This window comes from Cetorhinus maximus, chromosome 18, assembly GCF_964194155.1.
Source record: "Cetorhinus maximus chromosome 18, sCetMax3.hap1.1, whole genome shotgun sequence".
NCBI classification, from domain to species: domain Eukaryota; kingdom Metazoa; phylum Chordata; class Chondrichthyes; order Lamniformes; family Cetorhinidae; genus Cetorhinus; species Cetorhinus maximus.
The window spans coordinates 50,289,007-50,433,185 of record NC_135896.1 but is presented as its reverse complement, the minus strand read 5'-3'; the positions used below and the strand labels follow the sequence as shown (position 1 = coordinate 50,433,185).

Here is a 144,179-nt window from a genome sequence, read left to right as displayed (position 1 = left end):
AGCCGAGCTCCCCAGCACTCAGAGGACTGCTGGGGAGGAAACCTCTGTGAGGTCTGAGTCAGGTGATGAGCCTTTGGGTTCGGCCTTCCGACTCATTGTGGAGAGTCAGCAGAAGATGGGAGAACATCACGCAGAACTGTTAGAAGCCCTCAACAGGGTGGCACGCGAATTAGAGGAGTGCTTCCCTCTGCTTTCTGATGAAGTGGTGCCTATGCGCATATGGAGGTCTCCATGGGAAGGATGGTGGATGCCATGGAGACCCTGGTCCAGCAGATCATGGAGATGTGTGCAGACCTGCACCCCATTGCGGTAGCCAAGGGTGAGTTCCTGAGGTGTTAACGTGAAAGCGAAATAGGGCACCTCGACATCCCTCTAGGGGTCAGGCCCGGGCCCTCGGGCACCCGGAGGGAGGAAAAGCGGCAGCTGGACACCCCGGGTCAACCATTCAGAAATCTCAGAGGCTGTCTTCTCCCTCTGAGTCCCCTTTGCCTGTGAGCCCTTCAACCTCGTCCTCTGTCACTGCAGAGGGAGCAGCTGGCCCACAGGAGGACAGCCAAAGCAAGCCGGGGCCCCCAAGGCCTCAGCTCTCTAGAGGACCCAAGCTAAAGTCATCAGAGACAACAGGGCCAACCTGTCTCCACCTCTCCTGCAGATGTCAGGGCAGCACCTAGAAGTCTAAAGCATAAAAAATTAAGAAATTCTGATCACAGTCTGTTGCGCGGGTGAACACCTTTGGTCACTTTACAATCTGAAAATATATTCACTTCCACGCAATAATGTGTAATGCTGCCTTTCGGCTTCATTTACCGGCTTCACGAGTCCTCCCACTTCAACCCTCCCTCCCCCCACTAACAGTTCAGCTGCACGCAGCCGGCCCACAGGTGATCTGGAGGGAGTTGTGTGTGTGAGGCAGGACCTTTCAGAGTCTCATGGACGCACACAATCCTTCCCGCATCACACTCATCTCATCGCTCTGAGCATTTTCAGTGCTGCCTGCTGGGGTTCTCTTTCAGTTGTCCATCTGAGCTGACCTGCATTTCCACCCACCCACTGATCACGTTCCTATGCAGCACCTATTCTCGCCTACCATGACTGTCGTTTATGTTTTGATTTAGCCAGCATGGTAGTTTTACAGTTTGTCTTGAGCTCCCCCGTCCTTTCCCCTCCCCCAGTCACCCATTTCCTTTCCCCCATCGCTGTCAACTGCCCGGCATCACCCCTTCCACCTCCCCACCGTCACCTACCAGCCATAACCCTTTGCTTTCGGGGATGTCCAGGTGAATATGCATGTTCCCTTCCTTCCCTAAAATCCCAGCCCCATCCACGTTAATCTTCCCGGCCTCCTCCTTCCCACCCCAAGGGTCCATGTCTGCTCTGGGACCCCACCAACCACCCTCGCTGTCCCTTCTACTGAAACCGTCACACCCTCACCCTCCCACCCTACCGCCTCACTCTGTCCTCGGTGATTCTGACCATTCCCTCCTACCATGCCCACCCTCAGCTCGCTCCCAAGGAGGCAGTCATCGACTCAATAGACCCATCCTTTGCACATTCATCTGGACACCCCCCTCCGAACTTCCACCCCTCTTGGAACTCCTGCCCCCTTTGGAGATCCTTTCCCCTTTGGAACTCCTTCCCCACCTTGGAACTCCGTCCCCGCACCCCCACTGGACTGCACCCCCCCCCCGGACTTCCCCCCACCTTAGTCCTTCACCCTTCCTGACTTCTTCCACCACCCTTACTTCTTCCTCCACCCTTACTCACCCTTACTCATCCTTACTCACCCTTACTTCTTCTTCCCCCTGGACTCCTTCTCCTCTCTGGACTCCTTCTTCCTTCCGAACTCCTTCCCTTACACCTTCCTCTCCCCTTACACCTACCTCCCCAGTTGCTGCCTTCTCCCCCATTATGCCCCCTCCCTAGTACTCCAACCCCCTCTCAACCTCACCCTCCCCCAACACCTTTGTTCACCCCTCCCAACCTCACCCCCCCTGACACCTTCGTTCTCCCTCCCAACCTCACCCCTCTGACACCTTGGTTCCCTCATTCCCAACCTCACCCCCTTGACAAACCTTCCTCTCTCAGTCCAAACTAGACCTGTCTCTCCCACCCGCCCGGTACACCTTCCTCTCCCAAACACAGGTGGACCTTCCTCTCTACCCCCTCAATGATCATCTGTTGTGTGCAGACCCTCAATGGTGACCTTCCACCTTCCGTGAGCTGATTGGCAGCAGAGCCAGGTCCATGTTAATCCACCCAGCATGCCATGGATGTTCCCCCAGGGCCCTGTTGCTGTCAGACTCCAGCATCTTCTGTTCCTCAGATGTCCGTGATATGAGCAAGGCCCTGATGATAATCCTGACTTCTGCATATCAGACTTGTCAAGACATGTTTTTCACTGGCGTGTTTTCCCATCGACCTGCTCGGATGACCCAATGTGGGGGATGATTCCGGTGAATTGGGCTTATAACGATATGCAGATATATTACAATGAAGTTCCCGTCGTGAAACCAATTTTTGGCCTTCTCGCCATATTGTCTGCTCACGCCACCAAACTTGTCCGAAGCTAGTGGACACGGAAAATTCCGCCCAGTGCTCTTTTCAAGTGTAGACGCTGATACAAAATGATTTGATGTTATTTCTATCAGTGAAGACCTGATCTTCATTTGCAATAGTGCCTTTCTAGCATGTGTGAATCTGACCATATTGAAATGCATTTCTGAATCCAACGGCGTTTATTGACTTCATTCTGTGTGGCAGGTGCATGATATTGTGTCAGTTCTATCTGCCATCTCTTTCTAAAACTGCCAAACTCCACATCTGTTTGGTACAATTAAGGGTGATATACCATTCTCACTCTAACCGCAAGGATAGCAACAATGACTCTCATCTTGGTTTGACTCCTTGTTCTAGTTGGAACAACCTTTCCTTATCACAGTGAGATTACAGTGCATTTTAAATCCATTAGGTGTCTCATTAGGTCATTAACAAATAACTCAGCAGCATTATTGTTGGTGGATTCTAATTGAATCATCATGTCAGGGGGTCATAAGGGTCAGTAAGGGGTGCGCGAGGAGACAGGCAACTACCCGTGAGTGAGAAGGAGACCGAGTGAATAGCAAATTAGGCTCACGTGGGAATTCGGGGCATGGGGAAGAAGGTGTGGGATACATAAGAATTATTCTAAGTCAGGAACAGGAGCAGCTGAGCAGAAACGGACCCTGGTATAAAGCTCACCTGCGGAGCTGAGTTTGAAAAAAAAAAGTGACATTACGGGAAAACCATAAGTTTGCTGGTTAGTAAGAAACTGCTGTTAGGGAGTGGGTGGAATTGTCCGGTCCTGTTGGCTGTGGGTGTCATGGCGGGCGTGAGTGGACAATGCGGCGAGAAGGCCAAAAATCAGTTTCACGCCGTCATGAAACCAGCTTGCGATCGTCTGTCCCACCCAACAATGGCTGGCGGCATTTCTCACCGCCGCATGTTGGGAGCATAGGGCAGAATTTTACTCTTGCCGTGCAGGATCGGTGGGAGCTGGCGGGGGCGGCTGGGAATCCTGCCACTGCCCGCAACTGGCAGCGTCCGTGATTTTACGCGGGCGGGCCAATTAAGGCCTGGCCAGCGTGATACGTGGCCTGGAATGTGCGCGAAGGGACAGGCAGGGGCGGGGGCATGATGTCCACCGGGTCCAATGGCGACCCAGCGGCCGATTCAAATGTGGCTGCGGCAGCCCCTGGAAGGCTGCCACCGAAGGATGTGGAAGTGTTGCCAGTGGAGACCGTAGCGGGTGTACACCTCCTGGAGGAGGTGGTAGCACAGAGATAAACCCTTGCCCCCAGTGACAGGAGGAGGAGGCCCCCCCACCTCACCAAAAAGGCCTGGGAGGAGGTGGCATCCACGGTCAGCAGCCACGACGAGGTGAGGGTCACATGGGTCCAGTGCAATCTACTGCAATCGGGAAGGGTGAGTAGCGTGTTGGCATGAGTGACTTTGCAGAAGAGTTAAGAACTGCCCATCCCCCTGTGGAATTCAGAGATGTTAGAGTGTGAGTCAGGGTCAATGAGGCAGGGTCTGGCCAAGGGGGTGAGCCCTGGCTGCTTGGACTGAGTGCCTTGCAGCTCCAGGGTCACGAATTGGCTGAGCCCTGCGAGGTGCTCCTCAGGTGGGATTGGCCAGGCTGCAATGGCGCTGCAGGTAGAGAGTGGACTAATCAATGCTCCTCTATCCTTTCAGGAGAAAACATCTGACAACAATGCTGAGAGGTTGCAGACTGGCGGGGGACTCCCACACCTCCTCATCCCTTCGCGATAAGGGCAGGAGGCCCTGGAGCTGGAGAAGCGCCATGCGCCTCAGTCAAGTGGCCGCGGTGAGGTTGGGGTGCCAGAGGAAGGTAAGAGTGCAGTGCACTGAGGTGAGAATGTTGGTTATTGCTACTATTCCAGTGTAGTCTCTATATTGATGTGAGCCTGGAACCTGGAATCCCCATTGATAATCGAAAGGCGAGGGCACCATGATGCATATCTCTGTCTCATCAGGGTACCAGGCATACACAGTGGCAGTGTCATGACTTAAACTAATGACATGTCCTTCTTCTCCCTTTTAGGTTCACCAGCGCCGTTCATTATGAGGAGCTGGAAGACCCACCCCTGACCCCTGAGGACCACCATGCTCAACACGCACCTGCATCACACCCTCTCTGTCAAGCAGGCACCAGCGCAGATACCAGCACCTCGGTGGGCAGAACATCGCCGTGTAGTTTATCGGTGCATATTGGTGAGGGCACTTCACACTCGCTTGAGGTGCAGGCGGACTGCTGGGGACTGGGACAATGCTCAGTCGATGGCTGACGATGGGCCCCTGGAGTCGTCCCTGAGGTAGCAGATGCTGGATGTCCAGCAGGGTGTGTGGGAGGAGCTGGCGGAGATACATGATGTCATGGTGTCTATTGTGCAGGAGCCCCTGCAGAGCATAAGCACTGCGTTGACCCTCATGGCCGAGGGCACTGCCTCCTCCATGGAGAGAGTGGCAACTCTTGTGGAGAGGCTCCTCCAGGAGCTGAATCAGGGGTTCCTGGGGACATGCTCGGACATGCAAGCCCTCACACCGGCAATGACCTCAGTTGGTCACTGTCAGTGTGGGAGATGGATTTGGTACCCAGTATCCCAGCCAGGTGCCCTTCCATCATTGGTGAACAGGGAGGTCCAAAGTGACCTGACGTTGGCACACGAGCTGCTTGTTGTCTCTGGGGGCTCCTCTCAGGGTGCTCCGGATGATAGCAGCAGCTCCTCCGCCCCTCTACCAGTGACCGTGGCATCTGATGAGGCTGCAGGACTGGGGAGATACCAGCCATGCCACTGGCCGCTCCCTCCGAGGTGGGGCCAGTACAGGCTCCACGGGCCAGAGGACACCCGCCAGGGTCATCAAGGCCAACAGGACAGCAGACTGAGCAGGCTGTTCCCAATGCTGGTGCCAGCAAGGGGGGAGCACCTAGACGTAGCACCTACAAGCAAAAACCTAAAGCACCTTAAGCGCAACATGGGCTTATCACAGGTGATATTTGGTTCCCCCATTTTTCTTCACGTTTTAATGGTGATGGAAACACCGGTTCATGTTAATTTCTGCGACTTATAACATTCACAAGTAAATGATATGTTATTTTGTGCAACTGGCCTCTGTGTGCCTCATTTGTTCTGCATGTGCAGGATAAGTCATGATGTTATGATGGACATGTGTCCCCTGAAACTTTATTGCAATGGCACAGAGTGTATGTTGTTGGCCAAGGAACTGGTTCTGTCAGGGATCGAGTATGAAACTTGCAGCCCTGACATGTGGTGGTGGTTCTTATTTGGTAGGCTAGCTGAAGGAGCGTTGGATCAAAGCGTCCCAGGTGTCCCTGGCCAGCGTCCATGCCCTCAGTGTTCTCCTCACCGTGCTCGTCCTCAGACTCACTACTGGATTCATCATCTGTTATCTGTGCAGCTGCGTCAAGGTCTTCTTCCTCCACTGGGTGTCCCACTTGCCAGTACAAGATTGTAGAGAGCACAGCATGCAACCACTATCAGTGACACACGATCTGGGGGGTACTGGAGTGTGGCCCCTGAACGGTCCAGGCATCGGAAGTGCATTTTGAGAAGACCGATGGTTCTCTCCACCACAGCCCTTGTGGAGCCATGGCTCCTATTGTACCGCTGCTCTGCTTCTGTTCTTGGATGGCAGAGAGGCATCATGAACCACCTTTTGAGGGAACAGCCCTTGTTACCCAGCAGCCATCCATCCAGCCGGGCTGGAGCACTGAAGAGCCCCGGCACCTGGGAGTGCCTGAGGATGTAGGTGTCATGGGAGCTGCCTAGGTACTTTGCAGACTTGTAGAATCAGCATCCTGTGATCACACACTATCTGCACGTTCATGGAGTGGAAGCCCTTCCTGTTGACGAAGGCACCGGGCTCACCTGCTGGCACCTTGTTGGCCACATGTGTACAGCCTATTGCACCCTGGACACAGGGGAAGCCAGCAATGGCCATGAAGCCTCTGGTTCGCTCTGTCTGGCTGGCCTCATCCGTTCGGTAATGAATGAAAATCAATGCCCGCCTGAACAGAACGTCTGTCACCAGTTTGATGCAACTGTGGACAGCTGATTGGGAGACTCCACAAAGATCCCCCACTGACCCCTGGAAATAGCCGGAGGCATGGAAGTTGAGGGCCACTGTGACCTTCAGAGCCACTGGCTTGGGGTGTCCACCCACACAGTCGGAGCTGATCTCAGGGCCAAGCCTCTGACAGATGGAGGTCACTGTCTCCCGTGAGGGATGGAGCCTCCTTCGGCATTGCACCTCGGACATACTGAGGTAGCTGCATCGCCGCCTGTAAACCCTGGCAGCAGGATAGTAGCAGCTTCTGTGGACCCTTCTGCCTTAGACTTTCTGCTGGCCCTGCGCCCCTTGTGCCTGCACCTCTCCCCCCACATGTCACTCCCCTGGAAGCTGCATAGGGACACCTGGCCTCCTCCCCCTTCTGACCCTCTCTTCCTCCTCAGAGGATGTGCCACCAGCGGAGACCAAAACCCCCATTACCAGGGTAAGGGAAGACTGTCTGATACCTGGAAGGCCCCATGCAGTGTGAATCCTCCAGTGGCCCGGAAAACAACAGAGTCCTGAACTGAAGTCTCTAAATTATCCGAATGCAGCTCTGAAGTTAAATGAAGCTGTCCTGTTCACAGGAGCAACCAGCAGCAAGTGATATCCTAAACTCCTCACTAATTGCTTTGACAAGGCCCCTGACCCCTCTTATCCCACCCGTGGATGAAATTTTGCAATTTGTGGCCTGCCCGTATGCCCGTGCGACGGCCTAAAAATCGCACGGGCTACGTAAAGTCGGAGACAACTGGTGTCTCAAGGGCCTTAACTGGCCACTTAGTTAATGGCGGGAGCACCTCCACCTCTATCACATGCCTGCCTCGTGAAATTTTGCGAGAATGCACGTCAACGTCGGCACGCTCAGCCAACATCACCGCGCTTTATTTAACGCTTGAGCAGGTTGGGCGCGCACCTGCCCGCCAAGCTAAAAGTTCTGCCCCTAATTTCAACACTTTAGCATTTCATTATAAGCCCTTCCCACCGGAACCATCCCACCACGCTGGATTATCTGGGCTCGTTGGTGTGACTGCATGCCAACGGGTTTCACAACGTACATAAGCGACGTGCATCTGGCGAGCTGCACTTCACTTGGGACTTCGAGGTTTCTTTGCCTACCTTGCTTCAGGCAGCGCTCATGGTCATCAATGCCAGCCGTCACAGACAGCGCCCCATCATTTTTAGAGGGACTCACGGGCAGGTCTCTACCCACCAGACCAGCCGTAAGGCGGGGGTGACTTTTCAATGGTTGTCGGGCTAGGGCTTGCTTGGAGAAGGGGGAGAAGTGACCTCAGGTAAGAGAAGAGGCTGCAGGGTGATGGCTGTGCTGGAGAAGAGGGATAACCCAGGGTGTGTGTGGGAGCACATGCTGATCTGTGCAAATGGCCTCAAGATGGTGAAGGCTGAGGAGGCAGTCTCCAGAGGAGATGAGGCCAGTGTGAATGGTGGTGTCCCTTGAGCTGGCAGTGAGTGAGATGCCAGTGAATGTGGGGTGGGCTTGTGAATGTGTGAATTGAGAGTGATGAGATGGTTGACTTACCCGGGCTGTGCGGATGAGATCTTTCACCCTTTTTCTGCACTGGATGGCTGACCTCTTGTGTGCCGTGTTGGCAGTGACCACCTCTACCACCGCCTCCCAAGCCGGAGTGGTGAGACTGATGGGCCTCCTGCGGCCAAAGCGGATGGTAGAGGACATCACGGCGGGCCTCCACTGCATCCAAAAATTATCCCAGGGATGTGTCACAGAACCGGGGGGGCTGCACTTTTCTTGGCTTTTGGGGCAATGTCTTCAGAGCAGCCCTGGGCTGCAAGCATTGAGATGCGTGCGCGGGCTGCAGTTTAAATATGGCCCCCTGCATGAGGAAGCAGCAAGGTAATGACGTGGTGGGCAAATTAGAGACTGCCTGCTAGCGAGATGGTGTGTTTCCTATGGGAATGAGGCGGGAAGGGGACGATACAGCATGAAAACTCGCCATTGTGGCTGGTGGGTAAAATGTCTTTTCTCATGCCCACCACTGCACTAAGTGCAAATCTGGGACGATCCCGCCCAGTGTCTTTAAATAGCTGTAAATTCGAAAAGCATATTACTTTTAGAGAAGTAGCTACTTGGATTTGGGTAAGAAACACTAGGGGCAGAATTTTATGTTCCGTGGGTGGGCGCGCGCCCAACTTGATCGGGCGTAAAATAGCGCATGATGATGTCAGGCAAGCATCCTGATGTCATCATGCACTCGCGCGATATTTTGCTCAGTGGATACGAGCGGGTGCCAGAGTCGCGCCCGCCATTAATTAACAGGCCACTTAAGGCCCTTAAGGAGCCAGTTGATGGCGATTTTTCATTGCCCATGCGATTTTGCGCTCGTTGCACAGGTAAAATTGGCAGGCGGGCGGCCCACAATTTTAAAAACCTCATCTATGGGTGGGATTAAAAGGGTCAGCAGCATTGCCAGTGTGAATAGTGAGGAGTTCAGTAGATAATTTGCTGCTGGTGACTTGTTGGTACTTGACAGCTTCATCTCTGTTCGGGGCTTAATTGTTAGCATTTCCAGGCTTCATTTCAGGACTCATTGTTGTCTCCAGAGGCCCCTGGAGGATTTAGGCCATGTAGACCCTTCCAGGTATCAGGCAGCCTTCTCTTACCTGGTAACGGGGATTGTGGTCTCTGTTGGTGGCACTTTCTCTGAGGAGGAAGAGAGCGGTAGAACAGGGAGGAGGCCACATGTGCCAATGCAGACTCCAGTGGAGCGACCTGTGGGAGGAGAGGCACAGGCACAAGGGGCGCAGGGCCAGCTGGAAGTCACATTAAATAAAAAAGGTGAAGCATACTCAGGCCATTACGACAAAAGAAAATTTATCTCATGTTGACATTTATAACAAATTAACAGAACCTTCTCTGGTGTTCAAAACCAGACCAGTTAAATAAACAAAACATTGCACAACAGAAGATCACCCCTGACCAGTCCCTCTTGTGCTCATGGTGCCTTAAACTTACATTTACAAGGGCTACACCTTGGTACCCCCCCTACCCCACTCTCGCTGGCAGCAGCATTGGCGGCAGCCTGCTGACTCTGGTGTCTTGTTGGCCTTGATGACCTTGGCGGTCGTCCTCTTGCTAGTGGAGCCTGTGCTTGCCCTGCCAGGGAGAGAGTGGACAGTGCCATGGCTGGCATCTCCCCAGTTGCCGCAGCCTCATCAGATGCCACGGTCACTGGCAGAGGAGCAGAGGAGCTGCTGCCGTCATCCAGAGCGCCCTGAGAGGAGCGCGCAAAGACAAAAAGCAGCTCGTGCGCCAACGTAAGGTCACTCTGGACCTCCCTTCTCACCATTGATGCACGGGAACCTAGCTGGGATACTAGGCGACTCATCCATCTCCCACGCGAATATTGACCACCTGAGCTCAGTGCCTGTTTGAGGGCTTGCAGGTCCAAGTGAAACCCCAGGAATCCCTGATTCTGTTCCTGGAGCTGCCTCTCCATGAGAGTCACCACCTTCTCAGTGGAGGAGGCAGTGCGCTCAGCCATGAGGGTCACCACAGTGTTCATGCTCCTCATGCACACCTCCAAAACGGAGACCATGGCATGCATACGCTCATGGGTCTCCGCCAGATCCTCCTGGACATCTTTATGGACATCCAGCATCTGCTACCTAATGGATGATTCCAGGGTCTCATCATCTGCCTTCGACTCTGCATTGTCCTGGTCCCCAGCAGTCCTCTGACTGCCGGCGCCCTGGGCACTCCCTGCCTCCTCCTGCACCTCAAACGAGTATGAAGTGCCCTCACTGCCGTGCACCGACACTCTAGCCCAAGATCTAACAACCACCAAGGCGCTAATATCTGAGCTGGTGCTTGGTTCAGAGAGCAGGTGTGACACAGGTGCTTCTGGAGCATGGAAGACCTCTGGCATCAGGGATGGCTCTCCGGGATCCTGCGATTGGGTGTGTGGTGGCAAACCTAATGGAGAACGACATGTCATTCGTTAAAGTCATCACACTGTCACTATGCATGCCAGGCACCCTGGTGAGACCATGGAGATCTGCATCATGATGCCATTGTCTTTCAATGATCAATGGGGAATGCAGTTTTAAAGCTCCCATCAATGATGAGACTACACAAGAATGTTTGCAGCATCTGAAACTCTCACCTCTGTGCACTGTACTCTTACCTTCATCTGACACCCCTGCCTCTCCACAGCCGGTTGACCGAGGTGCATGGCGCCTCTCCAGCTCCAAGGCATCCTGCTCATCTAGAAAGGATTAGGAGGTTAGTTGGGCCTCCACTGGTCTGCGGCCTTTCAATGTTGTAATGGGCGGTCTCCTCCTGAAAGGACACATTGCATGGAGTGCAGAAGAGGTTTACAAAAATGTTCCAGGGATGAGAAACTTCAGTTATGAAGATAGATTGGAGAAGCTGGGACTGTTCTCCTGGGAGCGGAGAAGGCTAAGAGGAGATTTGATAGAGGTGTTCAAAATCACAGAGTAGCTAGGGAGAAACTGTTCCCTCTCGTAAAAGGATTGAGAATGAGAAGGCACAGATTTAAAGTGATTTGTAAAAGAAGCAAATGCGATGGGAGAAAAAGCTTCGCACAGCGAGTGGTTTGGGTCTGGAACGCACTGCCTGGAAGTGTGTTGGAGGCAGGTTCAATCGAGGCATTCAAGAGGGCATTAGATGATAAGTTAAATAGAAACAATGTGCAGGGTTACAGGGAAAAGGCAGGAGAATAGCACTGAGTCATAATGCTCATTAGGAGAGCCAGTGCAGACATGATGGGCTGAATGGCCTCCTTCTGCATGGTAACAATTCTGTGATTCTGTGATGTGCGCCAATCACATCCTACAAAAAGCTACTAGCTAAACATCAGAAAGTCAGAAAAGTTTAAAGCACAGAAGGAGGCTATTCAACTCTCTGCTAAAGGTATCCAAAATTATCCGCACTGCCCATTGTCTCCTCATATCACTGCTTCAAATATGCATTCAATTTTCCCTTACAAAATGTAGTCTCAACCATTCCCTGTGGCAAAGCATTCCATGCTCCAACAATCCTCTGCATAAGTAACTTTCTCCTAAACCCTCCCTCCTCATTCTCAGTAAGGATTTTAAATTGAAGCTCATCACTGACTCGACCACCAAAGAAAATAATCTTTCCCAATTCACTCTACCAACCGCCTTCATAATTAAAAAAAAACTTTTATTAAATTCCCTCAGTCTTCCCTGCTTCAGTGGAAATAATCATAGTTCTTCAAGGCAGTCCTTATAAACAAAGATCCCATTTTTTGGCACTCTCCTGATAAATCTACACTGTTTATTCTCAATAGCTTTAAACTTCTCTATAGAATGGTGGCAAAAATTGCCAGTATAGCTATAGCCTAATCATTGTTGTGTAGAAATTCATCATTACTTTTTTATTTACTCATGTACACTCTGCCTCTGTTTATAAAACTCATAATTCTACAGACCTCTTTATACCTTTGTCTACCTGTACATGCAACTTCAAGGAATTGATTTCAAAAGATTGTTCGCAGAAAGACAGGTCATAATTGAGATGGGAGGTGGGGGAGGAGTATGGTGGATGTGGGGATGGATACGTCAGAGTTTTACGACGATCTTTTAGAGTTCAGGCGGTATTTTCTATAGAACCTCTCTTCATAAGATTTATTGGCTGTTCCATAGTAGCTTAGGGTAGATTTTGCATGATTTACAGAGGCAGTGAGCTTAATGGGCTGAATGACATTTATTCATTTCATGCCTCCTTGCATTCTAAAGATTACCTTTAGCTACTCAGTATGGTAAAAGAGAAGGTCAATGTACATATAATCCACAATGCCTGGTAACAGGACCAAATATAAAAATAACTTCCAAGCATTCACTGTGTTGGGTAGAATAGGGCATCAACTAACACAGGACAGAGCACCAGGAGAGTAAGGAAGGCTTTGTCATCCCGTTGTGCAGCATGGCTTTAACTGTAACAAAAACAATTAATTCTTGGAGATGCCACGTCCAATGCGTTGAAAGAATTTGTCAGCACTAATCTGTCTAAGTTACAATTTTCCTGAAAGGCACCTTAGTAAGACAGCTTGTGTGCCCCTCTCATGTGCTCACCCTATCCCAACATCTGGTTCTTTTTCTCGGATATTAATTTGGCCTCATGGACGTTTCTGTTCTTGTCTCATTCAATTTCTGCCAGTGATCTTGTGAAGAGGTAACTGGAGTGAATCAGAAGTGGCACCTGAACCCTGTGCTTAGTTCTTTAGTTACACAGCAAACAAACCTCCCCTATCCAGCACAGAAATGGATACAATGCACCTGCTGGGGGAAACCTGTACATACTGTGAAACTATATTCCCAATATATATGTGGTAAAGGGACTTAACGGAACTTACACTGATAACTCAGAATGCCTATTGTTTTCAATCAGAAATTCAGCTCTCTAATATAAAGAGCTTGCTTAGTTAAAATATCACTTTATGGCTTCTTTCAATTAAGTTTATTTATGAGCTTCCAGTTCAGGAAGCCCTTCAAGCAGAAAGTCAGCAGGGTCTCACCTTGTGTTGAATGATTGCTTTCGGTCTTAGTTCCACTAGGTTTCACTAGATTTGAATAAGCTAGTGCAAACAGTAAGATAGTGTTGTGGGAAATAAATTTTGAAATTAACTTCAAAAAGAGAAATGCAGAAAGACAGCAGGTAATTAACCAATAGCACTGACAGAATGTTTAGCAATATCTGCATTGGTGCAGTTGATTGCCACCGAGAAAGTTTGTAAATAGTTGAAAATATCAAAAAATTAAACTGGCCTACAAGCTCCAGATGAAGAATAGAACTGGTTTTTCCTGGGTAAACTCTTCAGGAGGTGGAAGGTCACAGGCCATGTCATCTAAGACAGTGACACTGCAAGGTTGAGATATTGCCCATACTTTGGAAATTAATAGTACAAAATACAATATTTGTCTATAATTTGCTGTGGGAATCTTTTCCTCCTATTCCTCATCTACATTCTGTCCCTTGGCAACATCGTCCAAAGGCACAGTGTTAGTATTCGTATGTACGCTATTGACATCCAGCTCTACACAACCATCACTCTCTTGGCTCCTCCATCTTTGCTATATTATCAGACTGTTTATCTGACATCCAGCACTGGATCAGCAGGAATTGCCTTCATTAAATATCGAGGAAGATTGAAGCCATTGTTTTCAGTCCCCATCCCCAACTCTATTCCCTAGCTACCAATTCCATCCCTCTCCCTGGCAGTCTGAGATTAAGCCGGTCTGTTTGAACCTTGTTGTCACATTTGATCCCAAGATGAGCTTCTAACCTCATATTTGAGCTATCACTAAGACCACCTTCGTAACATCGCCCAACTTCACCCTTGTCTCAGCTCATGTGCTGCTGAAACCCTCATTCATGCCTTTGTTACCTCTAGGCTCGACTATTCCAATGCATTCCTAGCTGGTCTCCCACATTCTACTCTCCGTAAACTCAAGGTCATCCAAAACTCAACTGCCTTTCTCTTAAACTTGCAACAAGTTCCATCCACCTATCATCCCTGTGCTCACTGACCGACATTGGCTCCTGGTAAAGCCATGCCTTGATTTTAAAATTCTCATCCTTGTTTTCAAATCCCTCTGTGGCCTCACCCCTCCCTATCTCTGTAATCTCCTCCAGCCCCACAACCCTCCAAGATATCGGTGCTTCCCTAATTCTGGCCTCTTGTGCATTCCCAATTTTAATTGTTCCACCATTGATGGCCATGTCTTCAGTTGCCTGGGCCCCATGCATTGGAATTCCCTCCCTACACCTCTCCGTCTCTCTAACTCACTTTCCTCTTTTAAGACGCTCCTTAAAACCTACCTCTTTGACTAAGCTTTTGGTCATTTGACCTAATATCTCCTCATAATAATAATGTTCTGATGAAAGGTCATGGATATGAAATACTGACTGTTTCTCTCCACAGATGTTTCCGGACCTGCTGAGTATTTTCAGCATTTTCTGTTTTTATTTCAGATTTCCAACATCTGCTTTTCTAATATCTCCTTATATGATTCAGTATTGTACTTCCTTTTATAATGCTTCTGTGAAGCACCTTGGGATGTTTCTTTATGTTAAAGGTGCGGTATAAAATAAGTTGTTGTGTTGTAGGAGTGATCTAACACTGTCTGCCGTTAGTTACTTATTAATCTTGCATGTTTCGGTTTTAAATTTTTCCACATGGCAAATTGGGGCAACTTCAAGTTTTGAAAGAAAAACTTTCATTTATATAGCAAATTTCACAAACACAGGACATTCCAAAATGCTTTACAGCTAATGAAGTACTTTTGAAATGTAGTCACTGTTGTGATATGGGAATACAGCAGAAAATTTTCACAGAGCAAGCTCCCAAAACAGCAATGTGATAATGATCAGGTTTTTTTCATTTGCTTGGTTGGGTAAACAGTTATCGTTCAATATCGAGGCTAACAACCCATTCAACAGCTTCAGCTGACACAGTGTGAATAGTTGTGATGCCACCAGGAATGGATCTCTCAGGGCAGGAGATCAGTATGTGAGTGATGGTCTGACTTGGATGGCTGTAGTCACAATTTGAGCTGTCCCTCATGTTGCACTTTTGGAACAAGTGACCCCATCGTCCCCAGCCTGTCCTCAAGTGGTTGAGAGTGTCCAGATTTTCTGTGGAAGGTTGAAACCTGGGACTTCACCATGTGGGTCAGTTACCAGGTTGTGGCTGGTGATGTTTGTAGTCAACTGGGCGGTGTGCCATCGAGAGGCGGCGCTGTCACAATTTATAGGGTGTGGCGTGTGCTCCAGTAGGGACTGTGGGGTTTCAGACAAGTGTGTGGGCTATTTTTGAGGTCCTGTGTCAATGGGAGTGCTTTGTTAGTTGTCAGCTGGTAGTGTTTTTTGAAGAGGATGTTTTTCCTGTAGACATCAGGAGGTTCAATATTTGCTAGCACAGGAAGCCACTCGAGCTGTGTTGGTCTCAACATCCCAGAAATAATCCTCATGACTTCCCGGAACTGGATATCCACCACGTTTGTGTGGCAGCTCCTGTGCAAGGTCGAGCAGCTGTACTCTGCTGTTGGGTAGACTTGGGCAAGTGAGGTAGTGCATCCTGTCTTGGCTCTACTGCTTCAGGTGGTACCTGCCAGCTTCCCTATGGGATTCACTGTCACCTTGACCTTGGCTCCAGTGTTCTGGAGGTGTTGTCGATAGGTCAATGAACGATCAAGAGTGATGCTAAGGTATTTTGTCATTGGTCGCGGTTGAATGCTCGGCCACAGAACTGGGCATGAAGTTCTTCCTAGGCCTTCAAGTTGTTCAGGTGGAAGGCGTAAACGATGGTCTTGGCAGTGTTTGGTCGAAGACTCCATTTTCTGAAGTAGGTTTCCAGAGAGCTTAGATTTTTGTGAGGCAGTGGCGTAGTGGTATTGTCATTAAACTAGTATTCCAGAGACCCAGAGTAATGATCTGGGGATCTGGGTTCAAATCCCACCATGGCAAATAGTGAAATTTGAATTCAATTGCTGATTCTCATAAAAACTCATTGGGTTTACTAACTTACCTGTTCTGGCCTACATATGAGTCCAATATGATTGACTCTTAGGAATGGGCAATAAATGCTGACTTAGCCAGTGATGCCCATGTCTCATGGGTAGAAAAAAAAGTGTGTTCTCAGTGTCCTGAAGTTCTCTCTCCTGGAAAGCCAGAGCCAAGTTACCAGTATATGTAAAGAGCTGTGAATTTGGGGGAGGGGTCACTGGCTTATATGTTGAAAAGGCTGAACCCAGTGGGAGTGTATTGTTGCATATGTGGCTGATTTGACCTCCAAGGTATACATGGAACTCTTGGTTGCTGATACAGGTGATGAAAGTTTTGCTTAAGCCCAAGGGAACAAATCTGATGGGTGAGATGTTGAGTAAAGCAGTTGCAGTTTTCAGGGAGAGCTGGAATCTAGTTAATGGTGGCCAGAGTTTGGTTGCCTTCTTGACAACATTAGTTTTCAAGTTGGAAAACTTACTTTAACGAGAGGACCACATGAAGGTTGATGTCTCCCTCCGATGACCAGATAATTGTTTTTTAATGTTGATTGAGGGATAAATATTGGCCAGGACACTAGGGATAACTCCCCCGTTCTTCTTTGAAATAGTGCTATGGAATCTTTTATGTCAACCCAAGAGGGCAAACAGGACCTCGATTTAACGTCTTATCTGAAAGGCAGCACCTCTGGCAGTGCAGCACTCCCTCATACTGCATGGACTGTCAGTTTTGTTTTTTATCCTCAGGTCATGAAGTGGGACTTGAACCCATAACCTTCGAAGAATTGAGAGCACTACCAGCTGAATCATGGCTGATACAAATGGTTAAACATCATTAGCTATGAACTAACACCTCCACGCAAGTACACACACACACCCAGACACACATCATTGCATAATCCACGATGGCCCTCTTTATAATGGAGGTAAGCATGTGTCAGTGTCCGAAACACTGGGCCAAGGAAACTTCAACAAACCATTGTACTAAAACAGTATTTTAGGGCTAAATACAATGACACTCAATGTAATTACTTTGGAGATAATGGCCCATATTTTGCAGTCACCAGTGAAGGAATGTCACTCGTCATTCACCATGCTTACAGGTATCCACAGACTTTTCGTGGGCTTTTGCTTGGCAACGTACAGCTGCCAGGGATCTTTTTTCAGCATGATGCCCTCTGGGACCTGTGTGACCAGGGCAAGCAACAGTGCCTTCTTCAAACAGTCAGATTGAAGAATCCTCACTGAGGTGTGTAGGTTCTGAGCCAGGAAATGTAAGTTAGAATATTTAATTCAATGTAAAATCACGTTCAGAAAGTGAAATAAAATGAAGAAAAGAAAGCTGGGATTAAGAGAAGGGAAAATAGTTTTTTTTATATCATCAATAGTAATTAAAATCTGAAGGAATGAGACTCCACGAGTGGAATTTTCCACTTATGAGACTAAGTGCGATAGTGGGCGGGTTCAGTGGCACACACCCTGCTGGCAAGAATGGCAGAAACTCGCGCCCAATTCTGCACTTGGGGCTCATTAACTGTGCACAGGCGAGTATCGGGTCGAATTATCTGGCGGATCAGGAGCTGATTCATCTGCCCGTCGTCAGCTGGCAGGGTTTGAATGTGCGGGCACCATAATTAAAGGCCAGTCCAACACATAATCTCACTCTCTCCAGCCCACCTGTCTTCCAAACACATGCAGAGATGTATGGCAGCCAGAAGAAGAAGGTCGAGAGCCTCAAGAACAAGGAGCACCCGCTTCACCGACCAAGCCCTTCAGGTTTTGATAAGGGGAGTACAGGCGCACAGACAAGTCCTGTATCCCAGGGATGGCTGCAGGAAGCGCAGCAGCTTCACCTCTCCGGCCTGGGAGGCTGTCGCAGAGCAGGTCAGCATGGCTGGCAACCGCACCTGAAATGCCACCCGGTGCAGGAAGAGGATGAATGATCTCATCCACTCTGCCAGGGCAAGTCATCCTTCAACATCCTCCAATATCAAACTCTCATCATGGCATCATACACTCAAACGGCTACTCTCTTCAGGGATCTCACACAACCATTAGTGGGGTACACATTTTAACACTCATTCTCTCACCGAGACTTTCACATCACCACCATCCCATCTATCATGTTGCTCACACTCCATTCTCTAACCCTTCTGGGGAGGGCTCACCACACACAGGGGACATGCATCTCACCCAACCTCTGCTCCATCCCTTCTCATCACATGCCTTTCTCTCTTCTTCACACAGGCCAAAACGGGAAAAAACTGGCACGAGAGAGTGCAGGCCCGGGGAGGGACGGCCGACATCATTGCCCTCAGTGAGTTTGAGGAGGCTGCAGCCGAGCTGGCTGGGGAGGGCAGGGATCGCTCTTGTGGGGAAGGGGAGATCAGCCTCTCCCAGCAACCCAGTATGGATCACAGCTCCATCACTTCATCAAATCCTGGCAATCACAGTGAGTCATACGGAGTCTTATCTGGCTCATGTTCATTAACTGAAACTTTATTTTCTATTTTCTAGGCACCGACAGATTGAGGCCCATAAGCCAGTTGAGCACCAGTCCAAGCCCCCAGACTACGTCCAAAGAGGAAGCCCCAGAAAAACCATCACGACGCTCACACACACCCTCCACCATCTCAGAGGCACACACGTTGGCGGGGCACATTTGTAGATTAGGCTCGGGCTCACTTTCTGGAGAACACCTCACTGACATGTCCCTGCAGCAGTCGGAGGCAGGGACAGGCCAGGTCTCCAGCACCCAGAGGGCTGCTGGAGACCAATCATCCACTCAGTCCGAGTCAGATGGTGAGCCCCTGGAAGCAGCCGCCAACTCAATGCTGGAGATACAACGACAGGCGGCGGAACATCAGGCAGAGATCCAACAGTCACTCAGAGACTAGAGCAAACGATGGAGGAGTCTGTCCGTGTTCTGTCTGATGTTGTGGCTCCGACATGCGAGCGTCTCGAGGTCACCATGGGATGGCTGGCGACCGCCATGGAGACCTTGGTCCAGCAGGTCTTGCTGGATTAGTGCTCGGCCCTGCACTCCATGGCCACACACCCCGGGTGGGCACCATCAAGATGTAGGCGACACAGGGATGAGGCACCCTGACCTCTCTCCAGGTGCACCATCTCCTGCAGGAGTCAGGGTGGGGCCCTTGGGCACCCACAGGGAGGAGGAGAAGCGCCAGCTGCACATCCCGGGGGCCTCCTCTCAGGACCCTCCAAGGGTGAGCAGCCCCCTCTGCCCGTGACCCCATCCATTCCAGCTTCTCAGGCCGCCGAGAACGCTTCCACCCCTGAGCAGGTGACCCTTATCAGGCTGGGGCCCTCCAGGCCTCGGGCCACCAGACAACATCCACCAAGTTCATCGCAGGCATCAGGACCCGGCAGTCAGCAGGCTGCCTCCACCTCTGCTGCTGATGTTGGGTCTGCACCCAGGTGTAGCAGTAGAGTTTGGAAAGTTAAGAAGAGCTGATGTCACTTTTGGGTCACGGGTGTGCTAGACATGTAAATAAATTGCACTTTTGTGAATAGATTTGATGGTTATGTGAATGTTTTGGGCGACTAAAGGCGTTGTGATCTTGCACTTTGGAATCCTCTTATTTCAAGGTTTAGCCATTCTCCCACTCAGTGATAGTGTCCCATTGTGAGATTCATATTCCTGTGATTCATGAGGCCAGAACGCACAAGTGTGAATGCGGGACTCGTTCTCGCTGCGAGTGAGTGAACACTCCCGAGTTGAAAGAAAATGGCATTGAGGGCTAGGAGAGATGCGGTCATATTCGCTCACTGAACTTCACTCTTCCTGGAACCTGTCAGCGATTAACATATCACAGGCACGTCTCCCGTGATTTCCTTCTTCCATGACGTGATCGCACTCATACTGACCCTCAGCAGCCTCCTGAGGTTCCTGGACCTCCAAATCTTCATCCCCTGATGAGCTCTCATCCTCTTCCAGTTCATGCTCTGGCAGGGGTTCATCTCTTTGCATTGCCAGATTGTGAAGGGCGCAACACACTGTGATGATGCGGGAAACCCTGTTGGGAGTGTATTGTAGTGAGCCGCTTGAGCGGTCCAAGCATCTGAAGCGCATCTTCATAAATCCTATGGTCTGCTCTATAAGGGAGCTGTGGAGCTGTGAGCAGCCTTGTGCCTCTCCTCAGAACAACTCTGAAGGTGTCGCACTGGTGTCATCAGACAGCGTCTCAGTGGGTACCCCTTATCCACAAGCAGCCACCCCTGCAGATGTAATGGCCCCTCGAAAATCTCAGGCACTTGGGAGTGACTCAGGATGTAGGAGTCATGGCATCTCCCAGGGTGCAAACATGCAGCATGTGCTTCCGGTGATCACACACCAGTTGTACATTGATGGAATGATAGCCCTTGCGGTTTATAAACATTAGGGCCTGATGCCATGGAGCCCGTATAGCCACATGGGTGTAATCGGTTGCACCCTGCACTCTTGGGAAGCCTGAGATGGCGGTGAAGCTAGTGAATCTCGCAGCCTGGCTATCTTCATCCAGTACAGAACGGGCACAGGTTTGTAATTGGCTTTTAAAACAACATTCAGGCCAATGGCTCCTGATGTGCTTTATAAAAAGCACTGCAATCCTCAGTGATAGGAGTGTAATATTTGTGTAGCTTCCTGGAACTCAAAAGGTATATCTGGGATTCTACATTTCCACTAAATTTATAGCTTTAGAGGGGCTGGTTAGCTCAGATGGCCAGTGTGTAGTTCAAAATAATGCCAACATCCAATTTCAGCTGAGGTAGACTTGGGACCCTGCCTCCTTGGCCTCCCACTGAGAATGGAAGGCAATGGCAAACTACCAGTGACAAGAACTGCCAAGGCAAACAGCTCAGGATGAAGCATCAACAGACAATAAGCCAAGGACCTGCCTCCAGGCAGAGCACACATGGAATAGGAAATTACATCTTTAATTTTTTTTATCTACAAAAAGATTATGATAGGCAGCATCAGGAACAAAGTTTATGTTCTGAATCAAGAACACTCATTGCTAGCCAAATTCTATTGGATATAAAATTTTTCTAGCAATATAAGCTCTATGGTATTGTTGAGGAACAGGAATGTAGGCTTTCCAGTGAATAATAGAGATTTTCCCCTGATGGCAAAGAATATAGAAATGGTCCTGTCAAAGTGCAGAAGCAGCTTTGTCATGCGATTTCAGAGAATTAGGACAAGGAAAATAAATGCATTCCTTTTTTGTCCCTGGTCAAATCCACTTGATATCATTTAGCCATTTTGAGCCTTTAACAAGTTTTGATTTGGTACTGGTATTGCCACGTTGGACAGATCCTGTGGTGCAGTGGATAGCATCCCTGCCTCTAAGCTAGAAGCTCCAGGTTCAAGTTCTACTCCAGGACTTAATGGCCAAGAAAGGTGTGTTCATAACATGACCAAAACAGGCTGAGTGTCAACATGTAAATCCTTCCTAGATATGCCAATGGCAGGTAGTAAGAGTGGAAGAAATTCTTGGTCAACCATGTAAAGGAAAGAAAACTGAAGCCTCAAACATCACTATCCATAGCTCCAGGCTACAACATTCTTTTTTATTCATTCAAGGGATGTGGGCATTGCTGGCTAGACCAGCATTTATTGGCCATCCCTAATTGCTCTTGAGAAGGTGGTGGTGAGCTGTCTTCTTGAACCGCTGTAGTCCATGTGGTGCAGGTACACCCAGTGCTGCTAGGAAGGGAGTTCCAGGATTTTGACCCAATGACAGTAAAGGAACTATGACATTTTTCCAAGTCAGGGTGGTGAGTGACTTGGAGGGGAGCTTCCAGGTGGTGGTGTTCCCATCTATCTGCTGCCCTTGTCCTTCTAGACTGTAGCAGTCGTTGGTTTGAAAGGTGCCTCCTAAGGAGCCTTGGTGAATTCCTGCAGTGCATCTTGTAGATGGTACACACTGCTGCTACTATGGGTCAGTGGTGGAGGGAGTGAATGTTTGTGGATGGGTTGCCAATCAAGCGGGCTGTTTTGCCTTGGGTGGTGTCAAGCTTCTTGAGTGATGTTGGAGCTGCACTCATCCAGGCAAGTGGAGAGTATTCCAACGCAGTCTTGACTTGTGCCTAGTAGATTGTGCACAAGCTTTGGGGAGTCAGGAGGTGAGTTATTCACTGCAGGATTCCTAGCTACTGACCTGCTCTTGTAGCCACAGTATTTATATGGCTAGTCCAGTTCAGTTTCTGGTCAATGGTAAACCCGAGGATGTTGATAGTGGGGGATTCAGTGATGGTAATGCCATTGAATGTCAAGGGGCAATGGTTAGAATCTCTCTCATTGGAGATGGTCATTGCCCTGCACTCGTGTGCCATGGATCAGCCCAAGCCTGGATATTGTCCAGGTCTTGCTGCATTTGGACATTCACTGCTTCAGTATCTGAGGAGTTGTGAATGGTGCTGAACACTGTGCAATCATCAACGAGCATCCCCACTTCTGACCTTATGTTGGAAGGAAGGTCATTGATGAAGCAGCTGAAGATGGTTGGGCCTAGGACACTACCCTGAGGAAATCCTGCGGTGATGTCCTGGAGCTGAGACGATTGACCTCCAACAACAACAACCATCTTCCTTTGTGCTAGGTATGACTCCAACCAGAGGGTTTTCCCCCTGATTCCCAACTGACTCCAGTTTTGCTAGGGCTCTTTGATGCCACTCTCACTCAAATGTGGCCTTGTTGTCAAGGGCAGTCACTCTCACCTCACCTTGGGAGTTCAACTCTTTTGTCCATGTTTGAACCAAGGCTGTAATGAAGTCAGGAGTTGTGGCCCTGGAGAACCCAAACTGAGCATCAGTGAGCTGGTTATTGCTAAGCAAGTTCTAATTGATAGCACTGTTGATGAGCCCTTCCATCACTTTACTGATGATCAAGAGTAGACTGATGGAGCGGTAATTCACTGGGTTGGATTTGTCCTTCTTTTTGTGTACAGGGTGTACCTGAGCAATTTTCCACATTGCTGGGTAGCTGCCAGTGTACTGGAGCAGCTTGGTCGTGGAAAATTCTGGAGCACAAGTCTTCAGTACTATTGCTGGAATGTGCATGTAAAAGTGTATGTTGCCACAGCAACTTAGGCTCTTTGGGGGGCTGGTTGGCTCAATTGGTTGGATGCCCACTGTGGATCATATTAGTGCCAACGGCACATGGCTTGATCCTTGTTCCGGCTGGGGTGGATTCAGGACCTGCTTGCCCTACCCGTAATGAAGGTTGTGTTACTGTGGGTCAAACCTGCCTTTGGGCAGAGAACTCAAGAAGAAGCTAGCCATTGCTATGAAAGTTTACCTGTAAGTTAGGCCTCATCTCTTTTGTATTAAGGACAAATGCTCAGATCTTTTTAGCTTTTTTAATTTTTGTTTCTGATGTCTGGAAATCAGAGTAAACACAAAGTTGTAGCCCAATGCTGATAATCCAGGTCACAGCATGAGGCACTTCAGACTGTTAGTCGTCAGATACAAACCTACTCCTGGGTCAGAAAAAGGATAGATTCTCATCCTGCCTAAATCAATTGATAGAAATGGAATGCATAATTATACTCCAAACAACCAAAGAACATGGATCTGGCTTCAGGCCTCATCAATCTGAATGGAGCACATATAGATTGGAAAGACTAGAAAAGAAAACAGATTCAAATGGAATATTACTCATGAGAAAGAAACATGACCAACTGGAACTTTGGGAATCAAATATTTAACACAAACCATTATTTTATTTTGTAAGTCTAAAGAAATGGCGTCATTAATTTAAAAAGACTTCATTCATAGATGGTAGGCAGCTATCAGACTTATAACAGGTTAAATGGAGACAGCACCATGGCACTATGCATTCATAGAGGACACGTTTTGGGTAGATTTTTATCTGAGCCCATTTTCTGGGCCAGATGTTGGACTTACTTGGCAACCATGGTGGGTGCTGAAGAACCCTGAGCAGCAAAAACAACTGGGATTTACATTGCACCTTTAACATATAAAAAGCGAAAGGCCTTTCATAGCAGCGTAATCAGGTGAAACCAGCTTAGCCGAGCAGGGTTGCTCTGACACCTGCTAAATCTGTGCATCGCGTCTCACTGTTAAATTGGCATGTGATGTGCCCATTATATGCCCAAAAAGCAGGCACAAATCAAATAAACTTCTACACCCTTGACTTTTTAGGTAAGTGCCAGAGTAGGATTGATGTTCGACAACAGGTTTGGATCAGTGCTTCTCTGGGTTTAAAAGGGAACAGGAATTAAGGCAAATTCATGAATATTGATTAATTACAGGTGCAACACTAATTTTAACCAAAATAAAATAGTTAACCTGAGCAGACTTCAGAAAACAGATAAGCTTTCCAATAAAAAAATTGTATCCAGCTTTCTGATGGCATGCTGAATCAGTGTACTGTGAAGTTTTTGCAGTGAACCATACAGACTAAGAAGGTCCAAGGTTTGATCTATGATGCCTCTTTAAATACAGTTGCCAAATCCACTTAATACCTTGTAGAAGTTGATAGAAAATTGCCTTCAGTTTAGAACCTGCAGGCTGCTCTAGTTCCTGGGATCAGGAAGAAATATCCTCCAGTATTCCTGCTCCCTCTAATTATGCAATGACCCCTGCTGGAATGTGCATATATGAGGACAAGATGGGATTTATCAGCAATGTCTCCCCACTCGCTCTCCGGGTTCACATCATGCACCTCTGTGTGTGCACAATGACATTTGACAATGACAACATCACCATTTACAGTGTTATAATGTCTGAGAGCTGCCTACCGTCCTGAACCCTTTGGACAAGGTAGGGGAAAGCTCATGGTACCAAGTCCCAACCTGAATCAGTAACCTCAGAAAGGAAGGCTAGAACATTGTAGGGAAATGAAAACAAAATGATTACGTGAAGAGCACATTTTTATAGCAATACTTAGTGAAGTGTTGGGCTATGGATGAGCCCTAATGTTCCCCTTAGCAATTACATGCAGAGGAACCAGAAGCCAAATCCATATGACAAGCAAGTGCAAACCAAGTGCTGTAACAGCTAGTTATGCTGTGATAGAAAGCTGGAAGAAAAGGTTCTATCCATCCTTTCAGCTGGAGAATGGTTCAGAGAATGCAGCATACCGTGAAAAGAACTAAAACATCTATCTATAAATCCCCTATATTCCTGATAATCATGACAAAACAGTCCTTCAAGGTATATGACAGTGATCTATGTATTTTAAATTATTAGACACCATGTTAACATATGATAGTTATGTTTTAATGTATATAAATGTTTAATTATTAGGCAGCATGGGTAGCTGCAGCTATTATTTCAGTCGCTGATCTTTCATTGAAATACCCTATGTCATCCAAAAGTTTTGGTTTGAAAGATAGAAATCCTTGGCTTATATAGGCCATTATGCAATGATGTGACTGCAAATTAAGTATTTAGTTTAATTTTAGTAAAAGGTGGTGATGGGCAGGTTTTTAACTTGGTAGAGATTTACACACTGCAGTACAATAATTCAGCCACTAGAGGGCAGAGTAGACTAGTGTAGCATTCTGCCATCAGGGGCAGGCAGATTGCCAACTTTGCAGAGTTTAACAGTATTTGTCACATCCAGTGTGCCATTTGTAGTTCTGTATTTCTAAACTGATGGCAATTTTCTATTCACTTCTACAAGGAATTAAGTGGATGTGGCAACTGTATTTAAAGAGGCATTATAGTAAACAAGGAGCCATATAAATCTTCCAATGAGGATGCTATTGAACAGTTTCTATGATGTAATCCAAATTAAGTTTTTGAAACTCTTCACCCATTTAATTCATGTGAAAGCTACCGATGTTTTCACACTATTTGTAGTACCGCCTATGACTGGCAGGAAATTGATGCAGAAATTTCGGGCTTACAAGCCAGAATATATAATTGATAATGCCCCTTTAAGATGTATTGACATGTTTCCAATGTGTACCAAAACATACTGCAATATCAGCAACATAGTGCTGCAAGGTGTTTCCCACCAATGAGCTAGCTCTAGTTATAGATTATAATTATTAACAAAACAATAATATAAAGATTTAAATCATGTGAGAGACCATCACACTTTCTGTTGAAAATGATCAAATCCAATCAAATTGGGCCTCTCACAAGTGAGGTGCGTAGACTCACTGCTACTGTGCCTCCATGTGCTTGTGGATACAGTTGAAACTGACAAAGTCCAAAGTAATCACAACTACAGGGAAGTAATCTTATGAAACCGAGATTAAAATAAATAAAATGTTAAGAAAGCACATCTATGGCAGGTTATAAGAGGTACAAGAGATTCCTAACACAAATTCACAAGTGATTATCAAGGTTTTGTGTGGCAAAAATTGTGCTTTACAGTAGAAATAATTGATTGTGGTGGGAATTGATGGCCATGTTCTTGTTTACATATTTTTTTATCCTTTATTAGATATTATTTTTAAAGATCGCACTTCATTAGCCATTTCAGAGAAATCAGTGCAAATTCAGTAATGCCATTGGCAACAGTAACTTACTTTGGAATTTAACAGAGTGCTTGGCTTTCATTTTTCCCTGCTGTCATTTTGATGACTTTATTTACTGAGAGGCCAGGCACACAATATCTGGGAGCTCAAGAATGAGGCATATTCTGTGGGTTTGTGTTTCAAAACCACACAGTGTGGAAGTGAAGATATTTTAGAAGTTTAAATGAAGAGGACTGAAAACTTTAGTGAAAGTAAAGACTGGTATGTGCTACATAGGAATCATTATTGCAATAAAGTTGCTTGGATTGCTCTAATACATTAAACTGATAGAAATGCCATTTATAGGTCTGTTTTGCAAAACAAAGTTTAATTGTTTCTGAAGTAACTTCCTCAAATTAAGATTTATAATGCTGATCCTTGTATGGGAGGGAAAAATAATATTTGACTGCCTTAGTTTAAAATGGACACTATGCAAACATCTTAGATAATTTTGGGAGCATGTGCAAATATTAAGATGTGAATATTAATTTAGCCTGTATTAATGTGACAGCTCTAAAATTCCACCAAGATTTTATACACTATTTGCACCACATATTTCCAGTTTGATACAATATTTGCTGTAAGTCTTTAGATATGGGTTTTGAATTTCTGTGGGGTTCAGTGCATGTTTTTTCTTTTTTTTGTTAATTTGTTAGAATTCATAACAGGCAAATACAGGAATAAATCATGACTACACAAGCAATATTATTCTTTGCATTCATTCATCTGCTCTCTGCTTTTCTCTACAGAATCTAAAACATTGTAGCATTACAGGATGCAAATCTTGTTGAAATTAAAAATAAGAATACATACTCATGAGAGAAGATGCTGCAAATATTATTGTCTCCTTTGGGATCAAGCACCAATCTTCTTAATTCAGCTCTTGAACAGAACTGAAGGCTGTTTTCAATTCTAATGTTTAACTTATTCAATGCCATTGTGATATTTCTTGTTACAGCCCAAACCAAACTTGCTGCGTAGTTTCAATAATCACTTTGTTTGGCATTTTACCCCAGGCAAAAGATTGCATTAGAATAAATGCTTTGTGACATTTTTAGTGGTTAATTCAGTTCCATTTCTCTGATATTATCTATTTTGATGTATGAAATTCTATTAATAATTCTTGCTTTGTTTTATTTGTCTAAAAGTTACCAGAAAGTTGAAAACTTTGATTTGAAATTGCCAATGTGACATATTAAAACCTAATTAACTGATATTCCAATCCCCATAGTTTGTTGGTTTATTCAATGGCCTATAATGTTCAATGAAAAGCCCTTGGCCCAATGCTGACTTCTGACTGAGATCGAAATTTTCCAGAGTCTACAAGTTAAAATGTTGGCTGAAGTGCAAAGCTTGCTTCCTGGGAAAGCTACCAAATTTTAACTGTAAACTGAGCACTACATTTATAGAAATTTGTGATGTGTGAGTTCCTTCCACTCAGTAGCCCACTTTATGGATAATTATGGGAACCAAATAGCAGCCTGCCAATCTATAGTACACTGTGTTATCACAGGAATGGACAAACAAATGATTTGAGAAGCTGCTATCTTGAAAGATGTTGGGAAATTACTTTATTTCTATGAAATGTTGGTATTGAATAGACACAGTGTTAGCCTGACTCAGTGATAGCACTGTCACATTTAAGTCAGAAAATCATGGATTTAAGCCCCACTCCAAACTTGAGCACATAAATTTATGCTGTCAGTGCTGTGCTGAGGGAATGGTACACTATCAGAGGCACTGTCTTTCAGCTGCGGTTAGAAGCTCTGGATCATGTGATGCAAAAGATCCAAAGGCACTATTTGAAGACAAGCAGAGAAGTTTTCCTGGTGCTCTGGCTAACATTTGTCTTTCCATCATAATCACCAAAACAGGTTAGTTGGCCACTTATCTCACTGATATTTGTGGGCCCTTGCTGTCTAGAAAGCTTGCATCAAATTTGTCTACGAAGCAGAAGTGATTGCATTTCAAAAGTACTTCATTGGCTTTGAAGCATTTTGGGATGTTCTGAGAATGTGAAAGGTGCTACATAAAGACAGTTCTTAAAATTTTCTTCTGAAGTACCTTAGAGATTTGCTTTCCATTAGTATAATACATTCAAGTACTTTCCCAACCACCGTCCCGATTTTCCTTGAAATAGTATGAAGGTCATTGATAATCCAAATGTACAAACCAAGGAGCTTTTAAATAAAATGACTTTTAAAAAATAAAATGTTAATGATATATACATGGCATTTTAATACAACAAATAAACAGCATAATTGCCTTCCACCAATCATATACTTGATAGATGCTTGACAAAAGTCCATAACATAATACAGTAACTGGTATTGTTTCACAAAGATTCCATTCAGTTCCTGTATTAAGTCATTACAAATTCACAAATAACCCTAATTAATAAAAATTTCAACATACCTAAATTAGAAATAAAATGACAAGCCGTAACATGAGATTGGATATTTATATCATCTCTGTGCTTCACTGCTGCAATTTATATGATCTAACTCAAATACATTGTTACTCCCTTCAGCCCGGCTGTTTTATTGATATATATTTTGCACACAAAGTTGGTATCAGAATACTCTTGTATGAGTCATATAATCTGATATCCTGCACTTAGATACACCTATCACAAATACCAACAGTATTTATGATTTGATGTCACACAGAAGGAATAAACAAACAGCTGAGACTGTTGAATCACCAGGGTTCCTCCTCCTTCTCCTGCTTCCTTATCTTCCTTTCCTCTCTGTACAATTTGCCAAATTTAGATATAGCCATGATCTCTTCCAATGCAAGAGATGGAGTGAGTTGGATAATGTTCATCACAGAATTGCTCTGTTCTGGAAAGAAAAAAAATACACAAGAGTGGGTCATCATACAGTTCTGTGACAAGTGGATAGTGAATATAGCATGAATTAATTTTACATGGTTTATTTTTATGTTATACTTTCTTAACCGAACAACCTGTGCCCTGGCCTCTGCTAATACTACTCAGAACTGTCCACTAGGTGGTCTGTATGAACATCATGATTTTCCTTATTCAGGGGTATTCCTCTTTCCCCCTGTATAATACTCCCCCATTAGTCCCAAGCATCATTCCCCCACAGGAACAAGGAATGGTCTTTTCACAATGACTCCCCATAACAACAAACAATTTGGAGCTGTACAAGAATAATCCAGGTCAACGACCTTTAATCTTCACTCACCAATGCTCATTGCCTTTCCTGGGAGTCTGGCTGAGATCAAGAATTCATGTGTGCAACAATACATTTTATCTGAATATACTTTGTTTCAAAAATCTATGTAAATCAGAACCACAGGAAACTGAGCTAATTTACCATTGCTTTATTGCTTACAATAAATTATCATTTAATTGAATTCTCAAATTTATCACAACCAAGACACTGCATACATGTTTGCTCATATTTGTTTTAGCACAGCAGCTGTGCTCCTTTTTTCAAACAAAGCTAGTTCACACAAAAACATTTTTGCTATGTACACATATTTAAAAATATTCTAATTTGAAATTAAAAATATCTTCTTTGATAGGTAATTAGGTACAAATACTCAGCGAAACTATTTCAAAAGAGTTTGATTTTATTAATTCCCCAAGTCCTTCAAACATTTTTTTCCCCATGTAGTAATGTGGCTTGTTAGAAAAAAATGCCAATTCACACATTTATGACACCAATCACAGCTAGGAATTTGCAGCTTTTCTAAGATGGAAATAGAATTAAAGTTGAAATTAGAAAATTGATTTTTTAAATAATGAGTTGGCAAGGCAGTACTTATTGAAGGTGTCTGAAGGATGGTGTTAGTTGTGCCGTTATCTGTAAACAGCAAGTGAAAGTAACGGGAATGCATTGTACAAAAACATTTTCACAATCTAGGCTTTGATTATTCAACTCGTTAAAACCTTTATCTACACCGTGCTACTTTTTCATCAATGCGACAGCTATTTGAAGGGAAAATCTGCTTACTTCTTGATGAGGGTAAGAGGATAAATTGACAGTTCCATGTTTGTGATGAACACGGAACATTATTCTCTTCACCAAATTGGTGTTTGAGTGTTGACATAACTGCCCGATCAACATGGATGTGTAATGTTAACAAAAAAAACTGCCTTGTTTGCGTAAAAAAAACAGTTGCTGTGTTAAAATAAATACAATCAGCTTCCTGACTCCATTGACAGCGCCGCACAGCATCAAATCCTACAAATAGATTGCTTTCCTCGCCCTTGCTCTTAGAGGTTATGGAAAATAAACCTACACCCTGATAGCATTCCAATGATCTCCCTAATCTCGGTTGCACTCTGTCAGAAGAGGTAACTGGTAGTTTAGCAAAATACCCTAGATCAAAGGGGGATTAATCACCAATTGAATCCACACAAAGTAAACCTGTCATTCAAAAAATTATTTCCACTGAACTAAACAGGGGGATTTTAAGGTATTTGCATAACAGGGAGCAACAGGCTTGAGCCAGGTTAAAAGGTTCAGAATTCAGCTAACATTTAACTTTTTTTTTTGGTTGCAGACTCTTTGTAAAAACAGAAAACAATCCCTGCAATGTATTCTCACCTGATAATACAACTAGCTGACTGGACGGTGGCTGGAATTGGATAGTATCGCAAACTTTAGTAAAGGAAGTATCGGTTTCACTTTCAGTTACTACAAATCTGATTTGCTGGCATTTAGGATGTAATCCCAAAAAGTCCCTGAAATCTGAACAATGTTAATTGTTTTTCAACATCTTTGTTAACTGTCTTCCTTTTCCAAATACATCTTATTTTACGTTGTTGAGCTATTGTGACTTACTGCAATACTTTATGCGGATAATACCGTTTACGATCAGATGGGATTCAATTTTAGCATATTGAAAAGTTCCAGTTTGAAACTGTGTCCGTTCGGCAAATATTTTAAGTGTTCTCGGGTAGTTTCCTGTAGCTGTACTCCCACGAGTGTTGTTCATTATTTTCTTCAGTTCCTGGATATACACAATATGGATTGAACAAAACAACATGTTGTAGTGATAATAGTATTGAACAAGCTTGGTTAGAAAAGGACGGTACATGTAAGTGCTTCATGAAGATAACAGCAGCATGACTGGCAGCTTAAAAAAAAAGGTGCAAATAAATAAATATTTACATTGGCAAAATTTGGTCTGGAAATTGGGTATTTAGCAACTATCAAGGAAAACAGCACTATATGCAGTGTATTGGGAATTATATGTGCCAATGAGGTCTGGTGACTAAACATCAAGGCACAAGAGATGAGGCCTCAAGCATCTGATTAATTTATCTGAGGTCAGTCATTAGGGGAGGCATCTTCAAGTGGGAAAGAGAAGTGGAAGATGATTGAAAGACAGACCAATCAAGACAACTAGTAATGATCAATTAAAGAGTGGTCTTGGAAGTGGCCTGGGAACAAATTGTCTCCTTGTACTCTGCATAAGGAATTGTATCAACCAGATATGTAAATATTGTCCTTAAATGGTGGGTGATGGAGTCAGGGGGGAACTGGACTTGTGTAAAATTGGTGGAGTTTGTCACTGAAATCATTTACATTATCTTGGCATTTGGAATAGTTTGAAGTATTGATGCAAGGCTTCAGCTCATGTTAAGAAATACTTTTCAGTTTCACTTAGAATGTAAAGTTGTTTTATTTTAAAATAAAGTTTGAAAGTACATGCACAGTTCATAGACATTTTAGGATGTCTCATGGTTTTATCTCAATGAAGAATACACATTCCCATAAGTTTATACATGTCAGTTGCAACTTCAAGCTCAGAAGTACATTAATGAGAAATAAAAGATTTAGGTTACAAGTTTTAATACAGTGAAAATTACTGGTGCCAAAGACTTAATATGTATCATCATACCAAAGGAAATTAATAGGTTTATATTTAAATCATTTGCTTACAAAGTTAACCATTTTAATTAGAAATGTGCAAAGTATTGTTCTGACAGAGTTTTGATTTTGTGGTGATCATACACACTCCACTCAAACATGAAATGAATTATTTCTCTGCTGAGCTTGCAGTCATCATGAATCGTCTTTGATCTCTTGTTACATCCATTTTTATGTTAGTTTAGTTGGAATTTGAACAAATATATATGCAAAAATATATTCTATCAAAACTGCATTTATTTGCTGTGGTGATAGCACACTACATAAATTCACTGCGAACAGTAATTTCATGCCAGTCCAGCATTGAGTTAGTAGGGGCAGTGGTAGGGGTGCTGCAGTTGACATTGGACTCTCTTTGGCTGGAGAAGGGAAAAAAGTCGACTATCATTTCTGCATCAGAGACCATTAAGTGACCCCTGCTGAAAACTACACCTGAACCTCAAGCTAGAGCAGGATTAGACTCAGTTGTGATGCCCTCTGCAGTTAGATAGATTTTCACTGTCTTGGCTCACACGTGAAGAATGATCACTTCAGTTAAGTACCAAAGATCTGACTACGTCAGAAAGACTCAGTTCTTTACTTTTGTCAGGGGGTGAGGAGTAGCAGGGGTAGGGGGAAGGAAGTGAGGGGGGAAGGGGAAGGAGGAGAAAAAGAAAAGCTATCTTATTAATGGTAAAAGCTAGTTTAAGTTTGTTGGGTCTTTTTTCATCTTCAGATACTAACATAGGACAGACATTACAACAATTGAAGGCAACTGCTCTCCACAAACCTGATCCCTTTAAATATAATTACTGAATAGGTACAGTTGAGAAAAACAAGGCTATGCTCCAGAATTCATTTACTAATCTGCTTACAACTTCTCAACATGACAAAGTATCTTTTAAAATGCCGTCTCCTGTACAAAAAGCCGTGAAAATACTTAAAACAGTAGCTTTAATGTGCACACTTCCTGGACATTTTAGCTTATAGAATACCATGCTGCAAGCTACTTTTATGTACACAGATAAAAGTGTTGTGACAGAAGACCGTCTGCAGGATTTGCACAATGTTTTATAACCGTGTTGTGAAGCTAAATGGATTTTAGCTTCCTCCCCATCAACAATATAGGTCTGGCACCAATCTTGGGATGAATGCATTTCATATATACTGCTAATACTAAGCATCTTTCAACTTTGTAAAATTGTATAGCAGAATAGTTATAAAAGGAATAGAATGAAATCCAAATGAGATAATTTTTGAAAATGATTGAAGTTTCAGCAGAAGAAAGGACTCCCAGAGTTTTCTTATTGCCTAGAATAAGAAGGCCTTGTCAATCACGATTAAGCTTCTAGAATCGGAATCCCTTTGAAATGCAGCTGTTTCTTCTTTAATTGTGGCAACGGATACTGAAAAAGAGAGAAGACCAGCCTTAAAGATGAGTAAGGAATACAAAACAGCTCAGGATTAGCTTCAGAGTTCAAAGGTCACTAATTACACTAAGGAGTTCCCAGACACACTGAAAACACAAAACAGGTCACCTACCAAACTGGAAACAGACTCTGCCTTCAAAAAATCTTTCTGAAGTAGTAGATTTCCAGACATGACCAAAAGCAACTCAGTGGGATCAGCTGACCACAAAAGGTAAAAAGTATGGGCTTCACTCCTGCCTCCTTTGTTTCCTTAGAGGCCTGATGGAGGGAAAACTAAACCTGCAGATGGCATCGGCCCTCCCATTTGTTCACTTTTTTCCCCAAACTGGAGGCGTGACAATTATGGAGGGAGTATTTCAAAAATAAATTAGCACAGAACTCATCTGGCTTTCATTCCACTCTTAATCCAATCCTTAATAAAAGGCTGGAGTATATTTATTAGATACCTATATTACCAATAATGTCAATATAGTTTGCCATTTTTAACACATGCAAAAAGCACTGAACACTGCCAATTTAAAGGAATATTCTATTTAATTTACATTAGGCCTGTGCTACAGAATGTAATCATACGGAAATGCAGATTTAGAAAAAGTAATTCCCTTTCAAATTGTGCACAGAATTGAGAGCATTTGTATATAGTTACAAAAGGCTTTAAAATTGTTTTGCTCACATAGGTGAATGATATTGGAATACTGAAATGTCGACCTTAAACATTTTGTGCAAAATGCGTATCATTTGTTGGTAAGTATATTAATTTGCAGACAAATTTGGTGAAGCATAGGTTTTTTGGAATTGTGTACATATATATTTCATATATTGCTTTTTTAAAACTTGAGAGGATATAATGAAATCAGTACAACAGTTGGAAGAAAAATATTGAAGTGGCGCATTACCTTCACCCTTCATCTCAAGATTGTGGTCAAGTCATCGACAGCTGGTAATAAGTACTGCTTATACTGGCAGTAATTGACTGACTCACGAATGTTCACTCATCAATGGTTGTTCCCTGTCTTTACAATACACTGTCCAAGTAACTATTCTTAAGATGCCAACTCAGAATCAAACTGTGTAATGAACACTTAGTCATGGTGGAGGAAGGGGGAAATTTGTTGGCCATTTTGTAAACGTGCATCACTAATGAGGTAGAGCTTAACTCTGCAAGATTTTTCTTCCCCCCCCCCCAAGTTCTCCTCTTCTTTCAATTGTCATGGGAGTAAGGAAGTAATAAAAAATCATTGTTGAAATTTGACCCTCAATTATTGGTTGAACATGATTTTAAATGTCACTACATGTTGACATTGGGTAAGTGTGTGTTTCTTGCCTATTTTGGTAATTGATTATGTGGATGAAGAAAACTTTTAAGTTGTTCAAATATGAATTAATCTCTGGTGATGTGTTCAATATTGTTCATTTGGGTTGGATATTTGCAGAAATAACTTTCCTCTATGTCAGTGTTGGGATATGGGTTCATACTTACAATTCTTCACAAAATGAGTTTCCAGTCTCATCTGTGCTATCAAGCAGCTAGCGAGTGGAAACTTGGAGCTTTGCCACGGGGGGAAAAAAAAGTGGGTATGCACTTCTGACACGTTCTTGCACAACTCATGGAAGTGTGCTATGGAATCACATTTGTAGAGTTCAGAAATAAGCTTGTGTTTGAAATGAGTGCATTGGGAGAAGACATTTGAAAAAATAAGACAGGTGAAAAATAAAACAAGGTGACAGTTTTGAAGCAGAGTGAAGCTCAACGCAAACTGGAGGAACAGCACCTTATCTTCCGACTAGGCACTCTACAGCCTTCCAGACTGAATATTGAGTTCAACAATTTTAGATCATGAACTCTCTCCTCCATCCCCACCCCCTTTCTTCCAATAATTTATATAGATTTTTCTTTTTCCACTTATTTCCATTATTTTAAAATGTATTTCCATCGTTTTATCTCTACCTTTTAGCCTATTTCAATCCCTTCCCCCCACCCCACCCCCACTAGGGCTATCTGTACTTTGCTCGTCCTGCTTTCTACCCTTAATGTCACCTATTAGCACATTCCTTAGATAATATCACCACCGTCAACACCTCTTTGTCCTTTTGTCTATGACATCTTTTGGTTATCTCCACCTATCACTGGCCCTCTATCCAGCTCTACTTGTCCCACTCCCCCTTAAACCAGCTTATATTTCACCTCTCTTATACTTTTCCTTAGTTCTGATGAAGTCATAAGGACTCGAAACATTAACTGTGTTCCTCTCCGCAGATGCTGTCAGACCTGCTGAGTTTTTCCAGGTATTTTTATTTTTGTTTTGGATTTCCAGCATTCACAGTTTTTTGCTTTTATGACAGTTTTGATACTATTTTCCCAATGACTTGCAATTCTGGTACAGGGTGATGTTGTTTTTGAAATGACTGGTTTGTTCAAACACTAGACAACCATGAATCTAGTATACGGTCTGCTAGGCTGCAGTTTCAGCAATCTTCTGCTCCTTGGTGAAAACATTTGATGCATTCTACTTTCATACAATGCAGCACCCAAATACCTGCTTTTAACAAATTTTTAAAATTGCTTCATGGGATGTGGGCATCACTGGCTAGGCCAGCGTTTATTGCCCATCCCCAATTGTCCTTGAGAAGGTGGTAATGAGCTGCCTTCTTGAACCTCTGCAGTCCACGTGGTGTATGTACACCCACAGCACTGTTAGGGAGGGAGTTCAAGAATTTTGACCCAGCAACAGTGAAGGGAACGGCGAGTTATTCAGGTTACACATTTTTATTAGGGTGTAGATTTACACTGTATCATATATGAACTACTTGACTTAAAAATTGTAACATTCTAATGGTTTACTTTGATAGCAGAAATACAATCTTAAATTGTTTTTTAAAAAATGGGTACTGAAAACTTACTGTATGTGTAAATTCTTCTTGGACTTCTTGTGGTTTACAATTGAAACAAAGAATATAAATAGTAATGATCATGATTATAATTAAACATAAGCAGTCCAGCTTTCCCAATGGCTTAGTGATGTTATCAGTGATTAGCTGCATCAAATAAACCAGAAAAGTCTCAAAACAAAAACAGAATTACCTGGAAAAACTCAGCAGGTCTGGCAGCATCGGCGGAGAAGAAAACTCTTTTCTTCTCCGCCGATGCTGCCAGACCTGCTGAGTTTTTCCAGGTAATTCTGTTTTTGTTTTGGATTTCCAGCATCCGCAGTTTTTTGTTTTTATCAGAAAAGTCTCACTTTATCCAATGATTAGCTGAGACATAGTAACCAGGAAAGCTCCAGGTTCACTCCATGGTCTGTGTTAGCTGATCCCTGCTGAGATGAGAATACTGGCACCACGATTGGCAGGGAGGGGGGGCGTCAGGAGAAGAAGAATACAAAATCCATTAAAGTTTCTGGTCCTGACCATCTTTCAACAAACCTGTTGGCAATATGCGTATGTGATGTTGAGGACACAGTGAATTAGCTTCTGACACTGACATTAATAATGGTCACTTGAGCAAGATGATAGAGGGCACCTGTGGAACTGTCCCAGTAAGTAGTCAAGTATACCTGAGAGATCAGTGCAGGAGAGAAATCTTCAGAATTTTACAGCTCGTCATGTTTGTAATAAATACAGGTATAGTGTTTCTCTCAGTCAAGTTTTTCATCATATTTTATTAATCAGATTTACAATATTTATCATTGGTACATCAAATAATCAAACTTTACCATGACACTATGATAAACATTCATTTTATACAATTTAAAAAGATTACCTTCTGAAACACAACTGAATATTTAACTAGAACAATTTTTTTAAAGATTTGTATAATCAAACGAGTGATCTTTGTTTTGAAACATTTAGTCCATATGTTTACCCCCAATTGAATTAGGGAATTAATGGCCTGCTGACCACAGGTGCATCACCTTTGGAGTTCCAGATGTAGTACTCGGAAGAAAGTAGTTCCTTGGCTAGAAAAACAAAACAGATACTCCATTAACAGAGAAACGTTGGTCGTATTTCAATGGAATGTTGAACTCAGGACTAACACACACACTGACCAAAGCAATTATAAACATTTGACAAAAGTAATTGCTACTCTACAGAAATATGACATTATTAAAAAGCTAATAATTTATGAAGTTACAATGAATTGGTAGGTTACATGTGTCAGTCTACATTCCACCTGGATATGGAGGTGCCCCCTCAGTGACTAGCTCAAAAGCACCATTGAAAAATGATGAAGTCAGCTTTCTTACAGTCCTTTTGGCCAAGATATTATAAATGATAACACAAAGGGATAATTAGGCAGCTGGCTTCCAGCCAATGCTGCATCTGAACTGCAACTGTCTTGAGTGGGAGATCTGAGACAGATGGCTTCAAAATCTGGACCAGGGTCAAGCAAGGCAGTGTAATAGCCCCCATACTATTTATGGTCTACCTGATCATGAATAGTCACCTCATTAAAGATCAAATACCCTCTGGTATTAGTATTAAAGACTGCCTAGATGGAAAAATGTTTAACCTCAGTCACCTCCATGCCAAAATTAAACTGATCACCATAGACATGCATGAACTATAGTTTGCAGATGACTGCAGTGTCGTTACTCACTCTGCCAAAGCCACTTGCGATCTTTTCAATTCTGCATTCAAGAAACTTGGCTTGTCCTTCAATGATGCCAAAAGAAAACTCATATCAACCCAGACCTGGTCAGCCAAATATTCCAACTCCCACTCATGTTGAAGGAGGGACTCTGGAATATATTGAGTACTTCCTTTAACTTGGCAACCACCTCTCTCAAAAGATCACCATTAATAAGGAGATCCAACATAAGATCAGTTATGCCAGCTCAGTCTTCTACAAACTACGACAGTTCAGTGTTTACAACAAAGACCTCTGCAAGTCAACAAAAGTCCTCGTGTACAGGGTAGTTGTCATCACCATTCCCCTGTACTGCAGTGAGACATGGGCTATGTATCAGTGACACATAAGAGTGCTAGAGATATTCCATCAGCAATCCATAGCATCCTCCAAATTCAATTTGGGGACCGTTGAACAGACACTAGGTGTCTTTCTTGAAGCTGGCTCCACAAGCATTCAGGCAAAACTTCTGCAAAATCAACTTTGAAGGACTGGACACTGTGTCCAAATGGCCAAAAAGCACCTCCCCCACCAAGTCCTGTTTCCTCAACTCAAATGACCAATGTTCCAGGGGAGGACCAAAAAAAAACATTTAAAAGACACTCTGAAGCTCTCCTTGAAGCGCCACAGCATCGATATTAATAACTGGAGGAGTTTGTTAATAATCGATCAAGATGGAGACAACTTGTCTTTCACGCTTTGAGTCACAATGTCTTAATGATGAGGCAGAGTGGCACCAGAAAATGAAAAAGGAAGCAAATCTTGCACTCCCGATCCCAATAGCTCATCGGATATCCTACCCACATGCTCAAAGATCTGTGGGTCAAGAATCAACTTGTTCAGTCACATGAAGGCCCATGGCAGAAACTCACGTCCCTGAGTAGACGTCATCCTCGAATTGAGGGATACGACAATGGTATATGATACAGGGGCAGTAAAGAAGCTAAAAAACTTACAAATTGGGGTGAGGGGGTTAAAGTAAGGATCAATAATTCTGCCTACCATATTAATTAGTTAATGATTAAATCTTGCAGCAATTTTTGAGTTGAATAGGACTTAGTTTATCAGGCAATTATAAGTTTTGTGCCATAAATACAACTTGACAAATGGACATGCCAATATTCTCCTCACCGTACCAGAGTAAACTGTTTTCAGTAACGTAAAAGCAGGCAAGACTGACCCCTGCAGGTAAAATCTAATCTGGCTAGTAGACAATTAAAAATATTCATGTTAAAATACTAGAAAATAATTGAACCTTACATGTGATGATTCTGGGTTTTGCTGACGAGTACACTTGTACAGAATGTTGGTCCACATAGCAACCAGTCAGAGTATAATCTGGGATTCGAAAGTAAAGCTGGGATGATAAAATAGAAGCAAGGAAGTAAAAGATTAACTAATAGCTTCAGGGCAAAATGAGTTTACTCAGGTTTTATTATCCTGACAATGTCTACTTTGAAAACCTTCCACTATTTAGCTTGCTTTCTATCTACCCTCAATTGCCAGTGAATTTTTTCTCGAGTGAGCTGAAGTCTAAATACCTTTGTAGCTGGGATATCACCAAATCAGCTGTTCAACAGGTCCAGTGTACTCAACAAACTGTAAGATAAGAGAATTATCTCTTCTCCAAGTTACATGCCTTTTCTATTTATAGTTGCTAAATATGAAGAATTTAAGTTACCACCTCTTGCTGAAAGACATGAATTACATTTTGGTATCTCATTTCAAGAAGATTTGGTTAAACAATCATCAATTCAGCTAATAAGAATATACCTTGTTTCCTAATACTAAGCGAACCTTAAAGTTAGTCACCACAACTACCCCACCTACACAATCCCCCCACCCCCGCATTTCCAGGAACTTGAGTGGAATGGCACTTTTAACCAGCTCTTTTCATAAAGTTGTACCTTGTGCTCTGCACTGAACAGGTTTAGAATTTGCCTACAAAATCTTTTTGAAAAAATGTATTATGGAGAAATAAATCTGTATTTTCCTGGATAAAAAAACATCCATTAACTCATTACTCTGTTCAAAGTCCTTGTTCTGCCAAAGTTTGTGTAGTTGTAGTTTGCTTAATTAGAGGTTTACTTTGAACTCGCAATGTTTAAAGTGCTTATTGTGTAATTTGATCTTGTTCAAATTATTTGAACAGCGAGTTCTGTTCTAAGGTTTTCGAAAGTTGGTGCAAATGCTACTAAATATTTTAAATGACCTTTTAAATACATTAATTCCTATTGTAAATTACCCACTTACACTTCCTTTGTTAACATATCTAATAAGAGACTAAGTTCTGTTGTCAAAGATTGTGCTAAAATAAGGAATAAACATTTTGTAAGTTAAATTTTCAAAACCAGAGATAATTAAATGATTATGTCCAAGTATCCAATATACCATCCCTGTTACATATATATCTCCCTATTCTCAAGGTCACCCGATAAGTATTAGATATTACTATTCTACTTATATCTGTCTACAACAATGTGTAATTACATTTTATGTGTTTCAGAAAATAACTATACCTAGTCAGAACTTACAGCAACTAACATTTATATGGAAATTAAAGCAATGTTCAATGTTAGGAATTTTGATCACCATTTAAAAAATTATTTTGAAAATCTAGCTAATGGCAGTATTTAGTTTGTACATTATTCAAAGTTTAAACTGAACATTATTTATGTAATTTTGAATTCAGGAAACTGGACTGGCCTGAAATTGTTGGCGTGTCATGAGCAAAGATTAAAGGGTACATACAGTTTTGATTACCAAAGATATCTACAAGTGAATTTTGATTACTGCATTGTTAGTGCTGTAGGTTTTTATAGCACAGTGTGCTTTAAAAAGCAGCTGCAATCACCACCTGAACTAACTAAATGGGTGTTCAATGTATTTACTAGTTATGGCCAATGTTCCCTACTATGAATCTTTTCATACTCACATATTACAAAGTGCTGCAGCAATTGCACAATTATCAGTAAAACATCTTGTTTAACTAAAAAGGGCACATAGAAACATTACCCAATTGCAAGATATATTTGCGCAATCTAAATTCATTTAAAACACATTTTAAATTTTAATTTCTTCACAGGACAAGTTGAGGTAATCAACTTTAACAGTAAAGCACCAATCTACATACCTTAACGTATGCAGTAAGCCCAGTGCAAAATGGATCAGTTGGCTGCACTGAATGGTTTGCTACACCAAACGCAGGGAACATTACTATACCAGTTAAGGATACTTCCAAAGACTTAGGGAATTTCTGACCTAAAAACAAATAAAGCAAACAGTATTTGCAATATATTCATAATGCTAAATGCATTGAAATATTTTCTAATATTCAGTGTATTGCTATTATAGAAAATACTCTACTGATTCATCAATACAACTAATTCTCAAAATTAATTTTCATTGTAACATCATCTACTTGGTTTGAAAATTTCTATACAAAGTGCTAAAACAATTCCATTTTAAGGCTTTCCAATAACTTTACAGGTCAATAAAGAACAAAGAAGCTTCAACTTCCCAAAGGGTTTTCTGTTTCCATAATTAGGAAATTGCTCAATAGGGGGAAAAAATCAGCAATGTGAAATAAGAAGTTGAGTGGTTAGAAAAATCACTGCACAATGAATATGTAGGTTAACCTCTAAATTATTGTAGTAATCTTTATTAATCAAACATTTGAAATATGCTAGAAACCAGTCAAATTATAAATCTCTGAAATCAGATAAAAAATTCCGAACTTTAAAAATGGAAAGCAAAATAAATTGGCTTCATTAAAAAATATTATTAATATTCAATTACTTGTATAGTGAACGTATACCAACATGTAGAACATAATTATTCTAATTGATGAAGTATACAAACAGAAGAAGTTAAAGTCATTTTTGATGTTTTTGTGAGTTAATCTGCTGTTTGTGTCATTTAATGGGAAGATCCAAAGATACAATTCTCCTCCTCCTACCATAAAATAAAATATTGCTAAGATCACATGAAATGCTCAGCCATCCTGAGTATACAACTCCATTTATGTTTGGACAATTTATTTCATTCCACCCTCACAAATAATCTCCTCTCTGTGTCAACAAGCAGACATCTTGTGAATAATAAATCTGTAATTTAATAGTGACATTGATGACATTGCTGAGCACAGCCAAATAGCTCCACGTACTATAGAGAACAGGCAAATTTGAAGTCATCAGCATGCTGGAAATGAACAGTAAGGCATCGCCTGTATTTTAATAATTTTTGCTCCACTGCTGGACCACTAAAACATATTGAGTGAATAACGTACAACTGAATGCTTTATAGATTTGGGCATAAATTTGTGGTATATAAATTATAGGGTTATACAAGGAACTTTTCATTTATTAGTAAAGTTGGAATTGCTGCAATCATCGTGGGAAAATCAGATGGAGTTAAGTTTCCCTGTGTCACATGAGCTATTAAAAGTAATGTCATTGATGACACTGCTTTTGTTTAATAAGAGCTAGTAGTTTTAATGCTGGTCATTTTAACAATATGTTCACTGATCTATGTGATTCAATGCAAGGTTAATTTTTTTATAGTGAAGACTAATTTTTTTTAAAAAAGAGTTTCATGAAAGACTATGTTTTATTACTTCACAAAAGAAATTTTGTTTCTTGAATCAAATTTGAGTGAGATAGAACAGTCAACAAACTAACCAATGACCCAAACCAGTAAGCTTTTTTCCCGTGACACCTCCAGCTGCCCGTGGCTCACCTTACATTCAGTGTGTACTATTGGACCCCTGTTAAGAAAAACAGATTAACATAACCAGACACATTTTGAAGCACATGGAATTCATATCTGTTTCTTTACTTCAAAGAATTTAAGTTTTCTTTTGTCTTCATTCAGGAATAATATGTTTAAACTTAGTAACAAATATGGCACTGAGTAAATCAGAGAGAAATAGGCTAATATAACAAAATTAAAATAACTAAACAAAATAAAGTCCAGTATGTTTATCCTGAATAACCCCATTGCTCTGAATTTACTTGAGCTCTGTTGATGTTCCAATGATTAGACACTGGAGCTAATTAGGTGCAGTGGCACATTATTAGGCTGCTTTCTACAATCCAAATTATAAATAACATTGCATCTTTTGCTAATAACTGCACAATATTGTTATATAAAGATCATAATGTTATAGTAGACAACTTTTTGAATTAGAAAATCTTGATTTCCTTTCATGAAGTGAAATTTTGCAATTTTGTCTTTAAAAAAGTATTTAATTCAATATGGACATAAATAGTAGCAGCCACCTTGGGAAGGTTTTTGGCAGACTGAGCTCTTATTTGGTTTTCAATGCATGTCCAAGTGAACTACATTTTTTGATCTTTTCACTTTTGCAACTATTCCATAACAGGTACCAGAATTCTAAGATTGTAAGAAACCATGCGCTATTTTTCATGTGGGCAAATGTTCTGCTGACTTAATTTTGTCTTTAATGAATTGGAATTTATATGAACGATGTTAAACATTCTACATGCTGTCAAAAAGGTCAATTAAATTTGGAGCACAGGGTCAATGCACACAACTGGAAGGTGGACTATAATTGACCAAAAACATTACTTAATTACTGAAAAGAATAGTACAGAAAATGTTACTACTATTGAAAATTAGTGATAACAGAGTGGAATATTATTGGAAAAGGGAACCTAGTAATATTTTTAAAAAATCATGTTTAGCAAAATGAAACATACCATTCCATGTGTAAAGGGCAATAGATAGGATTGTAATAGAATTAAAAAATGGTCACATTTGAAAAGTGGCTCCAGTTAATTTTGTAGTAATGGAATAAACATTTATTTAAAGTGTAAAAATAGTTATTAAAATAGTTATTAAAACTATTTAACAGTTTGGATGTGAATCAATATTGCTCATCTAACTGGTATCTCTAAATATCAGGCTTGTTTGCAGTGGTTCTAACTACCTATTTAAATTACCAAAGAAAATCCCTTGAATAAACAGCCCAGAAGAACTGTCTGTACAGCCTGTCCTTTTATATACGGAAAAGAAAATTCACAATGTTCATAGGCAATTCACCAAGGAAACAGATTCAGAGGACCATGCATTGTGCAACAGATGAAATTCTATTACAATGAGATTTATATCACAGTTGTAATTTTAGAACATGACTACAGAGCAACAAAGGTCTCTTCACCAGCAATTGAATATCCGAATGCAATAATATTTAAGTGCAAATGCCTCACTGGTAGTTTATATTTTTACAATTGCACCAGTGCCACTTGAGATTGGACTCCACTTTTGCAAAATCATCCATACCGGACTTCCTAAACTACGTCTTTCACAAAATCCAACTCATTCAGAGCTCCACTGCCCACATCTTATCTCATACAAAGGTCACTCAGCCGTTATCTTCACCAGTTTTCTATCTTTACCAGAAATCAGAACAAAGTGCCACCAAGCAAACAACTGAACCAGTAGGTACCACATTCTTCTCAGCAGTTTACCACACTGCTTACAATTTGCCACCACTCCACGGCCTGAATTTTTCAGACGGCGGGCGGGCTCGCTGGGAGTGGGCGGTTGCGGAGCTGATCGCCGCTCGTGATCGGCTCTGCACCATTTTAGGCGGGTGGGCCATTTAAGGCCCGCCTAGCGTAAGATGCGAGCCATAGCGCTCAGCGCTACCTGTGTGGGCTGGGGGAGGAGAGAGAGTCGGGGCCAGCACTCTTTTGCACATGCGTGCAAAAGAGCGCTTCACTCTCCCTGAGGCACAGAGTTGCCTCAGGGAGATTGAATCGCTATTGTAAAGAATGAATAAAAGATTTAAAAATTTAATCAAACATGTCCCCTCATGTGACTGTGTCACATGAAATGGGACGATTTTATATTTATGAAAGATTTTTCATTTAATTAATAAAAGCTTTACGAAACCTCATCCCACTCGTGGATGAGGTTTCCTAAAAAACACGAAGACCGCTTGGCCTTTTCGCCTGCCCGCCAACCTTAAGGTTGGACGGGCAGCACTAATAATGATCTTAATCAGTTCCTTAAAGGCCTCAATAGGCCGTTTACATATCAGCAGATGTGCAGCCGACTCCGGTGTGTGCTCACTGAACAAAACATCGTGGGACTGCGCGATAATGTCAGGATGCATGCCCGACATCATCGTGCATCATTTTACGTGGTGTGTCGGGCCTGGCCCTGGCCCCACACGCCGACTGAAAAATCCTGCCCCACAAGCTTTCTGGTTATTTGCACTCATTTTCAACATGAGCCTCTCAATGGAACATAGGAAGTGTAGAAGTCCATTTAGCCCCTTGAGCCTGTTCCACCATTCAATGAGGTCATGGCTGATTTACAACCTAACTCCATGTACTCTCCACTTGCCTGGATGAGTGCGACTCCAACAACACTCAAGAAGTTCGACATCATCCAGGACAAAGCAGCCCGTTTGAACAGCATCCCATCCACCAACTTAAGCATTCACCATTTCCATCACAGGGGCAGCAGTGTGTACCATATAAAAGCTGCACTGCAGCAACTTTCCAAGCCTTCTTTGATAGCACCTTCTAAACCCATGACCTCTACCATACTGCAGGATAAGGGCAGAAGACACATGGGAACACCAGCACCTGCAAGTTCCCCTCCCAGTCACACATCATCCTAACAACATAAGAAATATTAGCAGGAGTAGACCACACGGCCTATCCAGTCTGCTCTGCCATTCAATGCAATCATGGTTGATCTTGGGCTTCAACTCCATGGCCTGAATTTTCAGCTTGGCAGGTGGGCACGATTGGTGGGCCCAGAACTGGTTGGGAAACAGATTGCTGACCACAATCGGCCCCTGACCATGATTTTACGCTGGCTGGTCAAATAACGGCCAGCCAGCAGTGAGCGCTGAAATGCTCAGCGCTGCATGGGTTGGGGGGGAGGAGGGCAAGCGCTGAAGTCAGCATGAGCACAGGGGAGCAGGGAATTAAAGCTCCCTGAAGGCAGAGAGCTCCCTCAGGGAGCTGAAGAATTTAAATACAAAAAACAAAGATTTTAAAAACCGGGAAAAAATGCCCACACATCAGAAACAGTCACTTCAATATATGCAACAGGAAAATTCTGTCCAACCATTTTTATTTTTTTAAATTTAATGACGGAAACCTCATCTTGTTCTTGGATGAGGTTTCCTGAAAAATGCAAAGGCCTCCCGGCCAATTCGCCTGCCCACCAATTGCAAGGTTTGATGGGCATCATAAAATCCCAGTTAATTGTGCCGTTATGGGCTTAACAGTCCTCTTAATTGAGGGCAGGTGTGTTTCCGACTTTAGCGCGTGCCCGCCAACGGAAATATCGTGCGAGTGCGCGATGATGTTGGGACGCTCGCCCGATATCATCGCGTGCTATTTTGTGCTTGAGCGTGTCGGGCGTGCGCATGCTGACCGAAAAATTTTGCCCCATTTTCCCGCCCGCTCCCCATATCCCTTAATTCCCTGACAGACCAAAAGTCTGTTTATTGCAGCCTTAAAAGTACTCAATGATGGAGCATTCACAACCATCTGGGGTAGAGAATTCCAAAGATTCACAACCTTTTGAGTAAAGAAATTTCTCCTCATCTCAGTCCTGAATGATTGGCCCCTTGTCCTGAGACCATGCCACTGTGCTTTAGATTCCCTGACCATTGGAAACAATCAAGCCCCTTCAGAACTTTGCAGGTTTCAATGAGATCATCTCTCATTCTTCTAAACTCCAGAGTTTACTTGGAACTATATAACCGTTCCTTCACTGTCTCTGCATCCAAGTCCTGGAATTCCTTTCCTAACAGCACTGTGGGTGTACCTACACCACATGGACTCCAGTGGTTCAAGAAGGCAGTTCATCACCACGTTCTCAGGGGCAATTAGGGATGGGTAGCATATGCCGGCCTTGCCAGTGATGGCCACATCCCATAAAAGAATATAAACACCTTTGTCCCATATCCCATATCATCTTTGGTTAACAAAAATGCAATCAATCTTAGATCTAATACAATCAATGAATCTAGCATCAATTGCTGTTTTCCGAAGAGAGTTCCAAACTTCTACCATCCCTTGTGTTGAAGTGTTGCCTAATTTCATTCCTAAAATGTCTAGCTCTAATTTTTAGTACTATGTTCCCTGGTCCTGGTTCACTGGTCCAGTGAAAATAGTCTTTTCTCTATCTACCCTATCTTTTCCCTTAATATATTGGAAAAATTGGCACAGCATAAATCATTTCTGAAACTGTCACCCGCTTTACCTGTTGAAAAAGGGAATGTGAGCTTCACAATATTCAAATCCATTTTTGACACTTTCATGTAGTTTCAGATTAACTACAATCTTTAAATGTTGTTCTTCTTCCTTCATTTGATAGGAACCAAGAATCGGAGGGATTGGCACCTGCAAACAAACTGATGGGTCAATATTACTTAACTGTTCTTTAACCCCTAAATTAAAGTTAACTGCATTCATTCTGATGACTATTTAGTATAACAAGGAATGACAGATTGTTGTTTCTGCTCATATCAAGTTGGAATGTTTTTTGTCAAATGGAAAGATTCTGAAAATTCATGTCAACTTGAATGCAGTAAATCTAAACGAAAAGATATGATTACCGAAAACAATCTTTTAAAATATGCCAGTAATTCTGAGTTACTTTCTTGTGCAAGATATTGTGATAATCTCAATGCCTTCAATATTACCACAAAAAATTGTTTTCAAGATTTTAGTATCAAAAGAACTTTTGGTTTATTTCAGAGATTTCCTATCATCAATAGAGGTAAGGTCAGTGAAGACTAAAGTAGACAAATAACAACTGACAAATACTGATGCTGAACAATTGCTATGGGGGTTGTATAGTTATATTTTCAAATATTGATGAGAAAAATTACTTTCTATAGACAAGAATATTTCATTGACACCAAATATTCTGGGAGTTTCACATGCCACAAAATGCAGCATACTAATTGCACAGCTCTGGGGCAAGAGCCACATCATGTGGTTTGCAATTTACAGATTGCTTTCACACAGCTTTTTCTTTCCACTGTAGCAACTTCTGTGTAGGGCTGCAAGAGTTGCAACTCTCAGAATGCATTTAAGAAAGTATCATGTACAGGTCTAGATGAAAATTGTATTTCAATCAAAACCTGATTCCAACAATAATGAAAAATCAGATTTAAATTATTGGAAATATCCAAATTGCCTGCGGCATGGTACATGGATGTAACAGTAACAAAGAAAACTGGAGCTTTTCTCCTCAGGTGTGAAGCAACATCATAGTCCCATCTTTTATGAGATATTAAGAAGCAAGCATCCTTCTCTTCCTTTGGACAGTTTGGTAGCTTATAATTTGGGATGGAAGGATTTAGGGGGTAGCATGGGTGGTGAGGTGGAAAGGAATGGACAATGGAGAGGATCCAGATTTAACAAACAGCCTTTGGCTGCATCAAGGCTTGCCAACGACAGCTAATAGCTTCTGGGAAACATATAACTAAATTTTTGTCCAAATCAATAAACCCACACATACTATTCTGTAACAAGGTTCATTTAAGAAAAGTCAGCACAATCAAAAACACAAAAAAAATTCAAAGATAAATAATTGACACCAAAATGTAACCCACTGAGGGTGTCTGCATATTTATAATAATTAGTTGAGGGAGAAAATTAAAGTGAATAAAGAAAAGACTTAAATTTATATATTGTCCTCAGGATATCCAAAAATGTTTCACAGCCAATTAATATTTTTATTTTAAAATATTTTAATTGAATAGTGAATTTATATAGTGTCCTTTTTGTCCTCAGGATGTCCAGAAATGTTTCATAGCCAATTAAATATTTCTGAAGTATAGTCTCTGTAATAAAGTAGCCTATACGCAGTAAGACCTACAAACATCAGTGCAATAGATGGTTCAGTTTGTGCTCATGACGCATAGCCTTGAACCCATGGCACTCCGGCTTAGAGGGGAGAATGCTACCACTGAGCCAAGGCTGATACCGGAGAACAACATGAATGAAAGCTAAAAACTGACAATCCAAAGCAAACTAAATTCAATTCCATTTCAATGAAAATTACATTTTATTTAAATAAATTTTTTACAAAGATATGTCACTAAATTCATTGCAGGTTTCTGTTTTAAATTCAATCAATACAATATATTCTTACCTGGGAGGTATAGTAGCAGAGTTTAAATACATCTAATGGTGGTGTGAAAGGAAATTTATATGGTCCATTGAACAGTGAATCATCCATATCATCAACACTGTTAAAAGTAAGGATAGTGGCATCAACTGCACTGACACACGGATGCACAAGGATATCCTGGAGAGGGGATCCATTGATGGGTAGGTTCAGACTTACTGTAACAGTTGGCATTATTCCTTCCAGATCACACTAAATTGGAACAAATAGAGCACGTTAGAAACAAAAACATGAAGAAAATTAGAATCAACCTTTTTTTAATAAAAGAAAGCAAACATGGCTGAGTACTTGCAGTAAATACTTCCAAGGCCTAATAAAGACAATATACATATAGAAAGAAAAGGGCATTTATATAGTGCTCACAGCCTATGAAATATTTTTCAAGTGTAGCTACGGCTGATAAAAGCACAGCAGCCAATATGCACACCTGTAAACAGCAATCACATAAATGTTTGGTTCATCTGCTGGTTTTGGTTGAGACACAAATTTTGGTTCGGACATCATGGTCACCCCTTCCCTGCAACCCCGATTTACATATAGTATCATGGAATCTTGTACACAATTGTATAGGTGGACCAAACCTCGGGTTATCATCTCTTCGAAAAGACAGCATCTCTGAACAATGCAGCAATCCATTGGTATCATCTTAAATTATGGGTTTATGTCCTTGAGTGGGGCTTGAACCAATAATACTCTCACTCTAAAGCATGAGTGCCACCACGGAAAAAAATTCTCTCAGGCATGTGTGCTGAGTGAAAGAGATGTCATCAGCCAGAACTATCCCATTTTTGAGTGTCCTGGTTATTATAAAAAGGGTACCAATAAATAAAGGAAATTTCATTAACGAAACTAAGCATGAAGATGTAACTTCATACACATCCTTTCTTTTATCTACGAGTAGTTAGAATTCAGCAGAGAGAAATTTATTGAAGTTTACAGCTATAACAAAAGTGATTTCACTAAATAAATGAAGAATGTAAATGTAAAAAAAAAAATATCTATGGAGTTTCCATATTAAAAATGCAAATGCTTTTAAGATACAACACAGCTTCCCTCATTTCAGTTGGAAATGTGATTTCTAAAAACAGCTTACTGTACACGAACCTCACCTTACATGTGACAGTTCCATACTCCTGCCATACGTCAATGACATCTTTCTTGTCGTACTGCATGGATTGAATCTGTTCAGTGACACATACATTAACCTGTGGTTTCCCTTTGTATACACCAGGCTTCCAAGCTGGTTGCTTTTGTGCCTGTGTTGAAGAGATTGCATTCTGAGGAACAAGGCTGCCAGAAAGGGTCTGCATCAATCCAAAATCAGTATCTGTTGGAGTCCCCAATGGACAAGCATGCATCAACAGCGCAGGGAGCTGTGCCACTTTGGTAGCAATTTCTGATTCAGTTCTTTGTGCCATGTTTAAAAAGGTCATTAACCCTGTTAGTAATGCAAATGCAGGAGAAATTCCACGTAGAGATATTAACGAAGGATGGGGAGTCAAAGATTGTTCAACTAAAGGAAGACAAGCATAGAGGATTGCATTTTGTGTCATTACAAGGACAGGCCAAAGAGCACCATCTCCGATTGCAATTTCATAAACAGATGTCCTATTTATTCTGCAACAGCCATCTCTGTGTTCCACAAAGTTCTTGTCTAGATCAGTCATACTGAGCTCAGCTAATAGCGCATTTAGGAAGATCCTGTCTTCTGGTACCTCTGTATAGCTTTTCCCATTAAAAATTCGAGCTCTTTTTTCAACTGTTGGATATCGTCTAGAAAAAAAGGCATGTTTTTTTTAATAACAAAGAGCAAAGATTACTTTATTTATGAGCAGTTTGTTTAAAGCAGTGCTTTCCGTGCCTGATGAAATTATACAAAATGCAAATAATAGGTAAAATATTAACACAAAAGAGGCATTTTATAAGTGCAATAACAAAACTTGCAAATTCAATGTGATTTTAATTTTTCTGTGTCTATTTACTGTCCCCTATCCCTATCACATTGACTTTACTAGGTTTAATGTCAAAACACCATTGCACGTCTTTTACCGGCTTGAAACTAGCAGTATTGCCAGTATGTAGGTGACAAACTGACTAAAATGTCCAGATTTCACACACGCAATAGTTTATACTATTTGAAAAGGTAATGAACACTGTGTACTTTAAATTTCCATGTTGCTTTTTATTGAAAATAGAATAACGTTTAATTTACTTTATAAAAAACTGACAAAAGTACCTGCATTTAGATACTACCTTATCATGTCTCATACAAATGTACCAAAACAATAATTTTGTAATGTGTTGGTGTTGTTAATCCAATGTAGCAGCCATTTCCCACACAGCAAGATCCCCAAAACAGCAATGAAATTAAGTCTAGTCAATCCCTTTTTGGTTGACAAAGAATTTTGGAAAGAGTCTCCTGCTCTTCCTCGAATAGTGTTGTTGATTCTTCGGTATTTCCATTTGCATATTGATAAGGTCCTAGCTTAAGGTGTCATCCAAAGAAAGCATTTGTACCAATGCAGCACTTCCTCAGTACTGTACTGGTGTTAGTCTATTTTGTGTACTTTAGGTATGATGAATGATAAACAGGCGGCAGTACCAACTGAGTCAAGTAGCTTGTGAAGTGCCTTGGGATATCCTAAGCTCATGAAAGGTACTGTATTAATGCAAAACAAAAACAGAAATACCTGGAAAAACTCAGCAGGTCTGGCAGCATCGGCGGAGAAGAGTACAGTTGACGTTTCGAGTCCTCATGACCCTTCAACAGAACTAAGTAAAAATAGGAGAGGGGTGAAATATAAGCTGGTTTAAGGTGGGGGGGGGTGGGTGGTTGTAGGGACAAGCAAGCAGTGATAGGAGCAGATAACCAAAAGATGTCACAGACAAAAGAACAAAGAGGTGTTGAAGGTGGTGATATTATCTAAAAGAATGTGCTAATTAAGAATGGATAGCAGGACAAGCAAGGTACAGATAGCTCTAGTGGGGGTGGGGTGAAATAAGACTAAAAGGGCATAAAAGGTATAGATTTAAAAATAATGGAAATAGGTGGGAAAAGAAAAATCTATATAAATTATTGGAAAAAACAAAAGGGAGGGGGAAGAAACAGAAAGGGGGTGGGGATGGAGGAGGGAGTTCAAGATATAAAGTTGTTTAACTCAATATTCAGTCCGGAAGGCTGTAAAGTGCCTAGTCGGAAGATGAGGTGCTGTTCTTCCAGTTTGCGTTGAGCTTCACTGGAACAATGCAGCAAGCCAAGGACAGACATGTGGGCAAGAGAGCAGGGTGGAGTGTAAAAATTGCAAGCGACAGGGAGGTCTGGGTAATGCTTGAGGACAGACCGAAGGCGTTCTGCAAAGCGGTCACCCAGTCTGCGTTTGGTCTCTCCAATGTAGAGGAAACCGCATTGGGAGCAACGAATGCAGTAGACTAAGTTGGGGGAAATGCAAGTGAAATGCTGCTTCACTTGAAAGGAGTGTTTGGGCCCTTGGACGGTGAGGAGAGAGGAAGTGAAGGGGCAGGTGTTGCATCTTTTGCGTATGCATGGGGAAGTGCCGTAGGTGGGGGCTGAGGAGTAGGGGGGGATGGAGGAGTGGACCAGGGTGTCCTGGAGGGAATGATCCCTATGGAATGCCGCCAGGGGGGGTGAAGGGAAGATGTGTTTGGTGGTGGCATCATGCTGGAGTTGGTGGAAATGGCGGAGGATGATCCTTTGAATGCGGAGGCTGGTGGGGTGATAAGTGAGGACAAGGGGGACCCTATCATGTTTCTGGGAGGGAGGAGAAGGTGTGAGGGCGGATGCGCGGGAGATGGGCCGGACATGGTTGAGGGCCCTGTCAACTACCGTGGGTGGAAAACCTCGGTTAAGGAAGAAGGAGGACATGTCAGAGGAACTGTTTTTGAAGGTAGCATCATTAGAACAGATGCAACGGAGGCGAAGGAACTGAGAGAATGGGATGGAGTCCTTACAGGAAGTGGGGTGTGAGGAGCTGTAGTCAAGGTAGCTGTGGGAGTCGGTAGGCTTGTAATGGATATTGGTGGACAGTCTATCACCAGAAATTGAGACAGAGAGGGCAAGTAAGGGAAGGGAAGTGTCGGAGATGGACCATGTGAAAATGATGGATGGGTGGAGATTGAAAGCAAAATTAATAAATTTTTCCAGGTCTCGACGAGAGCATGAAACAGCACCGAAGTAATCATCGATGTACCGGAGAAAGAGTTGTGGGAGGGGGCCGGAGTAGGACTGGAACAAGGAATGTTCCACATACCCCATAAAGAGACAGGCAAAGCTGGGGCCCATGAGGGTACCCATAGCCACACCTTTTATTTGGAGGAAGTGAGAGGAGTTAAAGGAGAAATTGTTCAGTGTGAGAACAAGTTCAGCCACATGGAGGAGAGTAGTGGTGGATGGGGATTGTTCGGGCCTCTGTTCGAGGAAGAAGCTGAGAGCCCTCAGACCATCCCGGTGGGGGATGGAGGTGTAGAGGGATTGGACGTCCATGGTGAAGAGGAAGCGGTTGGGGCCAGGGAACTGCAAATTGTTGATGTGACGTTAGGTGTCAGAGGAGTCACGGATGTAGGTGGGAAGGGACTGGACAAGGGGAGAGAGAAGGGAGTCAAGATAGCGAGAAATGAGTTCCGTGGGGCAGGAACAGGCTGACACGATCAGTCTGCCGGGACAGTCCTGTTTGTGGATTTTGGGTAGGAGGTAGAAGCGGGCCGTCCGAGGTTGGGCGACTATCAGGTTGGAAGCTGTGGAAGGAAGATCTCCAGAGGAGATGAGGTCAGTGACAGTCCTGGAAACAATGGCTTGATGTTCAGTGGTGGGGTCATGGTCCAGGGAGAGGTAGGAGGAATTGTCTGCGAGTTGACGCTCAGCCACCGCGAGGTAGAAGTCAGTGCACCAGACAACAACAGCACCACCCTTGTCAGCGGGTTTGATGACAATGTTAGGGTTGGACCTGAGAGAACGGAGTGCAGTAAGTTCGGAGAGAGACAGGTTAGAATGGGTGAGAGGAGCAGAGAAATTGAGACGACTAATGTCACGCCGACAGTTCTCAATGAAAAGATCAAGAGAAGGCTTGCTGCATTGTTCCAGTGAAGCTCAACGCAAACGGGAGGAACAGCACCTCATCTTCCGACTAGGCACTTTACAGCCTTCCGGACTGAATATTGAGTTCAACAACTTTAGATCTTGAACTTCCTCCTCCATCCCCACCCCCTTTCCGTTTCTTCCCCCTCCCTTTTTGTTTTTTCCAATAATTTATATAGATTTTTCTTTTCCCACCTATTTCCATTATTTTTAAATCTATACCTTTTATGCCTTTTTAGTCTTATTTCACCCCACCCCCACCAGAGCTATCTGTACCTTGCTTGTCCTGCTATCCATTCTTAATTAGCACATTCTTTTAGATATCACCACCTTCAACACCTCTTTGTTCTTTTGTCTGTGACATATTTTGGTTATCTGCTCCTATCACTGCTTGCTTGTCCCTACAACCACCCACCCCCCCCACCTTAAACCAGCTTATATTTCACCCCTCTCCTATTTTTACTTAGTTCTGTTGAAGAGTCATGAGGACTCGAAACGTCAATTGTACTCTTCTCCGCCGATGTTGCCAGACCTGCTGAGTTTTTCCAGGTACTTCTGTTTTTGTTTTGGATTTCCAGCATCTGCAGTTTTTTGTTTTTATCACTATATTAATGCAAATTGTTTTCTTATTAGCCAATTGAATCATAGAATAGTACAGCACAGGAAGTCATTTGGCCCACTGAGTCTGGCTCTTGCAGCTAGTCCCACTCGCCCACTCTTTCCCCATTTCTCAGCAATTCTTTCTCCTTCAAATAGTGATCCAATTACTTTTTGAAGGTTACTATTGAATCTGTATCCACTACCTTATCAGGCAGTCCATTCCAATTCCTAATTATCCATTCCATGAAAATGTTTTTCTTCATTTTTCCTTTGATTCTTTTGACAATTACTTTAAAGCTGTACCCTCTCGTTGTCAACCCCTCAACCACTGGGAATTTTGTTTTTATTTACTCCTATCTAAACCCATCATGATTTTAAACTGTATCAAATCTGCTTTTAAGCCTTCTGTGCTCTAAGGAGAATCAGCCCATCTCCAGTCTTTCCACATAACTGTAATCTCTCATCCCTGAAACCATTCTACTAAATCTCTACTGTACCCTCTCCAAAGCCTTAATGTCCTTCCTAAAGTGAAGTGCCAGAATGGGACACAATACTCTAGTTGGGGCCGAACTAGTGTTGCATATAGGTTTTACATTCTATGCCTCTATTTATAAAGCCCAGGATCCCATATGCTTTATTAACTACTTTGTTAACCTGTTCTGCCACCTTCAACATAAACCCCAAGGTCTCTTCTTGCACCCGCATTACAATTGTCCCAGTTAGCGTGCACTTCTCTTCACGTTGCTCTTACCAAAATGTAGTACCTCACATTTTTCTGCATCGAATTTCATCTGCCATGTGTCCGCCTATTCCATCCTCCTGTCTATGATCTCTTGAAGTCCCTTACCATCTTCCTCAGTGTTTATTATATTTCCAAATTTTGTGCCATTTGCAACGTTCAAAAGTGTGCCGTGTAGCCACAAGTCCAAGCCAGTAATGTATACCAAAAGCAGTGGTCCTAGAACAAATGTTAGGGAAGTCCACTGTATGCTTCCCACCCAATCGAAATACTTCTATTTACTACAACTTTTTATTTTTAGACTTTTTAAATCCATGCTTCTACTTCCCTTATCACATGGGCATCAAAATTGCTAAGAAACACATTTTGAAAGTCTATGTACAAAACCTCAATTGCACTGTCCAGTATATTATATAACTAACACCTACATTTTAAGTCTTATAAACAAATAGAATAGCATATGTTTTAAAGTTAATGAAATACACTTTTATCAGGAATGGTTCAATGTTAAAAAGTACCAGTCAGGCCAAAGTCTAATCCAGTTCATTTGTAATTTGGTACTAATGGTATAATCTCCAACCCGTTTATACTTGGAATAGAAAGTTACAGTTGAATAGCACTGTGTAATCAAATATAGTTATGTTATTACAAATTACTGGAGGTATGTACTGGAGGAAAGGCCCTTATACATCATCCAAGTTGACACCATGAGGTGTTCCTCACAGAAATTTCAATACTTGCATTGGCCTGAGTAATTTACACATATTACTAAGTAGATCAATATCAAAGCAAAGTACACCCCTTTTCGTTTTCCTTCAAGAATTCTGTGTTCCTCCACTTCTGGCTTCTTGTGCATCCTCCACACCCCTTCACTCCACTAGTGATAGCTGTCTTGGTTCTAACCTCTGGAATTCCTCTCTCTCCTACTTAAAAATCTCCCTTTTTGACCAAGCATTTAGATTGGTTCATTTGATTCAGTGTCAAGTTTTGTCTTAAGCAAGCTCTTTTGAATCAACCTGGGCCGCTTTCCTGTTAAAGGCATTATATAAATGCAAGTTATTGTTGTTTATCTCCCTATCTGCTACCTTTAATACTCTCCTCCCAGTTTTGATGAGATTCAACATTTTGGGTCAGTAAATTGCCAGAAAGTCACTCAGCTCTGTAGTCACCGCTTGAGATGAAATGTCAGTCATTAAGAAAACGGAACTAAAATGAAGTTTTCTCCTCGCGGGTAAACAGAGCTTTTAAACAAAAGCCTAAAACCGATTAAGCGGCTGTCAAAAAGTTACTTCAGTCCAACCTAATCCTGGTTAATATGCAAAATGTAACATTTCCAGCTCTATTTCCGTCTAAGATCATCATGTTTCGAGTACTCGTTAGCATTTTACGGGGTAGTACATCATACTTCTTTATTTGTGTAACACATTTCGCTGAAAACATATTATTGTATGAATGTCTCCACTGCCGTTAAGGAGACGGTATTAAGACGAGGAACAGATCCTGGTGATGATTCGCAGTTTCACATTGTTACCTCGACAGCTTCACTGACGTTTCTCCCTTCTCGAGCCCCAGCAGCCAAACCGCCCGGACACTCATTTCTGTCAAGCCCAGATGGATCACTCTTCAAGAAGATGCTGCTCTGCAGACGCCCAAAACCTAGGAACCGCCAGCCGGACAGAGCAAACAGCGCCTGCGCATAGCCAGCCCGCGGGGTCAGAGGGCAGTGCCCGGCTGCGCAGAAGCTGCGGGTCTGGCGTTTCACTGCGCAACTTCCGGTGGTGGGAAGATGGCGGTTCTTCCGAGTGGGTAGGGGAGGGAGCGGCAGGTAGCAGAGTCCAACGCCCCTGGCTCCTCATCAAAACTCAGCAGCATTGTCCTCCGGGTCGCCCTCACATTCCTACTCAATATGTAGGCGGCTGGGTCGATAGTTAACGAGCGGCTCCTGTGTTCGGGTGGAATGGCTGCTACAGCGGAACTTTTCGAGGTGGGTTCCCGGTCATGGATGCTGCGGTTTGGTTGTGTTTGCTGCTCCAGCTCCTTTGTCAATGCTGGCACCGAGTCTGGTTCAGCTCGGGCCTCCGTACATTAGGTAGTTAGGGAAAATGGCTGACTATCTAGATGTGTTAGGCACGGAAATAGGCTTTAATTTGTTTACTGTCATTGTAAGGATCTAGTGTTTTAGTTGTCGGTTGTTGCAGTATATTCAATGAGGTGATAAACTATGACATTCATTGCACTGTGATTAATTCAACAAAATTAGCTACTGCAACTGAGTCATTTGGCCCATCGTGCTCAACTGAGAATATCTGTTCAAATCCTGCCTCCCTGCTTGTATCCAATTCATTTTAAATGTTATACGTTCTGAATAGTTATTTAAAATTTGAGCATTACTTCTAGTAACTGATTATGAAAGTACATTCTTTTAATTTCGTGCCTCTGAACCTGAGCCTGTCATCTTTTAGTGATTCACCACATAATGAAAACATTATTACACTGTCTCACCTCGAACTTCTAATCATTTTGAAAACCTCTATATGGTCCCTTCTATTCCAGTGAAAAACAAACTGTTATTCATATATTTTTCCCATAACTGTAACTTCTCATTTCCAGTATAGCCATACCATTTGCATAGTTTTAATATCCTCCCTTATAGGGTACCCAGAACTACAGGCAGTACTTTTAATCAATACAGTACCACTGCTTTAAAGACAAAAACTTAACATCTGCTCCTATCTTGTTTCCTTTTACTTTGCAAGTCTTGGTTTCATTGTCTTCTCTTAATCTTTATTCTCTTTCTTTGTTTTTGAGCAGCCATTGTTTGTCCTTCTGCCATTCACACCTCCTCTAGGCATCTTTTGTTTCTTTACTTGTCCAATTATTTACTCCCTTTGGCCTTGCAGCATCAGCCGTTTCACTATTTCATCTCATCTGTCTTCTACCTTACCACAGACCTTTCCTTTTGTTCTTTTGCCAACCCTCTCCCTTTACTTGCTCAAAACCTATTACATTGCTAACTTTTCCCAGTTCTGATGAAAGTGAACAGACCTGAAATGGTAAGTCTTTTTCTTCCTCCACAGGTACTGCCTGACCTGAGAATTTGTTTCTTTAGACTAACATTGCACCTTGACTGCCCAAGTCAGCTAAGCTAGTCCCAGTTCATATTTTAGGTCTATCTTTGAATCTCAAGCAGTATTCTGTATGATTCTAGTTCCCTGCTTTTGCCACTTTTTCCATACAACTTCAAATATGTTGTGTCCCCTTAGTTATGGCACCCAGGAAAATTATCTTAGTTGCATTTTGTTGTTGTGATTTCTTCACAGCTCCTGCTGCATCATGACTTCAATGTTACTTGGCAAAAATTGAAGCTTTGCTTGTTATAATATTCATAACTAAGCTGACGTACTGCAATACTAGATTATCCACTCAAGTACCTTTGTAATTTATCAACACAACAGTGATACAGATGGGTGGGTGGATCAGGAATGTGTCTATTTGTGAAAAAAACTAATTGTTATTTCTTTTTAGAGTTGGTATTTTGCAGCTGCATTTTACTAAATATTTTAGACCTCAAAAGAAATCTAAATTGTTAATCTGTTCAAAACAATTGTTTAATATATGGCCATTGGCTGATTGGTCAAAATGCAGCTTGTATGTATTAGCTTTCATTTAATGAAATATTAAGATTTGCAATCCTCCTTAAATGTAGTAATATTTATAATGAATATTTAACATTGTAAAAATTACTGATGGGTTAGATTTCTTCATGTGCATGATTAATGTGTTGAAGTGTCAGGATCGTCAAAATAAAAGGCAACAGTCTTGAATTCCATCAGTGTACCTACTGATCTAATATGGAACTCAAACTAATTTGTCAGTCAATGAATATACTTTGTGTAACTACTTGAAGTGCAGTGTTTATTTTAAAATTGCATTTCCCTTTAATATTTGTTACCCAAATTTATACACATTCCCAGGTTTTTAATTTGTTACCCATTTACTTCATCATCCTCCAGCTAAAAGTGTTTGCACTAGAAAAATTAACAGCTGTTGCATCTTTAAAATTAAACCTTAATTGTATTTTTATACATTGCCCTCATTATTACCAGAGGGACTTTTCCCTTTGCAACACCCAGGTTTACAACACTATCTCCCTCCATACCTTCTCCCCTTCGCACAGCCCCATCCCATGCAAGCACAAGAGAAGCAATGTTACATTCCTGATAGCCACCTGGTGAAGGAAGAAACCAAAACCGGTCTTTACTCAGAGTAGATTTATTCATAGAAAGAAAAAATTACAGGTGTGTATCTTTAGACTCCACTCAATTCTTGTGTTAGTAAGTGTCTCATTGTATGTGCTCCAGTAACCCACCAGTGCCCTCCAACTGTATGTACTTAACTTCAATTGATACAATTAACATGCAACACCTGACCACCTACCTCCTCACTGTCCAAGACTCATACAATCCCTCTAAATGAAACAGCGATTTACTTGTACTTTCAATTTTGTGTATTGCATTCGCTGTTCATGTCGTGGTCTTCAGGACTGTAAAACCTCCATTCATTTCACAAGCTTGAGCTTCTGCCGTTTTAATTCTCAACTCCACTCCCAGTCTAACTTCTCAGTCCTCTGCCTCCTATGCTCAATGAAGCTCAAAATAACCTCGAGGAATAGCTCCTCATCTTTTGATTAGGCACCCTACAGTCTCTATGCATATCATAACCTCTGACCCCATTTTATTTTGAGTTTTCTGGTTTTGTTTTTGGATGGCAGCTGTTAGAAATTATTTTTCCATTTACACCTCTCTTTTATTTCTTTAATTCTCTCACCCCTTTTTGCCTTGTACCATCATCCTTTTGTCATTTAATCTCTCCTGTCTTCCACCCTACCACAGACCTTCCATTTGTTCTATCCTCCTGTCCTCTCTTTTCATGCCTGTATCCTTGCTTAGAACCTGGTGCATCTGACTTTTTTCAGTTCTGATGAAAGGTCATAGACTTGAAACTTCAATTCTGTCTTCACAGATGCTGCCAGACCCACTGAGTATTTCCAGCATTTTCTGTTTCAATTTCAGATTTACAGCTTTTTGCTTTTGTATTATTTTACAACAGTTTCTTCCCCCAAAGAACCCAGGTAAATACCAACTCAAACCAATCATGTTAGATGATCTAGTATGAAGTACATGCGACTATTATATATGCAATCTTGATCTAAGCATAAATGACCCACTTACACGTTTTTTATAAATGTTCTGTTAAATAATTGCAACCAGTCAGCCTACTTTTATGATACTTATAGAACTCATGTGCTTTGTCAATCAATGTATTAAAAGTGCCCAGGAAGCCCAATTGGTACTTTAAAAATTACCATCATTGAATTAGATATTCATTGTGTGTGAACATTGGAATTTTGATTACCTGGATTGGAGATCTGCAAGTGGCTGTAACTACTCACACTGGTAGTTGCTGTGCAAATTGCACATTGATTCGGGGCTTTTATTCATGTTAATATTTTGTTGTGTGCAGCATTTCTTTTATTCTTTCATGGGATATGAGCATTGCTGGTAAAGCCAGCATTTGTTGCCTATTCTTAATTGCCTTCGAGAAGGTGGTGTGACCTGCTTTCTTGAACTGCTGCAGTCCACCAGGCATAGGAACACCCACAGTACCGTTAGGTAGAGAGTTCTAGGATTTTGACCTGGCGATAGTGAAGGAATGGCAATGTAGTTCCAAGTTAGGATGGTGTGTGGCTTGGAGGGGAACTTGCAGATGGTGGCGTTTCCATGCATCTGTTCCCCTTGCCCTTCTAGGTGGTAGAGTTCACAAGTTTGGAAAGTGCTGCCAAAGGAGGCTTGGTGAGTTGCTGCAGTGCATCTTGTAGATGGTACTCACTGCTGCCACTGTGTGCCATTGGTGGAGGGGGTGAATGTTTAAGTTGGTGGATGGGGTGCCAATCAAGCAGGCTGCTTTGTCATGGATGGTGTCGAGCTTCTTGTGTTGTTGGAGCTGCACTCATCCAGATAAGTGGAGCGTATTCCATATCTTAGGAGTCTCTTCTCGACGAAGGTCGATGTAGATGACAAAATTCATCATTGCCTCCAGTGTGCCAGCTCAGCCTTCAGCCGATTGAGGAAAAGAGTATTTGAGGACCAGGATCTCACGGTTTACCGGACAGCAGTGATCCCTGTGCTCCTATGTATTTCGGAAGCTTGGATGACCTACAGCAGGCACCTCAAAGTACTGGAGGAGTACCATCAGTGGTGCCTTTGTAAGATCCTCAAATCTGGTGGCAAGAAAGGCAGTCCAACAGCAGCATCGTCTCTGAAGCCAACATGCCCATCATCGAGGTGCTAATCACTCAAAACCAGTTCCGTTGGACGGGACGGTTTTTTAAATATTCGTTCATGGAATGTGGGCGTTGCTGGCTAGGCCAGCATTTAGGCCCATCCCTAATTGCCCTCATTTAGAGGGCATTTAAGTGTCAACCACATTGCTGTGGGTCTGGAGTCACATGTAGGCCAGACCAGGTAAGGACAGCAGATTCCTTCTCTAAAGGACATTAGTGAACCAGGTGGGTTTTTACGACAATCGGCAATGATTTTATGGTCATCACTAGACTTTTAATTCCAGATTTTTATTGAATTCAAATTTCAATCATCTCCCATGGTGGGATACAAACCCAGGTCCCCAGAACATTATCCTGGGTCTCTGGATTACCAGTCCAGTGACAATACCACTACACCACCACTTCCCCAAATGCCATTCGTATGCCTGACACGAGTCCAGAAGCAACTATTCTACCCTGAACTCGGTCACGGCAGGAGACTCACAGGAGAACAGTGGAAAAGCTTTAGGGATGTCCTCATAGCATCCCTGGAGAGATCAAACATCTCTGCCGACACATGGGGGTCCCTGGAGTGTGACCAACTAAAATGGAGAAGGTTTATTCAGGAAGGCACTGAACACATTGAGGAACTTCGTCAGGAGCATGCAGAGGCAAAGTTGATGCATCGGAGAGAGTGTACAAAGCTCCAAATTCCTCATCAGCCTGGGCCTTCAAACACCTGTATAGCATTTGGCAGAGTCTGCAGATTGTGCATTGGACCTACTAGCTATCTTAGAACCCATTGAACTCGCGTGGAAGCAAGTGCTCCTTGATCCCGAGGGACTGCCTACGAAATACTTATCCAGGCAAGTGCAGAGCATTCTATCACACTTGTGCCTTGTAGATGGTAGATAGGATTTGAGAATCAGGAAGCAAGTTACTCTGTTCAGAATTCCCAGCACCTGACCTGCTTATGTAGCCACAGTATTTATATGGCTGGCCCGGTTCAGTTTCTGGTCAATGGTGACCCCTAGGATTATATGGTATGGGATTCGGTGATTGTAATGCCATTGAATGTCATGGGGAGATCGTTAGACCCTCTTTGCTAATGGTAAATGAGAACTCTGAACAAGTGGTCTCATGGCATAGTCGGATTTAGAGTTGTGCCTCCAATTCTTGGGTAACGAGTTTTTAACCTCTGTCATTAGGGATACTTAGTAGAGATTACTTGTTTCATAATTGGCAGGACAATCTAAATGAATTAACAGGCCAGTCTTGTTTCTTGTATTGACTGCTTCAATAGTGGAAATGGAGGAGGGAGGTGACTTTCTGAGAACAATCGCAGATGGAAAGTACTGTGTGAATATGGTTGGGAGAAACTATGTTAAAATTAAAGATGGGCTGATGTTCTCTTCCATTTCCCAAACAAAATCTCATTGGGGAAAAACGTGCAGGACTTTGGGGAAAGAGCAGGGGAGTGGGATGAATTAGTTATTTTGAAGAACTGCCATAGGCACAACGGACTGGCCTCCTCAAAGTATCATTCCATGAAACAAAAACATTTATATCACAGAAAGAGGCCATTCAGCCCATTGTGTTTGTGCTGGCTGAGAAAAGGTATCCAGCCTAATTCCAGCCCTATAAATTACAGCACTTCAAGCGCATTTCCAAGTGTTTTTAAATGGATTACCTGGATAAGTATTTCGTAGGCAGTCCCTCGGGATCAAGGAGGACTTGCTTCCACTCCAGTTCAATAGGTTTTGAGATAGCTGGTAGGCCTAATGTGCGATATGCAGACTCTGCCAAATGCTAGATAGCAGGTGTTTGAAGGCCCAGGCAGATGAGGTGTTTTTTTAGTGTTTTTAAATGTTATGAAGGTTTATGCTTTTACCACCACTTCGGGCAGTGAGCTCCAGATACCCACCATTCTATGGGTGAAATGATTAGTCAGCTCCCCTGTAATCCTTCTAACAATTACTTTAAATCTATGCCCCTTGGCTATTGACCTCTCTGCCAACAGAAAAATATCCTTCCTATCCATTCTATCCAGGCTGCTCAGAATTTTATGCATCTCAGTTAAATCTCTCTCCGCTTCCCTCCATAGCCAATCCAATCTTTGCTCTTAGCTGAACATCTCCAGTCCTGGCAATGTTCTCATAAATCTCCTCTGTACCCTTTCTAATGTGATCACATCCTGTAAGATGCCCAGAACTGTATGCAGCACTCTAATTATGATCTATCTGGTGTCCTACACAGCTCTAACATAACTTCCCTGCTCTTATACTCTGTCTCGGCCACAAGGAAAGTATCTCACATGCCTTTTGAACCTCGTTATTTACCTGCCCTGCTATCTTTAGCATTCCATAGGTATGCATACCAAGGCCCCTCTGTTTTTCTACACTTTGGTGTCCTCCCATTTATCACGCGTTCCCTTCCCTTGTTTGCCACCTGTAAGTGCATTACCTCACACTGCTGTGGATTGAATTCTGCTTGGAACTTTTCTGCCCACCGGATCAGTCCATTAATATCTTCATTAATATCTTCTAGTCTACAGCTTTCTTCCTATCAACCACAAGGCCAATTTTCATATCATCTGCCAACTTCTTAATCATGTCCCCTACATACAAGTCTAAATCATTAACCTATACCACAAACAGCAGGGGACTCAGTACTGAACCCTGCGGAATCACTTTAGAAACAGCCTTCCAGTTACAAAAACACCCGACGACCATTATCCTTTGTTTCCTGCCACTGACCCAATTTTGGATACAACTTGCCACCTTCCCTTGGATTCTGAGCTTTAATTTTTCTGACCAGTCTGCCATGTGGGACCTTTTCAAAAGCCTTTTTAAAATCCACGTAGACTACCTCAAATGCCCTATCCTCATCAACTTCCTAAAAAAATTAGATCATGTTATCACCCAAGATTCTTAATGAATCCATGCTGTCTGCCTTGATAATCCATACTTTTCTAAAATATGTTTTATACTGTCTGTCAATTTTTTTTACAATAATTGCCCACCACTGAAGTTAGGTTGACTTACCTGTAATTACTTGGGCTGTTCCTTCCTCCCTTTTTAAACAATGGAAAAGCTGCTAATGTTGTACCAATCTTCTGGGCATCATAGCTGTGGCCAGAGGATTGGAAAATGATGGTCAGAGCCTCTGCTATTTCTTCCCTTGCTTTTCTTGACCTTGGATACATTTCATCAGGGCCAGATCGTTTATCCACTTTCCTGGCTGCTGGATGATTAATATTTCCTCCCTCACTGTTTATCCCATCCAATATTTCACACTCCGCCTTAACTATAATATGTGCATTGCTCTCGCCCCATAGAGGAAGCAGACACAAAGTGTTCATTAAGAACTAGACCCATCAAGACCCGTGTCTTGCGCCTCCACAGTCAAGTTACCTTGTTGGTTTCAAATTGGCCCTAATCTTTGTGTATTTATAAAATGTCCTTATGTTTCCCTTGATTTTACTTGCCAATATGTTTTTATGCTCTCGTTACTTCCTAATTTCACCCCTGCACTTTCTGGTTCTGCTTCTACTTTAGTTGTGTTGGCGGCACGGACTAATATCCATATTCTGCCAACATTTATATGGGTAGTGCTAGGTAACCAGGCAGGACCTGCTGATAATTTTTTCTTTATTTCATGGGATGTCGGCATCCCTGGCAAAGCCAGCATTTGTTGCCCATCCTTAATTGCCCTTAAATTGAATGGCTTAGTAGGTTGTTGCAGAGGGCAGTTAAGAGTCAACCATATTGCTGTGGGACTGGAGTCACAAGTAGGTTAGACCAGGTAAAGATGGCAGATTTCCATCTCTAAAGGACATTAGTGAACCAAATGGGCTTTTATGATGATCAGTGATAGTTTTGTGATTACTCAGACTAGCTTTCAATTCCAGATTTTATTAATTGAATTTAAATTCCACCATGGTGGAATTTGAGCCAATATTCCCAGAGCATTAGCCTGGGCCTCTGTCTTACTAGTCCAGCGACACTACCACTACATCACCATCTCCCCTTGGAAAAACTTATAAATGGAAATAATCTAAAGATGGGTCTTGAAGATTTCAAGTGATGGGGCTGTGAGTATTTCCTTTGGCATCTTGTTCCAAAGCGGGATTGTCCTTGGGAAGAAAGATTGTCTTGGAACCAGATGGTCATTAAATTTTGTGTGGATGGTTACCTCATAGTTTGTTATTGCTGGAGACCACCAGGTACTTGTTTCTGTGAATTCCCAGTAGTCCATTCCATATTTTATAGAACATGATTAGTCTACTTTTCTCCCTCCTTTGCTGTAGTGATTCCCACTTCAAATCTTTGTTCGAGGATGTGACACTGATGTAAATCTGGTACTGATTTGTCAGAATCGTGCAGTATGTCTTTGGATCTGTACTCCTCTTGGCTTTCTGAAATATTGGGCTCTTGGCATCTGACAAAAGCTTTTGTTTTTGCCTTGCCTTACTCTAAGATCTCCTACATCCAGTTGGTGGGTGTGTGTTTGGTATTAGGATTTGGTATTTGGATCAATATTTTGGAGTCTCACCCCTTTTTCTTATTGGGAACATATTTATTACCAAATCATCTTTATTTCCTCCTCCCACTGCTCTTACACTGATTCACCTCCAAGTAGCTGTTTCCAGTCCACTTTTGCCAAATCATATCTCAGCTTTGTAAAATTGGCCTTTCTCCAATTTAAAATCTTACTCTTGGACTGTCTTTATTGTTTTCCATAGCCATTTTAAATCTAACTGAATTATGATTGCTGCCACTGAAATACACTCCGGTTGATATCCCTTCCACCCGTCCTACTTCATTCCTTAAAACCAAGTTGAAAACTGTCCCTCTCTTGTTGGATTTGCCATGTACTGGCAAAAAAGGTTTTCCTCTGCATATACTGAATTTATCCCCAGGATAATTGAAATCTCCGACTGTTACTGCCCTATTGTCTCTGCACTTCTTTAATGTTTTAATGTTAAGGTCTATTCCACCAATTCGTTAGTAACCATGCAATTTATAGGTGAAGTATCAGATCAAAATGACTTACAATTCTTTCCACCATCATGGGAAGGACTGCAGTGGTTTATGGGCATGGCTTACCAGCGGCTTCTCGGGTCGACGAGATGAGCAATAAATGTGTCCTTGCCAGCATTGCTCACATCCTAAGAAATTTCAAAAATTGAGTATAATGACACGTAGGCGAAAGAGGCAGTGGTTCCGCACCAGCTATCTCCCAAAAACTGACACCTGGTTGATATTGCAAAGTGATCATGAGATAAATTAGACCTCCATTTACTGTCTTATGCCACTAACTCCTTCTAAGTACTACATTGGCGCACAAATCTAGGTTATCTGTTCAAGTACTAGCAAGTGGCGTGAACTAAACCTTACTAGGGTAAGCAACGCTGACACCCAAAAGGCAAGCAGGCTAATTTCTAATAGTTCTGAAATTTTTTGCAGTTTGTCCCTCTATGAATTTAATTGCAGCTTTGGGGGAAGGAATCGTTGCTGTGAAATTATGTCACATATACTGGGCTTGTTACTTTGCGGTTCTGTTGAATAGGGATAAAATTCTTAGTTGTGTGCGACTGCCAAAAAAAAATCAAATGCCCGGTTTTAGCTCTCACCTGCATAGACAGACAAAAACAGAAAATGCTGGAAATATTCAGCTCAGACTGCATCTGTGGCGAGAAACAGTATTAACATTTCAGGTTGATGACCTGTCATCAGAACTGGAGCAAGTTAGTGTTGTGACAGGATCAAAGCAAGTACACAGAAAAAGGGGGGAGGTGGGCAAGAGCTATTACCTTCATTGGAGATGCATGTTTTACATTAGTTTTTATGGTCCAGGGTAGCCCTGCAGAAAATTCTAGCTGAAGTTCCGGTCATCCAAATTGGCCTCAAGTACAGTGAGTTTTGGTGTAATCTGTGTGTAAGATCCACAAAATTTGGGCCAGAGTTCTAAGTTGTCAACTTTCAATAAAGTTATAAACGTTTATTTTATGTATGTAATGCAGAGACTCATGTTCGGATTCAGCAACATTAGCATAAAGACTTTGGTTGGAAATCGCATTGTGCATTGCTGCTCATGGTTCTGTTTTCCTTTCATTTGTTTGTAGGTTAAACTTGAATGAAAGTACCAAATAACCTGCATGTACAAAATAATTATGCATGTACTTTGGTAAAATGATACATGTGCAGCATCTATTGTTATACTGAATTAGAATAATGCCTGTTTGAAAAGGACCCAAATAATTTATCTAAGATCATGAGAGCAGATATTTTCACCTGCACAAAAGATTTATTGAATAGAAAGTAACTTGCTCTTGCTTACAAAAATTGAGTTAACTAATGCATATGTGTTTATGTTAGCTCTGGAATTTAATCTCTAAACCTGTTAGCGCCTCAATCTCTCATTATTCCTTTAAGATGGTCATTCTCCTAATGTCTCTATGTGGCTTGGGGTCACATTTTGTTCTAATAACACTCCTGCGAAGCACCTTGGGACATTTTACTACATGAAAGGCGCTACATTAAAGGCACTATATAAATGCAAGTTACTGGTGTATAAAAAGGATTTATTCACTGATGGCTATTCAGGTAACTTCTTTTGTTAACTTGATAATATTGCATTAATGAAAAGTAAGTTATGGCTAATGTATCAATGTATGCCTATTGTATACTGGAAAATCTCTGAATGCTTTGCCCCAAGACTTTATTGGGTCTACTCTTGATTTATCCTAATTAGCTGGGCCATAATTCTTTTATTAATACATATAAAATGTGCTTGACACATCAAACATACATTTGTAGTGGTTGATGTTACATAGATTTTTATTTTGTTAACAGGAACCTTTTGATGTTGATGAGTACATTGAACGTCTGGCATGGAGGACACCAGGTGGAGGTTCCAAAGGTGGATCAGAAGCCTTTGATCCAAAAAGGTGCACCATTTTAATGAAAGTTTTTAGTCCAATTTTTAAGCTGTTGCAGGAATGGTGTACTTTGTATAGTATAGTTTAAAAGAAATAGAGAAGTCTGTAAGTTATGATTAACGTTCTAGTCAAGTGGATTTTTTTGTTCCTGGTGAATGAAGAACTAGCTTTAGTTTATGCAGTGACAAACTGGAATACAGTGGAGTATTTGACACCGTAGTGCTTCTGGTATCATTGGTTGCCATCTGGTAGTCAAAGTTGTGTATATAAGATGCATTCTTGGTGGGTAGTGTTTTTAATTATTGTTTTTGTACGGCTGATCCCCAGCTTGTATGGCAACCATCGAGGTTCCTCACTTAGTGATTGCTGATTGAGTCACATGTATAAGTTATTTGCAATTTTAAAATTATTGTCTCAGAAGAGACCCTCCCTTTTGGGTGTTAACACGTAAAATGGTGAGGTGAAAGTGACTGCTCTTGACATCAAGGAGCCCTAGCAAAACTGGAGTCAGTGGGAGCCGGGGAAAACTCTCTGCTGTTTGGAGTCATACATATCATAAAGGAAGATGGTTGTGGTTGTTGGTCAGTCATCTCAGCTCCAGGACATCACTGCCGGAGCTCCTCGGGGGTAATGTCCTCAGCCTAATCATCTTCAGCTGCTTCTTCCTTCCATCGTAGGGTCAGAAGTGGGCATGTTCGCACAATGTTCAGTGCCATTCATGACTCCTCGGATGCTGAAACAGTCCATGTCCAAATGTAGCAAGACCTGGACAATATTCAGGCTTGGGCTGACAAGTGGCAAGTAACATTTGTGCCACACAAGTGTCAGGCAATAACCATCTCCCAACAAGAGAGATTCCAATCATCGCCCTTTGATGTTCAATGGCATTACCATCACAGAATCCCCCACTATCAACATCCTGGGTGTTTCCATTGACCAGGAGCTGAACTGGACTAGCCATATAAATACTGCGGCTACAAGAGCTGGTCAGAGGCTAGGAATCATGCGACGAGTAACTCACCTCCTGACTCCCCAAAGCCTGTCCACCATCTACAAGGCACAAGTCAGGAGTGTGATGGAATACTCCCCACTTGCCCGGATGAGTGCAGCTCCTACAACTCTCAGAAGTTTGACACCGTCCAGGAAAAAGCAGCCCGCTTGATTAGCACCACATTCACTCTCTCCACTACTGTTGCACAGTAGCAGCAGTGTGTACTATCTACAAGATGCACTGCAGGAAATCACCAAGGCTCCTTCAACAGCACCTTCCAAACCCACGACCACTACTATCTAGAAGGACAAGGGCATAGATGGGAACACCACCACCTGGAAGTTCCCCTCCAAGTCACTCACCATCCTGACTTGGAAATATATCGCCGTTCCTTCACTGTTGCTGGGTCAAAATCCTGGAACTCCCTTCCTAACAGCACTGTGGGTGTATCTACACCACATGGACTGCAGCGGTTCAAGAAGGCAGCTTACCACCACCTTCTCAAGGGCAACTAGGGATGGGCAATAAATGCTGGCCCAGCCAGCGAAGCCCACATCCCGTGAATTAATTTTTAAAAAAAAGTTCTGCTTTCTGTGTGAGCAACTGTTATGTCCACATAGGCTTTAACATTGAAGAAACCCTATAATTTGTGAAGGATGGAACTATACAAATAACCTTAGGAACATAGCAAGAGTACGCCATTCAGCCTATGGGGCCAGCTCCAACATTCAATTAGATTATGGCAGGCTATATACCTCAATGCTGCTGTCCTGTACTATCCCCATATCCCTTGATAGTGTCCAGAATTGGTTTCTGTCTTGAACATGCTCAATTATTGAGCTTCCAGAGGCCTCTAGGGTAGAGAATTCCAAAGATTCACCACCCCCTGAAAGAAGAAATTCCTCTTCATCCCAGTCTTAAATGGCCTGCCCATTATTCTGAGACTGTGCCACCTGGTTCTAGACTCACCAGCCAGGGGAAACATCTTATCTACATCCACCCTGTCACACTCTGTAAGTGTTTTGTAAGTTTCAATGAGACCGCCTCTCATTCTGTGAAACTCTAGAGAATACAGGCCCAGTTCCTTCAATCTCTCCTCGTATGACGGTCCCTCCACCCCAGGGATTAGTCTGGTGAACTTCCATTGCACTCCCTCCAGGGCAAGTCTATCCTTCCTTAGATAAGGGGACCAAAACTGTGAACACTAATCCAGGTGTGGTCTCACCAAGGCTCTATACAATTGCAGCAAGGTGTCTTTACTCCAGTATTCAGTCCTCTTGAGATGAAGGCCAGTATACCATTTGCCTTCCTAATTGCTTGCTGCACCTGCATGCAAGCTTTTAGCTAGTGACTCATGAACAAGAACACCCAGGTCCCTTTGGACATCAACACCTTCCAATCTCTCACCATTTAAGAAATGCTCTGCCTTTGTTTTTTTTTCTACCAAAGTGGATAATTTCACAATTATTCACATTATTTTCCATCTGCCATGTTCTTGCCCATTCACTTCGCTTGTCCAAGTCCCATTGAGGCCTCTTTGCACCCTCCTCTCAACTTACGTCCCCACCTAGTTTTGTCATCAGCAAATTTGGAGTTACTACATTTGATCCCCACATCTGAATCATTTATGTAGATTGTGGACCTATCATGGATCCTTGTGCTACTCTACTAGTAACAGCCTGCCATCCTGAGAAGGACCTATTTATTCCTACTGTTTTCTGCCTGTTAACCAATTCTCAATCCATACCAGAATATTATTCCCAATCCCATGTACTCTAATTCTGTTTGCTAACCACCTGTATGGGACCTTATCAAAAGTCTTCTGAAAATGCAAATACACCACTTTCACTGCTTCTCAATCTATGCTACAAGTGACATCCTAAAAAAGAACTTAACAGGTTTGTCAAATATGATTTCCCTTTCATAAATCCATATTGACTCTGCCCAATCATATCTGTGTCTGGTTATCACATCTCTTTTTATAGATTCTAACATTTTCCTAACTACTGGCATCAAACTAATGGTCTATAGTTCTGTTTTCTTTCTCCCTCCCTTCTTAAATAGTGGGGTTACATTTGCTACTTTCCAGTCTGCAGGAATCTTTCCAGATTTTATAGAATTTTGAAAGATAACCACCAGTGCATCCACTGTCTCTATCCACCTCCTTCTACACTCTGATTTGGCTTATCAGGTCCAGGGGATTTCTCAACCTTCAATCCAATTAATTTTCGAGTACTACCTCTTTATTACTGCTAATTTCTTTCCGTTCCTCATTTTCACAAGCCCCTTACTTCCCTTGTATTTCTGGGAGATTTTCTGTATCTTCCTCCGTAAAGATAGACATAAAGTAATTATTTAGTTTCTCTGTCACTTCCCTATTCTCCATTATAAATTTTCCTGTCTCTGCTTGTAATGGAGCCATATCTGCCCTTGCTAATCTTCCCCTTTTCACATACTAAAGCTTTTATAGTCTGTCCTTATGTTTCTCGCTAGCTTGCATTCATATTCTCTTTTCCTTTTCTTTATCAGTTTCTTGGTTCTCCTTTGTTAGATTCTAAATTGATCCCAATCCTGGGGCTTACCACTTTTTCTGACAATCTTATAAACCACTTCCTTTGATTTAATGTAATCTTTAACTTCTTTTGTTAGCTATGGCTGATTCACCTTTCCTGTTGTGTTTTCGTGTCTTATGTATGTATGTTTGTTGCTTACCATGTAATGTTACTTTAAACACTAGCCATTGCCTGTCTACCGTCAAATTTTTTTTAGTGTATTTTCCTAATCCACCATAGCCAACTTGCCCCTCATACCTTCTTGGTTTCGTTTGTTGAGATTTAAGACCCTAGCTTCAGAATGAACTACATCACTTTCAAACTTAATGTAAAATTCTATCATATTGTGGTCACTATTTCCTAATGGCTCTTTTATAGAAAGTTTATTGATTAGCCCTTTCTCATTACATAATATTAAATCTAAAATAGCCCAATCCCTAGTTGGTTCTTCAATGTACTGATCCAGAAGACCATCTCGTACACATTCCAGGAATTCATCCTCCAGAGCATTAGTGCTAATTAGATTTACCCATATGTAAATACATCTATATGTAAATTGAGTTTGCCCATTATTAGTGTATTATCCATGTTACATGCAGCTCTAATTTTCTGATTTATATTGTGCCCAACGTTACCACTACATTGTGGCCTATAAACAACTCCCACCAATGCTTGCTATCACTTACTGTTTCTTAGCTCCACCCAAACTGATTCTACATTTTGATCCTTCGATCTAAGATCCTCTCTCATTAATATACTGATCTAGTCCTTTATCAACAGCACTATCCCACCTCATTTTCCTTCTTGCTTATCCTTTCAAAATTCCGAATATCCATGAATATTCAGTTCCCAGTCTCGGTCACCCTGTAACCACGTTTCTGTAGTGGCAATTAAAACATAACCATTTACTTCTATTTGTACCTTCAAATTATCTACCTTGTTGTGAATGCTACATGCATTCAGATATAGAGTGCCCTTAACTTTGTCTTTTTAACATTATTCTGCATTTTGATCCTACTTGATGCTTGCCTTCACTTCATCTTGTAATTTTGCCTACTACTTTTCTACTTCCTGTTACTAGTTTTGCTTGCCTCCAATCTGAGCTCCCTCTCAGGTTTCCATCCCCCTTTCCAATCTAGTCCCCAACAGCACGAGCAAATCTCCATGAGGATGTGGGTACCAGTCTTGCTAAGGTGTAACCTGCCCATCTGATACAGGTCCCACCTACCCCAGATCTTATCCCAATGCCTCAGAAATCTGATGCAGTTATCCTACACCAATTCTCCAGCCACATGTTCATTGCTCAAACCTCCTATTCCTGTGCTCACTAGCACGTAGCACTGGGAGTAATCCTGAGATTACTGCCCTTGAGCTCGTGCTTTTTAATTTCCTTCCTAACTCCCTAAATTTTGCTTTCAGGACCTCATCCCTCTTACCTATATTGTTGGTACCTTTGTGCATCATGACCTCTGGCTGTTCACCCTCCCCCAGAAGAATGTGTGCAGGCCCACTGTGGCATCCTTGATCCTGGCACCAGGAAGGCAACATACCATCCTGGAGCCATGTCTACAGCTGCTGAAATGCCTGTCTGTTCCCCTAACTAACGAATCCCCTATCACTATTGCTCATCCACTCTTCTTTCTCCCCTCCTGTACAGCCGAGCCACCCATGGTGCTATGGATTTGGTTCTTGCTGCACTCCTCAGAGGAACCATCGCCCTCACCAGTATCCAAAGTGGAAAACCATTTAGTGAGTGAGATTGACTCAGGGGACTCCTGCGCCACCTGCATGGTTCTCTTAGACTGCCTGGTGGTCACCCATTCCTTCTCTGCCTGCATGCTCCTTGCCTGCAGTGTGACCACCTCCCTATGCGTGCTATTCACATAATCTTCAGCCTCGCAGATGCACCACATTGACTCCAGCTGCTGCTCGAGCTCTGAAACCCGGAGCTCAAGCTTCTGCAGCCGGTGACGTTTCCTGCAGATGTGTTTGTCCAGGTCACATAAGACCATAAGACGTAGGAGCAGAAGTAGGCCATTCGGCCCATCGAGTCTGCTCTGCCATTCAATGAGATCATGGCTGATCTGATAATCCTCCACTTTCCTGCCTTTTCCCCATAACCCTTGATTCCCTTACTGATTAAAAATCCGTCTCTCTCCGCCTTGAATATACCTATTTTTGTATCATCTGCAAATTTGGCGATAGCACATCATGTACTGGACTCCCCCACAACCGAGGTGGTGCATCCACGACGTCCCACCTGTACAGGATGCACATTCCACTCGCTTGAGTTACCCTATTTTAACAGTACAAACTATTTATTATAAGTAGAATAACTTACCAGTTACTCACCAGTCGACTTCTTCCCCTGTACTGAATTGAGAGCCAAATACTGGAGGCTGGAAAAGATAGAAAAAGAAAGAAGCACCTCCTTCCCCTCTTCACCGAGTCCCCACACTACCAAATTCCCAGCTGTTCACAGTCCAAGCCGCACTCCATTTCTAGCTTTGGTTAATAAGTTAACAATTACTCACTTGAGTTTCATTAAAAAACTAAGACTGTTCTGCCTAACTGTATTACAATCTTTGGGTGGACAGGGCTAGAAGTATGATTAAAAACTTTAAGTTCGTATAAGCGTTTTATTGAAATGTTTAGTTAAATGGACTTTATACTGTGATTTACAAGAAACCTCTAACACCTCTATTTCATGCAGCCTGTTTAACGTGCACAATTTTTGACATTAAGCTACATGAGTCGTGTCTGTATGTACCTATATATATATCTATATATCCTGGAGCCATCTACAAAATCTGAGTGACAAAAACACTGTTTAATGATAGAAACACTGTTGTCAAAAGGGCTTTTGTCTCATAACAATAACCTGCACATACTTTGACTTCTATTCTTGCTAACCTAAAAGGGACCATCTCGGAACACTAATGATTTCATATCATGAGACATTGGTCTTCCATTGACTATGAAGCCTATGTCTTAAGTAGGTTTTCTCAATGTTTCAGTGCACATTTGGTCACAAAGTATGCTATATTTTTTGTGTCCTTACATGCCCTCCATTTATTGCTATTATTATCAATTTCTTTTGACAATGGCTTTCAAAAAATGTAATCTCATATTGAGTAGCAAGAACAGTTATACAAGGGACATTTGGACATCATTGTTAATGCTTATTTACTGGCCCATTCTCCTGGGAAGATGTAAATCTTCCATGATAAATGCTGCAGGAAAAAAGCATGAAGATGCAGTTTGCTGTGATGCATGTTTGCAAAGGATGACCTTTAAAGAGTCCATCTCATCAGCGATTAAAATGCTTTTAAAATGCATAGATTTTCTCAGTGTCTCCAGTTCTTTGCTCTGCTTTATGTGTGTGGGGCTCTCTAAGCAAACTGCTGCCATGTAGCTTTTGTCCAAGATGTTTAGTCTACTGAAAGGGACTATAAAGATTTTGGACTTCTCTCGTGTTGAAACAGTTAGTATCTTCTGTAATTCTGCTTATTGTACTTGTAGTGTCCTTGTGCCCTTCTGTGTCTTTTTACATTTCAGGGTTTCTTTTACTCGTCTTACTATAGGTACATTTACCATTTGTCTTTCAGACTACTTTCATAGGTGAATTCTTGCTCAGTACATCCCAATAACACTACCAACTTTTAAATAAAATTTATGGTGTGCCCAGATGATGAAAAGAGAAACCTTTCCAATTATGTCAGCTGTTTTTTTTTTTCTTTATTCTTTCATGGGATGTGGGTAATGCCGGCAAGGCCAGCATTTGTTGCCCATCTCTAATTGCCCTTGAATTGTATGTCTTGCTATGCCATTTCAGAAGGCAGTTAAGAGTCAACCACATTGCTGTGGATCTGGAGTCACATGTAGGCCAGACCAGGCAAGGATGGCAGATTTCCTTCCCTGAAGGACATTAGTGAACCAGATTTTATGACAATTGATAGTTTCGTGATTAGCTTCATATTCCAGATTTGTTAATTGAATTTAAATTCCACCAGCTGCTATGGCGGGATTTGAACCTATGTCCCCAGAGCGTTGGCCTGGGCCTCTGGATTACCAATCTAGCGACATTACCACTGCACTCCCAAATTGTTGATCGAATCCTGTGCCTTCAAGGGGTCCTTATTGCCTTTCTAAACTAGCAAAATTACACCATAGTAGAACTTATCTTTAGTTTGATCTGCCAAACAATTTTAAGGATCAGTACAGTACATGAATATTATTAGTTAGCTCACTTTTCCACAGCACTTTTTAAGTGTAACAGATTTTTTTGTTGCACCAAACTAAGTAGATTATAATTTCAATATAAACTACATTGTACTATTTTTTATAATTTCAATTGTGGAAGTTATCTGGCTAAACTAAATCTCTGGGAGACTTCAGGTAGATTCACTGAGGAGGCTAATGTAGGTTCACTGAATTGAATTGCCAATCAAATGCAGTTGAATAAATCAGTTTAAAGCATACCTGTTTTCTTTTGCCCCCTCAAAGGCCAGAATAGTTAGGCTAGTACCTTGGTAAACAGTATCTGAAATAGGTAGAGGAGAGAAGAGACAATGCTCATCTTTGTGTTTGCATGACAGAGTAATTGAGGAAGGTTTCATCTAGTTAGATCAATGTTTATGCTGGGGAGGGGGTGGGGTGCAAAGGAGAGAATTCCTTTTGTACAGATGGCAAATTCCAATGTACGTGTACATTGAGGATCTAAAGGACGTCCTTGATCAGAGTAAGGAGTCTTTTTCTTGTGCAAAACATCTTGTTGGAGGGCATACCTTCTATTTTAGTGTGGTTGAGTATAACCAAGAGTTGCCTTGGTTCACTTGTTGGACATTCTGTGGCCAGGGCTAACAAAATTGAGATGGGGATAATCTTGCCTGGGCCTGTACAATAGTAATAATAGAGGAGAGCTGAGAACATTGACATAAACTGTTCATGTGGAATGTGAATGTGGGCCTGTAATCTACTTCCTAAATTTGTCACCAAAGCCCATTCTTTCCTGAAGAGGAATTTCTAGTTGTTTTGTTAAATTTCTATTCTGTAGCCAAGGAGAGCACCAAGGTAGGTGTGTTATTGCTGTGACATTGAATAACCACCTGGCTGTCCTTCAAGAGATGGCTTGTTTGAACTGTGTGGCTAAGCCTGCAAATGACTGCATGTGCACTGGAAGCTAAGATTCTGCTCAGCATTTTATAGTTTATTGGGGAGAAATATAGTTCTGTGTGATGAATACTATAGCTTCTACTCTCTCCATCTTTCTTTCCCTATTCCTCTTGTTTGTACCCCTGGGGTAAATTGGGTGCTTTGCAGTGAGGTAGAGCTGTTGATTTCATTGACAAAAAATCTGAACTCAAGCGGTGAGGTGAGAATGACTGCCCTTGACATCAAGGCAGCGTTTGACTGAGTGCGACATCAAGGAACCCTAGCAAAACTGGAATCTGTGGGAATCAAGGCGCCAATTCTCCTGGTTGGGGTCATGTCTAGTACAAAAGAAGATGGTTTTGGTTGTTGGTCAATCATTTCAGCTCCAGGACATCACTGCAGGAGTTCCTCAGGGTAGTGTCTTAGGCCCTACTATCTTCAGCTGCTTCATCAATGACCTTCTCTCCATCATAAGATCAGAAGTGGGGATGTTCTCTGATGATTGGCACTGAACATTGTACATTCACAACTTCTCAGATACTGAAATAGTCTGTTTTTGTATGCAGCAAGATCTGGACAATGTCCAGGCTTGGGTTGACAGGTGGCAGGTAACATTCTCGTTGCACGAGTGCCAAGCAGTGATCATCCCCAGCAAGAGAGTCCAACCATCCCCCCCTTGACATTCAATGGCATTACCATCACTGAATCCCCACTATCAACATCCTGGGGTATCATTGACCAGAAATTGAACTGGACTAGCCATATAAATACTGTGTTTACAAGAAAAGGTCAGATGCTAGGAATTTTGTTGTGCGAAACTCACTTCCTGTTTCTCCAAAGCCTGTCCAACATCTACAAGGCACAAGTCAGGAGTGTGATGGAATACTCTCCATTTGCCTGGGTGAGTGCAGCTCAAACACCATTCAAGAAGTTCAACACCATCCAGGACAGCAGCCTGCGTGATCAAACACCATCTAGTAACTTAAACATTCACTTCCTCCACCACCGATGCACAGTAGTAGCAGTGTGTACAATATACAAGATGCACTGCAGCAACTTACCAAGCTTCCTTTGACAGCACCTTCCAAACCCACAACCTCTGCCACCTAGAAGGACAAGGGCAGCAGATACATAGGAATACCATCGACTGCAAATTCCCCTCTGAGCTATACACTTGGAAATATATCGCCGTCCCTTCACTGTCTCTGGATCAAAATCCTAAAAACCCCTCCCTAAGAGCACTGTGGGTGTACCTACACCACATGGACTGCAGCGACTCAAGATGCTTTCTGCTTTTTCTTTCCAATCCCTCATCTTCCCAAAGTGAGATTAGTAAGGTTTAATCTAGCTGTCCTTAGAAACATATTTCACTGGGTGACTCAAAATGTATTGAAGGCGGACAGTATCAGAAGTTCAAGGAGAAAATAAGGGAAACGGTCTAGGGGATAGTGAGGGGAGTTTGGAGAGCATTAAATAATTAGGATTTTTAAAGGAGAAATGATCAGGTTGCAGAGGGGGAATGTGGTGGCAGGAAGGGGGAGAGACAGATCTAGGATTTGGTGATATTGACTGATCTGCCAATTCTATTGTTTAGTTGGGACAGGTCATGGATAGTGTTGCCAGGCAGGACAGTTTCAGTGAGGGACACAGTTTTGCCACCCTTGAGCCAACTTTCAGCCAAGGCTATGATGTTGATGCATTTGTCCACAATAAGATTATGAAAATGTGGAGAGGGGCAGTGATTGTTGATTTGGTGGTGTGAAACTGGTATTTAAACATATTGGATGATTTTATACAACAGGCTTTTGGAAGAATTCGTGAATCATATTGAGGAGCTGAAGATGCTTGATGAACGTATCCAAAGGAGGGTGGAGAAACTGGAACAGCAGTGCCAGAAAGAAGCTAAGGAGTTTGCTAAAAAGGTTCAAGAATTACAGAAGAGCAATCAGGTCAGTAGAGTATCTCTGGAATATTGTGTTGGATTAAAAATGCTGTATTTTCAGGTACACTGCATTTAAACCAAGCAGACTGTTAGAGGTTTAGATTTCAAAACTTGTACTTCGCACATAAGACTGCTATAAGTGTACCTGAAACAGAATAGGTAATGCTAATGCAGTCAAAATATTGTAATTATTTGTCGAATGTAGCAATATTTGCCACCAACAACAAAAGTTGGTATAGAGCAATTCTTTGTTTTAAATTCTTCTTGCTTATTGAATTTGTGTAGTAAAGAAGTTGTAAGCAGTATTGTTTTCATTGTAACTCTACTTGTTACAGTCACTTGTTCTAGTTTTGGTGGGCTGTTTTCCCAAGTACCTAAAGTAATTGCCAAAGCTTATTTCTGCCTACAATTTCAACCCCCACACCTTCAATTCATATGAGATATCTGCTTTCTGATGCCATTTCTGTCAATGTAGATGATGGTAACAAAAGCACAGCAGGAAGCAATAATCATAAAATATTTGACAAGTTGGAAAAATTCTTGTAAATGGTTCCAATGTATATTAACTGCCAGGGAAAAGCTGGAAAGATGCAAAGCCTGCAATGAGCAGCAGCCGGTCAGAAGTTGAAGAGAATGTTATATTTCCATTATTAGAGCTAATCTGAAAAAATGATATCTGGACATGGGAGGGTAACTGACTCCACTCTAACCCTATCTTAACACTTTTAAAAAGAAATCAGTTGGCATAACAGGGTGCAACTAAGATAGATTGACATCATTCCATTTGTGAGAGATGATGGGAACGCAGCCTCAGAACTTTAACGAGGTCAAATGAGATCATCACTTCTTTTGATGACTGAACGAGCTGATTCTGGAAAGGCAAAGTCTGCCACAAGTGCCACATGTGAAGTTGTCCCCTGCCGGTGCTGGGTGGTGATCTCTGCTGACAGCTTGTTTGCTGGAGTCTGTTTTGGAACTTCTAAAGCCACATGTGGTCATGGTGGTGAATACCTGCCCACAGCTGGTGTTGCCATTTGCATCAATTGTCAGCTAGAGTTTCCTATTTTTCATGGTTAATGCTGAGGACTTTCATGTTTCTTTTGACAGCATCCTTGAATCGGAGCTTTGGGCTCCCTGCTGGTCTCTTGGCACAGGCTACCTTCCATATAGCTTAGCCTTAGGGTTGCAGCCAGCAAAGCCTCCTTTACTTAATTAGTGCTAGTATTCTTGGCATGTTTGCCCCAGAAAGGACTGCATCATTGGTGACGTTGTCTTTCCATGTGATGCCAAGGAGGGATTGTGAAAACTGGAGGTGGAGTTATTGAGCATTTTTACTTGGTGGGTGTAAGCTGTCTAGGGTTCCCTGCCATATAGCAATGTGCTGAGGATACAGGCCTTGAGGTTAAGCATCTTGGTCCTGCGGGTCCAGTTTATTTTTCCATGCCTGTTTTGTTAGCCAAAGTTGGTGGCTGCCTTTCTAAGAGTCAGGTTGTCTGTCACCATAGATCCAAGGTAGCAGAATTTGTTTACTGCTTCCAGTAGTGTGTTTTTTTAAGTCTGATCACAGGTGGAGACATGACACCCTGTCCATAACTACAGTTTTCTTGACACTGGTGGTGAGGAAGAATGAGGTCACATGATCCATGAGCTTTTGGAGCTGATATTGTGTCTGGGCAGTTAATGCAGCATCATCAGCGTACAAAAGATCTCTGATCAGGACATTCTGCACTTCATTTTGGCTTTCGATCTTGGTGCTCCCTGTGAGATCCACAAAAGCAAGGTAGAGTGGTGTTTGCAGCCTCCGCACTTCTCTTGAAGCTTACACAGGGACAAGATTATGTCTACCATGGATCTGCCTGCTCTGAAGCCACATTGTGGTGCTATGTGACAGATGACTGAGTCTGGGTTGCTGTGGCAACATGCACTTTTTACATCTGCGTTGTAGTCTGGAGCTTTGCAGTGATGGTAAAGACTCCAACTTTCGTTCCATCACGTCGTTGATCAGGAATCTCTCTCATTCTTGCTGCCTGACATTGATTGGAAGGATTTGCAGGTTGATACTCGACTTGTTTGGTTGCGTTATGAACACACTTTCCTTGGCCATCAACTCCTGTGGTGGGCTTCTGGCTCAGAGGCGGATGCTAACCACTGTGTCACAAGATGCCCCAAACCGCATTGTACTTCCAGGTATTATCTGTTGGCTAGTCGATGGAGTTTTATTAGAATAACTCTGGCAAAGGCCTTCTCAGTGACACTGAAAGTAGATGCCCTAGTAGTTGTTGCAATCCTCTCAGTTACTTTTGTTCTTGTGTAATGTGATCATTGATTGTGTCATGCATACATTGTGGGGCAGAGCCTTCTCTCCAGCAGAGGAGGATCGTAGAAGTATGGAAACTTGGGGCTTTCCATATTGGAGTAGCTCGACTGGTGCTTTCCTTGCTGCTGGAGAGTCAGTGGTCTTTTCAAGCTCAAGTAATGAGGGTTCTGCATCAAGCTCATACATGACAGCAGCTACAGAAGATCATTAAGCACAGGCAAAGAGATATCTGTTTCATGTTAGTATAAGTCAGAGTAGTGCTCTATCCAATGGGCCATTTGCTTGTTTCTGTCAGTGAGTACTTACTTCCCCATGTGGACTCCAAAGGAGCAACTTAAGTGATGGGGCCAAATACTCTTTTGATCCTGTCATGCATTGCACAAAGGTTACCATTGTCGCTAGCAGTTTGTGTTTCTTTGCATAGATTGATCAAGCACTTGTTGGCACTGTACCTTGCTAGCCAAGGCAGCTATGCAGAAGACAGCATGAGATATATCTGATATTTCCGGGATTTCTGCTGTGGTATGAGTGGCAAGTCTCAACTGTCCTGTAGCTGCTTATGATATTGTTGATTCTGCCTTCCAATTGTTCTTTTCACACTGTATTGTTGATATTCTGGAAATGGAGTGTGTTAAGCATGGACATTTCAGTGATTCATATTCTCCAGTCTTCCAGCATTTAAGAAGACCATAAGACGTAGGAGCAGAAGTAGGCCATTCGGCCCATTGAGTCTGCTCCGCCATTGAATGGCTGATAATCCTCAACTCCACTTTCCTGTCTTTTCCCCAAAACCCTCATTCCCTTACTGATTAAAAATCTGTCTATCTCAGCCTTGAACATATTTGACAACCCAGCCTCTACAGCCCTCTGCAGTAAAGAATTCCACAGATTGACTACCCTCTGAGAGAAGAAATTCCTCCTCCTCCTCTCTGTCTTAAATGGGTGACCCCTTACTCTGAGATTATTCCTTCCGGTCCTAGACTCTCCCACAAAGGGAAACAACCTCTCAGCATCTACCCTGTCAAGCCCGCTAATAATCTTATATGTTTCAATAAGGTCGCTTTTTACTCTTCTAAACTTCAGTGAGTTCAGGCTCAACCGACTCAACCTCTCCTCATAAGAAAATCCCTCCACCCCTGGAATCAACCTAGTGAACCTTCTCTGGACTGCCTCCAATGCCAGTATATCTTTCCTTACATAAGGGGACCAAAACTGTTCACATTATTCTAGGTGTGGTCTAACTAGTGCCTTGTATCATTTTAGCAAGACTTCCCTGTTTTCGTACTCCATTCCTTTTGAAATAAAGGCCAGCATTCCATATGCCTTCCCTATTACCTGCTGAACTTGTATGCTAGCTTTTTGGGACCCATGCATGAGGACTCCCAAATCCCTCTGTGCTACAACTTTCTTCAGTCTTTCTCCATTTAAATAATATTCAGCTGCTCTATTCTCCCTGCCAAAGTGCATAACTTCACGCTTTCCCACATTTATGTTCTATTTGCCACGTTTTTGCCAACTCACTTAACCTGTCTATATCCCTCTGTAGACTCTGTCATCCTCACCACTTGCCTTCCCACCTATTTTTGTGTCATCTGCAAACTTGGCGATAGTACATTCATTTCTCTCATCCAAGTCATTAATATTTATTGTAAATAATTGAGGCCCCAGCACTGATCCCTGTGGCACTCCACTAGTTACAGGTTGCCATCCTAAAAATGCCCCCCGTATCCCAATTCTGTCTTCTATTAGTTAGCCAGTCCTCTATCCATGCTAATATACTACCCCCCAACACCTTGGGCTCTTATATTTTTAAGTAGCCTTATGTGCGGTACCTTATTGAACGCCTTTTGGAAATCCAAATATATTGCATCTACTAGTTCCCCTTTATCTATCCTGCCTGTTATCCCCTCAAAGAATTCTAATAAATTTGTCAGGCATGATTTCCCCTTCATGAAGCCATGTTGACTCTGCTTGATTAGATTATGCATTTCTAAATGCTCTGCTATTTACTTATTTATTTCCAACACTTCCCTTGTCTCGATTTTAAGTTCTTCTAGTGTACCAGTTGCCTCCTCTTTCACCTTGGCATGGGTAACATTTGCTTCTTTTGTAAAGGTAGACGCAAAGCACTTGTTCAACACCTGCACTATTTCTCTAGCCTCCACATGCAAGTCCCATTTTTTTGTTACCTAATCAGCCCTACTCTTTCTTTTACTACCCTTCTATTATTTACATGCTTATAGAAGGCCTTGGGATTTCCTTTTATGTTTGTTGCCAGCCTCTTTTTCCTGCTCTCTCCTTGCTTTTCTTATAAGTTTCTTCACTTCTCCTCTGGTCCTTCTATATTCAACCTGATTCTCCATTATATTTTCTACCTGACATCTGTCATAGGCGCATTTCTTTTTTTTCATCTTTACCTCTATCTCTCTCGTCATCCAGGGCACTCTGGATTTATTTGTCCTACCTTTCCCCTTCAAAGGAATATATCTTGACATTGCCTGCAGTACTTTTTCTTTGAAAGTGGTCCATTGTTCAACCACCGTCTTTTCTGCCAATATTTGATTCCAACTCGCTTGGCTCAGATGCATTCTCATCCTATTGAAGTTGGCTATCCCCCAGTTAATTATCCCTGCTTTTGATTGTTCCCCCTCCTTTTCCATGATTAACCTAAACCTTATGAAACAATGCCCACTGATCCCTAGAGGCTCTCCCACTGATATTTGATCCGTTTGGGGCCAAGTCATTCCCCAGAACCAGGTTCAAAAGTGCATGTCCCCTCGTTGCACCGGAAACATACTGCTGCAGAAAATGATCTTGAACACATTCCAGGAACTCACACCCCTCTTGTAGTTTTATACTATTCCTATCCCAGTCTATATTTCGATAATTGAAATCTCCCATTTTGATTACTCTATAATTCTTGTTGTTCTCTGTAATTTCTTTGCAAATTTATTTCTCCACATCACTTTCACTAGTTGGTGTCTATATACTACGCCAGTCAATGTTATTGCACCTTTTTCTAGCTCTTCCTCTAGCCGGAGATTGTGTCCTTGACCCCTCTGGAACATCCTCTCTCTGATACTGTAATGCCATCTATAATCAATATTGCCACACCCCACAATCCACCCCCCCCACCCCCTTTTCCTCCTTTCCTGTCTCTCCTAAACAACTTGTACTCAAGAATATTTAACACCCAGTCCTGCCATTCTTTGAGCCAGGTCTCTGTTACAGCACTAACATTATAATTCCATTTGCCAACCTATGCCTGCAGTACCAAACTTGTTAACCACACTCCCTGCATTCATATACGTGCACGTTGGCCCTGATTTAGGCTTTTTTACTTTGGTCTTTATTCTGACCCCACCTGATGACTTACTGTTGCCTACTCTAACTCTATCAAAGCCCCCAAGTATTCTCTCTGCCTTGATATCACACTCTGATACATCTTTGTTATTGGTTGATACTTCCAATACTTCCCACTGCCAGTTTTTCTTCTCTGCACTCTGAATTTCCCCTCAGCTTCCCATCCCCCTGCCAATCTAGTTTAAACCCTCCCTACGAGGACATTAGTCCCAGTCCTGTTAAGGTGTAACCTGTCCTTCTTGCCCCGGAACCAATTCCAATGCCTCAGAAATCTAAAGCCCTCCATTTCTCCAGCCACGTGTTGAACTGCTCAGTCTTCCTGTTCTTATGCTCACTGGGAATAATCCTGAGATTTACTGCTCTTGAGGTCCTGCTTTTCAATTCCCTTCCTAACTGCCTAAAATCTGCTTTCATGACCTCATCCATTTTTCTACCTATGTCATTGACTCCAGTGTGGATCACGACCTCTGGATGCTTGTCCTCCTCCAGAAGGATGTCCTGCAGCTGCTCTGTGACATCCATGATCCTGGCACCAGGGAGGCAACATACCATCCTTGAGTCACGTCTATGGCCGCAAAAACGCCTGTCTGCTCTTCTAACTATGGAATCCCCTACCACTATAACACTTCCATTCTTCCTCCTTCCCTCCTGTGCAGCTGAGCTGCCCGTGGTGCCAAGAACTTGCCCCTTGCTACAGCCCTCTGAGGAACCACCTCACTCACCACTATCCAAAATGGAAAAGTGGTTAGAAAGCGTGAGAGTGCAGCAATCCCCTGAGGCTACCTGCCTGTTCCTCTAAGATACTCTAGCGGTCACCCATTCCGTCTCTGCCCGTGTGCTGCTTAGCTGTGATGTGACCACCTCTCTGAACGTGCTATCCACGTAATCCTCAGCCTTGCGGATGCGCCACAGTGACTCCAGCCACCGCTCATGTTCTGCAACCCAGAGCTCATTTTTCTGCAGCTGATGACACTTCCTGCAGCTGTAGTTATCGAGGGCACTTTGTGCCTGCACGACTTCCCACATTCCGCAAGATGCACGTTCCACGTGGCCAAGCTGCACTGGCATACCTTAAACTTTATATAAAGTGTTTACTTACCTAGAGGCACTTCAAAAGGGATTCATTAGGCTGATTCCTGAGATGAAGGGGTTGACTTATCAAGAATGGCTAAACAGGTTAGGCCTTTATTCATTAGAGTTTAGAAGAATGAAGGATGATCTTATTGAAACATACAGAATTCTGAGGGGGCTTGACAGGGTAGATGTTGAGAAGATGTTTCCACTAGTGGGGGAATCTCGAACTAGGGGACGTAGTTACAGAATAAGGGGTCACTCGTTTAAAACTGAGATGCGAAGGAATTTCTTCTCTCAAAGGGTAGCGAATGTCTGGAATTCTCTACCTCAGAGTTGTGGAGGCTAGGTCACTGAAAGTATTTAAAGAGGAGGTAGATAGATTTTTGAAATGTCAGGGAATTGGGGGCTATGAGGAGCTTGCATGAAAGAGGAGTTGAGGCCTGGGGCAGATCAGCCATGATCTTATTGAATGGCGAGGCAGGCGTGAGGGGCTGAATGGCCTACCCCTATTTCATACGTTCTTATGTCACTCACCAATCATCGTCTCCTCTCCCTCTCACATCTCTTTATGAAGTACCGCTGCTCTCTCCCTCTCCTGCTCTTTTATCTCCTGGACACCTCTCTAGTTCCCTATGACTTCACACTTAATTTTCTCCAAGTCTGGCTGGTCCACTCAGACCCAACACCAGTGCCACAGCTAGCTCCTTTTGAACTCTTGGCTCCTCTCACGCTCTTTTTGAACTCCCAGCTCCTCTTGTGCTCTTCTATTATGCGTTAATTAATTAAATTATATTTCTGAATTTACTTATAATTAACAAACTCTACTACTCAAGATAAACTTCCTACTATTTATAAACCGTACTGATGCTAATAAAACCTTACAATTATAAATAAATGACCAATTTCAAAGACAATCAAGCAAACCCAGTGGATACTCACCAGCCAATCACCTACCTGCTCTCCTGCGAAAGCACACCTTGATTTTGTGATAGTGATGCTGTTGAATATCAAGGGGAGGTGGTTAGACTTTGTCCTGTTGGAGATGGTTGTTGCCTGGCACTTGTGTGGAATAGCATGCCTGTTATTTGTCACTTATCAGTCCAAGCCTGAATGTTGCCAAGGCCTTGCTAGATGTGGGCATGGACTGCTTTAGCATCTGAGGAGTTGTAAATGGAATTGAACACTGAATATTAGCGAACTGTTAGAATTGCAAGAGATTCGGACCTGACACCAATGATAGATAAATTTCCATTACTGCCGCACATTAACACATTAGTGTTTAAACCATAATTTAAAGTTTCAATCAGATCATTATCACCTGTCAGATACTAGAAAAGGTAGCATGAATTGCCTTGTTCTTTAGCTTGGCTCCAGCCAACATTTACGTCACCTTCACAAGCCAGCTGCCTTCTCCTTGCCTTTGATATTTGGCCATTCACAGCCCTCTTTATTCTTCACAGTGCTGGTCATCTGATTTAATAATTCCAACCATTTTTGTCCACATCAGCTTAAACTCTGGTTTCCCGCTTACCCGGCAAGTCTACACATCTTGAGTTCAGTTGTACATAGGCATTTCCTGACCCCGTCCAATGTCTTGCAGCTGTCCTGTTTTCCTGTCTTCTTTGGTCTTGATCAACAGTCGCCCATTGTTAATTTTAATAGCATAGTGCTTCGATTTTTCACAGACAGTAGCAATTGCTGATGTGGCTCAAAAGTTTCAGTTACTCTTAAGCACTTTCCTAAGACTACCAGCCTATTGGAACAGAGAAGTTTGTTCAAACATGCAATTTGCATATTGAATTACTCAAACGACTGCATTTCTAAAATTACCTGAGTTATTGTACCTTTTATAACATTACTACATTATCAAAAACAAGCTCCTATTCTTGGAACAGCATATCAGCAAGTGAATCAGTAAAACAATTATTGTAACTTAACCCATGATAATCTTACAGAACACCCCAGCTTTTGACCTTATGGAGGGAAAAATTGATGGAACAGCTGAAGACAGTTGGGCGTTGTTACTGCGGCCTGAGAACCTTTTGCAGCAATGTCCTGGTGCAGAGCTGATTGACCTCTGAGAACTACTACCATTCCTTTGTGCTAGGTATAATTCCAACCAGTAGAGTTTTACCCCTGATTGACTTCAACGTTAATAGGGCTGCTTGATGCCACAGTTGGTCAGATGCTGCCTTGAAGTCAAAGGCAATCAACCACCTCATCTCGTTGAGTTCAGCTCTTTTGTCCATGTTTGGGCCAGGGCTGTAATGAGGCTTGTAGCTGTGTTGACCTGGTGAAACCCAGGCTGAGCAATTTGTGAGCAGGTTATTAGTGACTAAATGCTGCTTGATAGCACTACCAACAACACCTATCATCATGGATGATTGAGAATAGACTCTTGGGATGGTGCTAATTGGTCAGATGGGATTTGTCCAGCTCTTTGTGGTCAGGGCATAGTTGGACAAATTCCACTTTTTTGGGTAAATAAGTGTGTTGTCACTGTACTGGAACAACTTGGCTAGGGGCCCGGCTAGTTCTGGAGTACAAGTCTTCAGTATCACAATCAGAATGTTGTCAGGGCCCATAGCATTCACTATATGAAGTGTGCTCAGCATTTCTTTGTATCAAGAGGAGTGAAGTGAATTGACTTGCCTCTGTGATGGTGAGGGCCTCAGGACAAGTTTCCACTGGGCACTTCTGGCTGAAAATGGTTGTAAATCCTTCAGTATTGTCTTTTGCAGTGACGTGCTGGGCTCTTGTCATCATTGAGGGTGAGAATGTTTATGAAGACTCCGCCAGTTTTTTAATTGTCCACCTCCATGCACAATTGGATCTGGCAGATTGGTTGGTTGTGGGATTGCTTAACACTGAGTAATCTGCTGTTTACCATGCATGTAGTCCTGTGTTGTAGCTTCAGGAGGTTGGCACTTCATTTTTAGGTATGCTTGGTGCCAGTGTGCATTTATAAGGACCATAGAGGGTAGCATGGGCACAATGCACTCAGGATGGGGGACTTCAGTGTGTATCACCGAAGGTCCTGAAGGACATAGCTGCCAGACTTGTCCTGTGGCATTTGGTGAGAGAACCATCATTATAACGGTGAGGAAGTAAACATTGAGCATTATTCCACAGTGACAATATTGCTGTAATCAGTGTTCCATTTGTCAATCTGTGCCATAATTTTGGGCTCCTTACCTTATGGATTTGCCAAGTCTCTCTTTTGGTGTATTAACATGAAAGTCATCTCCCACGATACCATCTTTTGTGACAATTTTATTATACAGTGATATACCAATTGTTATGTCATAGTTGACTGCAAAGTCCTTTCTAGCTAGACTGGAGTAAAAGAAATGGGGTATTATGATCCCAGACTAAACCCCCAAATTTTGGATCGACCCCAGACGAGAACCCCAAATTTTATTATGATCCAATTATGGACCAGTAATTTTTTTTGTTTAAGTAGACAAAATTTGAAATTCTAATTACTTAGAGAATAGAGCCACAACGTTCCACAGTTTTAAACAAATAGAAGAAATTTTACTGTACAAAAATCAATGAAGCAAACAATCAACACTATCCATCTTATACTCAGCATCTAGAATCAACAAGAGGTAAATATGAATTAGCAAACTGTGGTCAGACACCACAAACTGCACATCGAATGGCAGACGCAACAAAGTCAAATTCCACGAATTTCCTCAGCAATCCACCCAGACATCAGCGAGTCACAAATATTCTTCAAAGTCTGCCTTCCTCACAAAGGATTTCAGCTCTTCTCTTTTGAGAATCTAGCTTTTGATTTCCCTTCACAGCAGCTTCAACTCAGACTGTCCCAACAACTGCTTGCCCCCAGTTATTCAGTCTCTTCTCCTGAGACTGCATCCCACTGGATTCATAAGGTTGCACCCAGCATGTAGCTGATAGCATGATTCCAACTCTCTAGCTGCTCTGAGCAGAACCCCACTATTCAGGATTTCTTTTGCCCCAGCTGTCAGCTATCCTATCACTGTCCCCCCGGCTTTTCTGAACCTTAGCTCCCTCAACAGTATGGAGTTAATGGCAGTACTTAAGCTGCAAGGAGCCTACTCTCCTCTTCGCTTGCTCCCTGCAGGCTGCTATTCAGTCTGCCCCTTGAATTGATTGGTGTGACATGTTAATATCTCTCAACAGGGTTCAGCCCCTGTTCTTAGGCAGTGTCTAATATATCCAAGCTGAATACATTATGCACCTTAAATGTTGCAATCTCTGGTCAACCAAATGTCACCCCCACAGATGCTAACTTACAAAAACAAGGCAAAAAATATTGATTCCTTCACGAGGGATTTTTGGATATGAGCATTTTCACTGAAATTGAATACACTTTAGTTCACGGAAAATGTTGAGGGAATTGAGACACTGGCTAGTATACGTGTGAAAGGTCTATGACTTAAGTTTGGTGCTCCTGTTGTATTGGACCTTCAATTATGCTGACTGTGACTCTTATCTCCATGGAAGTTAAGTTAGCAAGGCTACTTGACTCATCATGTATGTGTCAGTACTTTGTTGAGCAATCCATATTTAAATTCCTGTTCTCGCTAGCCCTCTATATTCCTCTGTTTTGTTTATCTATTTTTCCCTTAATAAGCGCAAGAGTATCTGCTTCAACTACTCCCTGCAGCAAAGCAATCCATGCTCCAGTAACTCTCCTGTGCCAAGAAATTTCTGCTAATCTCTCCTCGTTTTTTAATGACAATTTTAATTGATCCCTTTCCACTGAATCCTCAACCAGAGGAAATCATCTTTTCCTATTTGCTCTATCAAAACCCATAATTTTAAAAATCTCTATTGAAACCCTTCTTAGATGACTTTACACTTGTGGAAATGGCCCCAGTATCTCATTTCTCCTTATAACAAATTTTTTGGTATCATCCTGGTAAATGTACACTCTCGATAATTTTACTGTTGTTTCGAATGGAGTTCTCAAAACTGTACACAGTACTCAAACTGTGCCCTAACCATTGCTTGTACAAATTCTTGCCTTTTTGCACTGTTCCCCAATTAAAAATGCTTTTTGTCTTTTTGATGGCATTATCTACCTGTAGTTTCAAAGAATTATGTATTAGAACTCCTAGATACCTCTGTTTATCCATACTTTCCAATGAATTTTTATTGGGAATAAACTCTAAATGAAGTTTATGGAGCTGTTTATGTTTTTAAAAAAATATTTTTAATGCAGGTTGGTTAAACTTAAGGACATATTGTGCACTCAAAAACGATGAATAATGTTGAGAGTGGGCAGGTCTGGTTTTAAGGTTATGTGCATTTTGAGGATTAAGTATTGGAATTGCAGTTTAAATTAATGATAAATCGCCTTGGGTCAGGGTAATCTACCCAGATTTAGCCCACTAAACCACATTGAAACAGCTAGCCAGTAGGATGGGCCCTGTAGCATGCAAATATATTAATCTAAAGAAAACTGTACAGTGGTCCTGAGCAACAATCAATGCTGTACTCTCATTTCTTCAGGAATTTGAAAAATGTAAGCCATAATGCATTGAATTGTATTCCTTGTCATTTCTGGATAGTTTTGCTAATTAGCATTTTTCAAGTTTGATTTCTGACCAGTTTTGACCAAAATTATCTTGCACTTTCAATTGAATTGTTTCATGGCAACAGAACATGAACTTTATTTGAAAATACAAGCATGGAATTTTGATGGAGGTTCAAACCAAGGATTCCAGATGCCTGCTGCTTAGCATAAGATTAATGCAAAAATGCCTATTGCATTCAAGATCCCTTTATTTCTTTGCAGATTTACAAAATGCTGTTAAATTGGATTGATATTAAGGCTTCCAAAACTCAGATGATGGTTAAAATTGACTGTCTTGACACTTTTTGGTGCATTTGAGAAATCTTATCATTTAACAGTTGTATGAGTTGTACTTTCTTGCAATTTGTTGTACTTTTCAATTGAATTTGTTTTATAACTGAAATATGTGTAACTTTAGAAAGGGAAGAAGTGAAAGACACTGTTGGTAGAGTTGGATGAAGAGGAGGTGGCTTGTATGTAGCACTAATGCCAGCATAGACCAGTTTGGCCAAATGACTTGTTTCTGTGCTGTGGCCTGCATGTAATTTTATGCTAAGGCTGATAGGAAATGATAGTTACCACTGAGTTCCACCTGTTTTTTCTATTTGGTTAACAACAGAAGATATGGGAGCAGGAGTAAATCATATGGCCCCTCGAGCCTGTTCCACCACTTCCTATGATCATGGCTGATCTTCTGCCTCAACTTCACTTTCCTGCTCACTGCCCATACCTTGTGATTCCTTGAGAAATCAAAAATCTTTTCACCTCAATTGTCTGTTGTCAGTGTGGAGCAGTGTGAGTGGTTCCAGTTTTTTTTGAAGGGTCCACACCTGAAATGTCAACTCAGCAGTTCTCAATGATGTTGCCTGACGTGCTGAATGTTTCCAACATTTTCTATTTTTATTTTTGAATGTTGAATATTCATATGAGCAGAGGTAGGAAAAACAATGCAAGTAGAGAAGTGGGTTGAGAAGGGGAATGTTTATAGCAATGAAGATAGTTTGAATTGGGGTTTCTCAATTGGTGTTTTTCAATTGGTGTTCAATGCTGCAAATATAACTAAGAGTATTGGAAGGTTAAACTAGAATGCAAATTAATATTTATTGAAGAGATAATGACAATGTAGGTTCTTACTGAGCTGTGGTTGAGCCAGAGAAATGTTCAACAATTATCTATTTTGCCCAGTGCATTTCAAACCACATTACTTATCAGGGGAAGAAAGTTGTTTGATATCTTAAGATGGTTTAGGCACAGCTTGGTCATTTGAAGGCCACCTGATCTTGCATACTTGAAAATCTTGAAAAGTGGAACCCCACTTTTTCAAGATAAGTTTTGTTTTTGTTCAGATGATGCTAGGCAAATGTTTTTTCAACTTCATGAAAATAATGGATTTTCCAGTTGTACTAACAAAAGTGTCAGCATTCGCCATCATTGCTCCTCTGTAACCACAGCAACTCTGGAGTCGACACGTGCAGTCAAATGTAGAATTCCACACAATTTGCTGTCAGTAATTCTATACTTTTTGAGAGGGTGTGTTGAAGTCCTTGAAGACTGCAATCAGTTAGAAATCATTCACCTGACAACTTCCACTTTGACACCATAATATCACGTTAAAAACCCCTGAAGAGTTTAACACTGTACCAAGTAATAACTTCTGCTGAAGAGCCTTTCTGGCCCTGGAAAACAATATTAATGCTAGCAGTGTGTGATGCTAACTTTCTTCATTCTGATGATTGTATATTTTCATGTTAGAATTTGAAACATTAAGCTTTTAAAAATATGTATGCCCCAATTGTTCATTTCACTCTCTGTGAAATGTATATAATTGAAGGGTGCATTTTACTTCCTGGTTTGCTGTCTGAGAATACCTCAATGTGATTACTGCCTGCTCTGTTTGATGACATCACTGCTGGATGTCTGGAGCTCCCCTTGGCTTGGTGCGAGATTCAAATTAATGCTGAGAAAGGTGAAATCCTTGTCGCAGAGTTCACCCCATATTTGTGAGCATCTTTCTTAAAGGTCAGCAGTGAGTGCTGTTGCTTCACCGCTGACTGCAAAACTCAGGCTGTTAGGTTATATTTCAATTTAGTTTATTCCATACCAACTCTTAATTCCTGGATTGCCTATGGAAATGAAATGAATGCAATTGTGACTGAAAATGTGAATGTGTTGAAGTCCTTGAAGTCTGCAGTAATGTTTTTGGATTGTACTATGCTGAAACTTTAATTACAGATGATCTTCATTTTATATTCAAAAACAGGAAAAAAAATCTTAAAAACAAAATGCTGTAAACATTTAGTCAGTCAGTATAAGTGAAAAGAACATAAGTTTCAGGTGTGGGCCTTTGTCAGAATTGGAACACCTTATAGATGAACAACATTTTAAGGGGAAGGAGAAATCATATGCACGTACACCTGTGTGATGCTAAATGAAAAGCAGGAGATAATTAACTGGCTGGTCATACTCTAATAAGAGATTGGGAGATATTATGAGGGAAATTAAAGATCTTTCAGGCGTCATCAATATGTGAATATCCGAGGCAAACTGAGTATAAGGAAGCTATAAATGAAGGATCAAAATCTGGCAGCCCAGAGGAAGCTCCAACTACCAGGAGTCCGGAAGGTGAACAGAGCAGGAAAACATGAAGGATGCAGGCTGTCTAATCCCAACATATTGCTCCCAGGAACTACACCCCACCGCAATCACTAACCCGTCCCTCAGTTCTCTTCACCCCTGTCCTGTCCATTCTTCCCCCACTAACCCATGTGCTGATGAGAAAGATGGTGCTATGGTTAAGTTCTGAAGTTAAGGGCAGTATTGATGGCTAGAGGGCTGCAAAATATCCAGTAGTTAAGATTGGCGCTCTTGAACTCGGAGCCGCACTTGCAAATAGAGCTGTGCAGCAAAGCAGTTTCGGAATCTGTGTTTGGTATCTCCATTATAATGGGGACTGCACCATGAGCAGCAAAAGAAGTATTGTGGTTGGAGGAAGAATGTGTAAATTGCTGTCTTGCTCAGAGGAGTGCTTGGAACCTCTGGACAGTGATGTGGGACAAGGTGAATGTCAGGTATTGCACCTGCTGTAGTTATTTGGGAAGGTTTAAAGTGGAGAACAAATTGTAGATGTGGTGGAAGAATGAAAAGGGTGTTACTGAAGGAATGGCCTCTGATGGCTTGGGGCCAACAGAGCCACTCTTGGTGATGGATGTTGAAGACCCCCACCCAGAATACATTCTGTGTCCTTTCTACCCTCTTTCCTTCGTGCTGTTCATATGTAACATATTGCAGTTCTGAAGGGTCCACACCTGAAACACTAACTTATTTGTATTCTCCAAAGCTGCTGAAATAGCTGGCGAGTGTTTCAAAACATTTTCTGTAGTGGTTTAGTTTTCCAGTGTCTTCAGTTTTTTTTTAAAAAAAAACATTCTTAAATGTTGACTTTTTTGGTGGATTGTTTTTTTTCTTGAAAAAAAAGGTACAAAAAATGTTACTGTTTTTGCAAGCCACTCCATAGAATGCTTTACGTTCTGTCTCCTTTAAATCTTTACTTATGACCATGGATGAAAATTCAAACTTTTATGCATTAAGACATTACTGGAAGAAAATTTTATGAACTGATTATATATCCGTCACTCTTGGAAATATTTAATAGAATGGACTTCAATTGTGTATCATGAACTGCTGCATGTATCATTTAAATCATCTGTAATCCTTATCAATATGATGCCTGCCATTCCTATCCAGTATTTGTAGGCAGATGTTTTCTGGTATTGAGTGAATGGGTGACCTTAAAATATTTGATGGTCATTGATAATAAAAGGACGATAGGGAACCATTTATTGAAACTAGCAGTACCTAGACCATCTATTTCATAATCACGGTTTAGTGTACCTATGAATTTAATTATATAACATGTTATTCAAGGATGTTTAGAAATGTTTTGGTAAGTATGAAAGTATGATTTGAACATCAAGCCTGTTTTTATTTTGTCTAAGATCTACCTGATCACTTTTTTTCCCCCTGATCTTGTCTTAGATTTAGAAAGAATTTTTAAAAAAAAATACCACTGATAGTATTGTACAGCTACTTGCATTTATATGACAGTGGCCCAAGGTGAAGAGAAAAGGCACTGAGCAGAGTCAGAATAGTTGAACAACTATTGTGCAATGAGATAGGATTAACTAATGACATCATAGTGAAGGCACCCATAGGTTGCAGTGATCATAATAGGATTGAATTTATATTCAGTTTGAAGGAGAGAAGAGTGGGTCTAAGACTAGTATTTTAAACTTAAATGCAAGCAATTATGAGGGCATGAAAGCAGCGTTGGCTAAAGTGAACTGGCAATTTAAGTTAAGGGATAGGACAATAGAGATGCGGTGGCAGACATTTAAGGGTTTATTTCAGAATGCACAGAATAGGTACATCCAATGAGAAAGAAAAATTCTAAGGGAGGACCCACCATCCATGGTTAACTAAAAAAGTTAAAGATAGTATCAAACTTAAAGAAAAAGGATCTAATTGCACAAAGATAGGTGGAAGGTCAAAAGATTGGTCAGAATATTTTTTTAAAAATGAAGAATGACCAAAGATTAATAAGGAGGTAAAATTAGAATATGAGAGAAAGCTAGCTAGAAATATAAAGACATGGTAAGAATTTCTACAGATATTTAAAAAAGAGTTAACAAAGTAAGCTTTGGTCCTTTGGAAAGTGAGTCTGGGGAATTAATAATGGTAAATAAGGAGATGGCAGATGAACTGAACCAGTATTTAGCATTGGTCTTCACTATAGAGGATACAAGTAACATCCCAGAAATAGCTGTAAATCAAGAATTGGAAGAGAGGTGGAACGAAAAATTACTATCATCAGGGAAGTGGCACTTGGCAAATTGTTGGAACTGTGGGTTGACAAGTCCCTGGGTCCTGATGGATTTCATCTTAAGGTCTTAAAAGAAGTAGCTAGTGAGATAATTGATGTGTTGGTTTTAATTTTCCAAAATTCACTAGATTCAGGTAAGGCTCCATTAGATTGGAAAATAGCAAATGTAACTCCTTTATTCAAGAAGGGAGGGAGACAGAAAGCAGGAAACTATAGGCCATTTAACTCAACATCTGTCATGGGGAAAATGTTGGAAGGCATTATTAAAGGTGTTATAGCAGGGCACTTGGATAAATTCAGGGTAATCAGGCAAAGTCAACATGGTTTTGTGAAAGGGAAATCATGTTTAACCAATTTGTTAGATTCTTTGAGGAAGTAACATGTGCTGTAGGTAAAGGGAAACCGGCAGATGTGCTATACTTGGATTTTAAGAAGGCACTTGATAAGATTCCACATCAAAGGTTATTGTGGAAAATTAAAGCTCATGGTGTGGGGGATAACATTGGCATGGATGGAAGATTGGCTAGCTAACAATTGTAAATGGGTCATTTTCTGGTTTGCAAGATGTGGCACAATTTATATAAATGAGTTGGGTGAAGGGACAGAAGGTATGGTTGCTAACTTTGATGATGATACCAAGATAGGTAGGAAGGTAAGCTGTGAAGAGGACATACAGAGGCTACAAAAGGATATAGATAGTTGTTTGGTATTACAGAACTTGAGTATTGCTGAAAGAAGAGACATGTTGAAACCGTACATCCTAAAGACTGGCAGATCGTATCAAACATCATGTCCCAGCTGCTGTTTGCAACAGGCAGGGTACAGACTGTACTCAACCAGCCCATGCTTGCAAAATTCAAAACACTGTCCAACATTAGATGTAATTCCGTGATTGGACAACATTTGCTAATAATCCTCAGTGTGCTAAGAATTACGCTGACAACCAATCTAAGATTGTCAGTGGGACTCGCAGTGTGGCACCTTTGCGTGTATTGGAAGCTACGTAGATTAATACACAGGACCCTGTTCTTTGCAGACAGAAAGAACATGTACACACACTGCGCCATGTTTCAGCTAAACAAAGCAAGTGACGGCCATTTGCTGACTCATTCCTCAGGGCAATGCTTGACCAATCAGGGTAAAGCTTCCTGGTTTAAATTTCAAACAGTGCTTGGCAGTTAACTGCCAGTAACCATTACTGGTGCATTTTCCATGGCAACGCCTCTACCAATCAGAGTCCACTTGCCAACCAATCAGCACTCTCTTCACATACAGTATATTTTCCCCTTATATTGGTATTCTTGCGAAGTGTCCTGATGAGTACAAGATGGAAAGCTCCGACATGTCTCTTTTTCAGGATACAGGATAGGTTAAGTGAGCGGGCAAAGATCTGGCAAATGGAGTATAATGTGGAAAAATGTGAAATTGTCCATTTTGGCAGGAAGAATGTTTTTAAAAGTGTATTATCTAAATGATGAGAGATTGCAGAATACAGATTCAGAGGGACCTGGGTATCTGTTATGACCCAGCAGTTGGTAAAACTGAGTTATTTAAAAATCTCAGAGGGAAACTTTAAACAACTGTCATAACCTATATTTTTATTTTTGTATGTTTGAGATGCAGCTCTGAATTCAGGAATTAGACCATCGGTTCTCGAGAGGTTTTACATCAAAGTACATGAGACATTTATTAATTTACACAAGTTAAATATATTCACATGGCTACAAATTACTACTATTATAACTTTTGAACAAATTCCCAAACTAACCTCCACTAAGGCAACAGCAACCTATAGACTTACAGCAGACACCAGGCAAAGCATTTTCACCGTACAAATTCAAAATGAGGTTCCTTTCACTTTGGTTCCTGTGGCGACAGTTGAAGGCTTACAGCTACTTAGATCTTACGTTGTCTCTGCACTGCACACACAAACTGCTCTGTTATACCCAACACAGCTCATTAAATTCTCATTGAATCACCAACCACTTTGAACTCCACCTCTTCTAACAATACAACCCCTTTCATAGTACCAATTTTATTAGTAATATAAACATATTGCTTGGTCTCTGCTAGCTAGGCACCAGAATTCACTCCTCTTCTTGAATGCTTTATTCAACAAAATGCAAATGCACTCTACCTCTCTTACATCTCAGAACTAGTATACATCAAAGCACCCAGACTAGCCAGCTTTAATCCAATTAAGACACACCCACAGATTAAACCACTATTTATAAAAAACAATTTCCAATAATGTTATGTACATTAATAGCTTCATGACAGTGTCCTAGCGCATGAATCACAAAAGGTTAGTATGCAGATACAGCAAGTAATTAGGAAAGCTAATAGAATGTTATTGTTTATTGCAAGGGGAATTGAATGCAAAAGTAGAGAGATTATGCTTTAGTTATACAGGTCATTGGGGAGACCACATCTGGAGTATTGTGTACAGTATTGGTCTCCTTATTTAAGGAAGGATGTAAATGCGTTGGAAGCATTTCATAGAAGGTTTACTAGACTAATACCTGGAATGGGCAGGTTGCCTCATGAGGAAAGGTTGGGCAGGCTAGGCTTCTATCCTCTGGAGTTTAGAAGAGTAAGAGGCGACTAGAAACATATAAGATCCTGAAGGATCTTGGCAGGGTGGATGTGGGAGAATCTAGAACTAGGGGTCACAACTTTAAAAATAAGGAGTCGCCCATTTAGAGCAGAGAGGAGGATAATTTTTTTCTGAGGGTGGTGAGTCTTTGGAATCTCTTCCTCAAAAGGCGGTGGAAGCAGAGTCTTTGAAAATTTTTAAAGGAAGTGCTAGATAGATTCTTATTAAGCAAAGGGGTGAAAAGCTATTAGAGGTAGATGGGATGTGGAGTTAAAGTTGCAATCAGATCAGCTATGGTGGAGCAGGCTCGAGGGGCCGAGTGGCCTACTCCTCTTGCTTCTAATTTGTATGTTCGTAAGAAGGTGACAGGCTGGTTGAAGAGTAAGGTTTTGAGACTTTTATCAGTACAGAGAGATGGTGCAAAGTAAGGAAACTTGCATTTACTATGTCTTCAGGATGTCCCTTAGTGCTTGACATTCAATGAATTGTATTAAAGTGTAGTCACTATTATTGTGTGAAAGGTTGCACCAGCCAATTTTGCGCACAATGTTTCATGAACAGAAAATTAAATAGATGATTCATTAATCTGTTTTTGGTGATAGTGAGTCAGGTTAAAGAGGAACTCACTGCTCTGAGTGTGGGACAGAATCTTGGCTGCCATCCTGACCAGGAAAATGGGATCTTGATCAAACCTCTCGTATGAATATACTTCTAACAATGCAGTACTCCCTGCTTGGAAACACTAGTCGAGGTTATGTACTCAAGTCCTAGAGCAGAGCAAAGATTCATGGTCTTCTAACTCAGACAAGAGTGCTACCAACTGAACCAAGATGACGCTTAGAATTCCAAATTTGAGAGGTGCAACAGCTGAAGGCTATGCCAATGGTGGGATGGTTTGCAACACACAGAGACCAGAATTGGAAGAGTGGATGGTGAAGTTGTGAAGGTTGCAGCAATAGGAATAAGTAGCATTTGGCTATGTTTGGATTTGTAGGCAAAGATGACCAATTTGAAATCAACCTCCTGAGTAACATTTTTGGAGTAGGTGATATGGTTAAAATTAGGATGAGGACTGATTTCATTCTTTGAAACATGGAACTATTAACTAATAGAGCATTAACTGAAGCTGTGGTGAAATCTGCAGCCCAATATGACTTGGTCAAAGGATAGTAGGATTGATTGATTTATATTTTTAAAGAGAAAAACTGAGTTCTTGTTTATGCTTTTTTCTAAAAGTCATTTCATTCTTCATGACCATTGAACCTGAAATATCAATAATTAGTGTTTCTTCTATTAAAGTGAGATATTTGGATAATGTATGTTTGCAGTAGTAACATTAATTTTGATGCTTCACTTCTATGCTTATAGATTGCTTTCCAGCATTTCCAGGAGCTGGATGAACATATCAGCTACGTAGCAACGAAGGTTTGTCACCTTGGAGACCAACTGGAGGGAGTAAATACACCAAGGCAACGGGCTGTAGAGGCACAGAAACTGATGAAATACTTTAATGAGTTTCTGGATGGAGAGCTGAAGTCTGACGTTTTTACAAATCCAGAAAAGGTAAGTGCTGTCAGCAGGATAAAAATGGTTCAAAGCAGTAAGCAGTGCTTCTCTAATTACAAGCTGCTACCATGACTTAGCACGGTCAGACTTCAAACCACCGAGAGTTTAAACTTTTCAAAGAGTCTAACAGTTTCATTGTTCAGAAATGTAAATTAAAAATGGTAACCTGCAGAGTGCTGATAAAGCATTTGTTGGTATTTTTTTCATTTTATTTTCCAATTTTGCTAATGAAGCTAAGAATTTTGGCTCTTGGCTTAATCATACTCACATGGATAAAGAAGTGAGATTCCACCACCCCCTCGCCCAACATTTGTTATTTTTAATTGAATTTGGTTGTGTGGCTGAAGAATTTTATTAAAAATGTATCAGCAGCATAAATGAGGAATAAATTGGCATTAAGATAAGTTAAAAATTTTGGAAGGCTAAATTTATAATGTACTTCAGCAATAGTTAAATTTTATGGTACTTTATTTTAACCCTCTTCAATTCACAACTACTAGCCAATAAAATCATACTGTGTTTGTGTATATGTATATACATTATGTGGCTAAATGACAATAGTAGAGAAGCACCTAACGTGTCTACCGCTTGCTCCATCCCCTTGCTGACACGCTTAATGAAGTTTAGTACCGCATATCCCAAAGTTTGCAGCACTCCTCATCCACCCACATGCCTCTCGATCAATTTTCATAGAGTCATGAAAGTCAAAGCAAAACAGCTGCTGTTGTATCAAAAGAAATAACCAAATGAAACCACAAGAACCATTCTCTGTCATTCATTAAGGAAGGTTGGTGGAGAAGGAAGCACTTGGCAATAGATAAAATAGAAATAACAGTTGGAAGATTAATAACTTTGCTTGGGGAATCACTGACCACCCATGGCAAAGAAGAACATAACGTTAAAAAATATGGGGAAACCAAATGTAGAGTTGTACCTACCCATCCATGGTTCAACAGCATTAAATAGTCTAACTGAATAAATAAAGCGAGCTGTTTGAGTTTCACCCCGAACCTGCCACAGAATTCCTTGCAACCCCCCCCTTCACCTCCAACTCACATGGTGCAGTTATTCACTTTTGTTTTCTTTAAATGAGAAAGCTCTGCCCCACCATCTCCACCCACCAAACAGTTATGGATCTGCATTCCCTTGCCTGAAAAGAGATGATTGCTTCACTGCTGCTGCTGAAACAATGCATCCCTTCGTGAGCGTAGATTGTATCTCAACCAGTCCTGCCTATACCCATCATAGAAAAAATTCCCCAACCCCCCAAACTGAGCTGGAGTTCGACTGTCCTCACTGCAGAGATCTCAGAATGCTCAATCGCCTCCACCCACAAAACATAGAGTGGAAATAATCGTCCACCCTCTTTCAATGAAGAAGCTCCATCCCACAACTGAGAAACTGCACCCACTTTCCTTCCCATTACCCCCCACCAAATATTGTATGCATACTTGAGTGGACATCATGCTACCCCCTCTCCCTGACTATTGCCACCACCATCATCACTGATGTGAACAGAGATGTCAGATGCACCATTCTCCTCACATTGACAAAGAAATAGGTTGTAATCCAATACCACCTAACCCTATTTCTTCCTTTCTTCTAAACCTTTCTTCCCACACCATTATTTTTCCTTATCTTCACATTCCCCATACCACTGAAGAAAAGAGCCCTAGCCTAGTGTCCCACTGTCACCACTATCTTATGTTGTTCCCTCTGTGTGACCGTGTCTATCTTCTGCCCCAACCTCCCACCCACCTCCTCCTGTCTCCCCATCACACTCCTACTTCACGCTGGTCAAGTTAACTATCCACTTTCTAACCTGCATGACCTGAATACTGGACTTGGTCTTAACACACTAAGTGCAATATCATGGGACATTGATTGGTATTTTAATATAATTCCAGTATCCTTTAGTAGTAATATGAGCTAGCTTAAGGTGATACATTTTTCACTGATCTTAGCATGCTAAAGTCTAATTAGCATCATTTCATAGTGGAAATAGAGCAATTAAGACTTAATGAGGTTGCATTATTATCACAAATTTAAGCAATTTCATCCGAATGTAAATCTTACCCCAACACAGTGCTATTATGAGTTTTGCTGCACTTTGGGTTATAGAATGAAAAGCTTGCATTTCTGTAGCACCTTTCACAGGATGTCCCAATAGTGCTTTGCAGCCAGTGAAGTACTTTTGAAGTGTAGACACTGCTATAATGTAATTACCGTTGTAATTTATTTTTCAATGAACATCACTTTTGGGATTGTTTATACTTAATCCTTCCCTGGAATATTCATTGTTTCCATTTACTCAAAGCTTATAGTTAGAAGGAAGCTGAGCATCATGAAGATGTGGCACGGTATATTGATTTTTTATTTTTATTAATTCATGAGATGTGTGCATTGCCTGCTAGGCCAGTATTTATTGCACATCCCTCATAGTCCTTGAGAAGGTGGTAGTGAATTGCTGCCTTGGACTGTTGCAGCCCCATGTGGTGTAGGTACACCTACAGTGCTATTTGGGAGGGAGTTCCAGGATTTTGATCTAGCATCAGTGAAGGAACGGTGATGTATGATGAAATGAAGTGTACATGACTCCTAATTCACAAACAGAAAAACCAGTACTTGAAGTCATAAAATAAATTGAAATACTGTTGTACTTGTTTCTGCACAAGAATTAAGAATAATACACAGTACTGATGGTTGACTCAATGCCATTAGCCTTCAACCCTTTTATAAACAGTGTACATTTTTATGGTGCTCAGCTTGTGAACCCCTCTAATGGACAATTGGACCTAGTGAGGTTGCAGTGGAAAAGCATTAATATCCTTCATTATTTGTGTGCAGATTGTTTTTAGCTCTGTTTCAAGCTTTTGGTTTTATTTTGAACCTCTGAATTACGCATTGGAGAAAATAATCATAGATTGTTTTCTTCACTAACCATATCCCTTTTGAAGTACAAACTAATGGATCCTTAAATTTAGTGAGCCAGTTTTATATTTAGAACCTAATAGAACTCTTGATTTTTTTGAAGCTAAGGATAAATAAAGTATATTTTACTTCATTGTTGAATGTTACATATTTTTTTCTTCAGATTAAGGAGGCAGCTGATATAATTCAGAAGCTGCACCTCATTGCTCAAGAACTGCCCTTTGACAGGTGAACAAACCATTCAAAATAGTATTTCATTATATAACGCTTAATTGGTAGATATTTGAATGAAATTCACAAGTGATTACTTATTAAAATAGGATTTAAAAACATAAGCCATGTTAACAAAGTAACCATGTGCAGCAGTTAAGTTTTCTGTTTCCTGTTTCATGTAAATGGTTTTCAAGGTTCAGTGCAATGATATATTGAAACTGAAATGCTTAACCAGTAAGATCAAGAGTCTTTGTTTCAAAAGTGTTGATTAAGGATAAGGAGATCTGTTATGGATCCAAAAGTTAATTTATAATCTGAGTCTTGCACTTTTTAATTTAAATTTATGAATACCTAAAAATATCTCAAGGGTTCATCAGACGTTTGTTGAAAGTTGTCACTTTTTTGAATATTCAATAAACATTAAAGGATAGTAGTAGATGATCTCTTATGGGGTATTTCTCAAGTTAATGGCTCTTCTTTTATTCCTTCTAGGTTTGCAGAAGTGAAGTCAAAAATTGCCAGTGAGTTCTTGTAACTATATTTATGTTCTGTCACTTGTAAGGAAACCCTCCCAAATTGGCATATTTAAAAATACAGTTTGGATGTTCTCCCTGTGTGCCTTGAAACTTTGTAGAGACTAGAAGTTTACTTTTTGTGGTAAAATACTACAATAGATTGATGAGAAGTTGAATTATATCCAATAGTCATAAAACAGATTAGTTTACAAATCTTTGTGCTGTATTATGATTGGAAGTTTTGCATTTTGATAAGTGCAATACTATTGCTATCTTAAAAATATATAAAATTTTCCTATCTAAAACCTGGGAGTTTGTTACTCAATAATTTAATAAAATGATTTTCAGACCCCAAGTACCAAACAAAGTAAATGATGATTTATGACCTTTCTAGGTAAATATCATGACTTGGAATGCCAGTTGATTCAGGAATTTACAAATGCGCAGAAGAGAGGTGAAATTTCCAGGATGCATGAAGTTGCATCGGTTTTACTCCATTTTAAGGTATTAATTTTAAGTTTAACTGATTGTCTAACTATATGTACTACTAAAGCTTGGTCTTATGAGTTAATCTATGGAAACAGAAAATTGAAATTATTAAAGAATTTTGCACAATATATTGGAATTAAACTAAGTCCAAAAGCTCCATTTTATTTGGCTAACTCAAGGCTATTTTGTAGCTGTTGGAATATCTTAATTGAAACCTGTAATAACACTTGAGTCTGCAATTGATACAGTTCAAGTCTTCACATATTATGCACATCCATGACATCTCTCTCTTCTTACTCTTCCCCCCATTTCATTGTTTAGAGTCTCATCAATTGTGATCACTCAAGTTGTATTAGTTTGCTCTTTAGTGCAGTTTGGAATGTCACAGGCAAAAATATCAAGTTAAGCCTAGACATTTAGGAAGAGTTGAGACCAAGTTAAAACTTTAATGAAGGCATTAAAAGACACACAAGACAATTTAGTTGGTAAAGTTAATCAAGATAATTTGATGTTTTATAATATTTTGATTTTTTTCCCTCCATACCTAGATCATTTCAGTTAGAAAGGCAAAAAATTTGAATGAAAAAGCAATCAGAGAAAACACTTTAGTGTCTCATAGCTGTGGTTAGTTTTACTTCCTCTTTCACTTGGTGTCTGGGATTTAAGCCCACGTATTGAACACTCTTCCTGATAAACCATAGGTATATTTAGGTTAATCCTTTACCACTATACTACTTACACATCTTACTTGAAATAATTTCCACATTTACTTTTAGTATACATCAGCTGGTCTTTATACCTCTAAGATCATCTCTGAGACACTTTCTTTCAAGACTGAAAACTGAAGTATATCTGATCTTTTCTCAATTCAGACCTCCAACACTGGAGATGTGTCTCATGTCACCTCATTTGCAAGTTCCCTTCACTTTCAAGCCCTGAATCTGCATTCTTCTTCTACATTCTCCTGAATCCCCACAGGTTTGAGGGATTTTCAAGTCTCTGTTGGATGTCTCTGAGGTCAAAGAGGTTAATCAGGCAGGATCGTCCCTTCTGAGCCAAGGTTGAATGCTGTTCATTTATTATAGTACAGATAGTTCTTGAGTGTGCTCCTGATTTTCTATTATTTTACAGAAAGTGAAACAAGGCTAATGGGTTTGTAGTTGCTGGTGCCTGTTTTGTCAGCTTTAGTAGGTGAGAACGGAGGTCTGTTTCCAGTGTACTGGAACCTTGCCAGTATTCAGTGATTCACTCATGTTGATTATCAATACCTCCTATATCACCTTCCTAGTTTCTTGCCATGCTGTGATAAATACCATCTCCCCTGGAGATTTTTTTGAGACTTTTTATCTTGTCTATCACATCATTCATTTTGCAAAGGCTACCTCTATTTACGAAGAGCATATTTTAACTTCCTTTGTGAATACTTGGAGGAAGTAATCATTCAGAATGTTTACAATCTAGTACTTGTCCTGCTGTTTCTGACCCAATCCCCGGCTACTGTCATCTTGCTAAAGAATTTAAAATTTCTTCCTGTTATGTTTCACTTCTGAAGTTATGTTTTTGTTCCAGGGTCTCTCTGACCCTTTGATTACCTTCTATTAATGTGTTTCAGTCTGTCCTATCTCTTTCAGTGTTGATTTCATATCTATTTGTTTGTATCTATCTCATCAGATTTAATATCAACTATTTCATATTCCTCATTTATTTTAATCTCTCGTCTCTCAATTCTATTTGCTTACCTCTGACTGATTTCCAATTCTTGCCTACTTAGTTCCATCTACTTCACTTGCTAAATCTTATATCTTTTGCGCTTTCATTTCTACTTCAGTCTCATTCATGTTAATTTCAATCTCTTCTACCTCCTATCTGCTTCAGTCTCTCACACCTATCTCATTCTTGTCAGCTTCTCACATCTACCTACTTCAACATCTACTCGTATTTATAAAAGGCAAAATACTGTGGATGCTGGAAATCTAAAATATTAAAATAAAATGCTAGAAATACTTAACAAGTCAAGCAGCATCTTTGGAGAGAGAAAAAAATGCAGTTATTGCCTGATCTGAGTGTTGCCAGCATTTCCTGTTTTATGCTTCTTTATCTATGCTGGCTTTGCACGTGTGTGCACGTGCATGTGATGTATAACTCAGTTGGCCCTGCTAAGAAAATATGGATGTATTGCTTGCAATTGATTTCTTTAAATGGGTAATGAAGGGACATTCACTATTCTTCATAGGAACCCATTGCAATCAAGAAACGAAGAATTATATTTTTTATAGAATATTTGCTTTCCAGTTTAATCTGTATTTTTCATTTATACCTTTTGAAATATGGTATCTATTTTCTCTCTTTTAGGGATATTCTCACTGTGTGGATGTATATATAAAACAGTGCCAGGAGGTAATCTGTCATAATCCATCTTTTTGTGTGGTTGTTTCATTTCTTTCTGTTAAATGTTCAAAATTTTTTTATGTGCAAAATGTATTTTCAACTGGACTATATTACTGTAATATCTTAATCTATTGGATTTCATGATTTGTAATATTTAAAATGTTTTCTGTGTAGGGTTCATATTTCAGGAATGATTTATTTGAAGATACAGCTACGTTATGCCAACGAGTAAATAAAGAAGTTCGTGAAGTCTTCAGCAGCCCAGAGAATGTGATGGCCAAACTTATACAAAACATTTTTGAGATTAAACTTCAGGTAGAGTTCTACTATTACACATTACCATTTTAAATTGAAAGCTCTAGCTGGGCGACCATCTCCTCATGCTCCAACTGATGCAAAGAATGATTATAGCAAAGATAGAGGCTATTCAGCCCATCGTGCCTGTGTCAGCTCTCTGCAAGAGCAACTCAGCAAGTCTCACTCCCCCACTTTTACTCCATAGCCCTGCAATTGTTTCCTCTCCAAATAATTACCCAATTCTCTTCTGAAGGCTTTGGTTAAATATGCCTTCACCACACACTTAAGCTGTGCATTGCAGATCTTAACCACTTGTTGCATAAAAAAAGATTTTACTCATATCGCCATTGCTTTTTTTGCCAGTCACCTTAAATCGGTCTCCCCTGCTTTTCTATCCTTCCACCAATGGGAACAGTTTTTCTCTATCTACTCTGTCCAGACCCATCATTATTCTGAACACCTCTATCAAACCTCGTCTTAATCGTCTCTTCTCCAAGGAGAACAGCCCCGGATTCTCCAATCTACACACTTAATAAAATTCTTCATCCCTGGAACTATTCCTGTCTATCTTTTCTGCACCCTCTCTAATGCCTTCATATTCTTTCTATAGCGTGGTGCCCAGAAGCAGGCACAGTACTCACTTTGAGGCTGAACTAGTGTTTCATGTAGGTTTATCGTAACTTCCCTGCTTTTGTACTCTGTGCCCCTATTTATAAAGCCCAGGATCCTGTATGCTTTATTAACCACTTTTTCAGCCTGCCCTACCACCTTCAAAGATTTGTGCACATATACTCTTGGCCCCTCTACCCCTGCATCCCTTTAGAATTGTACCCTTCATCTTACATTGCCTTTCCTCGTTCTTCCTATCAAAATGAATCGCTTTACAACTTCTCTGCAATAATCTAGCTACCCTTTGCCCATTCCATTCTTTAAGTTTATCACTATCCTCCTCACAGTTCACAGTACTTCCAAGTTTTGAAATTGTACCCTCAACTCTGAAATCTAGTTCATTGATATACATCGGGAAAGTAGGAGTCCTAAAATTGACCCCTGGGGAATTCCACCTTTCTACAGTCTGAAAAACAGTTCACCACGACTGTTTCCAGTCACTGTATCCATGCTGCTACTCTCCCTCTTATTCCATGAACTGTAATCTTACTGACAAGCCTGTTGTGTGACACTTTATCAAATGTCTTTTCAAAATCCATGTACACCACTTCAGCTGCATTACCCTCAACAGCCATACCAGTTATTTTTTTTTTTGACATGTACGAACCTGCCTTTGGCTTAGATGTTGTACCAAGGAGAAGAATTCTTTTCAGGCCCGTTGACTGCAATAACCTGATAGAAAACATACTTTTTATAAAAGATAAGCTTCTTATCTTCACATCCGTGCCATCATCAAGAACACCTACTTCCAGCCCCATAACATCCTGCAGCCCCTTCCCTGTCTCAGCTCATTTGTTACTGGAAACCCTCATCCATTGTTTTGCTACCTCTTGGCTCTTGATTCTCCAATGTTCTCCTGGCTAACCTCCCACTTCCCACCCTGCATAAACTTGAGGTCGTCCAAACCCTTCTGCCCATGTTCTAACTCGAGTCAAGTCCTGTTCACCCACCAAACCTGCGCTTGCCAACCTATACTGGCTCCCAGCGCCACCATTTCAATTCTCATAATTGTTCTCAAATCCCTCTATCCTAATTTCACCTCATCTCTGTAAGCTCTTCCAGCCCTACAACTGTCTCGGGTCTCTGCACTCCCCCCTCCCCTCCCCCAACCCTTTATGACACTCCTTATAAGCTATTCCTTTGACCAAACATTTGGTCACCAGTCCTAATATCTCCTTAAGTGTCTTGGTGTCAAATTTTGTTTAATAACGCAACTGTGAAGTGCATTGGAATGTTTTACTATGCTAAAGGTGCTATATAAATGCAAGTTGTTTATTGCATCACTTAATTTGGATAAAATATTCAATATTTAATTTTTGTTGCTGACTGAAGGAACCTCAGTCCTATCTTTGTCTCTCCAAATAGTCACCATTTATATCGTATTAAACTTTATACTGCAACACTGGCTTGTGTTTATATAATGCCTTTCATGTGGTAACATCCCAATGTGCTCCATGGGAGTGAATTTTTTTTAAAAATTGACAGGGAAATGAGGTATTATGACAAATAACCAACAACTTGGCTAAAGAGATAGGATTCGAGGAGTGCCTTAAAGGAGAAGAAAGAAATTTAGGGAGAGGTATCCAGAGCTTGCAGCCAAAGCAGCTGGTGATTGTGGAGTGAAGAAAATCAGGGAAACGCAAGAGGTCAAAATTAGATAGCAAAAGAGATCTTGGAGGGCTATAGTGCAGAAGGAACATACGGAGATGGAGAGCAACGAGGCCATGGAGGAATTTGAAAACAATAGAGAAAAGTTCAAATTGAGACATTACGAACTGGGAACCAATGTAGGTCCACATGCACAAATATAATGGGTGAACAGGACTTTGTTTGAGTTCGGGTATGGGCAGCAGAGTGAGTTAAGGGACAGATAACAGAATTTCGGATGATCTGAAGTTTACAAAGGGTGGAAGTTGGGAAGCTGGCCAGGAGTGTGTTGGAATAGTCATGTCTAAAGGTAACAAAGGCACGAATGAAGATTTCAGCAGCTGATAAGTTGAGGGAGTTAGACAGACTAACATTGTTACAGAAGTGGATGTCACAGATGTGAGGTCAGAAGCTCATCTCAGAGTCAAATAGGATGCCAAGGTTGCGAAATATCTGTTTCAGCCTCCAGATCAGGGAGAAGGATGTAGTCAGATGCAACGGAATGTAGTTTGTGTCATGGACCGAAGACTGGCCCCTATATCATGGCATTGTCTTGACTTGCTATGCTTGTCTGTAACATAAGTATGTTTGTCCTGTATTTCCAAAAAAAAATGCTCTAAATTTTAAGAGTAGTAAACATTTAGCAATTTAGAAATTTGGTTGAGGAATCTTGTTGACATTCAAACCAATTCACTTCTGTGACACACTGCCAGCCTTTAGTTATCCTGACTTGTCCCTGGTGCATCAGCACTATTGCTTAGTAAGGCATTTAACTAATTTGTTTCCCAAATGTAAATTAAAATATTAAGCATTTTGCCACTGTTTGTAATTGCAGTTAAATTTTTCACCTGCGGAGGTGATTATTTGCTGTGCACTTTCACTGGTGATGTGATTGAGTTGTGTGCTGCAGTCAGTTTGTTGTCACTGGTAGTAGCTTATAAATTCAAAAATTCTGTTGAGTTGGAAACAATTGTGCTTTGCATATCTGTTTAGAGTTTTATCCGAGATCGATTAGAAGAATGTAAAAGATCTGATGCAGAACAATACTTAAAGAACCTGTATGATCTGTATACAAGGTAAGATGTTACCAGCTTTTTAAGTATAAGAAACTCATATTTATGTTTCAAGTATTGTGCTTAAAATAGCATTTCTGGCTCAGCAAAAAATAGATGTTTTTAAGTGTCAGCCATTGACTTCAACAAATTAAGATATTGCTTAACATGATGCATATTAGAGTTCATATGGACATTGATCTTTATTTTGGGATAATAGAATAACAACTTTCAAAAAGTTTAAGCCTTGTTTTGGCTTAAAATGCAATTTTGCCAGTAGTTTGATTGGTATACTGTATCTAATGAGATCAGTGACATTTTCCTTAAATGAAGTGATACTTTTTCTCTCATCTCGTTATTTTCTATGATACAGTATTCCATTGTATTTGTAGGGTTGTCTCGGCTACATTGTGGAAGTAACTCAATTTCAAAATGAATGTAGAGCCTTTCATAACTGCAGCCATTGAAGTAGTTTTAAAATGTAGTCATTGCTGTAATGTAGGGAACACAGGCAATGTCTCACAAATAGCAATGTGATAATTACCTGATAATCTTGTTTGATGATGTTGATTGTCTAGGACACCAGGGAGAACTCCCCTGCTCTTCTTTGAAATAATGCCATGGGATCTTCGACATCCACCTGAGAGGGCCAACAGTGCGTCGGTTTAATGTTTCATCCAAAAGGGGCAGTACCTCAAAGTGCAGCACTCTCTCAGTATTCAGGCAGCCTTCATTTTTTTTTGTGCTCAATTTCTAGAGTAGAACATGAAGAACTTAAGAATGCTGCCAACTGAACCACTGACAGAAGAACTAAATGCTGAGCATTTGCTCACTGTGCAAGTTTGATGCTGAAATAGGGCGCATCAAAGCTATCCTCCAGGATTATGGCTACCCCGATCAGATCATTGTTTGCTGTGCATCCCACATAGTCATGAAAGGGCCCAATGCTGCCATTTTTGGATCTGAAAAGGGTCCAGTCTAGCTTGTATTACCATGGAAGGGTAAGGTATCTCAAACATGGAGCAACAGATGAAGCTAGCCATTTCACGCTGCTACTATGCAGTAGCAAGATAAGTAGTATTTTCCACTAACAAGATGCTGCTGCCAAGCCAAAAGGATGTTCTGCATAATGTAGAAGGAATTTCACAGCTGGTGCTATGCCAGGTATGTAGGCTATTCATCCCAATGATGAGTGGATTGTATCAAATGGCACATCCCTTTGGCGGTTCTCAATAGGCAGGGTACTGACCATATGCAACCAGCTTGCAAAACTCAGAACATAATGTCAAATGTAAGATATGATTCCTTGATTGGACAGCACTTGCTGAACAATCCCGAGTGTGCTAAGAATTACACCAACAACCAATTTAAGATTATCAGTCAGGCTTGCAATGCAGCTCACTTACAGTTGATAGAAGCTAAATATTTTCATACACAGGGACTTGCTCTTTGCAGGCATAAGGAACATGTTCAGGCATTGTGCCTTTGTTGAGTTAAACAAAAGGCTGGAGGACAGTGGTTCCCTGGTGCATTCTCCATGGCAAAGCCTCGACCAATCAGAGTCAACTTGCTAACCAATCGGCAGCCTTATCTCATGGAGCATAAATTGTTGGCCCCTTTGAAATTTGACGTTCTTGTCTGTCCTGATGAGTGCAAGCTGAAAAGTTTTAACAATGTGTCTCTTTTTTCAGCAATACTAAAGCTGAAAAGTTAATTCAAATTAAATTGCAAGCATAGAAGAAAAGGGACAGTGGTTCAAAATAGTGAGAAGAAAATTGATGTCAAAGATTTTCTTCATACATAATGACCATTATGTAGAATGGACTTCCAGATAGAATGGAGAAATTAAAAACCTTATACTTATTTAAGAAACAATTGGATGTTGCAGTGAGGGACATGTAGGTCTTTCTGGATGGCTGACCTAAGGTAAACAGCCTTCCTTGCCTGTAGATGTCTTGTAGCAATGACCTCTGCTACTTGTTTGGGAATTATTTCAATATCAGCACTTGTACTGCAGTTAAGAAATTTGAGTACTAATCCCCTTCATTCAGGTTGATGGCTGCACTTAAAGCTGCTGTTTCATAACATGAAAGCTAGTAAACTGCTTTTGTACTTGCACATTTTGCCTGAATTTCCTTCTGCTTTCCTTGGTATATGATATATGTATCATTGGAGAACAAAACCCAAACACCAGACTCTTGCAAGACTTATTTTTAATAGATTACCCAGAGAAGCGTAGTGGCACAGCATGTCAATGCACTACACTAATATACTGTGCCTTCAATGATAGAATACAAGCATGGCAGTATTCAAAAATTATGCATTTAAATCTCAACTGAACTCTCTGGAGAACATGTCAAGCTGAGGTAAAGTATGTCACAAATGGAAGGGAAACATGAAAGTCAAATCAGCTTGGTCTAATATATATAAAAAATGCTATCTAACATTTGTTTGAATGCCATTGGTAGGGGTTTGAGAGCAGGTAATAAATATAATTTTTTTTTTGTGTTGTTTCTGCCCTACAGGACCACAAATTTAGCAAGCAAGTTAGCAGAATTCGACCTTGGCACTGATAAACAGACCTTTCTGGCTAAGATGATCAAAGGCATTTTCATTTCATACCTGGAAAATTATATAGAAATTGAGACTGGGTACTTGAAAAATAGGAGTAGTATGGTGTTACAACGTTATTACGATTCCAAAAATCATCAAAAACGGTCTTATGGCTCTGGAGGGTAAGTGGATTACTTAAATGAAGCAAATTTTTAAGAAATTGATCAAGGTTTTTGGTACTTTCTGACATTCTCATCATTCTTACCTTAGATACCCTTGATTATTGGTACCCTAACTTTTAGATTGGGTACAGATTAACAGTTTTGAGATGGCATTGAGACTTCAGCTCTGAAATTAAATTACTGACATAAATTGAGTCAAGTGTGGATGCTAGAATTCTGAAAAGAACAGGAAGCACTGGAAATCTCAGCAAGTCTGGCAACGATCTGTGGAGAGAGAAGCAGAGCTGCCATTTCAGGATGGTGACCTTTGGTTAGAACTGGAGTGCTTAGAGATGTATGTTTTTAAGTCAGGCAGGGCAAATGGAGCGAAGGCAAGAGAAATTAAATGACAAAAGGGATGATAGTGAAAGGCAAAGAGAGATAGCAATAGGACAGCTAAGGAAACAAAAAGTGTCTAGAGGAGGTACAAATGGGAAGGCAGAATCGCCACCAACAGCTACCATACTAAAAAAAAGGACAGAGGTTATGATCTGAGTGCATGGGGTGATAATTTGACTTGTATTTTAAAGATGAAATAAACCAGACAATACTCATTAAGTCTTGATAACTGACCAAGTCTTGATGAGACTGACCAGTGCTCCCTGTAATGTTTTATTGTATATGGCCAGTTCATTTCAATGTGTAGTACTGTTAAATTTTTAGTGACCATTCTTGTGCATTGCCTTAAACATGACAACTTACGAGCAGTCTCCTCAAAAATCCAACCCTTGACCCCGCAATCATTGCAAACTACAGTCCCACCTTCAACGTTCCTTTCCTCTCCAAAATCCTTGAACATATTATCACCTTCCAAGTTCACTCCCATCTTTCCCAGAGCTACAAATTTGAATCCTTCCAAACAGGTTTCTGCCCCTGGCACTGTACCAAAACAACTTTATCAAAGTCACAAATGACAAAGGTAAACTTTCTCTCCTCGTCCTTCTTGATCTGTCTGCAGCCTTTGGTATGGTTGACCACACCACCCTGCTCCAGCATCTGCCCCACTGTTGTCCAGCTGGGTAGGACTGCTCTCAGCTAGTTTCATTCTTATCTAATCAGTCCAGAGCATCATTTGCAATGGTTTCTCCTCCTACTCCTATGCAGTTATCTCTGGTGTCCCCAAAGGATTTATCCTTGGCCCCCTCCTATTTCTCACCTATATGCTGCCCCTCTGCAACATCATCTGAAAGCACACCATTAGTTTTCACATGTACACTAATGACCCCAGCTCTACCTCAGCACCACCTTTCTCAACACCTCCAATGTTGTTAAATTTTTAGACTGCTTGTCTGACATCCAGTACTGGATGACCAGAAATTTCTTCCAATTAACTATTGGGAAGATTGAAACCATTGTTTTCAGTCCCCATTCCAAACCTCCATTCAAACTACCGACTCCATCCCTCTCCCTTGCAAAAGCCTACAGTTAAACCCGTCTGTTCACAACCTTGGTGTCACATTCGATTGCGAGGTGAGCTTCCAGTCGCATGTTCATGCTGTCACCAAGACTGCCTATTTCTACCTCTGTAACATGACCCAACCTTGCCCTGCCTCAGCTCATCTGCTGAAACTTTACTTCAGACATTTTTTTTCTCTGGACTTGACTATTTGAATGCACTTCTGGCTGGTCTCCCCCATTCTAACCTCCTTAAATTTAAGGTCATCCAAAACTCTGCTGCCTATGTCATAACTCGCACCAAATTCCAGTGGTCTATCACCCCTATGCTCGCTGACCTACATTGAATCTTTGTGCAGCAAAGTTTTGATTTTAAAATTCTCAGCCTTGTTATCAAATCCTCCATGGCCCCTCTCTCTCTCTCTCTCTCTCTCTCTCTCTCTCTCTCTCTCTCTCTCTCTCTCTCTCTCTCCCCCCCCAACCTCCGTCCTATCTCTAAATTCCTCCAGCCCCCAACTTTCTGAAATGTCTGCACTCTAATTCTGGCCTGTTGTCTATCCCCAATTTTAATTGCTCCACCATTGGTGGCTGTGCTTTCAGTTGCCTAGGCCTAAGATCTGGAGTATGCCCCCAACACCCCTCCGTCTCTCTAACTCACTTTCATCCTTTTAAATCACTCCTTAAAACCTATTTCTTTGACCAAACTTTTTGTCACCTGAACTAATATATCCTTATGTGGCTCAGTGTCATACTTTTAGAATGTTCCTGTGAAATGCCTTAGGGCATTTTATTACATTAAAGGTGCTATATAAATATAAGTTGCTGCGATTTTGTTGCATGTTACGTTCTGAGTTGCTGTGCATATGCGTTCTTTAGAGGGAACATTGGATGTGGCTAATCTTTACTGACAATATTCATAATCGATCACTGATTCTAGAACCAAAGATTAGTTTGCTCAAAATATTACATGGTTTGGACTTCAAGACTGTAAATTTCTTAAATTGTTGTATTCTAAAGGTTATAGATTGCAATAGATAATCTTTCTAACCTCATCAACATAATTGAATTCAAAGTAATCTAGTTTTTTTGAAGCAAAATAATGGTAGTACATGATCTCATCAAAGCTGCTTCAATGATAAATCAAGTGTAAATCAGTTTATGAAGCCTGTAGCAAAAAACTGAGTGATGTGTGAAACACAATTTCAGATGATGATTAAACTGGGTCATACTCATCTTGTGAAAGCAATATGCAGTGGGTCAATTCAAAAGAATGGTTTGTTGATTTCATTTCGCTGTCCTCATATTTTTTTTTTTCCCCAGATGGCCCATTCTAGAAATTGTTTATTACCACATCAATGATCATTTTCCTCCTTTAAAAAAATGATTTTCGATGGGCCTTATAGCTTGAGTTGGTAACTGTCAGTTCAGCAAAGTAAAATATTTCCTGAAAAATTGTTCAGTTTTACATATTACACTTTCTGGAGCAAATCTATGAAGATCTCCATATCCCTCTCTTTGCACTTTGTTAATATGCTTATTACGCAAGTCATTTATATCACAATCAAACAATTTATCAGATTCATACAATAAAGGTTTCTTATCTATGATAGGCAGCCATTTACAGTGCCAATTTAATGATTATTTTGGTGACTGAGTTTGCTTCAGGCCTGACATCCAATTTGGATTTCACAGAAGAGTCTAGAAACCAGCTTAGCTTGTCTATACATGAAGAGCATTTATGAATTTATCTAATTAAATACCATGACCTGAATGCACAGCAGGTGCACTCCATCACTATGCCCCCTTTTGTAATGCTTGGTATGTCTGTACAATTACATAATTAAATTTAAGGGACAGTGCTTTGAAAAAGCATTTGGAAATGCAGTACAGTGAAGTGTGAAAAAACTAATTTGTAATTTAGTGTAGCTGATTTTTTTTTAAGTTGTCTAGTTTGCTCAAGTGTGTTCTATTAGCTGTATACATCGAAGTTTGTTTCCCCATATTAACCTCTCTGCATTCTGTTGATGGAAGAGTTACTTCCTTTTAGATGAAAAGTTAATGTTTTGATTCAGCATACGCAAAGCACTAACTTTCCTTAATGCGATTGCCACCAATTGCAGTGCTGCAAAGCCACAATGAAAAATGGCTGGACATTTGAGGCATTAGTGTCCTTTGGTAAACCTACCCCATATGTACTTTGATTCATCCGCAATGATTGTAACTTATCACCTCTGTTTCAAACTACTTCACTTAAAGTTACCTCTGTTTCAAACTACTTCACTTAATTTTAGACAGACTTCAGAACTATCGAGCACATTATCAAAGATTTCTGTAAATGGTATACATTGTCTTTTAAAACACCGTCAGAATCACAATTAAAACAGCACGCAAACATATTTTGCATTATTAAAGTAGTACTACATTTTTGAAGTCCATGTAGTGAACTGTTTTCTGAACACCTACCCCGCCATTCTCGTGGGATATGATTTTTTGAGATTTTACGATTAAATTTGTTGAATGTTAAGCTCTGTTGGACTGGGCAAAATTAGAAAAACTTGCAATCAGTTCCAGGCTGTTTTGAAGGCATTTACAATTTCAAGATTTTTTTTTAAAACCAGTATTTTATCCTAATTTCACTATAATTCATGTTTTAAGATTCATTTTGTTTACCTTTGAAGTAATTGCTCATGATTAAATTTCAATTTTTTAACATTTCTAAGTCTAAGCTAGGTGAACGCTGCATATAATATTGAATGTCAGCGAGCATCTTGAGAAAGGCTGCTGGAGTTGGAAGATAGGATCATTTTTCGAAAAGCTCCTGATCCTCACTAATTTCTTTATTTAATTCTGGCTTAGGTTGGCTCAACGCTTTGGAGGTTTGAATGATCAAAGTCATTAACTGCGATTGTAGTCAACCTGAGGAATGTTAGTAGAGATTGGTTCTGCTTGCTGAAGACTCCCCCAAATGCTCTGCAACTTAGAGTTGGCTTTAATTTCTTCAAACTACACCAAACTCTTCTCCTTAACTGGCCATACACGAAAAGCAAAACTACTTTGTAATGGTGCTGAGTCACAAATTCCAACATCAAGCATCAAAATTCATTGTATCTAGCAAACTGAAAATTCAGCCTTAGCCTCTTAAGCAGCTAGTCTTTTCTAGTCAAACTTCCCAGAGTGACCCTTGAAAATCTTGTTAACTGCAGCGTCTGTCTGCTGAAGCTTAGAAATGTTAATCTATGGAAGATTGATCAGTTCCACAATTGTTGGGCAAAGATTTTTGGGATCCACATAGTAGTTACCCATAATGATGGGTAACTACCCTGCGGTTGAAATTTTCTATCTAGAAATTAAGTGTACTACTCAAAAATTCTTTCACCCAAGATTGCTGATTGAAATGTTAAGTGAGAGAAGTGTCAAACATGGTTGTAGCATCTAGGTTAACAACAGGAGTAGTTTTTCAGATCCATCCGTTATTGGCACCCGGAAGAAGAAACACAGATTCTTTTTTCTGTTTATCGCCAACACACTTTCTGTTTCAAAAAGTAGAATCCCATCAGTATAAGCTTCTAGAAAAGACCAGCTTCATCAACGATGAATTCATCATTCATGAGGCTGGCAGATTTGAAGCAATGCATGCGGAGTTGATGAAATTTCAGTTCAGTTATTAACTTCCCTTATCATAGAATCATAGAAAAGTTACAGCACAGGAGGAGGCCATTCGGCCCATCTTGTCCATGCCAGCCCGAGAACACCCAGGTGCACTTTCTAATCCCACCTTCCTGCACCCGGCCCATAGCCCTGCAGCTTACAGCACATAAGGTGCAGATCCAGGTACTTTTTAAAAGAGTTTGGAGTTTCTGCCTCTCCCACCAACTTGGGCAGTGAATTCCAGGCACCCACTACCCTCACTTTCATCTCTTGATCCATCCCAGTTGACTAGGAAGATTGCTAAACCTGATTTCTTGTGCAATTTTGGATATTTTTTTTCTTGCAACAAAATTTGTTCTGAAATTCTGGGGAGATTTTTATTTCACACTGCCTTGAACCATTCAAGAAATTCTGTCAATGTTCTCAAATTTAGAGAAACAGCTGTTTCAGGTATTGAAGTTTCCATATCTGCCTTATTTCAAAGCAGAATCCCACTGTTGATTCTCTAATTGTTGCTTGAGTGACACCATTATTATAAAATGACAGCCACTATGGTTGACAAAATACTGCACTGAAACAACCTCTCCTAATGGGAAGCCCTACTTGTAAGATGGAATAATTGAGCAAACTATTTCAACAGGATATTTTGTGCTCATGAAAACTTATAAAAGTAATGAAAGCTTTTGAGCGCTACACACTGACAGAGCACGAGAGCTGCACCCTGGCAGAGATTGTGTATAATTCTCACGCTGAGGGCTAAATAACCTGCAGGAAATCTGCACAGGCCAAGAATCAGTAATTTTGTGCACTGAACTCACTAAAAAAAAAAAAAATAGCTTTTATTACGTCTGTAATGATTCACTACAGCTGACTACAAAATGTTGCAGACCTGGCATCGGCATAATGATAAGTGACTCAAGATTATGCAATCTCGACTTTTTTTGGGTATACTTTTATACATGTTTGTCTTCTATAAATTAGTACAATTGCAAATCTTTGTAAATTGTGGATGATTTTGTGGAATAAAAATGGATGTGTATTTTGTAGGATTCAGGATCTAAAGGAGCGAATTCGCCAACGTACCAACTTACCACTGGGGCCAAGTATTGACACACATGGTGAGACTTTCCTGTCACAGGAGGTGGTTGTCAATCTTTTGCAGGAGACCAGACAGGCCTTTGAGAGATGTCACAGGGTAAGAATGTTATACAAAATGACTACATTGTACTGAATTTTTGGGATTGGAGCTATGTGGTAGTTTTCCTCAAGTGGGTTAAAAATAGTAGAGTATCACTTTTCATGGCTTCCAAGCTTCCATTTTGAAAGCTGTTGCAAGAGGTTATTCTGGAGAAGTTTTTCTTTGTGGCAGCTCAATATAACTATTACATTAAGCAGTGCCCACTTTTACTAATTCTTATCTTTTTTTTATAGCTGTCTGACTCTTCTGATTTACCAAAGAATGCTTTTCGAATATTTACTATTCTCGTGGAGTATTTGTGTGTTGAGCATATTGACTATGCTCTAGAAATTGGACTTGCAGGTAATTCCTAGTAATGGAACTTCCATTAATGGAAGTTTCTCTGGATGAGTTAGATTTCTTTATTTTCACTAAATTTACGAACAACCAACTTCCTTTCCTAGCCCCTACTTTAGCTGATATTGTAAGTGATTTATCACCTTGGGCATTGCCTAGCTTCGTTTTCAAATTTATTGTCTTTGCTGCCTCATCAAATAAACAGCTTTGACACTTCTGCCCTCACTAACTGCTGTAACATCTCCAATCGTCCTTTCTTCTCCAAAATCTTTAACATGTTGTCATCTCCCATTTCTTCTCTACCTCCGTGTTTAAACCACTCCAATCAAATTTCCATCCTTCAGACAACAATACAGTGGCCCTAACCAAAGTGATGGAATGGCGTACACTCTGATGAGCTTTTCACATCTTACCTCTCTGCAGCCTTTGGCACTGTTGATCATATAGTTTTTCTCCAAAGCCCTTTCTTGAATTCTGAGCTGTGTGAGACTGTTCTCAGCTTGGCCTTACTTATCTAATCTTGTTTAAAGCATCTCTAATAATGGCTTGTCTTCCTTCTCTCTCAGTTTCCTCGGCACTATCCATGGTTCCCTTCTGCTTATCTGCATGTTCTCCCTTGGTGATATCATCTGAAGCCGTGGAAACCAACATCCACGTATATGCTAATAACACCCTACTTAACGTTCGCTATCTCTCAACCCCTTGAAATACCTTTGTGTTGTCAAACTGCTTGTCTGAGGTGCAGCCCTATACTTCCCTCCATCTAAACACTGAAGAACAAAGTTATTGCCTTTAGCCTCAACACCCTTGCCATCGACTCCATCCAACTCCCTGACCACACTTGAACCGAACTAGGCTGTTCACAACCTCTGCATTCTGTTTGAACCCATATCTAATCTCTGACAAGGATTACCTAATTTAATCTTCATAACATCAGATGCTCTTCCCTCCTTCAGCCAATATCATACTAAAACCCTGATCCATGCCTTTGTCACTTCCAGACTCAATTGCTCTAATGTTCTATTGGCCAATATCCCATCTTAAGTATCAACATCTCCAAAATTCTGTAGTCTTGTATGTTATCTTGCACTGAGTTACACTACCCCATCTTCACTGACCAGTGCGAGTTCCAAGACAGTTTTAAATTTAAAATTCTCACCCTTGCCTTCAAATCATCTCTGTAACCTATAAAAACCAACCACACCAACTTCCAGTTAAATATAGAAAATAGGAGTAGGAGTAGATCATTCGGCCCTTCAGGCCTGCTCCGCCATTCAGTATGATCACAACTGATCCTCTATCTCAACACCATACGCCCGCTCTCTCCCTATACCCCTTGATGCCTTTGGAGTCTAAAAATCCATCTATTTCCTCCTTAAATATATTCAATAACTTGGCCCCCACAGCCTTCTGTGGTAAGAGAATTCCGCATGTTCACCACCCTCTGAGTGAAGAAGTTTCTCCTCACCTCAGTCCTAAATGGCCTATTCTGTACCCAGAGACTGTGACCCTTGTTCTAGATCCCCCAACCAGAGGAAACATCATCCCTGCATCCAGTCTGTCCAGCCCTGTCAGAATTTTATATGCTTCAATGAGATCCCCTCTCATTGTTCTAAACTCCAGTGAATACGGGGCTAGCAGACCCAATCTCTCTCATACGACAATCCTGCCATCCCATGAATGGTGAACCTTTGCTGCACTCCCTCTATGACAAGTATATCCTTTTTTGAGTAAGGAGACCAAATCTGCATACACTTGTCCAGATCTCACCAAGGCCCTGTACAGCTGCAGTAAGACATCCTTGCTCCTGTACACGAGTCCTCTCGTAGTGAAGGCCAGCATGCCATTTGGCAGCTTAACTACTTGCTGCACCTGCATGCTTGGTTTGAGTGGTTGGTGTACAAGGACAGCTAGGTCCCTTTGTACATCAACATTTCCCAATCTATCACCATTTAAATAATACTCTGCCATTCTATTTTTCCTACCAAAGCGGATAACTTCACACTTATTCACTTTATACTGCATCTGCCATGTATTTGCCCACTCACTCAACCTGTCTATATTGCCCTGAAACCTCTTAACATCCTCACCACTCACATTCCCACCAAGTTTTGTGTCGTCAGCAAACTTGGAAATATTACATTTGGTTTCCACATCCAAATCATTGATCTATATTGTGAAAAGCTGGGGCCCAAGCACTGATCCCTGCAGTACCCCACTAGTCACTGCCTGCCACTCCAAAAAAGATCCATTTATTCCTACTGTTTCCTGTCTGTTAACCAATTCTCAAACTATGCCAATATATTACCCCCAATCCTATGTCCTTTAATTTTATACACATTAACCTCTTATGAGGGACTTTATCAGAAGCTTTCTGAAAATCCAAATACACCATGTCCACTGGTTCTCCCTTATCTATTTTGCTAGTTATGTCCTCAAAAAAAGTCTAGTAGGTTTGTTAAACATGATTTTCCTTTCATAAATCCGTGTTGGCTATGTCGAATTCTGTTGATATTTTCTAAGTGGCCTGTTATCACATCCTTTATAATAGCCTCTAGCATTTTCCCTACTGCTGATGTTAGGCTAATCTTTCACATAGTAAAGTATCCCAAGCGGCTCCATAGGAGTGTTAACAGATAAAATTAGATACCAAATTACAAGAGAAATTAGGCCAATGACCAAAAACTTGGTCAAAGAGGTATATTTTAAGGAGAGTCTTAAAAGAGGAAAGGAAGGTTTAAGGTTAGAATTTCAGAGCTTAGGGCCTTGGTGACTGAATGCACAGCAGACAATGACGAAAACAGAGGATGAGCAAGTGACCAGTAGGAGGTTACAGAAATATAGAAACATAGGAACAGGAGTAGGCCATTCAGCCCATTGAGCCTGCTCCACTCTTCAATTAGATCATGGCTAATCATCTACCTCAACACACTTTCATGCGCTATCTCCATATCCCTTGATGCCACTTGTCTCCAGAAATCTGTTGATTCCTGTTTTGAACATGCTCAATGATTGAGCTTCCACAGCCCTCTGGAGTAGAGAATTCCAAAGATCCACCGCCCTCTGAGTGAAGAAATTCCTCCTCATCTCAGTCTTAAATGTCCTACCCCAAATCATGAGATTATGCCCCCTGGTTTTAGACTCACCAGCCAGGGGAAACATCTACATTTACCCTGTCATGCCCTATAAGAATTTTGTAAGTTGCAATGAGGTCACCCCTCATTATTTGAAACATAAGGAATACAGACTCAGTGTCCCCGATCTCCTCGTATGACAATCCTGCCATCCCAGGGATTAATCTGGTGAACCTCCGTTACATTCCCTCTATGGCAAGCATATCCCTCCCTTAGATAGAGGACCAGAACTGTACACAATACTGCAGGTGTGGTCTTATCAAGGCTCTATACAACTGCAGCAAGACATCTTTATTCCTGCACTCAAACCCCCTTGCGATGAAGGCCAACATACCATTTACCTTCCTAATTGCTTGCTGCACCTGCATACTAACTTTTAGCGACACATGAACAAAGACACCCAGGTCCCTTTGAACACCCACACTTCCCAACCTCTCACCATTTAAGAAATATTCTGCCTTTGTTTTTTCTACTAAAGTGAATAATTTCACATTTATTCACACCATATTCCATCTGCAATGTTCTCGCCCATTCACTTAGCCTGTCCAAGTCCTCTCGAAGCCCCCTTGCACCTTCCCACAACTTAGATTTCCACCTAGTTTGGTGTCATCAGCAAATTTGGAATTACAATTGGTCCCCACATTTATATAGATTGTGGACAGCTGCGGACCGAGTACTAGTCCTTGCAGTACCCCACGAGGAACAGCATGCTATCCTGAGAATGATCCATTTATTCCTACTCTCTGCTTTGTCTGCTATCCAATTCTCAATCCATACTAGTATATTTCCCCCAATCCCATAAACTCTAATTTTATTTATTGACCTGTGTGGGGCCTTATCAAAAGCCTTCTAAAAATCCAAATACACCACATCCATTGGTTCTCCTTTATCAATGCCACAAGTAACATCCTGAAAAAAACTCAGTTTGTCAAGCATGATTTCCCGTTCATAAATCCATGTTGAAACTGCCCAATTTGACCCTTCTTTTCTAAATGTCCAGTTATCACATCCTTAATAATAGATTCTAACATTTTCCCTACTGCTGACATCAAACAACAGGTCTGTAGTCCTCTGTTCTCGCTCTGCCTCTCTTCTTAAATAGAGGAGTTACATTTACAACTTTCCAATCTGCAGCAGCCTTTCCAGAATCTATAGAATTGAAAGATAACCACCAATGCATCCATTATCTCTCTAGCCATCGCCTTCAACAATCTGGGATGAAGTTCATCTGGTCCAGGGGATTTATCAACCTTCAATCCAGTTAACGTTTCAAGTACTACCTCTTTACTAATACTCATTTCTTTTAGTTCCTCAGTTTCACAAGCCCTTTCGTCGCCTAGTATTTCTGGGAGATTTTCTTTATCTTCTTTGAAGACATGCAAAGTAACTATTTGGCTTCCCTGCCATAGGGAGAGCGGGGCCATGAAAGCAAAGATGAGAATTTTATAAAGGTGGTGTTGCTTAATTGGAAGCCAATATAGGTCTGTGAGCACAGGGATGAACAAGAGTTGATGAGGGTTAGGACATGGGCAGTAAAGTTTTTGGATGACCTCCGATTTAGGGAACATATTCCCCAAGGACCTATCCTTACGACTGTCCTATTTCTCACCTATATGTTACCCATCAGCAACATCATTGGAATAGCCAAGTCTAGAGGTAATGGGCATGGATGGCGGTTTCAGCAGTATATTAACTGAGGTGGGGCAGAATTGGGTGATGTTACCGAGGTGTAAATTGGTGTCTTATTAATGGTGTGGATATATGGTAAGAAACTCACCTTGTGTCAAATATGATATCATGGCTCAGCCTCCGATAAATGCCAGGGAGAGAGATGGAGCCAGTGGAGAGGGAACAGAGCTTGCTTTGGGCCTGAAGACAATGACATGGGTCTTGCCAATATTTATTTGAGGAAATTTCTGTTCATCCAGTACAGGATATTTGACAAGCAGTGCTGGTGGGGAGTGAAGTACTGGTGAGGTAGATTCAGCATACTTGTGAACACTGGTGCTGTGCTTTCAAATGAGGTCATTGAGGAGCAGCATGTTGACGAGAAATAAGAAACGGCAGAGTTAACAGTGCAAGAGCAGGAAGAAAAGCCATTGCATGTGATTCTTTGTTGATGGCTGGATAGATAAGAATAGAAACAGGAGTGCAGTCCTACCCATCTGGATGACTGCAAGGGATTGGAGGAGAATGGTGTGATGAACTTTGTCAAAGGCTGCAAACTGTTTGAGAAGACTCGGGGGAATAGTTTATGACTGCCGTAGTCATATAGGATGTCATTTTTCCCCCATGCCCATTCCCATGATCTCTGCATCCCTCAAACATTGGCCTCTTGTGGACTCCTGAGTGCTTTCAGTTGCCTAGGTTCCACTCAAACTCCCCCCCTCCATCTCCAACAAACCTGTCTAGCTCTTTTTCCTTATAAAACTCATCTCATTGAGCGGGCATTTGATCCCTCCCTCCTAATCTCCTTTGATTCAGACTCCATTTCCCTTAGTGGCTTTGGACATTTCTCTATGTTAAAAGTGCTATAAAATAAAAATTTATGGTATATATTTTGAAGTAGCACTGCTGTAAGGTAAATCTAATTTAATAGAGTTTAAGTCTGTATTTGCAAGATCCATAGGTAGTTATGGATTAGTAAGATCATTAGTTCATCCATCTAGAAATTCTCTCCTATCCACCCAATGCAGTGCAATTTCTAAAATGATTTCCAGGTTTGCACTTCAACATTCTATCTGTAAGTCTATTCAGTATGTTCATTACTTTTTAAGAAGATGAGCTTCCTGATGAGTCCTAAATTTTCTTTTTACTAATTGGAACTTAGGACTCTAAATTGAAGGTAGTATTCTGGATTTAACTCCTTGTGTCCGTTGACTAGTTTGCATACCCTATAAAATCACATCTCAAATACAACTTTTCCAAGATGAAAACTGTGGTCTCTCCTATCCATGCATTCATCACCACATAAGACTTTTCATGCAATCAACTAACCTCTATTCTTACATCACCTGAATGCCTGTTTTTGCTTCTTGGTACCCTATTCCCTCCCCCTACCATTCAACATAACTCTTTACAGTTAAAAAAAAACCCAGCTCTTTCTACCCTTCGGCTAATGTCCTGGCTGTTCCCAAGATTTGCCCTGAATCCCCACAGCTTTGAGTGTAAATAATACCTTTAGATTGGAACTTTCCCAAAGCGTATTGGAAGTTGTGGTGAACCATGTTATATAGGGCTTTTCCATTCCACTTGAATTAACCTCTTCCTCTGAGAAATTAAGATGGGTGAGGTAGGAACTTCCATTTCTGAAACTATGTTGATGTCTGCATATTGATTTTTCATTATTTTGTAGTTATTTGAAATTAGACTAATGAAGCCTGTAGCCTGTATCTTTTATGAATTTGGTTACGTTAATCTGCTTCTATGAACCAGACAATTAATAAAGCAGATAGATAATATTTAATTAACTCTGTTCTGATAATAAATTGGTGTTTTATCCATGACTGAAAGCTTAGAACAAGTTTTTTTTTTCCCCTCAGCAATCCCATCTACAGATTCCAAGACTGCGCCTCTTTACTTTTTAGATGTTGTGCAACAGGCAAATACCATTTTTCATTTGTTTGACAAACAGTTTAATGACCACCTCATGCCACTGATAAGGTGAGAGAATTTTGTTAATTAACTGGAATGCTTTTAACTGAATTATTCTAATAGTCATATGGAACGTGATGAAACTTAAAATGTAACACATCTTGATTCTCCTGGGCACCTCCCCATATAAAGTATCTACACACTCATGAACACACTGCACCCTCGAGGCTTATAAGCAACAAAGTTCTAGGAATAATGAACAACTTCTAGTGGAGATCACTTTACCAACTATTTGGATCATGTAATTTGAAAGCAAAATGTGGTAGGACTGTTAAAGATTTTGCAACCTGAAATGCAGTAATATGATGCAGCATATCTTCCCAACAAATTCTGTTCTGCACCTCAGCCTGGGAAACAGGAACTTGATTCTAAATTCCAGTTACAATGTTAATTATTTGTAAACCAATAACTTTGATTCTGACCTCACCCTGAAAACATGTCTTTGGTAGAATCTTAATCTAATCTTTATGGAGTAAATTATCAAATTCTCCATTGTGAAAATGATTGATTTTGGTTGGCTTCAAAAATCCTAAAAAGATCTTTTTTCATGTAAATTGCAAAAACAGCTCTTCTCATAGCATCTCCTTCTATTTGAGAGGCTACCCTCATTCAAAATTTGGACAGTAAAATAAGTTAGTATTTGATTTGTAATTGTACCTGCAGCTCTTCTCCTAAACTGACTGAGTGCCTGCAGAAGAAGAAGGAAGTGATTGAACAGATGGAAGTTAAACTGGATACAGGGATTGACAGGTAAATACAAATTCATTGCAACATGCCATATCAGGGATGTCATTAAACCCCACAGTTTTTCATCTGTCTATACAGCATCTCATTATCGTTTGGTTAATCATCCATCAGACATCTGTTAGATAGAGCCTTTCACTAAACAGTGTAGTGTCATCATTAAGCTGCTTAATCCTTAAACACAATAAACATTTTTCTCCACATAAAAATTCATTTTTTGTACTGTAGAAAGCCTTTTAATCCAAATGGGAGATTCTGAAGTTTCGGTAATTGGAAATTTTGGGTACGTTTTCATTTAGAATGTAAATGTGTTTTAATTTAAGGTTTTGAAGGTTCTACAGTATCTAACTATCTGAAAAATCTCTGGTACTAATGTGGTTGATTACAGTGCATTACATGTTTGTATGGGTAAGCACAATGGTAAACTAGTAAATGCGCTCTAGTGCTTTGATTCTATTAAGGGACCAGATTATGTTAACTGAGCATTTATTTCAGCATTTGTTTTATTTCCACCAGTTTCTTGCTGGTTTTTTGAAAAAGCCCTTTATATGAGCAAAATACTTTTGGATTAAGGTCTAATGTTGAGTACCTTTGAATCCTTGACAATACCTAAATTAGATGCAGTGGCATAGCTCTGTTTTGTAAATTTAAGGGTTGTAGAATCATAAAATTTTACTGTACAGACATCATTCGGCCCATGGTACCTGTGCTGGAAATAGCAATCCAATTAGTTGCACTTCCCTGCTTTTTCTCCATAGCCCTGCAAATTCTCTTTGTCAAGTATATATCCATTTTCCTTTTGAAAGTTAATATTGAGCCTGCTTTCACTACCTTATCAGGTAGTGCATTCCAGATTTATAATCCTAAATCTTTTTTTAAAAAGATCACCTCTTCCCACTGGGCCTTTTCCATTTGTTTGAAATCTGTGTCCTCTCTGCACAGGCGGGTGGGTCAGTGAACAATTTCTCTTCATTTACTTTATCAAAGCCCATCATTAAAATTGAACATTCCTATTAAAATCTTAACTTTCCCTGTGCCAATGACAATCCCAGCTTCTCTCTCTTTCCATATAAGTGAAGACCCTCTTACATGATGGACAGGAAAAGACCCTCCAGTCCAGTGTTCCTCATTGCAAGGCCCTTGAACCAGTGGTGGCTCCCATCAACACTAAATGTGGCTCCCCAACTCCATCCATTTTCAGGAACTGCTTTATCCCCAGAGGGTCACGGTGAGCCGGAGCCCAATCCAGCATTATATTCCTTTTAACATTAAAAAAAAACGTATTCTGAGCCGATAAAAAGTCAGCCTTCTTTGCATTTCACATTGACCACATGGTGTTGAGGAAGGAAATAGTTAACTCACAAGGAGTTCAATTGGTAATTATCAGTTAACTAGCTAAGTACCCATTTAAATGTATAGAAGAGAAAACAGATGAGACAAGCTCTCTGTCGAGTTTTATGGACCAAAAATAAAACTCTGTTGGAAGAAGCCAGTCTTAGTCTTTACCTTTATTTCAAGCAGCTATTGTGACTTTATCACATGGTACAATGTGTGGCAATAGCATATCGAAGTATGTGCGTTGTATAGTAACAGTTACATTACCATAGCAACCACCATAGAAATAGAATATTGAGCTGTTGGTGTCATTTTTTTTGGCCCATATGAGTTACTGGAGTGGTAAGCAATTATAATTCAGTAGTCATTGTGGCGCTCTCACTGCAGGTTTTTTGCTAAAGTAGCCCTTGCTTGAAAAATAGTGACGGTAACTGCCCTGGTCCATCCAACCAGTTCCACTCAATTGTGTTAATTTGTGAATCACAATGCATACACTGCTGCCTCACCCCAAACCATGAGATCTGGGAGAGGTGAAAAACTAGATTTTAAAATCCCAGGTCAATTTAGGGGAAGCAAACCCAGGAAATTCCACTGTGACCCTTTCAGACAATCAAAACCAGCCCAGGACATCATTCTAGCCCTGATAATTCTGCATAGTTTTGTACAAAGTGATCTCTGCTCAGTGAGAAATGGGTCCAGCTTTTGCTTGAAAAGTTTCCAAAGCGAATTGGTATCCACCAGCTTTAATGCTTTTTCTTGAAGAATGCAGCATTCACCCAGTCTACATGCATAACATTACACTTTACCAGCTTCTGAGGAGCCCGATCTCTCAATATCCACCTTGAACATTTGAGCATCATATATAGTTCTGACATTCATAATCTTAGTTTTATCTGCAAACTTGTAGACAATCTCCCTAGCATCTACATCTATCCTCTACATCTGGATCACTAATAAAAATAGTCAAGACCAGACTCTGCTAGCCTAGCACAGAATTCATCTCATCTCTGGAATAATTCTGGTACGATTGTATGATTTGTTATTGTAGAAGTCTGTAGTAACCAGTTTAAAGATTTCAAATATTATTGATACACATTTCAAAAGTTACCCCTTTTTACACAGAATTTATATTGAAATTTACAACATATCAGTAACATTACCATATTATTTCTTTGCAATTTTTAAAATTGCCTAGACCTATACTAACATAGAATAAAGCAACTGCAGTATCTCACAATAAAAGTAACTATTTTGTTCTGTGAAGGACATTGAATTGCATGATTGGACATATGAAGCACATCCTGAGTGTTGAACAGAAAAAGACAGACTTCAAACCAGAGGATGAAAACAACGTACTAATTCAGTATACTAATGTATGTATTCACAAACTGCTGTACAGTGTGCGTCGCATATATCCCAGAAAACCATCTCAGAATTTTATTGCACATATAAGTGTTGTATGTTACACTTAATTGTCCCAAATGATTGTGCTGGAATTACTGTAATCAGTTATCTCCATGGCTACTGCTTTCAATCTGAATCTCTATTATTTTTTTGCCTCTGTTTTTTATTTCGCTTTCTGAGTTTTACGGTGAGAAAGAGAGAACTTGCATTGTATAGTGACTTCCTATAAACTTGGGACATTCCAAAGCACTTCAAAAAAAGTAATTTATTGGATGTGAAGTGCAATCACTTATGCAAGAAAACATGGCAGCCAATTTGTAGACAGGAAGATTCTGCAAAGAACAAATAAGTTAACCTGCTTTTTAATAATTGAGGCAGAATGCTGGCTACATCTCTTGGAAAAACATCTCATTGAAACGTGCCAAAGAATCTCTTAGTTATGTCAATGTGCTTTGTTTTAGTGTCTCATCCAGAAGATGTAATTTTCCCATGGTGTTGAACTGTACTCAGTTATGTACTCAGTATAATGTACTCAGTTCTTGCAATGGAATTTGAAACTTGATTATCTGACTAAGGTAAAAGTCAACCAAACAAGTCATGCTGTGTTGATCACACTCCCCACTCAGTATGTTGGATTGACAAAAATTTGTTGCATAGTTTGCATTTAAGGATACAATATTAATTGCACTATCTGGAAAGATTATTGCTAATTTATATCAAGAATTAAGGAGTGGAGCTTTCCTATAATTTGTAGAATATCTGCTGCTCATGTCTTGGGGCAATGGTTATAACAGAATTAGCTTGCTTTTTCTCATGTATAGCTTTCAAAAGCCTGCTGCTGACTGTAGTATAGGATGGTTGGAGGAGTTTAGTGTGTGTTATGATATGGCAGATGGTATTTGCCAGGATGACCAAATCCGAAAGGGAAACTTAGCCATGTTATCACAACGATTTTGCAATTCGTAGTTATTACGAGAAGGCTTGTACACTGAAGTCAGAAATAATGTGTTCACCACCACCTTCAGAGATTTTAAAGATTAAATTAAAACATTTATTAAAAGAAAACTTAAACACACAAGATTACAGTTACACAGATACATTTAGTTTTATAACCATTCCCACAAGATTTTTAATTAACTATGCACCTCTTTCAGGCAACAGTCCAAATAGATTCTTATTCTGTAAAACATCCAGCAATATTACCACAAGCATCCACTGTTGCTCTGAAGGAGGTATCTCACAGCTTCTCTCCCTCTCATTTGACAATGGAATTCTAAAGGCTTTTAACACAACCTTGGTTACTGGAACAGCAAACTTCCCCAGGGTAGCTAGAGGCTTTTTCCCACAGGCCTATTACACACAGTGCACCTTTCAAGATCTCACGCGGCCACACCTCATACAACATTCCATCCTTCTTTAAATATATTTTCTCCCTTTTGACCTGCAAATCCCATTGTTCCTACCTTTCTTTGGAAGTTACTTTTCCCAGAATAAGAAAATCTTTCATGTTCTCATTATGGCCAGCACTTCCGGGAAAAATAAACTTAATAACTTTGCCTTATTTATCCTACCAGTTGTAAACACCTTATCATGTCCCTTTGAAAATCAAGCAACCTCTCAACTTATCTAAAAATGCAAATTTCATTTACACTGTATCTGCTGAGACTTCATCCTAGCTTACCCCATCCCCATTTCAAATGCCTGTTTTACACTTAATCCCTTTTGATAATTCAAACCTCGCAGTCTGACTGTCTACGGTTTAATTAAACTAGACACACACACAAACGTCCACACACACAGTCCCCTCGGCCTGCTTCAGTATCCCACAGTAATATTGACAGAAAAAATTATCTTTCCTTTGTGTGGCAAGCTGTAGTTGGCTTGTAGAGGTACAGCATTAGTTTCATTTCTGTTACTGCAGTCAGAATGCAGCCCTCGGTAGGTGGCATGACATCTCCTGGGTGAAAAATTGGGAAGAGTTGCAATTTCTACATTATTAATTTCTTTTGTGATTCCCCTGAATGAATCACACTGATACCAACCGCAGAAAGCCCAGATTTCTGAATGCCATGCCCTAATGTGGTTAGTTTGAGCTACTTGATTTTTACCACATGTTGCTGCAGAACTTTTATCTCCCCTGAAGCTGATGTAGCCATTACTTCCCATTTTCACCTAGCGGGAAGGCAAATTACTTAATCTTGAATCATTACTTGTTCACAGTCTGAACTCTCATTTGCAAATTGTGGACATTTAGAATTTGCAAAATGCACAATTTCGTACTGGCTTAGTTAAGCGCATTACCCAATGCACTTTTTACAGTTACAATCCCTGAGGGTCACATGCATTATATAAAAAATAAAATTATTGGTTGATGCACCTAGCTGGGGATAATGGATTGAAATGTCTACTTTTGGTCTACATACAATAATAATAACAGCATATACATCAGAGACTGTAACTTATGCAGTGATCCCAAGATAGAAGTGACAATGTTTTTCCAGGGTTTTCAGTAATTTTGTTGCTTACATAGGAGCAGTTGCTTTAGAAACACATCAAGCGATAAATCCCAGCAGGAGTCTGATTGTAAGGCAGCTCCCCGAGTCTTTGTTAATTTGGGATGAATGTTTTATATACCAGTGTTTGTGTACCTATCCCTGAAGGCTGAATGTTTAAAAATGAAATATAGATATACATAAATTTTGGTTTAAAAATTAAAGCTTAATTTGGCTCATTAGTGATTCTTTAGGGATCTACAGGTAAACGAGAATCATTACAAGTTAAAAGTTAATCTGTTAGTATTTACTACCCTTAAAACCCATTTTTAAAAAAAGCATTGAATATTTTATTGCCATACGATTTTGAAGCAAATACATTTAGCATAGAATGCTATGTCCAGTTTTCGTTACCTAATAGAATATAATAACAATCTGTATTAATGTTATACTTTGACCTTTTTGAGTAGGCTTGTGTCAAAGTCTGTGGCTATGTTGGAAAGCAAGTGGAAAAAAATCGAAATTCGATGGATGGGAAGAATGTGGATACTGTTCTGACAGAATTTGGAGTTCGCTTCCATCGTCTTATTCATGAGCACCTTCAGCAGTATACTTACAGTTCAATGGGTGGCATGCTGGCTATCTGTGATGTAGCTGAATACCGGAAGTGTGCCAAAGAATTTAAGGTGTTGTATACACTCTTAATATTAACCTATTGTCTCAACATGGCTTTGTATTATTGGTGCTTTGTACTGCCTTTTTGCTGATTATATAATATGTTCTTATCCTTTTGAATGCAAATTAGGTTGCATATAATACCATAACTTTTCATTTTCAAAAATGGCTCCTTTAAATCTTTCCAATTTACTTTTGAGGAGAATTCCCCTCTCCCCGACAACATGCAAATTTATTAGAAAAGCTGCTTTTAATAGTAAACATCACTCTACTAAACTAAGTGTTCCATTTTGGAATACCTTAATTTTCCCATATTAACTTATATCGATGTGTGTTCTATTAATTTTATTCGAATTTTCATTGCTGAATAATTTGGTCATCAGCCCTGTCTTTTACTGAATAATGTTAAATTGTCAGGGTCCTTTCTAATTTGTCAGGAGTAATGCAATGTAGTTAAGAGTATATACATTAGCACCTAAAATTTTGGTTGCTCTTAAGCCTTTAATCCAAACACCTGTTTGCTTGTATCTTAAAAATCATAAGAAATCATTTATGTAAAGTAGTTAAATGCAACCATGCAGACATTCAGCAAATCCACATTCAAAATTGAGGATCAGACAGACCTGCCCCATTTTCAGTAAATTAATTGAAGCAGCTCTGTACTTGTATTGCCAGATGGTCGTAGATATCAGACTGATGCTAGGGACTTACTAAGAACAAGAGATAATTATGTATGGATTTTGAATTATTGAATCAAAAGAATTTAAGTGCTTTATTTTGTTCTAATTATAGTATATTTTTGTAACCATTGTAAATACAGCAGAGGGAAATGCAACCCTGTGTAACTAAAGAAGTATAGATTTGCTGAAAAGTTAATGGCTAATTTTTTTCTAAGTTTACAAACTTTTGCCTGATACGTAACTTATTCAAATTGTCCTGTCCTGTAGCTACAAGCTACTCCTACCAGGAGATCTGCTGTCATGGTATGCCATGCTCATCTGTCTTGCACCGTCCTCTCAATTCCACCCGTATGCCCGTATGCAACAGCCCTGTGATGTCAGTCATTGAGCTATGCCTAGGTGGACCCCTCTTTCTTCTGCCCTCCACTTTTGCCTTATAGAAGAGATCACTGTAGCTTTTCAGCTCCGATCACATGGCAGAAATACTGACATTGTTTCTGGATGTCACTTTTTAGAGTTCTTTTTGCTGTTGCAATTTCAAGCATTTGTCTTATGGTCTATACATGGAATTTTAAGCATATGTCTTAGCATCCACATTTCAAAGGCCTCTATTTTCTTCCACAGATCTTTCTTTATTGTCCAGGTTTCTGAGGCATACAGGAAAGTGGATAGAATGTAATATCTTAGCAAAGTGATGGAAAGTGTCATCAACAGTGCTATCATGCAGCACTTACTCAACAGTAAGCTGCTCACTGATGCTTGGTTTGAATTTAGCTGGGGCCACTCAGCTCCTGACTTTATTACAGCTTTTGTCCAAACATAAACAAAAGAGTTGAACTCGAGGGGAGGTGAGAGTGACTGTTCTTGACATCAAGGCTACATTTGACCGAGTGTGGCATCAAGGATCCCTAGTAAAACTGAAGTCAATGGAAATCGGGGAAAACTCTCCACTTGTTGGAGTCATAACCAGCACAAAGGAAGACTTCTAAAGGGATATTTCAGAATAGATAAATTCCATTGAGAAAGAAACTTCCAAGGGGATGGCCTACCATCTGTAGTTAACAAAATGTTAAAGACAGTATCAAACTTAAAGAAAAAGCATATAATTGCATAAAGATGGGTGGCAGGTCAGAAGATTAGACAGAATATAAAGAACAGCAAAGAATGACAAGATTAATAAGGAGCGAAAAATTAGAGTGTGAGAGGAAGTTAGCTAGAAATATGAAGTTTGATAATGTGATATTTTACGGATCTTTAAATAAGAAAAGAGTTTTAAAAAATGAGCATTGGTCCTATAGAAAGTGAGTCTGGAGAATTAATAATGGAAAATAAGGAGATGGCAGGTGAATTGGGCAGGTACTTTGTATTGGTTTTCACTATAGAGGATACAAGTAACATCCCAGCAATAGCTGTAAATCAGGAAATGGAAGTGAGGGAGGAACTCGGGAAAATTACAATCACCAGAGAAGTGGTATTGAGCAAATTGTTGGCGCTGCGGGCCAACAAATCCCCAGATCCTGATGGACTTTATCCTAGGGTCTTGAAAGAAATGGCTCGTGAGATAGTTGATGCGTTGATTTTAATTTTCCAAAATTACCTGGATTCTGGGAAGGTTCCATTAGATTGGAAAATAGCGAATGTAACTCCTCTATTCCAAAAGGGAGGGAGACAGAAAGCAGGAAACTACAGGCAGGCCAGTTAGCTTAACATCTGTCATAGGGAAAATGTTAGAAGCTATTATTAAAGACATTATAGCAGGGCACTTAAAAGTTCAAGGCAATCAGGCAGAGCCAACATGGTTTTGTGAGAGGGAAATCATGTTTAACTAATTTATTGGAGTTCTTTGAAGGCATCACATGTGCTGTGGATAAAGGGGAACCAGTGGATATACTGTACTTGGAGTTCCAGAAGGCATTTGATACAGTGCCACATTAAAGGTTATTGCAGAAAATAAAGCTTATGGTGCAAGGGGTAATATATTGGTATGGATAGAAGATTAGCTGGCCAACAGGAAATGGAAGGTAACCAAAAATGGGTCTTTTCCTAGTTGGCGGGGTGTAACGAGTGGTGTGTTACAGGGGTCAGTGGTGGGGTCTCAACTTTTTACAATGTAGATAAATGACTTAGATAAAGGGACCGAAGGTATGGTTGCTAAATTTGCTGACAACACAAAGATAGGTAGCAAAGTAAGTTGTGAAGATGATGTAAGGAGGCTACAAAATGACAGGTTAAATGAGTGGGCAAAGTTCTGGCAAATCTAAAATTGTCCATTTTGGCAGGAAAAATAAAAAAGCTTATTGTCTAAATGGTGAGAGATTGCAGAGCTCAGATTCAGAAGATTCTGGGCGTCCTAATGCATGAATCACAAAAGACTAATCTGCAAGTAATTAGAATAGTTAATAGAATGTTATTGTTTATTGTGAGGGGAATTGATTATAAAAGTAGGGAGGTTAAGCTTCAATTGTACATGGGACTGGTGAGACCACATCTGGAGTATAGTGTACAGTATTGCTCTCCTTTTTTAAGGAAATATGTAAATGTGTTAGAAGCAGTTCAGAGAAGGTTCACTAGACTAATGCCAGGAATGGGAGGGTTGTCTTATGAGGAAAAGTTGGACAGGTTAGGCTTATATCCACTGGAGTTTAGAAGAGTAAGTGAAGCCTTTAAGATTCTGAGGGGTTGTGAAAGATTGGATGGGCAAAGAAGTGGCAGATGGAATACAATGTGGGGAAGTGTGAGGTCATGCGCTTTGGTAGGAAGAATAGAGGCACAGACTATTTTCTAAATGGGGAGAGAATTCAGAAATCTGGAGTGCAAAAGGACTTGGGAGTCCTAGTCCAGGATTCTCTTAAGGTTAACTTGCAGGTTGAGTCGTTAGTTAGGAAGGCAAATGCAATGTTAGCATTTATTTCGAGAGGACTAGAATATAAAAGCAGGGATGTGCTGCTGAGGCTTTATAAGGCTCTGGTCAGACCACATTTAGAATATTGTGAGCAATTTTGGGCCCCGTATCTCAGGAAGGATGTGCTGGCTCTGGAGAGGGTCCAGAGGAGGTTCACGACAATGATCCCAGGGATGAAAGGCTTAACATATGAGGAACGTTTGAGGACTCTGGGTCTATACACGATGGAGTTTAGAAGGATATGGGGGGATCTGATTGAAACTTACAGAATAGGCCTGGATAGAGTGGATGTGGGGAAGATGTTTCCATTAGTAAGAGAGACTAGGACCTGAGGGCACAGCCTCAGAGTAAAGGGAAGACCTTTTAGAACAGAGATGAGGAGAAACTTCTTTAGCCAGAGAATGGTGAATCTATGGAATTCATTGCCACAGAGAGCTGTGGAGGCCATGTCATTGAGTGTATTTAAGACTGAGATAGATTCTTGATTGGTAAGGGGATCAAAGGTTTTGGGGAGAAGGCGGGAGAATGGGGTTGAGAAACTTATCAACCATGATTGAATGGTGGAGCAGACTCGATGGGCCGAATTTCTGCTCTTATGTCTTATGGTCTTATGGATGTGAAGAGGTTTTTTTATTCGTTCGTGGGATGTGGGCGTTGCTGGCTAGGCCAGCATTTATTGCCCATCCCTAACTACCCTTGTTCAGAGGGAATTTAAGAGTCAACCACATTGCTGTGGGTCTGGAGACACATGTAGGCCAGAACAGGTAAGGATGGCAGATTTCCTTCCCTAAAGGACATTAGTGAACCAGGTGGTTTCATGGACCCTCGCATTCCAGATTTTTATTGAATTAAAATTTCACCATCTGCCGTGGTGGGATTTGAATCCAGTTCCCCATAGCATTACCCTAGGTTTCTGGAGTACTAGTCCAGTGACAATACCACTATGCCACCGCCTCACCATGTTTCTTCTTGTGGGAGAATCTAGAACTGGGGACCACTTTTTAAAAATAAGGGTTAAGAAAAAGCTGAGGAGAATTTTTTTCTGAGGGTTGAGAGTCTTTGGAACTCTCTTCCTCAAAAGGCAGTTGAGGCAGAGTCTTTGAATATTTTTAAGGCAGAGCTAGATAGATTTTTGATAAACAAAGGGATGAAACGTTAGGCAGGAATGTGAAGTGGAGGTTACAGCCAGGTCAGCCATGATCTTACTGAATGGCGGAGCAGGCTGGAGGGGCCGAGTGACCTATTCCTGCTCCTAATTCATATGTTTTGTATGGTTGTGGTTGTTGGAGGTCAATTACCTCAGTCTCAGGACATCACTGCATGAGTTCCTCAGGATAGTGTCCTAGGCCCAACCATCTTCAGCTGTCTTGTCAGTTATGTTCCTTCTGTCATGAAGTCAGAAGTGGGGATGTTCGCGGATGATTGCACAATGTTCAGAACCATTGGTAACTCCTCAGATACTGAAGCAGTCCCTGTCCATATACAGCAAAATCTGGAAAACATTCAGGCTTGGGTTGGTAAGTGGCAAGTAACATTCATGCCACACAAGTGCCAGGCAATGACCATCTCCAATGAGAGAATATCCAACCATTGCCCCTTGACATTCAATGACATTACCATCACTGAAATGCCCACTATCAACATCCTGGGGGTTACCACTGACCAGAAACTGAACTGGACTAGCCATATAAATACTGTGGCTACAAGAGCAGGTCAAAGGCTGGGAAATTTTGTGCAGAGTAACTCACCTCCTGACCACCTCCTCCAGCTCCCCCCCCACCCCCCCAAAACCTGTCCACCATCTACAAGGCACAAGTCAGGAGTGTGATGGAATACACTCCACTTGCCTGGATGAGTGCAGCTCCAACAACACTCAAGAAGCTCAACACCATCCAGGACAAAGCAGTCCACTTGATTGGCATTCCATCTCCCACCTTGAATTCACACCCTCCACCACCAATGCACATTGGCAGTCGTGTGTACCATCTACAAAATGCATTGCAGCGACTTCCCAAGGGTCCTTCAACAGCACCTTTCAAACCTGTACCTCTACCACCTAGAAGGACAAGGGCTGCAGATGCATGGGAACAACACCATCTGCAAGTTCCCTTCCAAACTGCACACCATCCTGTTTTAGAAATATATTACTGTTCCTTCACTGTCACTGGGTGAAAACCCTGGAACCCACTCCCTAACAACACTTGTGGTGTACCTACACCACATGAACTGCAGTGGTTCATGAAGGTGGCTTACCACTACCTTCGCAAGGCAATTAGTGATGGACAATAAAAATGCTGTCCTAGCCAGTAACCCCCACGTCTCATGAAAAAGAATGAAAATATTGAGTTTTTCTCTGTTTCAAGCTTGAGTTTTCTTGTTCAAATAAAGTAGCAGAAAATTTTGGTCGTTTGCGCTAAGTCAGTCAACATGTGTGGAGAGAATAAACAAGTTAACATTTAAGGTACAACTTTTTCATGGAACTTCTAACAACAGGTTGCATTATATTGTGCCTTAAACTTAGTAAAATGTCCCAGGGCGCTTGACAGGATCAAATATAATTTCACAACAAGCCATATAAGGAGATTTTGGGACAGATGGGGTTTTATGGAGCATGTTAAAGGAGGAGAAAGAGGTTTAGAGAGAGAATTCTGGAGTTTGAGATGAGACAGCTGAAAGTACGACTGCCATTGGTGGAGCAGTTAAAACAAGGGATGTGTAAGAAGCCAGAATTGGAGCCACAAAGATCGAGGGGGACTGGAAATGTTTGCAGAGATGGAGAGAGACAAGGCCATGGAGGGATTTAAAAGCAAAGATGACATTTTTAGAATTGAAGGATTGCCAGACCGGATGATGGGTGGTATAGCTAAAAAACCAATGGATGCTGACTCACCCACCATTTTCTGTTTGTTTTGATTTCCAGTACCTGCAGTTTTTTGTCTTTCATTCAAACGATATTTGTTCCCATTATTTATTGTAAAACTATTTGTGTTCATTTGTAATCTATTCTACTTGCCATGAAATCCAAAACACAAAGCTATTTAATGTTTTTCATTAATTTGGTTTTTATTTCATAAACATTTAAGCTTGCCTTAACAAACCTGACCTTCAGTATATGAAACCACCTTGGCCTAACGCCTAACTTTGTAAATTGCAAGGTCGTTGGCCTGATGAATATGTTACCATGTGGAGATCTTTGAGCATTAAGATGTTGGATGTTGTTCCTCCACACCCAATTTGTAGAAGTCTTTGCTTTTACCTTTGAAAAAAGCATTTTATTTCAATTCAGTTTCTATTTCGTATTTTAAGCCGACTTAATATATATTTTAAACTTGACTATTGAAACATTTAAATTTTTTTGTAATGCCTTTCACAAGTCAGCTTTCAAAAAGAGTACATCAACACACCTGACGCCACACTTGTTATAGATGAAAACCTGAAACTGGCCAGGGCTTTTCTGTACGAAGTTTCCTGATCAAACAACCAAACTTTGATGCTATTAACTTCATAATAATGAGACTTTTAAAAATGAAAGTAAATCTCAGTTTGACCTGTATCTGTCCAAGCAATAATCTGAAGAATGCAATGCAGTTATTAGTTCATTAGCAGAATTATACACTGTGTTACATATTATAATATTTTGCCCTTTTTTTAAGGAAAAAACATCCTCTAACTTATCATGACAGTTCAACAAGAGATCCACTACTATATTCATCTGAACTTAAATAATGCGTGTCATACATTTTCCATTATACTCTTGCTAGCATTTCTCAATCATGCTTAATCATCACCAGATCTATACAAGTTTATATTTCCCAGCAAATAATTCCAGGTGATATTTTTTGGGCAGAGGGAGGGAAAGTTTCTTGCCCAAACTACTGTTCCTCTATTTGGCATATGCCTTCTGTATTCTTCAGATTATAAAAGCTGTCTTTTCCCTGCAACGATATGATTTGTTCTCTCTAGACTTACTACAACTCATTTAATTGCACTTTCTCCCTTTCCTTACAGATTCCCCTGGTGTTGCAACTTTTTGACACGCTACATGCACTCTGTAATCTCCTGGTAGTAGCACCTGACAACCTTAAGCAGGTCTGTTCTGGAGAGCATCTGACTAATCTTGACAAGAACATCCTTCATGCCTTTGTGCAGTTACGGTCCGACTATAGATCAGCACGTCTTGGTCGTCACTTCAGCTGAAATCAGAATATAGTGTTTCAGCTTGATGTGCTGGACTTTTCGAGCTTAGGCTGCTTGGAACTTTGGAAGCTTCAAATACAGGGCATTCCAACCCCTTTTACATAATTATTTACAAATATATTTGGGATATTTGTGACTTCATTAAAAGGCAGCCATTATTGAACTGTGTTTCATTGAAAAACAGAGGCTGAGTTAATCCAAGCTAAACACAGTAATATTTTTGCACAATTTATGCTCTAACAAATTATCTGGAGCTGAACCTATGTAACTAATGTTACTCAAGTTTTGCATATGTTACAAAATTTATGTTCATAATTAAATACAATCAGGGAGGTTGTTGAAGCACTGAATAATAAGTTCAAAGCTCAGTTCTATAAACACTTGTTTGAAGAAAATGTAGAGTGTTTTATCCAGATATAATGGATTTACTTCCTCTTGCTGTACGCAGATGTAACACTATATTAATAGGAGTATATTTGTTTATACAGGCCTTTGATTAAACAGCTACAGCAGGTACCTCGGCTTATTAAACATGGTTATGCTTCATGGGTTATTTTGTTGGTCTGGAAATGGGGTGAGGGTTGAGGAGGTTGCAATGTATCACTGTCATGCCATTTCTATGTAAGTTAACTTAACAGCTTTAGTATTTATGAGCTACTGCAGGTAGTGCTCTATTAAATACATGTTACCTTTGCCATCTCTGCTGTTGATGTTACTGTTCTCTGCTGTGGTAATATCAAAATTACTAAAGGAGGAAGAAGGATTGAGCATTCTGGAAGTCATTGCCATTATAGGTTATGGGGGAATGCTTTTCTGTTTCTCAAAGTAAGTGAGTTTTAATCATCTTTGCCATGAACATCAGTAATTGCTACAAAACTCAGTTTATTTTGTAGATCTTTTAAATGTTCCCTGAAGAAATTTTGCTCATCAGTGTGACTGGAAGTACTATAAACAATTGGTCAGAATTTTTTACATTTTGTATTGTTCCTTTTTGACATTCTAGAATCTTATTTTACATTATTCCCAAAAGGTTGCATTAGCTGTAATTATTTTCGGTGCGTGCATGCTGTGCAGTATTTCTTGTGTATAAAGAGTAAAAGGTTAGAAATGGTTAGTGGTGGAAAACTACAGAATTCTTCCACTGATGGTAAAATTGTTAACATTGCTTCCTCATCATTAAACTGCAAATACCCCCACATACAAAGTAGTGAAGTATTTCTCTTTATTTCTATATTATTGTCAATAACTCCCTGATACTGTTATCTGTACATGGCAAAAGAGAAGTTATCAGAATTGAATTATTCTTGAATGGTCAGGACAAAAGATTTTTAAATCTGAAACACGTCTTGTCATATGATTTGGTAAAAGGACAGGACTTTTTATTATATTACTCATAAACCTTCTGATAGCTGCAAATCTAATATTATTCAAGGCCAGGAAAACTCAAAATGAGAAGGAAAGGCAAACCCACTGAAGTGCATTATTGTCTTGAGTTTTCTGATAGATAAACATTTTTGAAATTGTTTTATTGAATATGATATGTTTGATTTCCCACATATTAGACTTCCTTTCCAGGCCATTTAGCAACAAGAATCTTGCAACTAGTGGGAGTAATGCAAGGTCGGCTGGAAACTTATCCTCATTACCGTCCTTGAGTTAGTGGGCATGTAGTAGTTATAGCAGTACAGTCTACTCTTAACTCAAAGTTGTTGAATCTGAATTAAAATTACCTCTTGTTCTACTAAAATTGTTTAATTTGAATGACTAATTCAGCTTTTTTCAAACAAAAAAACATTGAAGGCAGGAATTATAGCCTTCCATTCAAGATTTGAATATAAGTTGAACTAAGCTGATCTCAGAAGAACCCCTAGCTAAAGCTAATGCTCCAAAGGTCAGAACTTTAGGCACTGAGGTATGACAACGTA

At 40.9% G+C, this 144,179-nt stretch overlaps 2 protein-coding genes across 3 annotated transcripts; one reads left to right on the top strand and one right to left on the bottom strand.

Moving 5' to 3' along the window:
- Positions 1-37,605: 37,605 nt before the first annotated feature.
- Positions 37,606-57,946, bottom strand: ap5m1 (adaptor related protein complex 5 subunit mu 1). 2 transcript variants are annotated; one of them, XM_078562692.1, is made up of 8 exons: positions 57,749-57,944; positions 50,896-51,559; positions 49,751-49,978; positions 47,849-47,988; positions 43,273-43,358; positions 41,727-41,854; positions 39,854-39,950; positions 37,606-37,922 (listed from the first exon to the last, which is right to left on the bottom strand). In XM_078562692.1, the coding sequence occupies exons 1-8, from the start codon at positions 57,811-57,813 to the stop codon at positions 37,840-37,842; spliced, it is 1,491 nt and encodes a 496-aa protein (XP_078418818.1). In that variant the 5' UTR covers positions 57,814-57,944; the 3' UTR covers positions 37,606-37,839. The 2 variants fall into 2 exon arrangements, with proteins under 2 accessions (XP_078418818.1, XP_078418819.1); XM_078562693.1 differs by lacking the exon at positions 39,854-39,950 and having other exon boundaries at positions 57,749-57,946.
- Positions 57,947-57,994: 48 nt separating this feature from the next.
- On the top strand, positions 57,995-143,458 carry exoc5 (exocyst complex component 5). Its single transcript, XM_078562691.1, has 18 exons — positions 57,995-58,201; positions 69,397-69,491; positions 79,981-80,128; positions 101,288-101,482; positions 104,580-104,644; positions 105,122-105,150; positions 105,539-105,648; positions 107,986-108,030; positions 108,196-108,336; positions 111,628-111,710; positions 114,212-114,421; positions 120,551-120,698; positions 120,935-121,043; positions 127,714-127,834; positions 128,489-128,575; positions 131,169-131,277; positions 134,271-134,486; positions 142,066-143,458. The coding sequence occupies exons 1-18, from the start codon at positions 58,175-58,177 to the stop codon at positions 142,252-142,254; spliced, it is 2,127 nt and encodes a 708-aa protein (XP_078418817.1). The 5' UTR covers positions 57,995-58,174; the 3' UTR covers positions 142,255-143,458.
- Positions 143,459-144,179: the final 721 nt, after the last annotated feature.

Coding starts and splice junctions, on each gene's coding strand:
- ap5m1 (XM_078562692.1), bottom strand. CDS start 57,813: ATGAGTGTCCGGGCGGTTTGGCTGCTGGGGCTCGAGAAGGGAGAAACG. Junction 51,560..57,748: donor ACGTCAGTGAAGCTGTCGAG/GTAACAATGTGA, acceptor CTTTTTTTCTAG/ACGATATCCAACAGTTGAAA. Junction 37,923..39,853: donor AAAACCCAGAATCATCACAT/GTAAGGTTCAAT, acceptor TTGTTTTTCTAG/CCAAGGAACTACTTTCTTCC.
- exoc5 (XM_078562691.1), top strand. CDS start 58,175: ATGGCTGCTACAGCGGAACTTTTCGAG. Junction 114,422..120,550: donor CGGTCTTATGGCTCTGGAGG/GTAAGTGGATTA, acceptor TGTATTTTGTAG/GATTCAGGATCTAAAGGAGC. Junction 134,487..142,065: donor AGTGTGCCAAAGAATTTAAG/GTGTTGTATACA, acceptor CTTTCCTTACAG/ATTCCCCTGGTGTTGCAACT.